General features: G+C 36.9%; 2 protein-coding genes and 2 long non-coding RNA genes across 4 annotated transcripts; 2 read left to right on the top strand and 2 right to left on the bottom strand.

The window, feature by feature from the left end:
* Positions 1 to 20,732: 20,732 nt before the first annotated feature.
* LIX1 (limb and CNS expressed 1) lies at positions 20,733 to 70,521 on the bottom strand. Its single transcript, XM_077765210.1, has 6 exons — positions 70,400 to 70,521; positions 52,621 to 52,784; positions 34,939 to 35,079; positions 32,552 to 32,647; positions 24,462 to 24,539; positions 20,733 to 22,656 (listed from the first exon to the last, which is right to left on the bottom strand). The coding sequence occupies exons 1-6, from the start codon at positions 70,479 to 70,481 to the stop codon at positions 22,369 to 22,371; spliced, it is 849 nt and encodes a 282-aa protein (XP_077621336.1). The 5' UTR covers positions 70,482 to 70,521; the 3' UTR covers positions 20,733 to 22,368.
* On the top strand, positions 40,329 to 62,375 carry LOC144232377 (uncharacterized). Its single transcript, XR_013335376.1, has 3 exons — positions 40,329 to 40,495; positions 59,993 to 60,089; positions 62,311 to 62,375. It is a non-coding gene; the product is annotated as an uncharacterized LOC144232377 (long non-coding RNA).
* Positions 68,659 to 95,803, top strand: LOC144232376 (uncharacterized). Its single transcript, XR_013335375.1, has 4 exons — positions 68,659 to 68,732; positions 76,149 to 76,246; positions 77,789 to 77,908; positions 95,580 to 95,803. It is a non-coding gene; the product is annotated as an uncharacterized LOC144232376 (long non-coding RNA).
* RIOK2 (RIO kinase 2) lies at positions 80,646 to 101,678 on the bottom strand. The gene is made up of 10 exons (XM_077765209.1): positions 101,531 to 101,678; positions 99,098 to 99,236; positions 98,159 to 98,275; positions 95,484 to 95,659; positions 92,459 to 92,547; positions 90,598 to 90,789; positions 88,408 to 88,500; positions 86,731 to 87,255; positions 85,131 to 85,227; positions 80,646 to 80,934 (listed from the first exon to the last, which is right to left on the bottom strand). Exons 1-10 carry the CDS (start codon positions 101,594 to 101,596, stop codon positions 80,770 to 80,772), a joined length of 1,659 nt encoding a protein of 552 aa, XP_077621335.1. The 5' UTR covers positions 101,597 to 101,678; the 3' UTR covers positions 80,646 to 80,769.
* Positions 101,679 to 142,111: the final 40,433 nt, after the last annotated feature.

The raw sequence follows: 142,111 nt of genomic DNA, 5'->3' as shown, positions 1-142,111 counted from the left end.
GGGAAAAAAAAAAAAAAAAAAAAAAAAAAAACTTTTGAAGGTCTTTACTTTTTAGATTTCCAGAAGGAATTTTGAAGTAGAACCCATGAAAAATCACAGCCCTGAAAAACATGGTTCATTTGCTCTAATTGTTCCTGACTAAAAACAAGCAAACTCATTTTCTCATCTATGGTCCTTCTATTCTTTCAACTCATTAAGTAATTTAATTGAAAAGCCGTTAAAGTTGAACCAAATTCTCAGGTAACCACCATCTTTCCTTTGCACCTTTTAAATGTCTGTTCATTTTCTCTCACTCTGAGGGATTTTTCAAGGGACTAATGGTTTTAATTCAGTCCAGAATCTATTTTATCCCATATTTTGTTTGGCTGAATGGTTCTTGTGGTGAAAAAGGAGCATATTTGCTGAGAAATGAGACTTCGAGGCAAACTGAGGAAAGAGGACTATTAAGTCAGGAAAAGAGGCAGATTGTCCAAGGGTGTCGTTCAGTACTGATATCTGTATGGAGCAGCCGCTTTATCTGGCTTTCTTCTCTGCTACTCAGAGTAACTAAGACCATACTGCAATTCATTTGAAGGGAAAAGTGAATTAAAAATGGAAAAGAAGCAGATACGTGCGTCTGACAGTTGGTTTTGACTCCCACCCACTGAGAGAGTAGAGTTTATTGTTTCAGTTGATGCCTGGGTTTTGGTGATATATTGTTTGTTGCTGTTATTTTTAAAGCTATTCAGTCACTTTATTTTGAGAGATGGGTGTGAGAAAAACTCTTTATTTTCCTTTGAAACTAGTCTATGTCTTAATCTACCAGTAACAGCAACTGTTCAATGTCAGTCACTTTCTAAGCCCTGTGTGTGAATGAAATCTCAAGAGACTTGCCCAATAAGCCTAAGGTAATGGAAGTTATTTATGTGCCAGAGGCACTGTGCTCCTTTTTTTACACATCAGTGTGTTTATTACTAAACACACACACACACACACACACACACACACACACAATGAGAAAACATACTCTCAGCTTTTAAGGAGACAGTGCTATAAAATATGTCATGCCTATAATAATTATGGTTATAATTGGAATTTCTCCACATTATCTCTTATTTTTTATTGCCTTGATTGAGAGGTCTTGAAAACAAGAATCTTTGTTTCATTGTATTATCCAGTCAGAGCATCTTAAAGCTCTCCTCTGAGAAATAATCTTTTAAAGTTATGTTGCAGGGGTGGCTGGGTGGCTCAGTCAGTTAAGCATCCAACTCTTGATTTTGGCTTAGGTCATGGTCTCACAGTTCATGGGTCCAAGCCCTGCATTGGGCTCCATGCTGACAGTGTGGAGCCTGCTTGGATTCTTGTTCTCCCTCTGTCTGCCCCTCCCCCGCTTACACTGTCTCTCTCTCTCTCTCTCAAAATAAATAAAATCTTAACTAAATAGATAAATAAAGTCAGATTGCAGGACATGGAGTTGTCCTGATAAGACAGAGACAAGACTTGACGTGTTCATGGACTGGGTTGACAAGAATAGGAACTGGGAAATAATATCACCTTAGGACTCCTGAACAAGCACTGCTATGTCCTATGCCTCATTTCTACTAATTAGCCAAAAATCTTTTGGAATACTCATTGGACAGTAACGTGCATGTAAGGTAGTCTAAGATAGTCGTGACATTCTCATTAACCTTGACCCATTTTAGAACTCGGAAGTCCTACTTGATTTAATACTTCATTCAAGCGCTCTCGTATGCACAAGAGTAAACTTCACATACCAATGGCCATGTCTCCTATAGCCCTGTCTCTTGGAATTTCTAGTGATGTTTTAAGATTAAAGCCAGGACACTGCATAAAACATCTTAGATGCTTCAGCTGATGTTCTTTTTCCAAAGAGGGTTTACTCTTTCTTCACCAAGTGAATAGAATAGGAGCTGATTACTCAGGTCATGCCTCATACCCATTAAATAAAAATGTGTATGGAGGCCAGAGTACTTTTTAAGAATCCCCAGGTGATTCTAATATGCAACAAAGTTGGGGAACCACTGTTATAGCCTGGCATGTTCACCAAGGACTTGCCCCTAGTCCTTGTCTTCTCAGCTCTTAAGACTGAACCCTCATCCATGTTGTCTCTCTCTGACAAGACTATCAATGATCCCATTCAACCCTTGAAGACATTCTGTTTTATTTCTTTAGCCATGCCTGTCTCAAGCATCTTCAGAATACAGTAGATGTTTGGAGGGAAAAGCAGGTTATATTTCAGATTCCACTCTCCACCCTTCCCATTTGATCAGGATTGTGGCCTCCAAGTCTCTTAACACTGCATCGACCCCATGAGCTGGACAACTGGTTTCTTTGCCCCAGAAGCTTCTCCTCACACAAACAAAATCCATGTTTTCAGCCTTATGTCTCTTTCCCAAAACAGTGTATGTCCCAGAAAAAAAGCAGCAGAGTATCTGTCCACCTCTCCGTGATCTGCTGCCCCCACCCTCATGGAATCTCAGCCTCTCTAGTTTCATCATCAACCTTGTGCCTCTCAAATACGTTTATACCTGGTTTTGAAAATCTAATTTTCTCCTTGTTCTGAGTGAGCATCAGTCTTCCATAAACTACTTCATTATACCCAGAAGTAGAAGTCTGATTTCTTTTAAAATATATTACTTAATCACATTCATGATTAACAATATCTTGTGCCCCGATCCATACTCAGATACTAATTGACTTAAACATTATTTCTTAATCACCTACTACATGTCAGGTGTTAGAGACAGGGCAGTAACTAAAACAAACACAGCTCCTGCCTCTGTTCAACCAACACCCCAATATAAGAGAAATAAGCAAATAATGCCAGGTGGTTAACTAAATGCCGTGAAGAAACATAAAGCAGGGTAAGGGGACAAGGAACAGGAAGGGAGCTCTTGTTTAAAAGGCTGGCCCGGGAATGCGAAATGGTACACTGGAGACCTGAATAAAGTCAGAGATGAAACCTCGTGGAGTATCTTCCATAAATGTACTCTAGATATAGGAACAGCAAATGCAAAGACCCTGAGAAGGGAACATTCCTGGAATGTTTAAGAAATAGCCAAGAGAATAGCAGGACTAGATTAAAGGGAAGGGTGGTGGAAAATCATCTCAGTTTCTTTTTTCTCTACTATTTCTCATGCCATATCTTGTTCCTTACTTAAGGATCCTAATGGGAAGGAGAACACCATTGTCTTTAAGATTCAATTTTTTATGTGCTGAAGGTCTTCACAGTCATTCTTTTGAGACCATGGCCTACTATGATGTACTGGGGCCTGCACCCTCCACAGGTGAGATTTATTTGTTTTGTTTCACAGGAAGTCTTAAAATGGCTGCTTATTCAACATGTATTTATAGAGGACTGAGGACATCCAGACACAGCAGTGAAGTAGGCGTGGGGAACCAGGCTGCTTGTCGTAGTGAAACATGTAGTGTTATTAGGAGACTTTTTTTTCCCTGTGGCACGTAAACACCATGCATCTGTCTGTCACCAGTTTTTAATTTAAAAAGTGGGATCAAGTATTAACTATTTGTCCAGGATAGTGGAGTAGAGAAAGAGCATGAAAGAAGTATGGACGTGGCCTGCAAAGAGCTGCTTCTTATAGCAGGAATCCTTACGTGAGCCCAAGATGGGTTTGCACCAGGATTCAGCCACAATCTGGCTGACCCAGGAGGGGAACTGATGGATTGAGAACATAAATTTGTTCCAAACTCAACAAATCAGTGTTGCAGAGAGGTGCTTAATACTCAGCACTGGTGGACTCATGCCTGTCTCTTGGAGAAAGAGTTAAAAAAAAAAAAAAAACTGAGGGAAAACAAACAGAGCTGTTTTCCTGGATGTTCGCTGTGGCAGCCAGAGCCCAAGTCAGCACAGCTTTGAAGCCTGAATCGTAGAATGCAGCTCTGGGATTATTGTGTGAGTGGCAAAGGGGTCCAGAGGACCTGAGCACCCAGGGAGTCACCCTCATTATTACCCAGGAAGATGCAAGAACAGGCCTCTCTCCTTGAGGGTCTTGCTTCCCTGGTACTGGCCAGAGCAAATGGCACAAAAGATCAAGAGAAGATGATAATGGCAAATACCATGTGGTATAGAAAGAAAGAGTCTACAAGCATGTGTGAGATAGTCCATGGAGGTATTTTAAATAGGGGAGGAATTTGAGAAAACTCCTTAAAGAAATGGGAAGTGAAAAGGACAAAGTCATAGAATGACATTGTTATGGCCACTGTGATGTTGTTTTTATCCCTAGGATGTGGTACCTGAAATGAGATACGAAATATAAAACTTAGTCATACTTACAAAAGGAGAATAAAAGTATCTGCATTAGGGAAGAGGATGAAGGCCCCATCATCAGTTCCTCAAAATCCACATGTTGAAAGCCTAACCCTCAATGTGATGGTGTTATGAGGAGGAGCCTTTGGGAGTTAATCAGGTTTGGATGAGGTCATAGGGAATGAACCCCATGATGGGATTAGTGCCCTTAGAGGAAGAGAAGGAGATACCAGAACTTCCTCTCTGGGCCATGTGAGGCTACAGCAGCAAGGTAGCCAATGGCAAGCCAGGAAGAGGCCTATCACTAGAAACCAAATCTACTGGCACCTTGATCTTGGACTTCCTAGCCTCCAGAACTGTGAAAAAATAAATTTCTGTTTTTTAAGCCACCTAGTCTGTGATATTTTGTTATAGTAGCCCAAGCAGAGGCCCAGATGACTAAATGATTTATGTAGATGTAAATATATTTTCCAGAGAACTTGGCTGTTGAGTGTAGGTGTCTGTTTGACTTAAACCATTTATCTATATATTCCCTTTGTGTCAATAGGTGGAAATAAAAGTACTGTAGTGAATCGTGAGCCAGTATGTGAGCAGTGATCCTCCTGTAGCTTACAAGGACATATTAAATATTGTCACTGATCTATTCATTTATTTGTCACATTCAACCATTATCTGTGGAATATCTACCATGTGCTATTAAATACTTACAATGAGTTAGACAGGGGATCAAGATTGTTGTTCTTTTGGATTCACATTTTGTAGAGGAGAGATTCCTAACTTTGAAATATCTGTTTTTCCCTAAAGCACCAGGCTCTCTCCTATATCTATGTCTTTGTACATTGTTTCCACTGATACACTTTTTTTTAAGTTTATTTAAGTAATCTCTATACCCAACATGGGGCTGGAACTCACAGCCCTGATATCAGGAGTCACGTGCTCTCCCGACTGAGCCAGCCAGGCGCCCCCACTGATACACTTTTCTTAACCTGCCCCATCCTACACTCTGCCTTCAAGTTTCTGCTTACCCTTCAAGACTCTGGCTCAACTTTCTTCTCTAACCCTTCGTAAACCTGCCTCTTCTGCTTTCCCACAGAATCCTTCCTGTATCACTGCCGCAGCATGATTCTCTTGTACTGTCACTGTGTACAGGTTTTGGTTTCCCACATTGTTTTGAGCTCCGTGAGCATAAGATTTGTCTTTGTGCCTGGCACTGTATTATTCAATAACTATTTACGGAACAAAAGGAATGATTGAACGTAATATTGGTCCTACCAATATCCAGACTCCAAAGGAACAGGTTGACTTTCTGAGCTAGTTCTTTTACGTATCAGCACTGTTGGGCTGCTCATATTAAAATTCTCTTCTGTTGTGCTATATTTTGTTAACACTTGTGCACTGCATGCCTGCCATGGTCTAGGAACTGTGTTAGCACTGGGCACAAACATGAGTAGGATGTGATGGAGTTTCTAGTCTGGAGGGGGAAACAGACACATACATAGGTTATTTTATTTTGTGTTGTTTGTTTATTTATTTTGAGAGAGAGACAGAGAGAGAGAGAGCAGGCATAAATGAGCTAGGGAGGAGCAGAGGGGTGGGGGGGGTAGAGAGAATCCCAAGCAGGCTCTGCACTGCCAGTGCAGAGCTGGATGCAGGGCTTGATCTCATGAACTGTGAGATTGCCCTAAGCCGAAATCAAGAATTGAATGCTTGACCAAGTGAGCTACCCAGGTGCCCCGTAAATAGGTCATTTTAATATGACATCATATGTAATAATACCAAAGTATAGGGAAGTCTGAAATAAGATAGGTTAATAGGAAAGGGATAGTCACATCTTGGTCTATACTGCAGTGTTAGTAAGTTTTCTTGACTCTGATTATCTTACTGATCCTGTAAGACTTGTTTAAAGTGCTGTGATTTATCTAGCACTTATGGTACGCCATACATAATTCTCATTGCCCTAAAGTTAATCCGATTAAATGAATCTCATTTGGTTTGCACAAAACAAACAAACAAACAAACAAACAAAGCACTAACTAAAATTACAACACTCTCTCCAGTTTGGATATTAAAAAAATTGAGCCTTAGAAAACTTAACCAAACTACTAACAGTTATGTAACCAGTATGTGCAAGGGCTGGGATGTAAATCCAGGTCCTTCAGATGGTCTAGGTCCTGTGTAGACTGATACAACATCACAGTTCTATAATGGGGAGAGTATACTGGGCTTGAAGCCAAATGCCAGATCTATTTCATATTATCTATGAGACCTTAGGTAAGTCATGGAAATCTCAAACCTCATTTTTTTTAATCTAAAAAAACAGTGATATTGCAAGAATTAAAATATGAGATTTAGTTTGAACTCATGTAGCAAAATGCTTAGCTCAATGAATATTTAAAAAGGGGTAATTCTGTCTCCTTACTTCTTACCATAGGCTCATGAAACTTTTGTATTGGTGCAAATTAATTCTTTCTCTTGTGTGCAGACTTCAAAAGCACAATTGTTAGCCAACAACAACTCCTCACAAATGGTCTTGAGGATTTGAGGCTGTGTCAGTAGCTCTGGAGCTAAAATGTCTCCCAGAAGAGAGAAACATATTTTTACACTGGTTTCTAAGTCCCCAAAGTTCTTGAGCACAGCTGTGTGAAATGAATTGAAAAAGCCTGAAATTGTTATGTAACCTTGCTTCTCTCCACTGATGATGGTGAGTGGATTTTATAGTACAACAACAATCCGGCAATTCAGACAAGTCTTAGGATTCCAAGGAATTTTAGTGGGCAACTAAATGTTGCTAATAATTGTTAGAGAAAGACTCAGATGATTGTATCAAATCTTCATGAGCATCTTGAGGTTATTCCCTGCACACCTTACATATGTGCTAAACAATTAATAGTGTGCCTCTGTGCTGCAGGGCAGCCCAGAGCCTTGAGATCTGATGCGACCATGATTGACAACATTCCTGCTCCAGATGTGATTCTCAGATCAGGACTATCAGAGTCACTTGGGAACTTGCTAGAAATACAGAGTCTTGGGCTCCATCCCAGACCTACTAAATAAGAAATTGCATTTCAAAAGATCCCCCCATGATTCTGTACTCATTAAAGTCTAAGAACCATTGAATTAGCCACCAATTAGGAAGCATTTGGGCTCAGATCTAACCTATACTAGAAGATGGTAGGGTGACAATAGATGGTTTAACTTCTGGGCCATGCTGACTTTGAGCCACCTACTTAACCTCTCTGACTCTCTTCCTTCTTTGCAAGCTGGAAAGAATAATAGTTCTATATTTCAGGGATGCTAAGGAGTAAGTGTGTTAATGACTATAAAACACTTAGAATGGTATTTGATTCAAGGAGAGCTAAGTATTCTTGTATTACAAATAATGGTGATGATGTGATATGATAAACTAAAGCTTCATAAACTCACCTATGTCACAAAGAGTAGAAACAAAAAACCATAAGCAACAAAAATAAGTTAGGAACCACAAATTTGGGTTCCTGTCAGTGAAGATCTTTGAAGGAGAGGAAATGTTCATATACTAGTGGCTTTGAGGAGATAATTCCAGGGTCAGCTGTGACATCTTATCAGATAAATAGAATAGGTCATCAAATATCTGGCACACTTATTGAATACCAAAATTTGAGTTAAATTATTGTTTGTTTTATCTTTTGTTATAAATCTGAGCATCTAGCCAAATCTGATTGCTAAAAAAGGCAGAGAGAGGCTCTGAGTAAAACTGAAAGGTATTCTTAGTAGTTCTAATGACAATTGCCTGGCAAGTTTGGGACTAGAATATATTTGTTATAATACACCTTTATAAGAATATTTGCCATATATAACTCTATTCATTTGCTTATATTTATAATAGTAATTTGATATTACTCTTTACCCTGTTGATAATCAATCTACTATTATATCTCTGATTTGGCCATAAACAACTGAACCAGGAAAAAAGACATGCTTGAAATTAGGAATCCAGATAAAGGCAATAAGTATTTTACTTTAGGTAAAATGGATTTTATAACTAAAATAATGTTAGTGGCCAATTAACTTTAAATATGTATTGTAGATGTGAAATTTGCCATGATTAACGAGTATGACATTATGTGCAATTTAGTTGGGCAGATGGATAGGTATGTATGAAGGCTGTCTAAAATAAATTCATATTAGAATTTCTAATTGTTTTGAATTAGGAAAATTTAAATAGATTATGATAAAAGATACTACATAAAGAGAGAATAAGCATGACCTGAATAGACATTTTATAAGATTGTAATATTAAGCTATTGATGGTCATTCCTGCCATTTCATCTAGTTATCCTCCCTCATTAGTGTATCACTAACTGAAGTGGACTGTTTGTTTTAAATCTGACCCAAATACATCTTTAAAATCATCTCTACCTTTATAAATATAATTAATTCCCTCATGTCCAGGTGGTAGAATCTCTTCTGCAAGTATATATACAAATAAGAACAATTTAGATATTGAACAAGGGGGATTATATAAGTTATTGTTCAGAGAGCCCGATGACATTTAGTTTTATATGTAGATGATATTTGCATATGGTAATGAAATCTGCTTCTGGGAAATAAACTTCCTCTGTGAATAGACAGAAAATTTGCCTCATCAGATTTTCTTGTACCAAAGTTTGCTCAATTTGAACTGCTCAGGCATAATGATATTGAAGCTCTTTCTTTTAATTACTTGGGTAAACTGGACTAACTTCCCAAAAAGAAAAAGAAAAAAATGTTCATTTTTAAACGATCAAGATCTAATAACTCAGAGAAACATAGTTCATTTGTAGTGGGGAAACCAAAGAGGGAGCAAATTCTCACAATGGTCTTTGTTTCTTGGTGTTAACAGATTTAAAACTTGACCTTTACCGCAAACTGTACCTATGTGATGACAGTGACGTGGCACAGCTGTGTGCCTTGGCCCTCTTGCCGTATCAAGTGGATTTTGTCAAGGCATCTGCTGTGAGGGTGAAGGAGCTCATTCGTTTAATGATACATTGGTTCAAGACATCATTTGCCAAGTCCACCGAGGAAAATAAGTATGTAACCAGCACATGGATACCATGTGAGCCTTTCTCTTTTCATATCCCTTTCCTTTATACTTCCAGGCCCCACCTCTTTCTTTGGTAGGCAGAGGAGAAAGAAATATATGGAGAGAGAAAGAGAGAGAGAGAGAGAAAGAGAAGAAGAAAAAGGAGGAGAAGGAGGAGGAGGAGAAAAGGGCTGTCTAGAATATGGAAGATCTGTATTATATTATTCCAAAACAACATAATGGTTTTGTAGGAACCAAAGAATAGAACCAAAAATATTCAGTGGCATAACCAGAGGGATTGGTGAGAAGAAGGAAGGCATGGGAAAAAGAAAAGGGAAACTACCAGCACAAATTGAATGGGATGCTTCCTATTTGAGCTTCAGGTGTCCCCTCTGCTGTAGCTAATTCTATCAGAGCAGGGAGATCCTCAAAAGTTATGTGCATGTTCTTGATTCTTTACTTCCATTTTCTAGGAATAAGCTCTAACGTATAATGATGGGAGATGAGGGAGACTCAGTGACTGGTTTGAGTATTTTAAGATAAATTTTGATAGATTAGATAGATAGATTATATTTGTATGAATTCTACATTTGGCAGATAGAGCAGAGACAGGAGATCTACTATAACATATTTATATATGACCATTTTCTACCAGGAGTATGTCTTCTTTGTCTTTGTACAGTTACTAAAAATCTTGACTTGCTCATCTGAATCACCCACTGTTTACTCTTTGCATATTTTTATGTTTACCATTGAAAACATTAGTCACTTTGTAAAAACATGTATTATTTCTATATAAGTACTTCCTGTAGCTAAACATCTCTATATAGTTTATATGTTTTTTCTCATTTGGTTGAGTAAAAATTTATTATTAAAAATAGAAGAACAGAAGACCAAGAAAGAAATTTTCTTGCCTGAGTAGATCCTTGGTCAGGTGATAGGCCTGGTTTTGAAATCTAACTCTGGGTTTTTGTTGTTGTTGTTTTGTTTTGTCTTTTTGTTTTTGTTTTTTTTTTAATAGAGAGCATTTATAGATCTGTAAAAAGAAGCTTATCTATTAGCGTAGCAGAACAATAATTCTAAGACTTAAAAAGGTGCAATTGTGGGAGAAATTTGACCACATATGTTATAATATGCTAATTTTTTTCTATTTTGGGAAAGTAATCTGGTAATGTTGTATTAAATATTTATTATGTGTTAAGGATTTTAAATATTCAAACCATTTGTCAAGGTAATTTCCTTATATAAAAAATATATATCGTGACTGTAAAAAGTAAAATAAAAAAAGTTTATTTATTACTTGGTTTCAAAAAAGAGTAGAGGTCATTTATATTAAAAATATGTCTAAACAAGTATTAAAAATAAAGATTTTAAGAAAACAGATGATAAATACTTAGAGAACTAACCTTGGAGAAAATAAATCATGTATAAAAAAGTAATTTCTGTAAATATGTTCAGAATCGTTCTACTTAAGAGCATGAACAACAGAAATGCCCCTGAAGAACAAATAAGCTTGCCCACAAATATGATGAAATACAAATTCAAGACAAATTTGGGAAGCATGGTAATTAATACGCGGAAGGAGTTACATGAAATAACATTAAAAGGCTAAAATAGAACACAGAATAAATAGTATGAACATATATCAGAAGTATGTAAGTACATATGTAAATGTGCGGGAAAATAGTTTAATGTTTATTAAGTCTTTTCCCCCCTAAATTTACTCTCATAACATATGAGGAGCATCTTCTGCCTGAGTGGTTTTCAACCATGACTTCCTTTTGGCACATGGCAGTACCAGCTGGTTCAAGTGGAGATGGATTTGAAGTCTGGTGTTTGTTGCTGTCAACGCCTTAGGGAGTATTATAAGAACTAAATTATTGATAGGCCAAAATCTGGTTTGCTATTTCATTACCAGGACAAAAAAAATAAATAAACTGTTTCCTTTTCGTTTTTCCTATTTCCTTTGCTGTAATAAAAATATTACTGTAATAGGGGCGCCTGGGTGGCTTAGTCGGTTAAGCGTCCGACTTTCGCTTAGGTCATGATCTCGCGGTTCGTGGGTTCGAGCCCCGCGTCGGGCTCTGTGCTGACTGCCAGCTCAGAGCCTGGAGCCTGTTTCAGTCTGTGACTCCCTCTCACTCTGACCCTCCCTTGCTCACGCTGTCTCTCTCTCTCTCTCCTAGAAATAAATAAAACATTAAAAAATTTAAAAATAAATAAATAAATAAATAAAAATAAAATAAAAATATTACTGTAATAAAAAGATATCAACCAACATGGAATCCTGACGCTATCTGATTGTTTTTTTCTCCAATGAGTTTGTTTATAACCCTCAGCTTTAATTTTTATTTTATTTTCCCCTGATGTGCATACACTGTAATTTAAAAGACTGATGTAAAAAATTTCCCTTCTTTACCCAAAATTCCCACATCCCTAACAATGTTTAGGGAATATTCTGCCAGATTTGATTTTTACATATGCTTAATTTTTTAAAAACAAAGAACAAATGGGTTTGTAGTTTATATATCACTATGAAAATTGTTTTTCATTTAATATATATTATATCTTTTTATAGCTATCTAGAGATCTACCTTCCTTTAATGACTGCAGAGCACAGATCCCTGCTGTCTAAGACCAATATAATGTGAGGCTCAAATACAAGCCACATATGCAATATTAGATATTCTAGTACCCACGTTAAAAAGGTAAAAAGTAAGGGTGCTTGAGTGGCTGAGTTGGTTAAGCATCGGACTGGCTTGGGTCATGATCTCGTGGTTTGTGAGTTTGAGCCCCAAGTCAAGTGCTAACAGCTCAGAGTCTTAAGCCTGCTTTGGATTCTGTGTCTCCCTCTTTCTCTGCCCCTCCTTCACTCATGCTCTGTATTTCTCTATCTCTCTAAAATAATCATTAAAGAAATAAAATGTAAAAAGTAGTAATGAGGTTAATTTTAATTAGCCCATTATATCCAAAATATTATCATTTCAACATGTAATCAATGTAAAAATAAGCCTTAAAAATCCAGTGTGTGCTCCAATTAGACTAGCCACATTCTCTACAGAATGAGAAGTGAAAAATGCTGATTAAAGCAATGAAACATAGCAAATTTTGGTAGAGTTGACTGTATTAATTTACAAAAAAAGACTGTATTAAGTTACATCCTCACCAATAGAACGTGAGAGTGTCTATCTTCTCACAAATTCACCAATGTTGGATATTATAATTATTTGTATTTGGTCCATCTAATCGATGGAAAAATTGTTTGATAAACATGAGATTGAAAAGAGAATTTCTTCTTCTGTAAATTGCCTTCTGAGCTTAAATTTTTCTCATAAGTGAATAAATCAGACTTTATTTTCTGGGTTAAGGGAAGAAGACAACCCTTCTTTCTGTGTTTCTAGATTCCGCAGGTTACCCTCCCCTTACACAGTGGAGCTCCTCACAATTCATATCTGGGAACGCGCAGGAAAGCCGCTGTTGTTCAACCTGGTGCAGGGAATGAGAGCGGTCCTCAATCTTCTGGTTCGATATGCAGAAATCGATGTTGTTTGGCACAGACACTACCATCCCAAGTTCCCTATTTTTGTAAAGGTTAACCGGAAACACACCAGGTAAGTATTTATCTTCTCTATGCCCCTAGGATATAAGAAGCACGTTTGCCATCAAAAAAGAAAGTCTAGAGCAAAGAGTAGCTTTATTGTCGGTCATTGTAAATGAGAAGGCTTTAATTACCACAAGGCCAATTCCCTTTGATTACTTCTCACAGAATTCGAATTCTCAAGTGTGAATTAAGAGTAATTTGAGTAGAATGAATCAAATGTGGATATAGATGGCAAATGGGGAAGTAACTGCAGACTGAAATCAGGGAAGAAATACCTTCCAAAGTGAAGAGGAGAAATGAAAGGGAGGGGCAGAAGCAACGTGCTGTTTTCTAATAGGTATTCGTCCCGCATGGACTTGCTTCTTCCCTTCCAAGAGTCCTGTTCTTAACCAAGTTCCTTCTTTAACTCTGATATTTCCCTTTATCCCTATACTACAAGTTGAAATTGAGTTTAGAAATGAATAGTTTTGTGTTCTGTTTCGTTTTGTTGTAGGCCATTCATTTTAGACCCTGTAATCCTACTGTGAATGTGTGTGACGCCTGCAATGCCTGGGATGAGGTTGCCCTGGTGGCGAGGCATAGCCTATTGAAGCCTCTTTTCAGCAGAGTGAGAGCTGAGCCCCCTTGGCTTTTCACAAACAGCTGGTAAACTGGGCAAGGAACTACTCTCCTTAGATTTCTTTTTTTTTCTATTTTTAAAATGTTTTTAATTTTATTTTTGAGAGAGACAGAGACAGAGACAGAGTGTGAGCAGGGGAAGGGCAGAGAGAGAGGGAGACACAGAATCCAAAGCAGGCTCCAGGCTTTGAGCTGTCAGCCCAGAGCCCGAGGCGGGGCTCGAACCCACAAACTGTGAGATCATGCCCTGAGCTGAAGTTGAACACTCAACTGACTGAGCCACCCAGGTGCCTTGTCCTAGATTTCTATGAAGAAAATAAGGACACAAAGCACATTCCCAGTAAGAGCGCTCCGGGCAAAAACATGAAGAAAGTTTGACCCTAATTCACAATGTTAGTGACTCAATCTTTAACCAACATATTGATATAAGTCATCATTTAAGATATAAGGATCCATTTCAGCCTTTAGGAGAATTGGATGTTTTTGTTTTGGTGGCCTCATGACCAAAAATATTAAATAAAAAATCTAAGTAGCCACAGTGAATAAGTAAATAAAACAAACTCCCAGGTCATTTAAGAGTGGATTACCTGAAAGGGTAAAATTATTCCCATGTTTTAGTTTTAATTCATTATGGTTTCAGGTTGACTTTTCAATTCTCCTGGTGATCTGGTATTTCATTGGGTCACCTGTGTTTTCAAAATTTCCCTATGAAATCCTGCTTACACTAAGTACAGTCTATTCACTTCCAGACATAAACTAACAAATGACTACATGGAAAGATGGAAATATCTGGAAGAAACACAATGGGTTGCCTCAGAATAAACTGTTTCACAAATCATTTTATGACTGCCTACGTCACGACTTATGGGTCAGAGTGGAGCCATTCTTAAGGTTGCAAGGTGCTCAGCCATAAGCAGGGATAAATAAAATATTCAGGCTAGTGAACGGTCCAATTCTGCTACAACTGTTTTCAATTGCTGATATCAGCTGTTTTCTTTTCTATTAAGTAGCATTAGCAGCCACTGATAATGAAAGCCAGGGCCCACCAGAAATAAACCAGAGGAAATTTCCTGACTCACTTGCATAGCAACAATTCATCAGCATGGAAGATGTATGAAGTGTGACTGCAGATTAATGCGAGTGATTAGGCTTCTCCACATGACAGAACTCTAACATATAAATGAGCACTGGCCCCTTCAGGCGAGTCCTCAGAGAACTTGTATGCTTATTTCAGTGATGTGATTGGTCTGGAAACACTTTTAGACTTCCCCTCAGGGGAGAATGTTCTTTTGAACATCATAAATGGTGACAAAATTTGTCCTTTGACGGTGGATTTGATTTTTGGAAATGGTACAATGTATTCATAGTGGACATCTGTTGTTTTTCGTCTACCCAGAATCATTTTACCCAATTATAGGTTGAAGAGACTGCATTTCTTCTACTGTTCACTCTGCCTCTGAAGGCTCTCAAGGAGAAATATTTTTATTTTTATTTTTTTTATNTTCTGGGGAAAAAAGAGAGAAAAGAGAAAGAAGAAGAAAAAAAGAAAGAGAAAAAAAGGGGAAAAGAAAAAGAAAGGAAAAGAAAGGAAAAAAACAAAAAAAGGNTCTTTCTATGCACCGAGCAGAGGTTTTTCCCCCTGAGCGGAGGTTTTTCTGTTTCAGACTCTCTCCTTTTCCCCTCTCACTCCCCGTAGAGGGTAGAGGGGGATCGCCTCCCACCCTCGAGTCTCCGATCCCAGCCTGATTGTATCTTCCCCGGTTCACACTCACGTTAGAAGCCTCTCTCAGTGGATTCTACGTTCTTTTTCTCCCAATCTCTCAGGTTTTGTAAGGTTTCCAATGGCTTCAGATCTTTTCTGTGTGATGTATGGGCCCGAGTGCAAGTACGAAGCTCCTTACTTCTCCGCCATCTTGCCCTCTCTCCAAGGAGAAATATTTTTAAAATGTCTTACAAGCGGCACCTGTGTGGCTTAGTCGGTTAAGCCTCTGACCCTTTGTTTCAACTCAGGTCATGATTTCGTGGTTCGTGAGTTCGAGCCTGACCTAGGGCTCCAAGGAGCCTTCTTCGAATTCTCTTTCTCTCTCTCTGCCCCTCCCCCACTCGCTCCCTCTGTCTCTCTTGAAATAAATGTTAAAAAAAATTTTTTTTAATGTCTTGGGAAATGTCCACTTTTCCTCACTTTGTAACTGAACCCATATCTACCTCAGATGACTCCTCCTCCTCCTCCACTAGTTCTAAGTTGTTTAGATGGGATGACTTGACCACTAGTTCTAGGGGGACAGACATGTGACTGGCACGGTGATTGACTGAACTAAAGCACCACTATAGCATTCAGTACTGGGATTTGGATTTGAACTGCTGGGAAGAGAATTTCTTCTTCTGCTATGAGGGAAGCATGAAACTACTGGTCACCATCTTACTGCTCCAGAGGGACAGTCTGCCTCCTAATGAAGCCATCTTAGTGCTCCAAAGAGATAGCCTGCCTCCTAATGAAGCCACCACAAAAGAAAGCTGATTTCAGAAATGAGCAAGAATACACATGTGCACAATATGTACATATCTATATCATGATAGAGATCAATTCCAGGTTTGTGCTCCTGGACCCAGATATACTTGCGACAAAAACTATCCTGGGGCTCTTGTGTCACAAACGAATAAACTCTCCTTTTGCTAGTGGTTTTGATTTGGGTTTCTACTTTCTAACCAAGTGAGTCCTAACTTAGTCCAGTAGAAGAGAGTTAGGATTGGTGAATGAATTAACTCATCATCAAGGAGTAAGGAAGGCACCAACACAATGATAACAAATTTCTACTCAAGAAACATTCATTGAGCACCTGCTAAGTAGTTGGTCTAAGTACTCCATTTGCTAAAATAATCGAGTCAGTACAGGATGGCAAGAAGCTTTTGGCCAACAAAAGAAACTGCTTTTCTTCCTTTGCTTAAATAGATTCAGAGGACCATTTCCAAAGAGGAGTTCATGACAGGAATGTCTTCGGCATAGATAGCATTCTTCTTCTTTTTTTTTTTTTTTTAATATTTTTATTTATTTCTAGGAGAGAGAGAGAGCGTGACAGGGGAGCGTCAGAAAGAGAGGGAGATACAGACTCCGAAATAGGCTCCAGGTTCTGAGCTGGCAGTCAGCACAGAGCCCGACGTGGGGCTCGAACCCACAAACCGCGAGATCATGACCTAAACGAAAGTCGACGCCTAACCGACTAAGCCACCCGGGCGCCCCCGGCATAAATAGCATTCTTGAGCATTGTCAGAGCATGTTCGTAGTTTCCGGAGGTAACCAATTTTTTAAGAAGACAACAGTTATTTAAGATTATGAATTCTGTCTTTTTAAAAATAGAGTTCTATTTTCTGTCTGTGGTCATGCTTCCTGTGGAAGGTGAGAACACGGGGCAGCAAGGGCAGGATGATCAGCACAGAATACGTAAACTTATTTTAGAGCTGGAAGGACTCCTGGCCACTGTGGGATCTTACTTTGGAGAGGGAGGGTCAGTGAGTGGGGAAAGGTTAGCTCTGTCCCCAGTTCTAAATCTACTTTTCTCAGCAGCATGTTTATCACTCGAAGAGGCTTTTCCTCACGTTAGTTTTTTGGGGTCTATTCTGAGGATAAAAAAAATCCAGAAAAATAGAGTGTGGTTTTGCTCTGAATGATTTCCTGGTTAGTAGCCAACATTTTTAGGTCACTCAAATGTTCCTGTCTCTAGTGATACCAACTCTTACAAATTTTCAAAGAGTTTGTAAGAAGGCAGTAAAAAGTCACCTCTCTACTTCAGTAAGTCAGCAAGTAGAAAAAACCATGATCATAAGAAGCAGCAAGCGATGTCAGTGGGTGGTACATTGGCAAGGTAATCTACGGAAGGGCAAGGAGAAAAGAAAGAGCATGGAGAAACAATTTGGGGCTGAGAAATATGCCTCAGGAGGTCTTCAATACTGTGCCCTAAAGTCGAGCTGTCTTTGTTCTACTCTCCCCTGCACACTTATAAGCTAGAGAGGTATTAGGTTCCATAGGTCAATATTTGGGGTACCCTACTGTTTAAGTAGGCTAGTCTGGGAAACTTGCCACCATATATGACTTTGCTCCTATAGGAAAATGCACCCCCAGGGTTGAACAATTGACTTACAAATGTCTTTGTGGAACATAATTGCTGCTAAAATTGGGAACTGCTAAAAATAGATTGCAATCTGGGATTTTCACTCCTAAACCACTAGAGAATTAACAGCTTTCATGAAAAAGCTTCTGCTTGCCTTTATCACAACCTATTTGCTCCAAGGAACAGAGTGCTACAAGGGGTTAGCCAGGTTTAAAGAAGTGACTTTAACTGTGAGCTAAAAGAGATTTCCATGGTTTCTAGTAACGGGATTAAAAGTAATTCCAAATGTTAAGGCCAAAGTGATAAAAGAGTGGGAGCTGTTCTTTTGGTAGAGAAAAGGCAGCCATATATATCTCTGTATCCCTTCTGTTTTTCTCCAGCTTCCAGAAAGGGTAGAGAGATAACATTCCCTTCTCTCTATTCCTTTCTGCACTCTACCCCAAGAGGCTAGCTATGTCAGAAGGGGCAGGGCTGTTCTGCCTACTAAAAATGTGTTAGGTAGCTTTAGGCCAAAAAAAAGCTCAAATTTAAGTGTGATCAGAAACACCTGGTGAAGTGGTAAAAAATCCAGATCTTCTCCTATAATTTGGTCAGCAGGACTGGGGTGTGGCCCAGGAACTTCAATTTTCAAATGAGTACCCCAGACAATTCTGATGTAGATACTTCATGTACCATACTTGAGAAAGAAAGCCTGGACCCTGGGGCAGAACCTAGATGTACAGCTAAGCTGCAGTTTGTGTGTGCATGTGTGTGAGAGTGTGTGTGTGTGTGTGTGTGTGTATGGTGTGTATGTATGCACGTGGATGTGCAGGTGCTTGCTTCGCTTTAGTTCTGGGCTCCAGGAGATCCTCTTGCTCACGCTGAAGGTTTTGATGGTACCTAGCTCAAAAGAACTCAACATTTGAACTGTAGCCTAGGCCAAGTGAAATAATAGCTCCAACCAGTTAGGCTGTAGACCTCTGATCCAGACCTTGCTGGGTAGAGCAGTCATTCTCAAACCTTGTTGCACACTGAAACAACCTGGGAAGCTTTAAAAAATATTTGGGGCACCTGGGTGGCTCGGTTGATTGAGTGTCTGACTTGAACTCAGGTCATGATCTCGCAGTTCATGGGTCCGAGCCCTGCATCAGGCTCTGTGCTGACAGCTCAGAGCCTGAAGCCTGCTTTGGATTCTGTGTCTCCCTCTGCTCTGCCCCTCCCCCACTCTCACTCTGTCTCTCTCTCAAAAACAAATAAACATTAAGAAAAATTACTAATGCCTGGGCTCTGCTTTCAGAGAGCTTGATTTCATTGGTCTGGGTATAATCTGAACTTTTTGGAATTTTTAAAGCTCCTTGGGTATTTCTTAAGTGCAGCCAAAGGCGAGAACCATTGTGTTAGAGAAAATGATTTTCCTTTTTCTAGGGCCCTAGCTAAAAATAGTATTCACTCTTTTACACCATAGAAGAAAAATTCACACTTGCATTTCTGCAGGGCAAAACAAAAAAGTATCGATGATATATAAGTGATAATATCTTGAATAGTGTTTACTTGTAAATATAGTTAAGGATAATGAAAGTATTTTTAGTCTGGCTTCTTTTGTCCTTTGGCATAAAAGAAAGGCATGGCATGATATAACTCAGAATTCTCTAAAGTATCTTAGAGATAAAGTCAACTATGACAATACTGTTCTCTTCAAAAGCTTCCCCCAAAGAAACAGGGAAGTGTTAAATCTTGATGCTTTCTTTCTCTTTTTCCCGAGACATAGATGAATAGATTCATAGTTGATGTGGGTATAACATTTCAAGACTGTAATTTTATAGTCCTTTTCTAGAGATAAGTGAACAGAAACATATCAGTAGACTACAGTTTTTGAACAAATGGACAATCAAATTCTGATCATTAGAGGAATAATGTCTTTATTAGATTGATAATATCCTAATAGGCACACATTTAGTGACTAGTTTGCTTTAAGCTTCTTTTTCATAGAAATTTGATGTATTTGGATTTTGTGAAGATTAAACCATTTTTGTCAAAATACAGTACAATTCTGTATTTAAGAATGATGACATTTATCTTAGAAATAGCCTACATATGGTATGTCTGAGCTATCTTGGATCTCTGATGAAAAGTTTAAGAGCCTGTAAGTCTGTACTCAAAATTAAGATTCTAAATTGGAGGTCCTTGGACAGAGCAATCCATGGATATTGGGGAGGTTCACAAACTCTGAAACTGCGTAAATTTAAAGATATGTGGAACTCTGTTTTCCTAGAAGAAGGTCCGTAACTTTCATCAGATTCTCAAAGGGGTTATAACCACAAAAGTTTAGGACTCAGAACTCCATATATTTAAAATGAATCCTCCACTCTAATTCCCTTCAACACAGTGTATCACTGAGAACAAGATAAAGAAAAGGAAAAATAACAATCTACTTTGTTTTTCAACATGGCTCTTCTTGGGTCTGGAATTACAAATGGTTAAATGATGTCCTGGCAGTCCTTATGTCTTAGGTGAAAGTGCTTTGCTATAAATGAGCATCAAAGGGACCAGCAATGGCAAATATTCTGCACTTTGTTTCTTTTGCTGTAGGTTCCATACCATTCCAGGAAGAGTAGGCAGTTCTGACCAGCTGAGAAAAACTGCCATTGGCCAAGGGCAATGCTTTTAGTTTACAGAATGGGTACGTTTTTCTAATTGTAGGGCAGAGAATAAATTTTAATGTTTTCCTGGCTGATTCCCCTTCCTGTATCTAATTAGATGGTGTCAGCTTTAGGTAGTCATTGTCAAAAGCTGCAAATGCAGCAAAGATGGACCTACCTTTAATCACACCCAACATAGGAAATTATGCTTTATAAAATGGTACAGAGTAATGACTTTATGAAAAAATTACTTTTAATAGAAAGTTTCCTTAATGTTAAAATTTATTCAACTTGCAAATATTAATTCTAATTCCCTTGTAGGATTACAAGGAAATACAGTTTTAGTTTTATTCTAGGTGACATTTAGCCTCATTTTGGGGAGAAATGTGACATTTGTTAAAACAATATTTTTAAATTAAATTTAATATTATATAGTTTATAATATTATATAGTTTTCATGACAGAGTAGAGCCATAGGTAAGAAGCTAAATTTTCCCCTGGTGTGAGAAATATGATATCTGAAGTTAATTTTTTATTATAAAGGCCAATTCCAAAATACATGATCTGTATACATAGCTTTCATGGGGACTTAAGGAGTGATAATTACATCTGTACATATTTAGATATGAAGTTAAGCTATCATGCTTTTGTAAACTTTAATGTAAATAATAATGGTTTTAGCCTTTAGGAAAGTTAGTTTGCATTCGCCTAAACATGAAGAAAAAGAAATCTTATTTAACATTGAAAAAGCTGTATCCTTTATTTTGAATTATTGGACTAAATGTAAGATAAAGATGGAAATATTATAAAGATGGAAATTCCTACAAATGTCTAAAATTGACACTGCTGTCATTCTGAAGTTTGAGTAACCAGAACCCATCTAAAGATTGGTCTGTATTTGCTTTTGGTTTTCTAATCAGTTATTGACCCAAGCCATTTTCAGAGACAATCTCTAATTAAAACTTGAAAGTGACACTATATTTGAACTACTCCTGGCTTATGTTCTTGAACAACAAAGAAAGACAGCTAAAGATTCCTGTGTGAGAAACTAATCAAATGAAAGCTAATGCTTGCAGCTAACAGCTAATGCTGTTAAAAATTAATGATTTTTTAAAATCCAGTGACTTTCTCCATGATACATAGATGACTGTGGTGGCAAAAATAAAAAACAAATCAATTCAAGTTATCTATTTGCAAACTAAAAATGAACATGACTGACTGCAGGACTCATTAAAATTAGATATTAATTCTTCTTGAGGAATATGAGTGAAGGTACTATTCTAGGTGACATTTATCCCCATATGGAAGAGTGTAGGTTTTTAAAATTATTGTAACTGGCGTTTTACACCAAGTTAAATTTCTCAAGTATTTTCATACTATTACCACTTTAAGATCTTTGATAGTGGGATGTCCAGATAAAATCCCCACTGCAATTTTGGATTATAAGTAGTAGAGTAGAAGTACCCTTAGCTTATAAAGCCTAGGAAGAAATTCTGACCTATGTGTATTTTCTATATTGTTTATTTGAACTCAATTTTAAAAAATGCTATCACGCTACTTTCCCCAGTCCTGGCTGGTGTTCTTTTGGGGGAAGCTACAGTGGCCCATTGTTTAAAACAACATACAATCTAGCAAGGCACATGTCAACAAGGCTTTAGGTTAGAGCCAAATCTGGGAAATGTTTTTCAAACAATCTTGTCTCTATCCCTTCAATAAGAGGAGGAACTCTTGAAAGTGTGATGGCGGGGCACCTGGGTGGCTCAGTCAGTTAAGCATCTGACTTCGGCTCAGGTCATGATCTCACTGGTTCCTAAGTTCGAGCTCTGTGCACAGAGCCTAGAGCCTGCTTCAGATTCTGTGTCTCCCTCTCTTTTTGTCTCTCCCCTGCTCACACTCTGTCTCTGTCTCTCAAAAATGAATGTTAAAAAAAATTTAAAAAGTGTGATGGGAAAATTGTCGGGCCCTATAAGGGCCCTACTACTCTCATATTCTGTAAATGAAACGGGTGGGAAGAATTGTGTAGGTGCTAAAGCCTCCGGCGACTTCCTTCACTGAGCTTCCTAACATTAGAGTCCGGCTGCTGCCAACGTCATGGCAGCTGGGACCTGGCCTTTCTAGTGGTAGCCACAAAGAGCCGTTAGGCTTAGCTGATCATCACTGGGTGAGGAGGTGTCAGGATCGCTGTAGATCTGAGTCAGGGCTAAACTCAGGATTTCTTTCTTTTCTTTGTAAAATCGCAGTTCTTGTCCTGCTTTCCTGGCTTCCTCCAGCTCCCTCAGGGCCATCCGGAGCTCTTGAGAGAGAATTCCAGGTGATTCCTTTTCCTTCATGATCCAGTCCAGGGCCATGTGGCTGCGCATCTTTTCATCTAGGGAATACTGGGAATAGTAGGAGATCACTTCCTGGGAGCCAAGAGATAAAGTACAGAGTGTCAGTGAAGAGCAACAAAGGCACCTGTGTTCAGGGCCTTCCAAAACCTCATTTCCTTTGTCCCTGACAGTCCCCATATCCACACTCAATACAGGTTTTACCAACAACAGAACCCCTCTGATGTTTACAGACTGAAGCCAAATCCCATGATATACTTCTTAAAGCAAATGAAGGGCCAAGCTGGTCAGGCAAAGCAGGGTCACTTCAGGCTAAGTCAAAACACACTACCACCAAGAATGACTCAATAATGTTCACAAACAGAACTCTGATCTTGCTAGAAAATGTCTTCCTTTGAAAATGCATTCCTTCACGCATTCCTTCATTTATTCCTTAAACTCTTCCTGCTCAGCATTATCTCCTTCAGCAAGATGGAGAGATGGAAACAGTTATATGGAAGGACTAGGAACGAACTGGATTTGGTCACACCTCCTGCAGAAAGCAGGAGGCTTTGAGTCAGGACAAGACTTAGAAACCAGGAGAGTTCACTTCCTCACAAGAGTCAATTTGTTAGCATAAGGAAGATAGATGACAGTCCAAATGGCCCACAGCAACTATAAAAGAACTTTGAAAGTGTATTGTGGAACATAGGCATTATCATTAGTCGATATAATGGTATCTTCATGTACAGTATCTCTTCTGCAAACAATTAAAACTTGGTCACCACTTGTCAATTCTTATGTGAAAAATTTGCCAATACATTGTAACATAATGTATAGGTTTGATGGATACACTTTAAGAAGATCTTATAGAGTGGATGCTTTGCTTATTTTTATTTTCAAGAACATATGGTATTTATTTATGACCTTAACAAATTAAAAACAACCATGGAAAAGTGTTTATAACCAACCCAGTGAATTTCAAAGGGCTTTTATAAAATCAAAGGAAAAGAAAAAAAAATAGCCAAAGCCATTGTCAGCTACTTATTTCTTTTCCATCTTTGACATTTTGAAAGCCAGACTTTCTAATCAAAGAACAGCTAGAAACTCCTGGGGCTGCAGTGCATGGAAAACTCTTATATCCACCCACATCACTGACTAGTAGAGGCTTTATTCCTTGTACAAATTCCTGTTAGCAAATTCTCAAAAATAAATGGCCATCTTTCAAAGTCTAATGCTACATAAAGGAAGAATAAACCTTGGAAGATAGCAGGTGAAAGCTGTTCAATACACAGGAGAGGGTTTGCCTTTGCCATTTAAAAAAAAAAAAAAGGCGGGGAAGTGTGCCCCTTGGGGACTTTTGGTGGAGGTGAGAAAAATCTTCCTGCTACAATAAGCTTTTCCCACTCTTCAGTGAAGCAGTTCAGAAGTCGTACATTCTCAAATTTCTTTCTGCATCTGAGAGTAGAAGAGAGTGTAAATTCTTTTTTTCAAAAAAATATAAGGTATTGTCAAGTTAGCTAACATACAGTATATACAGTGTGCTCTTGGTTTTGGGGTAGATTCCCATGAGGGGACAAATTCTAAGGTTTGGCAGCTGCATAGAGTAGATTCACCACTTGACTTAGAAATCAAGTCTGTCTTAATGATCCCTCCATTCTGGCATTTAGTACAGGTAGCTAAATCAATCCTATGTCCAGGCAATATTCTCCTTAGTATGCCTAGGTGGTCAGTCCCTGACTTAAATAGACTGTTTTATATTTTTTCCTGTATCTTCTGCTTTTAATAAATAAAGTACCAAATTTAAACAGAAAAATCCAAATAAAGGAAATCTAGGAAGATGACGAGCTTGTCTGCTCATTCTATACGACATAAATCCGTTCTTAATTGGAAAATCTCACCTGTCGGGAACACTTTGTTTCACGAAGGGCTTTTAGGCTTCCATTCCAGTGCAATAGTTGGAAAATGGTCATCAGCTCCTACAGCAGAAATGTGAAAGAAAGTGTGAGAGCTGGGCAGGGCATAACTCTGATCACTGGCTATCTCAGGAAAATAGAATACTCAATATCATCAGAACACTTTGAAACTTTTCAAACACCAGAGTCTCTAAGATTCTCAAGCATTCTTTCTTCCTTCCTCTGCCACATCCATATTTGCACAATAAAATGACTAAGTAGTTGAAAAATATCTTTCAACATTAAAAATACATATGCTCGAACAACTCTACACCCAATAAGTTATCTAAATATACCAGCACATCTCAGAATGATGTGCAGGCAAAGTTATTCATTGTACTGTTGTTGAAATTGCCTGAGGCTGAGAATATCTTAAATGCTCATTTTTAAGGGAATAGTTTTAAAAAGTATGAAACTGAAGGGTAGCAGAATATGCTACCCCAAAATATGAGTTGAGGACATGCCATTTTCAAACATGCCATTTTGGTATATTGATTATTTTAAGCTATAAGTAACTCAAAAACAGCAAATGCAGGGAAGGGCTTTCTCTGAACTCCCCTAATCTGCCTAAAGACACATTCTTCAAAAGGAATTCTGTTGTGATAAATCTCCTCCTGAGGAATTTCATTAACCAGGGAAGATTGACTCTTATTATAGAAAAGGAAACTGGAGGTCCACACCATACACAAACAAACTTTGTCACAAACTATTATACCTCCTCTTTTATCTACTAAGGGCCTATCTTTCTTAAAAATAATTTACTATCCCCTAAAAGGCCTACATCTCCCACCTCCCCTTTCCCTATTAAGATGGTATTTTACCAAACATTCCAAGCCACCTCAGGAAGATACTTATATTTCTCTGAGTATCTCTTATCTATACATGAGGTATATATGTTAATAAATTTCTGTTTTTCTTGTATTAATCTATCTTTGATTACAGGGGTCTCAGCTAAGAACTCAGAAGGGTAGAGGGAAAATTATTTTCCTTCCCTACAGTACATTCATGCTACTGAATACTTTCATTCACAGAGAAAGGGTGAGAAGGACCTCTAGGTTCTACTATAAAGAGTCTTTATGATGTATTAAAAGAAAAGCAAGGTGCACAACATGTATACTATGAGCTGGTATTTCATTAAAATGAATAGAAAACCTCTATACATGTTTGCTTGTAAATGCCTATGAGAATTCTGGCAAGATACAAAAGAACTGGGTAACATAGTTGTCTCTGGGGAGGGAACAGGACTGTCTGGGAGGATGGGGAGGGAGACCTCCTTCTGACATTCTTTGGTACCTATTGAGCTTTGAATCATGTGACAATATTACATATTAAACCATTTAAATTTTAGCCAAAAAGTAAATATAGGTATCATATAATGGACAAACTATAGAAACTATAAAATTCTCCTAGGTTTATAAAGTCAGTCAAGAAAATGCCTAAAAATATGGGTAATAAAGTGGAATTGACCTCAAAACTGATCCACAGTCCCTATATCCAGTGTCTAACAGTGAGCCTGGCATTGAGCTTCTATCAGCATCTTTTCCTTTGATGATATGAAGGGTAAGCTAAACTGTATACAGATACTCAAGATTTTATTTCCTCATATAATTAGACATAGCATCTTCCATTGAATTTGCATTTTTNTTTTTTCTGTTTCGGTCAGAGAGACATCTATTGTGGACTAACAACACAAACCACACACACAGTACAATTAAATTCCTGGTAAATGATGTTAGTTATGAAAACTTAGCATTTAGACTGATGTCCTACTGACCGTTAAAAAAAGCTGATTGCTATTGTCTTTACCTCTGCTTGCTTAGGAAGAAGTTGAAATTATGAAAATGAAGAGACCTAAGACATTCTAAGATTTCAGACATCTTAAAATTATTGCATTTTAGGGGCGCCTGGGTGGCTTAGTCGGTTAAGCGTCCGACTTTCGCTTGGGTCATGATCTCGCGGTTCGTGGGTTCGAGCCCCGTGTCGGGCTCTGTGCTGACTGCCAGCTCAGAGCCTGGAGCCTATTTCAGAGTCTGTGTCTCCCTCTCTCTGACCCTCCCCTGCTCACTCTGTCTCTCTCTCCTAGAAATAAATAAAAATATTAAAAAAAATTATTGTATTTTAAAGCTATAAGATGATCAGAAGAGCAAATATCACCATTCTTATGTCTAAAACTGCCAGTCGAATGTAATGGGGTTTTTTTCCTTCTTTTCAGTTTGGGGTTTTGTCTATATTCTATTATTCGAGTAAGCACTCAAAGAGCCCCCAGAAATTTCAGTAAAAGCAAAACCATGTGTTTCCATTAATTAAAATAGGACATGGATACCAGTGGAATTACTCCTCCTACCCTAAAGAGAGATGCCACTATCTGCCTAGGGCTTTGGGTCCACTGCCCAGGGAAGCTGCCCCACTTATGCCCTCACTTCTCCACTTCTCCCTATCCTGGTCCAGATTTTCACTCTGTCACATCACTCTGATAATTTGGAAAAGTGAGAGTTGGTTTGTTCTGTAGCTAAATCTTATGTAATCTGCTTCTCACCCCTGTGCTTCTCATCAAAGTAACCCCAGTGACTGAAGCTGGTAAATCTGTGCTGTCTTTCTCACTGTACCTTTAAAACTACTCACTGGACACCTGGTAGCCATAAAAATGAAAAGGAACACTCTTTATGTGGTGATAGGAAACAGTCTCTGTGATGTTACAGGAGGGCCACTATTTCCAAATAAGATAGCTCTTTGCATTTCATGTTTTATTTTGCGTTCTATTATATATATCCAGATTTTAAAATAATGCATACCACCTCCACTCCTCCACTTTCCCCCCAACCCAAGTTTAGAATGGTTAAGCTCAGTTTAACCCAGAAAGATATAGTGAGTTTCTTCTGTGACTTTCAATAGCCCTCTTGGTATTGTCCTTGTGGCCCAGTTTGAGAAACAGCCTACAGGGCTCTTAATTCCATCATCTGACAATTTTTGCCTTAGTAACATATTCTTCCTCCAATGTCTTCGAAGCTCTCATTCTTACCTATACACTAACTGCTGTCCCCCTTCCAGATAAACTCCTGTCATTCCACCCAGCAATCCTCCACAATTCTGCCATGAACAGAGCCAGAAACCATACCCATGTCCCTTGGCAACCTACATCTCTCAAAAACTTCCTCACAGAGACTTGACCTGTTTTTGACCGTGGGAGAGCCCTTCTCCTTGCCCCTTCTGGTTTGTCCAAATTTCTGTTCCATCCCCAAGGAGTTTTTGCTGCAGCAGTAGCACAACTGCCTCTTTCTCCATGTTGTTCTTGTTCCTAAAATCCCACAGGGAAGATGACCTTCTTTCTGCCTTCTTACATTAGGCCCCAATCTAGTCATTGCCTTCCTCTGTAGAGTTGCAAATCTTACCATCATTATGTAAAGTATATTGAAATATGTCCACATTCCTCCTGTCCTACTTTTATTTCCCTTCATAAGATCAACTTTACTATCCTCAGATCTTACTGAAGCTGTTTGAGCCCTTCTTTTAACCCCAGGAAATCCTTGTATGCCTCTCATTGATTCCATCAGAAATCCTTGCATTATTGCAGATTGGCAAGGAGAGAGCTGCTATGGTTTTCTGTAAGGATTCACTTCCTAGGTCATCATGATTCCCTGCTGCCTGGTTTTTACGGTTTTGTTTTCTACCCATCAAAGCCTTATCACTTTAAAGGAAATCTGTTTGGCGGACTATCTGCCCTGTTCCTCATTCATGCTTTTGTGCAGTGCTACTTGTTATGCGGCTGCCCTAGAAGCCGGAGAGTCTGGGTAGGCTGACAAGTAAACAAGAAGCTGGCCTATAGGTTGGGTTGGGACTAGGGTGAAGTGAGTGAAACAAGATTTCAGGTGAGTCATGAAAGTTCAGAGTCTTTTATTTAAAATTCTTGTCTGTATTTAAAATTTGGTATTTTGTTATGAATTTTCACATTTATTTTAAGTTTTTAAAACATTGCATTATAGGGGCGCCTGGGTGGCTCAGTTGGTTGAGTATCCAACTCTTGGTTATGGCTCAGGTCATGATCCCAGGGTCGTGGGATCAAGCCTCACATTGGACTCCATGCTGAGCGTGGAGCCTGCTTAAGATTTTCTCTCTGACCTCCTCTGCCCTTCCCCTCTGACTGTGCAGTTGCTCTCTAAAAAAATAATAAAAATAAAATATTGTATTATAATATTGTCTTTATCACTGAATATTTTGACACTCCTTTAAATTTTGTGTCTGAGGTGAATGCCTAACTCTCCTTACCCTAATCTGGTCCCTTCTGGTGAGTCTGTCTCAGGGACAAGGCCGACTTCATGAATTTGTGATCTGTGCAGTCACACAGGACCCCAAGCTTGATTTAAGGCTCCATTGACTTGAAATTCTTAGTAATTTTTTTAAAAAAAAGCCCTGCATTTTTATCTTGTTTGGGCCTCAAGAATTATGTAGCCAGTCCTGATCAGTAAAATAAATTTGAAATCAAATGGAGAATCAAGCCCTGTGTTTTCTTCATCTTCAGGAAAAAGTGCAAATTGCAGCTTTTATTCTTCAGCTTTCCTGGTTTGATTTGTCATTTATTCACTTTAAACCACCACCAGCTGGGCTCTGTCCTCACAGTGCTTCCTGGTGTTGCCTCCTTTAGGAACATTTGCCCTTTCAGCTACTTTGTGGGGAGAAAATGCATGCTGTTTCTCTCTAGAGCTCTGTCTGGGAAACTCGCTTGGTTCTGTGATTCATCAGAAATAAGAAAAACAAACGCTGTAAATGGAGAACTTGAAAAACAGGTGGGCACCATCTCCCCACCCAAGAGAATGGATTTAAGAGGAAATTTGTTTATGGGATGAGGTTTTAAAAGGCGACCTGGAGAATTTAGCAAAGATGTAAATAAACAACTCGTCCTTGGACTGCATTAGGCTTCAGAGTAAATATATTAACCAGCTTCAGTCAAAGTCTGCCTCAAATCTGACCTTGACAAGACCCAGTGGCTAGTGCTGTCGCCATCCCTCCCCCCAAACATCAGGCAGTTTTCTGTATGGCAAGGCTACCCAGCTTCCCTCCCACGAAGTGAACGTAAGCAGAAGCCTATCACGTTTCCTCTGAGTGCTGCCTCCTTGACAGCCCCCCTGGAAAGCCTGCAGGCAGTCAGGAGACACCAGCCTTGTTTTTATATGGTATAGTCATCCATAGCTTAGATACAGACATACATCTATTACCCACCAGGGGTACTGAATTGCTGTGTCAGCTACAAACATCCCAGGTCTGTGGTCAATTCCCATTATGTGCAGAAACAAGCTGATGCATTTAACCCAGGCCACCAAGGAATGTGCTGGGACCCAGCAGGCAACCTAGAACTGGCGGAAGGAAAAGGGATGTGTTCCATGGCCCTCCTCCTGGGTTGCCAGCATCCCTACTGGGGGAGTGAGTTTGGATTTTTCTTGCCCTCACATCTTCCTCTTCCTTTCTCCCCCATCCTGTGCCCAGCTTCTGTTCTGAGAATTTATGAACCATTTCCACAGTTTGAGTCGTTATTATTTCACATATTTAAATACCTTACTACATAGACCACACAGAAAACATACAGCCCATTGCAAGGTATATTAAAGTATTACTAAATGGTGGTTGACAGCCTTTCACAGTACTTGAACAAAATTTTGAGAATTTTTTAAAATCCTGCCTTCCCCATCTTTGGCAGACTAACCTAACTGCACTCAAAAATCATTCTTAATTTTCTGAAAATAGCTACCAAATCACATACAAGCTATTATGTACTGGGGCAGGCAGCATTCGTTTTATAATAAAAGAAGTGCAATTTTCTTTGGTTGGAGTTGAGAGGGGAGGAATTGAAATAAATGAGGTTCATCTTAGATGCTTTATAAATGTTATGTGCATTCCACAAAAATCCTACACAATGGGCATATGATTCTTATTTTATAGATGAGAAAACTGAGTCTCAAAATAGATAAATGCCCAGGTGGGAGGTGGTAGAGTAGGTTTACACAGTTTGTTCAGTTTTGAAAAATCGGTATTCTTTCTCTTGTGTTATACTCCTTCCTTTGATTTTGTTCTCTTTGACTTTAGATTATATATGGGGGAAAAGCATGGACTGTTTACAGTTCCGCCCTTTTATTCTACATCAAGAGCCCTGAAACATTTAGTGCAGGGAGGTTTCTTTTCCTCATTTGAAACCTTTAGGTTAGACAAAGTTGCCAAGGCAACCCATCTGGCAGCCTTTGGCATTTCAAGTAAAGTAGTCTTTCTTCAGAAGTATATATATTAACAGTTGTCAATCTTCATTGAATATTTACTATATGCCAGGAACTGTACTAAACTCAATATTGTCCCATCCAAAGCTCACCATGACACTGTGAGGTAGTGCCAGTACTATTAGTCTCCCTAATTTACATACAATGAGGAAACAGATTTAGAGGTGAGAACAGAGCCAAGCTAAATTGGACCAGCCCACTTCAGAGTCTGGGCTCAGAATCACTGAGCTGATGCATGCCCCTGTCTATCCCAGAGGCTGTGCTGTAGGGATACCTAATCCTCTTCAAAACCAACACAATGAACATCAAAGGTCAGTGAGACCACTGCCACTTAAAAAGAAAATCTTGGTGGTAGTTGGTTAAGTGTCTGACTACGGTTCAGGTCATGATCTCACAGTTTGTGGGTTCAAGCCCCACATCAGGCTCTGTGCTGACAGTGCAAAGCTGTCCTCAGATCTTCTGCCTCTCCCTCTGCCCCTCCCCCACTCATGAGCACTTTCTCTCAAAAATAAAGAACATTAAAGAAAAAAACCCTGGATGACCGAATGGAGAGAGTAATTCTGAAAGCAAACAAAGGACTAATGAGGGAAAGTACTGATTTTTAAAAATGGGCAGGAAGGACATATCCACCTGCAAAGTGGCTATGCCTTTACAGTCCAGAAAATAGTTGAAAGGTATTCGAAAGCCGTGGTTTCAAGGCTCAGGTGTAACAACACCACTGTAAATGACACCATGATGAACATTTGGGTCCATAAAACATTATAACTTTGCTTCTTGCAATCTAACAATAGAAATACTGGGGGTATAGTCTCTTCATTATAACATTCTGTATTGATTTCTACTAGCATTGCATAAATATGGATATTCAATGTTCAAGTTTAGATTTTTTAGAGGGCACACATTTCATGCCCAATCACTGCTGAATTTTCATCTGCACAGCCCAATAAAAGATAACAGTTGGGGGTGTGAGCTCAGAAATCAGACCCTGTGGGTCTCCTTGCTCTGCATTTGACTGAATATGGCCCATTTACTTCCCTGATGACATGGGGATAATAAGTATTCATATATTTATTGTGAGTGTTTCATTATGCTATTTGTTAAAAATGCTCAGCGCAGTAAGCACAGTGTCAGACAAAGTAAGCATCCAACAAGTGTCAGTGAGTATTATTCTTACTGTTAATGTTATTAAGGTAGTTACTTAATTTGCAAATAATAGGTCATAGAGTTCTTCAGCTCTATTATTCTTCGTCAGCAGTGGATGAAACAGAGTTACAGCTTGCTAAATGTTTTTATTTAGTTAACAATGGGTGGTGGGAGATCTTGTTTAATGGAAATACCAGAAAGGCGGGGGGGGAGCATTGTTCAATATACTGTGGGCAACTTCATCTAGGACTTCTGAAAATTAAGAACCAAATGGTCACAACCAACACTTCAAAGTGCTCAATTTGGCTTAAAAGGAACTTTGTACTGAAAAGCTGGTGAATTGTTACAAGGTCTTAAAGTGGTTGCGTTCCCCAGCTGTTCCCTAGGCCTCAATCCTTTACTTCCCTTTAAGAAAGCAAAGACTGCTTTGTTTGCTTGTTTGTTTTAGCCTACTGAGGTGTGGCTAAGCTGGAGCTACGATGCTGAATTCTAAGAGGGTTAAGTGAAAAGGCCCAAAACAAAACAAAACAAAACAAAAATACTAGATTATTGGAACAAGAGATGTAAGAGTAACATTCTCCAGGGTTTCTGGATTGTGTGGCAAAGTAAAACGTATAGCAGGAAGTCAGGTACCTGAAATTCCAGCATGGTCTTCCCCATGTTTGACTCCAGCATGTAGTGGTAGGCTCCAATGCTGGTGCTGGGGTCGTCTGCATCATCCAAAGTGCCCTTGGGAGGAAAGCAGCAAGGAAAATATTAGGATTTTCCCTCCTCTTCTTTCGGTGTTCATGAATTAATGCTGTGGCCCTACAGTGAAACTTCTACTGTCCTGACCCTTCAGGTGTACTTTCTACCACCAAGTCTCCTGCTGATTTGGGATAAAATTCTTAATCTCAGCATGACTCAGAGTAAAGAGGAGGATTTCGTAATCAATATGAATCTAGCTTTTGATTAGAATATTAACTAATTATATACTTGCTAAAAGAATAATTTTCCCAAAGCAGAAATTTCTATATCTTTGCACAAGATCTTTCCTGTTGATAGTGGTTATGTTTGAGTAGGTACCCTCTGAGGCCTTCATCTGTTATGTGAAACTTTGGAATGCTGACCCTGTTCTGATTTGATGGCAACCAGGCAAGATTACATAACAGAGGGCAAGAATTCTCTGGTTGTATGGACCATTCATATTTAACTGCTACGATTCTTAATGGGAGTTTTTATAATCCGTTGCTGTTTGACCTGGAGACATGGATCTTGGTGTATATTTTTTTTCACTTCTGGACTGTTTAATATTTAGGAAACAAGGTGGGTGGGTGATGAGTAGAAATGAAATTTCCCTCCAATTTGGTTCGGGGTAATGACAGTAAAAAAAAAACCTAACACACACACACAAAAAACTCTAATTGGGGCACGCATCCCCTCTAGTATCCAGGACCTTAGGTTTCTGGGAAAGTGGGCAATGCCTTTCTGAGACTGAACAAACAACTGCCAGCATCAGATAGTAGCAAATTTATAGCTTTTGAATGCAATAACATTAACATGCTGCTGCTGAAATATTTATGTTGGCTTTTTAAATATCCCAGAGGAAATCCATTCAGAGCCTGCAAACCTTATATATTCTCTTTCCTGAGAAATTTCCATGAAAAAAATGATAAATTACATTTACACTGAGGGCCCCTCCCTGCTCCTGAGTAAATTCCACACATATAAATCAGGCATCATTTTCCTAACTCTCTTCCTCAAAGGCACTTGAATTTTACAGGGCAAGAAAATAAAGGCTTCCTTTCATCCTGACAGCAGATACAGAACAGAGCTCCCTGATGTCTTCCTGCCGGGTCAACCACTCTCTGTCCCTTGCCCCCTCTCTTATCTCTCTTGGGGGTGACAGGAGCATTTACAAGGGGCAAAGGAACAAAAAGTTCACTGCTAGTGTGATAATGTGTCCTTCATTTTCAGCACCTTCTCCAAAATGACAGAACCTTTATAATCAGATTAAGGTAATCAGAGAATGTAAATCTCAGATGGGGTTTATCCATGCTAAAGGCAAAAGCAGGAGGTGGCTAATTCCCTCAGTAATGCCAAGTTCCTGTCTTTGGAGGACACACATGGAGATGCTTGCCACAGTAGGAAACCAAGTCTCCATCCATTGTTCGTAGGCAACAAGGATCAGAAGCTCCAAATCACCAAGGGGCAAAACATCTACTCCTGGGTTGCTAAGAAAATATTCTATCTAAATTTCTAAGACAGAGCTTTTGTTCCTAAAGCATCTTGAATTAATTATGTCCATTTTAGAAATTTTCTCTGTAAAAAATTTTCAGCTCTCTGAAAGAAGTAATTCCTATTAAGCATGATAATTCTAAAATCTAACAAATATCGGGCATATGGCTTTTCCATATGTAAGCAGTCAGTCTTTCCTTAAAGATACAGATTGCCAGATCCCTACCCAGACTGGGGAATGGGTACTTTTAATAAGCACTTAGGATAATTTTTATCATTAGTCAAGTTTGGGGAAAAAATGAGCTAGCTTATCTCTAGATTAAAGCAGTATTCAGTCGCATGCATTCCCAGACCCTAAAAGAATCAATGCTTTTCAAACAGCAAACATTTAAATAAACAAATCAGGATGGATCAAATTATCTACTTTGATTTAAAGTTTGATTAATGGTGATCCAGGGTGGCTAAAAACTTCTGTGATGTGGCATAAGAAGCCAGTTCCAATTTCTTGATTTCTAGTCCATGTGTTTGTTTTGTTAAAAATCAGTAAAACTTAAACTTGCACATTTTTTTTTAAGTAAACTCTGTGTCCAGTGTGGGACCTCAACTCACAACTGAGCCAGCCAGGCTCCCCAAGCTCTTTTTAAAAAAGTTCCTGTATAAGGAACTTCCCAAGTTCTTTAAAAAAAAAAAGTTCCCCAAGTTCCTGCAGAGTTCTTAAAGAATTTGCTCATTTGAGTACTTCCCAAGATGGAAATGCCTCAGTGTTGCAGTGCAGCCAGCTCTCTACATCAGTGGGTACTCACACTGGTGGAGGCGACTGCCTCCTGCACACTCTCCATAATGAATTCCTTAGTGATCCTTCGAGAGGGCAGCTCATTGAAGAGGGAGTTGATGAGGGCCACTTTAGCAGCATCCCGTCTGGCCTCAGCTCTACTTAGGCAGCACTTAAGAAGGAAAGAGAAAAGGAGTCATTACAGGATTCAGCATCTCACCATTTTTGTGTGTGTGTCTCTCTCTCAGTGGATCTCTGGACATTCCCATTCATACACTTACTCTCTGTACTTATTCTTTCTTACCCATTGTTAATAATCCCCTGAAGATCATGAGATTATCTTTCTCCCCTAGAGTCCATGCTAATGTCTTGGTTGGTCTTCCATTGATTTTTGTCTTATTTTACCATCATTAAATGTCTACTCTGCACTAGAGGCTTTGCATACTGTTAATAAAAAATAATAAAAGTAATAACGGCTACTACTGTGTACTTGGTGATTACATTCGTTTTCAGGGTCTTCCTTAAATCCTTATTTCAGAGAAAAAAATGTAAGGAAAGAAGGGAAATTATATATATATATATATTTTTTTTTTTTTGAGAGAGAGAGACAGAGAGACAGAGTGTGTGAGGAGGGGAGGGGCAGAGAGAGAGAGAGGGAGACACAGAATCCAAAGCAGGCTCCAGGATCTGAGATGTCAGCACAGAGCCAGACATGGGGCTCAAACCCATGGACCATGAGATCATGACCTGAGCTGAAGTTGGACACTTAACCAACAAAGCCATCCAGGCACCCTGGAGATATTTTTAACAGAATAATTAAGGACACAGTTTCTGGAGTTAGACTGCTTAGATTCAGATTCCAGCTATGGTACTTATTTGCTAAAAGACTATAGGCAAGTTAGCCTTTTCTGTGCCTCGATTTCCTCCTCTGTAAATGGGAATAATAGTAATTCATATGTCATCAGGTTGAAGATAGGCACACTTAGTTAATATAGATAAAACTCTGAGAATACCTGGTACATGGGACTATCTCAGTCTCATTTATATGTGCTTCCATGTCCAGGTTAGGATAAGCAAGCTGATGTCAAAATCGATTGTTTTTCTTTTCCACCATTTATCCCCCACTTTCCTTCTAATAATGATTCTCTAATTTTCTTGAGGTCCATCCTTTCCACCTTGCTCACAGTCCGTGTAGTTGTAGTTTAGGTGAGACATGCCCTGTTTGGCCTTTCTGAAGTTAGGAATCTTAGGCAAACTATGATTAGTGACTCATAAAAAAAAAAAAAAAAAATCCTCCTAAAAGTAATATTGCTCTCCATTCTCCTAACCTTGCTTTCCTGTGGCTCACATGAGTCACTCAATGTATCTTGATTCTTTTCTATCCTGTCTCTTTTGTTGTCAGCTACAACTCCTCTTATTCAAATTCTGGCTTAGCATGGACCCTGGGGGGCCAGGTAGAGGGATGAAGCCCTGTGAGAATTGCACTGTCCTTGGAGCCCACTCCTACTGGAGGGTGAAATGCCATTTCTCCTACAGGTTCCTATGAACTGTCAAGGGTCAGAGAACCTCCTTCAAAACTCCTGGTTGGAAACACACCCCGGAAAAGAGAAGCCCAGAATCGGGTCCTGGTCAACAAGGTGGCCAGGCACCTCTGGGTCTGCTACTTAGTGATCATGAGACCCAGGCTTCCTGAACTTTGGGACTTATTTTCTCACTGGACAAATGAGGGGGGCCAGGCACTCTGGTGTCCAAGGCTTCTACTGCCTAAAATGCTTGATTCTCAGAATCAGTAGTGTCTGGTGACTGATGTGAAAGAACAGGAAAAATATCAAAGATCCCACTTTATTTTGTAGGTTGTAGCCTCAAGGATTCACTAATTCCACAGGGAAAAAGCTAACCACATCCACCCCGGTTTGCTTTCCACAACCCCCTCACTTTGCTTTCCATACATCCCAGCCTCTACCTCATCTTCCCTGCACTCGCTATGCTTGCACTGACTGAAGAACACTTCAAACTCATGCTCTTGTCTCCTCCAGAGGCTAGCCTTTCCTCTCCATCTCCACAAACTCAGTATGAATCCTTTGAGGTCAGGCCCTGGCCCTCTGTGATTTTCCCACTTCAACCTCCCTCTTTGGGCAGTTGTGATGACTATTGTAATGATCCCATACTTGGCTACGGACCACTTCTCCGTGCCTCCCTCCTAGCCTCCAGGCCTGGGAAGGCAGCTGGTATACTTCTTGAGCATCCTCCAAAGTGCCTGCTCACAGGGTCAGCACTTAGAAGTGCTCCACATGGCTAGGGTCAAGGTGAAGTAATGACAAGACTTCTGAAATAGGAACATGACCCCAGGGAGGATGGAAAAAAATGTGCAGGAGCCTTAAAAAACAGCAACTATATGCAGCTATTTTAGTTTACAACACAGAATTCTAATATCTCCTTTTAAATAAAGAATGGTACTGGGGTGCCTGGGTGGCTCAGTTGTTGAGCATCTGTCTCTTAAAAAAAATTTTTTTTAATGTTTATTTATTTTTGAGAGATATAGAAAGACAGAACGTGAGCAGGGGAGGAGCAGAGAGCGAGGGAGACACAGAATCCTAAGTAGGGTCCAGACTCTGTGCTGTCAGCACAGAGCCCGACATGGCACTCAAACCCATGAACCGAGAGATCATGACCTGAGCCGAAGTCGGACACTTAATTGACTGAGCCACCCAGGAGCCCCTGAGCAACGGTCTCTTGATTTCAGGTCAGGTTATTATCTCACAGTTTGGTTTGTGAGATCGAGTCCTGCATTTTAGGCTCTATACTGACAGTGTGGAGCCTGCTTGGGAGTCTCTCTTTCTCTCTTTCTCTGTCCCTCCACTGCTCTCTCTTCTCGGCCTCTCTCTTTTCCTCAAAATAAAAAAAAAAAAAAAAAAAGAATGGTGCTGAAGTTGTAAAATATATATGAAAGTGGTTCTAGTTTTTTCTCCTTAGAGTTGAGTGACAAGCAAGAAGGCTTTGGAATAGCTTCAAGCAGCAAAAGCCATTCAAGATTTAGCTCTCTCCTGAGGCATAGGCTACCTGTATTCAATTAGGGGGATCTGGACAGATAGGTTGATTTTGTCTTATGGACTTGGCTGGGAATTTATGGAACATTGAGTTCTACGTCAGAAGGCTTTCACTGAAGCTCAGGTGCTACCTCTTCCAGGAAGTTTTCCCTGACCACTCCAAGGTGAGGGTGGATCACTGTTCATGAGAGGCATTCACTACACTGCCATGTAATTATCTGCCAGTGCTCTGCGCCATGACTCTAGGCTCTGAGCATCCTAAAGGCAAAGTCAGTGACTAAGTCATCTTTATGTCTCTGGTCTTGAAATATAGTTTGTTGAATGAATAACTGAATACAGCCTAGAAAATTCAACGAGTCTTTTTTTTTAATTATTTAAAATGTTTTATTTATTTTTGAGAGACAGAAAGAGAGCATGAGTGGGCAAGGGCCAGAGAGAGGGGGAGACACAGAATCTGAAGCAGGCTCCAGGCTCTGAGCTGTCAGCACAGAGCCTGATGCAGGGCTCTAACTCACAAACCCACGAACCGCAAGATCATGACCTTAACCGACTGAGCCACCCAGGCACCCCGAAAATTCAGTGTCTTTAAGGCACCTGAGAAAATGCTTAAGAAATCCTCATAAAGAAGAGAATTTAATATACGTACTTATTATTTTAAAAATCCCATTTCAATATACCCTGTATGATATGTATTAACACAGTAATATAAAAATATATTAATATGTGAATTTCAGAGGGATAATTGGCCATTAGTTCAGGCATGCTAAGATTATCATTTTTGCTTGAGTGTAAAATGTTTATTATTCTTTGTAAAATCAGTTTCCCATCAGAAAGCAAAGTTTTTGCAAATATTACCTGACATCTGTAGGAGTATCCCATTTTAAAAGGTATTTTCTTTACAAAATCTATAATAGAGCCATTGGGGTTTTAGACTTTAGAGAATTAGATTCAGATCTGGGCAATCTTAAGAAACTTTATATAACTTTTTATCTAAATAATAGCAATTTAAACTGTCTTTCATAGAGAGAGACCTAGTAAACACTACTTAGATAAAAGAAGGTATCTATTTTAAATAAGACCAGCTAAGTAGTAGATCAAAGGCGCCACATACATTTACAACCAAATGGCACTGCTTCTGAGATCAAAGTGCTGCTGGGCTGAGAGAACAGAAGAGCCTTTTTCCAGAAAGCATGAAAAAGGACTATGGAGACTTCACCAATATCAAGATTTTAAAGCAGACACATGTCTTTACTTATTTACTGTTTCAATGTACAGAATCTTTGGTTAAAATGGGGAAGAAAGTGTACCAATTAATAAGTACATAAAATAAAATAAATTCTGAATCATCAAAAGGCTTTCTTGCTATTGTTCTTCGCATTTCTAAAAGGCAAGTACTTCAAAATGTCTATAATGTTAACCAGGCGCTTTCTTCTAAAATTTAGAGCTACAAATCCAAGCCAGTAAAGGCTATATATTTTTCTTTAGGGATATTTAAATGAGATCTCTCAAACCATAAGGGCCTGCACTTGGGCAAGAAATGTAGCCAAAAGCAATCTGCTTGGCAAATCTAAATCACAGTGTGGATTCTGCTGTAAGAATAGGCACCGTTAGAGTTACCATCAGTAGGAAATGCTGCAAGAAAATAAAATATGGTAAGTGACAGGTCATTTTATTGATGTGTCCAAATCAGTCATCAAAGACATCAGTTGGGGAGTGAGTGAAGTATGATGTTATTTCAAAACAACTTCCTGCTAGAATTAGACTTCCCAGGTCGTATGGTTTATTCTCGGTTTTTCAGCCAGACCTCAATCATAAATACAGATTCGTAAACCGTGCCTTGTCCGCTAACTATTCTTACTTGTTAATATAGAGAGACAACTTTTGTCCTTTGCACTTTGTTAAAGTGCAGAGCTGGAATATTTAATAGTTGAGATTTTACTAAAGTCAGCTGTGGATTTCTTAGGCATGTGAAGCCACATGATTTTCAGGCGGCTAGTAGACCCCACTCAGACATTTATCTTGATGCTCAGATGCCTTTCATTTGCTGGTACATTATAAACCACTATAATAATTTCAAAGCCTCCTGGCTCTAATCTAAAATTAAAGCAAAAAATAAAAAACTAAAATAATAATAAAAGAGTCTGGCAATGCTGAAGAAAACTATTGGAAGGCAGCGGTACTCCTGGCATCCACGCCCTCACGCAGTCCCCTCCTACACTATACCAGGGCTGGTCTTTGTAACCAACAGAATGTGACAGAAGTTATATGGTATGTCCCTTTTAATATTAGGTTATAAATGACACTGTGGTATCTGTCTTGATAACACTTGCTTTCTCTCCTAGATAGCTTCCTCTGGGAAAAGTCCACTGCCATGTCGTAAGCAGTGCTACAGAGAGACGCACATGGTAGGGAGCTAATGCCTTCTGCCAAGAGACATCTGAGTGACATTGGAAGCTGATCCTCCAGAACGGATCAAGCCTTCAGACGACTTCAGCTCTAACTGACAGCTTGAATATAAACCTCCAGTATGAGACAATGAATGTAAGTTTTGAGACAATTTGTTACCAGCCATAGATCACTAATATAAAGGCATTTCTCTTTGTTATCCTACTTTGTAGACAAGGAAACAGAGGCCATATCCCAAGGTCATAGAACTTAAAAAGTGACAGATAAAAGATTCAACCCCAGGTCTGCCTGACTTGAGAGTCCAGATTTTTAATTACTACATTATTGTGCCTGTCACAGAAATTGTCATATACCTTGGAATAGACAGAATTTGGCTAAAAGTTAATAGCACTCCTCAAATCGATATAGTTCTTTAGCCAAAGCACCTACTTTGATATTCTAAGGGTCATTTTGACAAAAGACTTCAAGATTGTCTCCTTCTATCCCTACATGACAAATTCAACTTCATTCAGAACAAAAGGCCAAAGAGGAAGCAGTACACTGTGGCAAGCAACTGTGCTCTTCAGTGAAGAGGGGAATGTGCTGACAATTATTCTATATCTGCTTCCCTTCTACTGTCCTTTGGGTGCTTTCCTGGACTATAGGAGAAAGAAAAATGGAAAGAGAGGCCAGCTATGATTAGATGAGGAGATCATATGTCATCTCCTGTACAAAGTTTCTCATGCTGGCTGGAAGTTAGCCCTTGATGAAGTATGGGACCAAGAGAATTTGCAGTTTTACCAAAGAGTGACCAATAATTTCAGACGTGTTTGCTAACTCTTCAAGAGCAAAAGTCATTTGAATGAAATGTCCCCAACTCCATTAGATAAGAAATTACCCCAATATCAGCTCATTCTTGCTTGCTCTTATATTTTATTTGCATGTTAGATCACCAACAAGCCACTAAGAGCCCATAGGGTACACTATGAAGATCATTAAGAAGCTTAGGCCAGGAGTCTGAACCCAGAGTTCAGAAAGTATAGTGTTCATAGTAAGATCACTTGGGGAAATGCTTAAACATGCACATTCCCAGGCTCTAACCTGACCAGCTTAATCAGTTTCTTTAGGTGGATTGTAGTGGGAGGTGGGGGGACTCTGCATTTTAACTTTCTAGGTGATTCTGAGGCAGGCGAACCCAGGATTATTCTTGGGGGCCTCTGTCCCGTTAGCGTCTCATCTCTAAATGTCAGGCGCAGAACCAGGTTTTGCAGGACCTGAAGTTCACACAATTTGGTGTGAACAACTTGTTTAATGAAAACAATATGAAACTATAAATTGAAAAAGTTGGCACTGTGCTTTGGAAAGAACCTAGATAGAAGCTTTACTGGCTTCCTGAAAAGGATAAGCCTCTCCTCTACTATATGAAAACATTCTACACTACTCTGGTCACCAACACAACTAATTCCCCCATGCAAATGAATTCTCTGTCACCAGCTGGGTGTCCTACATTGTAACATGATTATTAAACTATCTACCTGGAGATAACATCCCACAGATTAATGGCTCTGTCCTACAAGACGGCTCCCACTTCAGACATCAATAGCAAATCCAGGTTGTCAGCTAGGTTTCTGATTAACCAAACAGTTACAAATGAGTAGTTCCCATGACTCCTCCTCTGGTTCTGTCATTTTCTAGAACAACTCCCAGAATTCAGGAAAATGGTTCGTTTACTAGCTTACTGGTTTATTATGAAGGAATGCAACTCAGGAACAGCCTGAGGAAAAGGTGGTTGGGGCACAAATGTGGGAAGGGGCTCAGAGCACCATAGCCTTCCCAGGCACACCACCCTTCCAAAACTTCCATGTGTACACCAACCAAAAAGCTCTTCAAGTTCCAATACTTAGGATTTTTATGGAGATTTCATAACATAGGCATGAATGATTAGATATTTGGCCATCAGTGATTAAGTCAATCTTTAGCCTCTCTCCTCTCCTAGAAGGTCAAATTTTAGGTGTGAAACTTTCAACCTTCTAATCATTTGGTTGGTTCCTTTGGCAACCAGCCACCATCATTAGGGGCTTTTCAGAAATCACCTCATTAACATAAACTCAGGTGTGGTAGAAAGGGTTTTGTTATAAATAATAAAAGATACCTTTTCATTTTTACCACTTAAGAAATTCTAAGTGTTTTAGGAGCTTTGTGCCAGGGACCAAGAAGGATACAGACCAAATATGTATTTCTTATTATAAATCATGATATCACAATAATAAGTCCACCTCTGCTAACATCAAAACGTTAATTTCTCACTAATGAAATTGCTTCTACCAAAGAATCAAGGAATGGCAGTGTTCAGGTTGAAAAAAAAGTTCTCTATGACAGTTCTAAAATTAGGTGCTTAGGAAGTATATAAGCACTACTGATTTAAGTAAATGAAGTCTCCATTTTCTTCTTCTGCCCAGCAATTTTTATTCCTTTCATGATAGTTTCCCAAAGTGTGGCACTGTACAACGGGAAATTAATCGACCAAGATTAATTTGTGAGCCAGTAGGTTGTCCTGAAATACTGTAGGATATATACAAGTTCTTAAATTAAGTGAAATAAAATTTTGGTAGTCATGTACATGTTATTAAAGTAGAAATGCCTGGGGTGCCTGGGTGGCTCAGTAGGTTAAGTGTCTGACTTCGGCTCAGGTCATGATCTTGTGGCTGGTGAGTTGGAACCCCTCATTGGGCTCTGTACTGACAGTTCGGAGCCTGGAACCTGCTTCTGATTCTGCCTCTCCCCTCCCTCTGCCTCTAACCTCCCTCGCACTCTGTCTTTATCTCAAAAACAAATAAACCTTTAAAAAAATAAAAAAAATAGAAATGCCTAGTAAGAAATTAGTTTTATTGTTAATTATTTATTAAATACTTTAAAGTATTGACAAATGTGTTACTGTTCATAGAAACCTAGCTAGGCTGGCACAATTTATACTCTGAACAGTTACTTTCCTGAGAGCCTTCATTTGATTAATAATTTTCCCCATGCTTAGTACTAGGAAATAGGCAGAATACATGTGTTGAGTAGCTGTTTCTGGACCTCATAATTTTAGTGTACGTACATCTCAACTACGGTGTTTTCTACAAGGAAGCATGTGGAAAGACATCAATATAAGTAACTTTTCTCCATCTTAAACATCAGACTTTTTAGGATTTTTCATGTTTGTATTTTATTGATTGATTTTAATTTTCTTGTGGTTTCAGGTTTTGTTTTGTTTAGTTTTGTTTTTGAGAGAGAGAGACAGAACACAAGAGGGAGAGGACAGGAAGGGGAGGGGCAGAGGATCTGATGCAGGCTCTGTGACGAAAGCAGAGAGCCTGACACGGGGCTCAAATTCATGAACCTTGAGATCATGACCTGAGCCAAGAATTCAGAGCCTTAACCAACTGAGCCACCCAGGCGCCCCTTTAATATTTGTATTTTAAAGGCATTTGTATTTGAAAGACATCAAGAAAGAAAAAAAAATTTGTAGATCCAAAATGTACAAAACCAAGTTAGGCACACTTTACTAGTTCCCTACTAATGATAGCCAAGGAGTTGAAAAATAGTCTACTAAGGAATGAGATTTTTGAATAAGAACAGTAATAGCAAATGAAGCAGATTGAATCTACATATGAATTCAAACCTGAAAATGTTGTTCCCCCTTGGGGTCAACAGCAGGTCAGTGTTATTTAGGTGGCATTCCCTGAATAGCACATTTACCCAAGAGATCTGAGCTGGGACTTTGCAGGTGGCAAAACCAAATAAACTGACTCTGTTAGAGGTGAGAATTCTTGCCCAAATCCGTTAGGCTGTCAAGTCTGTCATCCAGGTGGTTGAGAACGTTTTGCTTTTGGGAATCAGAGTTCAAGTCTCAGCAAGCGACTTGCAGAAGTTGTGTGTATGGGCTGCCAGTTCTGGTCAGTGTCACCAACACCTCTGTTGCATCCTGACAGCAAGGCATCAGCACAAAGAATGCCGCAAGCTAGGCCCTGGTGCTAATTGTCCCCTTTTCAGTTCAAGACCTTGACTGCCCCTGGTCTAAGCATGAACATTTGCATGTGTTCCAATTTATCTAATTGTGGATATATTAGCATTTTTTTCTCCTTCCAGATGGTGATGTGAAAAAGGGCAACCGTTGAAACTCAGTCACCCAAGTTAATATCGTGCCTCTTTCTCTGTAGGTCAGGCTGGCTGCAAATATGTTGGGAACAATTTGGAGCTCTGTGTGTGCTGGGAATGGGGGTCTTTGCTAGGTATGGGGGAGGGGAGTGGTCTGGGAGTCCAATTTTCAGAGAAAACTCACCAGTTCCTGTCAACTGAAAGAAACGTTTCATGCACATGGTGGGTCAGAATGTTATTTTTATAATATAAACCACCTGGCCTCCTCCTCGTTTACCTCTGCCACAAATGCTATTCTACACACATACCTAGACCAAGGTCCCTGGTAACTATTACAAAACCATGTTGTGTTTGCTCCTTGAGGTTTTTCTTTCCCCTTTTTTCTTTTCTTCTTTTGCTTTTTTCAAGTTAAGGTGAAGACAAGATGAATTGATCAGGGCTCAGAGTTTTGGTTTATTTTTATAGTTGCTTTGATGTAAAAGGACTTGGCTCTGATTGCACTGAGAGGGATGGAAGGGGGACGAGGAAAGATGGAGTCAGCTTTTATTCCTCACTCAGCAACTCAGGAGACAGTTAGCATCTTCCTAAAGCTCATTCAACTAGGGACTTGGAGACTCCTGCAAAGATAATCCCAAGTCTTTATTTAGTGTGGATTCTCTTCCCAAGCATTCCTTTCACCGAACTCTGTTGTTCTATCTGGAGATCAAGCATCTCTATTCACTTTGCTTGCTAAGAAAAGACAGAAATTAAAGTTAGGGAACAGGGCTGGGGAATAAATACAGCATCTCATTAAAACAATATGTACTCTAAGTTTCATGGCAAGTCATTAAAGCCTTGACATATGACTTTCAAATGGGAAGGGGCTATAACTAACCTTCCTATCTTTGGGTCTCATTAGTTGCAACACAGGATGCTTTCCTGTGGAAATTTCTACCAGGAAATGCCTCCTTTAGAAGTTAACATTGCATAGTGTGTTGTGCATTTGAGTCAAGGTGTACAAGTCTGGAGACAGAGAAGAGGTCCTGGATGATTTCAAATAGAAATACTTTGCATTAAAACAGCGTTGGTGTAGGGCAAGAGCCTCAATTTTATGGCAAGAATTAAATCTCTATTTGGGACACAGAATGTTGAGCCTAGGACTTATTTAATGATCAGTGAAAAGAGCATTACCATTCCATTTAGCCAAGTCTATGAATTAATAAAATTTTCTCTTAGTCCATGTCTCCTGGTAAAAACTTAATTTCATAAACTTAGTTTATTGTGATTTAAATATACTTTTAATTCCATGGACTTTGAGAAGACTCATTCAATGCATGAAAGTGTAAAACATGTGTTTTATATCTGATAATACAGGGAAAGTGTGCATACTGCCTCAAGTAACTAAAACACAATAAAACCAAACAGTCCTCTCCTTCTTTTAGGTCATATATATCTTGGAAAAGTAATTTTTCTAGGTATCTTCATAGGCAAAGGTTTTGGTTTGGAAACTAAGAGGCATAAAAATGAAAGGCCTTTTAGAGACACAGAGCTTTGCTAGGAGCTCATCTACTCTGTGTGTTCCTCTCACATCTCCCAACTGTGCAGCCGTATTATGCAACACCAAACATTTGTTGAAAAAAAAAAATCAATCAACGGCTTGTCTTTAGAAATATTAAATGTCTCAGTTCCATGGGGTGCCTGGCAATACACAAACAGCCTAAATACCCAGACCGTGTTTAACACCTATATTTATTCTCCGTGAAGAAATATTAACAACAGCAAAATGTTTACATGAAAAAGATGTGATACCCAAATGACTTAGTGTCCTGCCCTTCAAATTAAGCTATCACATCAATGTTTTAGCCAGGGGATACATTTTTTATTCAATCCCAACTTATGCACATAAATAATTGCATAGTCTAGTACTACACTCAAAGGAATTTTTGGTTGTTATTCCAAATAAGAATGAAGTTTCATTAATACAAATCGCTCTAGCAGACTACCTGGAAGGCCGCGTCACTGGTTGGAAAACAAAAATTGAATCAAACCTTTTAATCAAAATAGAAAAGAAGATAAAATATTCAAATAAGTTCTCCTTTTGCGTTTGAAAACAAAAACAGCTGCTGAAGCAGTGAGTGGCTTTCCTTCTGAGTTCACCAAGAGGGGAGCCACACGTTGATCTGATGGCCTCTGTGTTGCTCTTATTGCAAAAAATGGAAATTACTGCAAGTTTTCATGGTCATGATATGTGGCTAGGGAGGGATTAACTGCCTAGACAAAAATGGCATAAAGAAAATAAGTCCAAAATGCGTGAATTCCTACCTAATGCTTGTAATATTAGAGGACGATTTTTTTTATAAAAGACACAATACGAACTAAAGTGTTCCAATGTAACTCTCTAAAAAAATAACAATATCAATAGATCATTTTATTCATTGTTTTGAAATTCAAAAATGAATCATATTTTCACTTCTCTTTTTCTAATACTGTAGTGATTTAGGAAGGCATAGTTTAAACAAGATTATGGCTGCTGCTTTTCCCTCTGGCTCTCTGTTTTTCTGTGGCTTGTGGTGTCAAGACTAACTGAAATTCTTTAATTAGTCTTCTTGGACACAAGCCTCCCATTTACTTCAGTGGGAGGTTTCTTTGCATAAAACCAGCGGTTTGTGTCCATCAGAGCCTTTTGACTGCTTTCCTTTGATTAATCAGAAAACTAAAGCTAAGTCTGAATACCATTTTTCTAAAGAATGAATGGCCATAATCTCTTACAGCTTTCATGAAACCAGAAGGATTAATCCTTCAATCCAGTCCCATACTCCACTTCAAGTATTTTCAATTACTTGGCACCATTGGAGGTGACGTCCATGGCTCAGTAAGAAGGCTACTGCTGGCATAATGGTTTCTCCATGTCTCAGCACATGGTCTTGGCATTAATAATCCATCACGAAATGATTTGCAATGCACAAGGGTGACATTTGATTACGCAAAAAGCATTACAGGAATGAGCATATAGGCTCTTACTGGCCAACTGCTGGCAAAAACATGATGAAATGTTATATGGTGAAAATAACATTTAAGATGGTTTCTGAACCAACAAAGAAAAGAGTAAGGTCATTGCTTTAAGAGAAATTTTCTTTCTTTTTTCTATTTCCTAGTTTTCCTTTCTCAAATCATATTTTGGAGGGCCAAATGGGTTAAGGGGCCAGATTTGTCAGCCAATCACCCAAACACATTTTCAAAACATTTGATTCAGGAAATTCTGCATCCTTTAAAGCAACGATGTTAACAATCCTCCTGAGAACCTTAAAATATAATGATTTAAACATAAGGTAAAGGAGACCCTGAAATGATTACAGAAATCACCAAGCGACCTCACTGTTGAAGAGTTCAATTTTTTCATTTTGTATTCTATTTTTTAAAGATCACAAGAAGGATGTTGAGTGTATTATCTAGGGGAAGCCCTATCATTTTGAGTAGAAATTTATGAGATGATTGGGAAATTCATAATTCTCAATGTAGTGAAAGCAAAAACAAAAACAAGAAAATTTGAATTTCTTAAACTAATGTGCTCTAGACCCATTCACTGATTTGTCATCTACATTATATTCTAGATAGGTTGTAATGAATGCACTTACCACATAAGAACAAACAAAATGAACACGTGGGTGAGAGGATGGCCAAATCTTGGTTATTTGTGGGCAGGGGTATAGGGTGGAAGGAAAGTTAGTGACATAAATTAAAGTCAGAGAGACTTAGATGTTTTTTTACATCAATATTTTTAAATTAAGCCACAGATATGAACGTAATAATATTACCTGATTTTAATGTTCCTGCCTTTTCTTTGCCAGCCCACCATCTTACAGTTAGGTAAAATACCTTAGCTGATATATTGTATTGCATATCATAATATATATACACACTATTTTATACATCAATCAATAGTGATCATATACAATAATGGACAAATATAAACTTCAGTGATTTTTTTAAAGTTTATTTTTGAGACAGACAGTGAGAGAAGGGGAGGGGCAGAGAGAGAGAATGGGGGGGAGAGAGAGAGAGAGAGAGAGAGAGAGAGAGAATCCAAGCAGACTCCACACCAGTGCAGAGCCCAATGTGTGGTTTGAACTCACTAACCCTGAGAGCATGACTTGAGCCAAAATCAAGAGTTGAATGCTTAACTGACTGAGCCATCCACGTGCCCCTAAACTTCAGTTATTTTTGAGATTTGTTATTCATTCATTTAGCTATTCCTTCAACAAAATGTATTAGGCACTTATTATATGCAAAGTACAGTGCTTGGAGTCATAGGGATAGAAGGATACAGACTCCGTCCCTGAGGCATTTACGCTTTATTATAGAGACAGACTATGCACATACGTAGTAGCTAGAAGAGGTCAAGGCATAAATGAAGAACAGGTAGGCTGAAGCGCTGAGTGTCAGGAGAGGAATTCAGGGAGATAAAGTTGAAAGGGAAAGTTGGGGCCAGTTGTTGAGCCTTTACTTCCAGTCTAAGGAATTTAGACTTTAATAAAAAGGCAATAGGGAGCCACTGAAAACCTTTTTTAAAATTTAATTTTGCAATTATTTTAGAGTTATAGAGGAATTTCAAAGATAATACAGAGACTTCCCAAAAAGTAGTCAATATCACCTAAGTTTCTTTAAAAAAATTTTTAAATGTTTTTTTTAATTTATTTCTGAGAGAGAGAGAGAGAGAGAGAGAGAGAAGACAGTGTGAGCAGGAGAGGGTCAGAGAGAGAGGGAGATACAGAATCTGAAGCAGGCTCCAGGCTCTGAGGTGTCAACACAGAGCCCGATGCGGGGGCTCAAACCCATGAATCATGAGATCATGATCTGAGCTGAAGTCGAACGCTCAACCGACTGGGCCACCCAGGTGCCCCCACCTAAGTTTCTTTTAATATCATCTGAGTTTTCTTGTTTTTCAATATAATTGCTTATGTCGTATTGTTATATTATACTCCTATGATTGTGTTCCTTTTATCATGTTTAGTGTAGTATATGCTTTGTCTTTTTTCTTACTCAGAAATGCCAAAGATTTTTTTTAATTTGTCTTTTCAAAAGAATAGTTTGGTTTTGTTGACCAGGTTTGCCGGTTTTTGCCCTATTATATCAGTTCCTCCGAAGCTGTCTTACATTGAAATTCAATCTATATTAAAATGAAACCAAAAACTAAAACCCCAAACCATTGAGATCAATTACAAATTTAGTATAAAAAAAAGCCCTTGATCCATCTTTTAAGCAGAATATTTTCCCTAAGTCCCACGGAGCTCTGTGATTCTTTCATCATGATCCTGTATGGAATATGGTAAGCCCTTTCAATATGAAAATTTGTGATTTCTTTAACTCAAAGAAAATTGCTTCTGTTATTTATTTCTTCCCCACTATTTCCTTTGTTTCTTTCTAGAACTCTTATCAGATTAATGTTTACCTCCAGGATTTATTCCCATGTCTCCTGTATTAATTTTTTTCCCATCTCTTTGTCTTTTTGCTCTATGTTCTAAAACATTTACTTTACTAATAATTTTTTTATTTTGTCATCCTTCACTAATTTGGCTGTAACCTATGTCCACTCATCTATTTACTCCTCTTTTATTTATTTATCTTTATTATTCTAATTTGGTAACCATATTTTTAAATTTCTTGTTCCCTGCTTGCTCCTTGTTTCACAGCTATTTTAAGGATAAATATCCTTCCACAATTTTCTTCTCTTATGTCATCTGTTGCTTGAATTCTTTATATCCTTATGTTTGTTTGACTTGGCCTTTCTCTTGTTTTTGGTTTTCCTCAAATGTTTGGTGGACTTTAGACCACTGACATTCATAGACAAAGACAGTCATTCAGGTGGCTGGCAAGACCTTGCTCTGTTACTGAGTAGGTCTGTTTGCCTAGAAGGTCTCCCCTGAATGAGAAGTCTGATGGAAGTTCTCTATGAGTAGGCAGATTTCACCTTAGAATGTTCGATGAGGGACTGCAGGTTCACATAGATTAAAGAATCCCTTCCTCAGTGGCTGCCTTTCTTCCCCTTCCCCTGCCCCTCATCCTTATCTAAATGTCTATAGTTATATTAAGCTCTGTTTTGAGGCTTCTAGACCTACCTTCAAATCATCCTCATCAGGCAACTCACTGTCATCAGTCAGAAGTCAAACAGAGATCCACTGCTGATCAATGTTCAGGGTAGGAAAAAGCAAGATCTCTGTGGCTGGCTGGGCCAGAAGTTTTGAAAACAGTTCTTTAAGTAGCCTTAAAATTACTCCCACGCTACTGCCAGAATAATCTTTCTGAAACACATTTGAATGTATCAGTCTCCTACTCAAAATCCTCAGGGGTTCTGATTTGATATGGAATAAAACCTGTTCTCCTTTGCAAAGTATGAAGAACCTTTATGTGATTATTCCAACATCTCCTACCATTTCCCTGCCGCAGACACACTTAGGCTTCCCAAAGTCTGAAAGTGCTTGCGTTTTTCTCTTCCTCCAGGCCTTTTAATATACTGTTCCTTATGCTAGGAATGTCATGTCCCCTGTATTGCCTGGCAAAGACACCTTCAATTGCATATCTCAGCTTGTGATTGCATTTCCCGTGAATCCTTTGACTTACTCTAATCAGACATAGGTTTGTAGGTCTATTTATTAAACTATGTTCTCCCGTCACTCCATAAAGATTTGAAATGATATATAATAGATACACAGTAGCAGGATAAAATAAATGAGTAAGGCATACTAGTTTCAAAGGGACAGAAAAGGTAGAAATATAAATAATCATGTATGATGTTAGTCCTTAATTATATGACATTAAGTTTTGTGGACTCACACTACAAAGAGGTACACTGTAAATTTGCCTCTGGGGTTCCTAGTTGTCAAACCTGAGAGGGAAACTTGAATGCTTGTTGAGTATATAGTCCATAAACTATAAATACAGGATTTTTACCAGTTATGGAAAACTGAGAGATAGTTACTGCACTAAAGGAGTACTTACAAAGGTGACTGATAAACTGAGAAGTTTCTTCTTTATGCTTTCATTGATCCTCATATATAACTCTATTTAATTACTATAATTTTTTGCACACTGATTTCTTCAAGGTATGGATTATTCCCTCATTACTTGGCCCAACGCTTGATATTTCCAAGTCAGTGAATATTTGTCATATATACTGGACAATCAGAAGTTGATGGTTATTATAGGCAATGTTTTTGTGTGAGTTGGTATACAACTAGAATTGCGTCATCATTTATGTTAATCATAAAGAAGATAAAGATTTAACCAACTAGAAGAGCCTTTATAATAATTACTAGGGGCGCCTGGGTGGCTCAGTCAGTTAAGCGACCGGCTTCGGCTCAGGTCATGATCTCATGGTTCGTGGGTTTGAGCTCCGTGTCGGGCTCTGTGCTGACAGCTAGCTCAGAGACTGGAACGTGTTTCAGATTCTGTATCTCCCTCTCTCTCTAGCCCTCTCCTGCTTACGCATGCGTGCATTCTTTCTCTCTCTCTCAGAAATAAATTTAAAAAAAAAAAACCCAAATACAATAATTACCAAAAGAATACTTAGAATACCTAGTATTCTAATATAAATATATTGCATATATATCTGATATGACTCCCAACAAACACCATGGATATTATTCCCCATTTCAAAATCAGTGAAATCAAGAAGTTAAAATAAGTTTCTCAAGAATATGCAGGTATTCAAAGGCAGAAGTTGGGCTTAGCCCAGGTGCCTGAACTCAGACCTGTGGGTCTCAACCTTTGCAGTTGGTTCATGCTTTGGTGTTTAGTAGGTTGCTTAGCATTTGATTACAAAATTGATGGAAGGATACTGATGGAAGGACTTTGCAGGAGTTTCCTTGTTCTTTATGGTTTATTCTAAAATATTTTGAGGGAAAAGGCAGCAGCTATCAGCCAAATAAAATGCTATAAAATTAATTTTCCGCAAAGAAATATCAGGGGCCACCCTAATATAAATCACTTACATTAAAAAAAAAAAATTGGAACACCTGACAAGTATTTTTGTATATATAATGGAATGCAACACAACGTATTTTTCACTACGACCAAGAAAGCTTATAATGTTACCATTTTATAGAACGACTTACTCTCTTTTAACCCAATTAACTTTTACTGACCAATTTATGGTTGTTTCTTACCTGAAAGTTGCCAAAACAGCTTCCCCCTGGGAGGGTCACATAACTCACAAAGGGCGGTCCTGGAGAAGGCAAGGACTCATAGACCACCACGCCTTCACTTGGGAATGCAGCCTTCTGCTGCTGCTTGCTTTCCCAAAATTCCTGTAACATTGACACAACATTCACTGAAAAACAAAAAAAAAACCATAATCAGTTTTTAAGGATGAATGTACTTTGGGAAAAACAAAATTTTATTTGCAGGCTGGATTGTGTAACATGTCATTTCCAATTTAAGCAGAACCGTATGGACGTTTATGAGTGGGAGGGAGCACTTTCCTATTTAATGCAAATGTGTTTATTTCTTCATGAGTATGACTAAAGTAGTTGGGTACCCTAATTCTAATAATGTTGCAGTATACTAAATTTACTTTATAAATTAATTTTTAATACCGAATTAAAAAATGTCACTCTTCTTCTTTGAAAATTTGCCTCAATATGCTTTGTTTAGGGCTGTGGTTATCCAGGGCCCATGCTCCCATTTCTCATAGATTCTTAAACCTACAAAGTGAAAGCCAAATTTGGAGGTAAAGCTATAAACAATACCATTTTAATTGGGACCCGCGTATTATAAGATTTAAGAGGAGAAAGGCAGAAAGAACACTCTTTCATGCTCCTCTCCATCCCAATCGAAAAGAGAATGAAAGGCAGTTGGGTAATAAGCAGGAGGCTGGAAAAAGCCATAAGTGAAACTAATAACTTGGAGACCTTGTTAAGGACTACGTCTGTTAGATAACTTCAGAAAACACAGTAATGGCTATAGCCATGTGGTTTAGATTAAATGACCTGTGATAGCCTGCAGAAGTTTCAGATCAAATTTGGTTGGTTTGTTTATCCTGTACTGCAAATTGAATTGTGAAAATTAACAAGGATAATAGAATTGTAGCGTCAAAAGAGACTTTACAGGTCATGCAGGCAAAGCTCTGCCTAATGTAGGAATGTCTTATACAACACTATTGACAGCTGCCTATCTGGTTTGTGCTTTAACACAGGGAAGGAGCTGGTACTTGTTACACCTTAAAGCAGCCAGTTTCCACTCCTAATGGTTCTGTGAAAAGATCCTTTTTGGGAGTAAACTGAAATCTGCTGTCCTGTAAGGTTCATGCAAGCGGCCTATTTCTCATTTCTGGGGCTTCACAGAAGTTTATGCCCTTACCCACGTGAAAGTCCACCGCATACATGAAAGCAATATAGAACATTTATTGCTTTTGCCTGCCTTGAATTTGCTTCTCCTCTTTGTGGGAGAACACAAAAGTCTTCTTTAAACAATCATCTTTTCTTCAACCATGTCTTCTTCAGGGTTGAGGGATGGGGATTTGACCAAAGCCAAGTCATTTAGAACCAATGAGTTCAGGACTTCTGTTGGAAATGTTGGAAGACTAGATTCTCTCCTTTTTCTCTAGGGTTGCTGAGAGGATTGGAAGTAAGTGTGACACTGCCCAAGCAAGGAGGAAACTTGGCTGAGAAGAAAGCCAATACAAAGAAGGGTAAAACCAAGAGATGGACAAAGAAAGACTAAGTTTCAAATAAACACTTTGAGTCCCTGAGCTAACACATCTGCTTTTTCCCTTTAAATAATTTTGAATTGATTGTCTCTCACTTGTATATGAAAGTATACTAATACAGACAACTCTCAGGTTTCCTCAAGTTCTAGATTAAATATTTTTTGTTCTTCTAAACAGTCTTTGCATAATATTGTGTCTATGTCTTTTGGCATTCTCCTGAATACATTCCTAACTGTGCTTCAAAATGTTGAGCTTTAATATTTTTCAGGGAGTCAGAAAAGTCACAGAGTTTGACCTGGAGGCAAAAACAATGCACAGCCACCTTCTAAGCTGTTTACTAGAGTACCTGGCTCCTTTACCTCATTCCTAGGTCGTGGATCAGCTTCATAGTGTGCAGTTCAGGCAAATTCTCAAGATACCTAAGGAATTAGATGCCTGTATATATTTTAAAACTGTACTGTTTAGTATTTAAGAAGTGTTTTGGCAAAAAAAAATGGGAAAACATTAAGACTATCAGAGGGGATAATTGAATTAACTAAAAAGTACATGTTGAAGTGGTCAAGGTGAGATTAGACATTACAGAGTTTTTCATTCATTCAAAACTATTTGAATAATATTTTCTACTAGTTGATATAATTCTAAATAAAACTTTTATATCTTAAACTGTATTTTGATTACCCATCTTTCCTGGTCTCCCAGCTCCAAGAAAGCAAGGATTTTTGAGCTGGTTGGTTTGCCTTTCTACTTGCATGTGACCTTCAGGACTTAGCAGAATGTCTTAAAGATTGAATCCTAAAACCAAAGCCAGTACCTGTTGCTCTGATAGTCCACAAGGCACAAAAAGCCTGCTATTTTAAGTTAGTTCATTGTTGAATGAATTTTAAGCTGAGAATTGGAGTTGGAAGATGAAGACGCATGTTAGTCTAGATATATTGAACAGAAGAATTTTGGCATGTAAAGCTATGTGCATTAAAGAGTTCAAAGGTATGTAATCAGTAGATTTCTATATGAATAAAAGTAGCAGTTTTCAAATTTTTCATTCTGCAACCTTGGGAGACTTCTTTGATAGTCTTGTGTATGTCATCACCTCTAAAAGTACAACATATGTACATGCACACACACAATCCATCTTTCTATCTCTATCTCCTCTTGTCGACTGGAAAACCAGATGAATGGAGTGCAGAGGGAAGAAGGCCAGCTTGCTATTTGAAATTCCAGAGATCAGTATAGCAGAGGGATACTCTATTTATGAAACATATGCTCTTTTATTTTTTTTTTTGAAGTAGCAACAACAAGGTTCATGGGCAATGTCAAAGAAAATGCAAGCAGAGGCTCAAGTTCCACTGAAGAAAACCACCCAAATCTGAGGACAGGCTTCACTACACAATTTAGTCCCTAGCCACAATTGCCCTTTGGCACTCAGCCAATGATTCTGCCTCCCTTGTTACAGAAAAAACTTGGGCTACCAAGCATGTGATATCCATCCCCACATCTAGTGACCCATCTGTGCAAGTGCCTAGCTCCACATTATTTCTTCCAGTCTCAGATGGCATTGTTCTGGTAGTAATTCTCTTCACCTTCTATTTTTAAAGATTTCCTCTTTATTCACAACTTCTCAGCAGCCGTAGGTATGCTCAAGATAACCAATCAATCAATCAATCAATGAATTAATCAGTTAAATGAAACACTCAACCTTGGGACTATTTTTGGCTACTAGTTATTAATATTTTCCTGTTGTAGGTAAGCTGCTAGAAAGAATATTTTATATTACTATCTCTGATTCCTCATCTTCCATTCATTTTTTACCCTCCATAATCTGACTTTCTTCTGTACTTTATTCCACTGAAACTGCTCTAGCAAATATCACCAATTCCTAATTTTTGGTTCTTATGTATTTGACCTCTAACTGTATTTGACATAGCTGATCAGTTTCTTCTAGAAACACTCCTATCCCTAGGCTTTTCTGAAATTATTCATCCTGATTTTGCTTTTCTATTCCTAATCATTTGCTCTCAGTTTCTTTTTATGGGTTTCTCTTTCTCTGTCATCCCTCATGTTGATCTGAAAAAAAATCTTGTCTTTTCTTGCTCTCTATCATTTTCCTTAAATGTCAGAACCTATTTCCATGACTCCATATACCATAATATAAGCCAACAGTTCCCACACCATTCTCCTATAACTCCAACTTTGTTAATAGATACTTGCTTGTGAGATGTCACACAAATTCGACATTTCCCAAACTCAACTCATTTTCTTTCCCTAAAACTCTACTCTTCCTCCTGAATTACTTAGAAAGTAATATTATGACCTATTCAGTCACCTAAATAAAAAGCTGGCAGGAATCTTAAACTTCATGTTCTCTTTCCATCCTAATAAATGCCCAAGTTTTACCAATTCCATATCCTGATGTCTCCCATAGTCTCCACTTCCTCTCAATCTGTACTACCATTACTGCATTGGTTCATATCTCATCCAGTATACCATAATATCCTCCTGACTTCCATTATTCTCCTATGCAACCTATCCTCCAATTGCTTCCAGGGTAATCTAAACCTCACAGTTCATCAAATCATTCACATCTTCTTCTTTGTAAAAATTTTAACATATATTTATTTTTTTTGTTTTTGAGAGAAAAAGAGAGAGAGAGAGAGAGAGAGAGAGAGATGAGGGGCAGAGAGAGAGGGAAATACAGAATCTGCAGCAGGCTCCAGGCTCTGAGTTGTCAGCACAAGGCCTAATGTGGGGCTTGAACTCATGAACTGCAAGATCATGACCTGAGCCAAAGCTGGATGCCTAACCAACTGAGTCAACCAAGTGCCTCTCATTCACATCTTCTTAAAATCCTTCTGTGAATCCTTCGTTACCTACAAGATAAATAACTCCTTGACAAGGCATAGAAGACTCCATGTCTTGATACTTTCTTGTTCCATACAAGCCACCTCTCTCTTTTCTCCTCCAGGCCCCTTTAGACTCCCTTGGGTTTTATGCTACTGGCAAGCCCCTTACTTCTTCTATTCCTCCTCTTAGAATGCCCTTTTCCCCAGTGGCTGTTGACTTCCTGTATGGCCTACTTATCTTTTAAGATTCACTTCCAGCGTCAACTACTTAAAAATAAAAACAAAAACAAAATAACCACTAAATCCTTGCTACAGAAACTTCAATTCTCTGAGAAGCAGCATGTATACCAGTTGGGGACATGTCAGAAATGCAGATCCCAAGCCCCACTCCAGGCCTATTGAACCAGAATCTACATTTTTAACAAGGTTTGCAGGCAATCTGATGCACATTAAAATTGAGAAGTCCCGTTATAGGAAGAAGTTGCTATTCTGATCTCCATGTGTACCTATTATAAGCCAGGCACTATGCATTTTCTCATTGAATCTTTATAACATCCCCTAGAAATGGGTATTATCATCCACAGCTTATAGATTAGACATTAAAGATGCTCAAGGTACAATCACACAATGACTAAGTCTTAGACCTGGGATTTTTAATCTAGTGCTGTCTGTATAGTCTATAGTCTTTCTTTATTCTGAGACACTCTCTAATTGTGCCAGAATTTAAGTTGTTTTCATATGTGTCTACCTGTACTGAAGACAGTGCTCTTTAGAGAAAGAATTACATCATTTCTTTCCACAGTGTCTGGAACATAGTATGAGCATAATAAATATTAGTTGAGTATTTAAATATCATCAAACCATAAAAGATGTTTTTTTCATTCAAGTTATATGACATATTTCCAGCTTGGAACTGTCACAATGAATGAGAGGTCTTTGTTCATATGAACAGCTATCCTGATGACCAACACTTTGCTCTGGTTCAAAGCAATGGTGTAAATACTCAATGATTGTGTACCTCATAGAGGGTGGTTACTGGGCCTCCCATTCTAGTCCCTTCTTTCAAGTAAAGATGACTAAAGGAGGAACAAAAGGAACAAGACAAAATGATAAAAGACTGATGAGGAACTTGGACAGGCTTCCTGGACAGAAGGCCGTGAGCAAAGGTCAAGGTCAAGTCTCTCTGCCTAATTGTCAAGAAGCTGTAGTTTGGAACATATATCCTTTTTGGTTATGCATTATTCCTCTGAAAGTTTAGTAAAGTTTGTTGTTGTTTTTTTTTTTTTTTTTTTTTTTTTTTACTTTCTACTTTGTTTTAATGGACACTAAAGAAAAAGGGCTTTATCCACAGCCAGACAGCCAGGACAGGATAAATTGGTCATCCACAGTGAATCTGGGCACAGGAGAGAGGTAGTGTATCTTCAGCTGGAGACTGGGAGAAAGTAGATGGTTAACAATTTGCTTGATGCTGGAGTCAGGACAAGCTGAACAGCCTTACTAGTTCAGGGTTTAACACCCACAGGTCATCAATGGTTTTATGTTTTTCAAGATAGCTGATGTTAAACTGGTAAAATTATTACAAAGAAATAGAATATCAAATGGCTGAGAGTAGGGGTGTGAGAGGAAGTAAAGGAAGAGAGAAATGTTGGGGAGGGCCTGAGAATAATAGCATGAAATCTAATTCCTTTTTGTGACTTCTATCAGGTTATAACATCTGAGAGTAAGGAAAGGAATTGAACCTATGCATTTACAGCACACGTCAAACTTCTTAATCCATTGCATTTCCCCAAATTGCTTTCTCAGACACAAGTGATTGACCTTGATATGGACTAAATATTTGTGCCTCCTACCTACCCATCCTTCCTCCCCCAAATAACCAAATTCGTATGTTAAAGACCTAACTAACCCCCAGGATGATGATATTAGAAGATGGGGCTTTGGGGAGGTAATTAGGTTTAAATGAGGTCATTGGGTTGGGGCCCCCATGATGGGGTTAGTGCCCTTACAAGAAAAGAAAGAGACACCAGAGCTTCCTATCTTAGTGATGTGAATATACAGCAAGAAGGCAACCATCTGCAAGCTAGGAAGAGGTCTATCACCAGGAAACATATATGCTGATAACTTGATCTTGGACTTCCCAGGCTTCAGAACTATGAGAAAATAAATTTCTGTTGTTTAAGCCATCCAGTTTATGGTATTTTGTTGCAATAGCCAGAGCTAACACAAACCACTTTGGAAGTTTTGAATATTTTTTGTATCAAGAAGATAATTTGCATTGTTGCTTATAGGCATTAGTATGGCTATTTTCTTTGTCATTGTGTTTTGAAATTTGAATATGACAGAATTTTCAGAGTGGTAATTCGATCCCCAAACAAATCTTTCATAAATGAGGATTTCATTTTTCCCTTTCTCAAGCTTTTTTTTTTGGTTATAAATAGGTGAACATTAAGGTTTTCACAGAAGGCAGATGACGAGTGAAGACATCCAACAATGTGGAATACCTTGACCATTCAACCTTTGACCTTTCTATAGAAATCCACAATCAGTTTCAGCAAAGTCTTTACTTGTTCCTAAACATATAGCTCTTATTTTTCACCTGTGCCTTGGTTCAAGTTCTCCCAGGAGTTTTGTTTCTGCTCCTCCTCTCTATCTATCCAACTTACTCCCATACTTCAGAGGAAATACCACCTATTCCATCATGCCTTACTCATGGGTTCCATCCCATATGAATCTCCTTTTCTGAGCTCTCATTCCATTAGTGGCTTTGTGTCTTAGCACTTAATCTCCGGTAAACCATGCTAATGAAATGGATGTGGTGTTCTAGGCTAAACTGATAAAGTCAGACTTGGCTGGACTTCTTTCTGGCCAGAGGAATGAAATGCATTCATCTTATAGAACAGTTTTCTGTTATTTAGCTCACAGCAGACTGTGAGTTTCAGGAGGGCAGGGACTCTGGTTCATTCTTTTCTGTACCCTTCTTGGTATCCATCACAGGGCTATTCACCTGGAAGCAACTGTTGAATTCACTTGGAATATGGGAAAACTCTACCTTTCTGAACCATCTGAGTGCAAATGAATGAATGTGTAGAAGGTAAGTGAAGTCATTACAATTCCTGGAGAGGTCAAGACTTCCTTCTAGAATAGGAGGTTTCATGTATGAACCACCATGGTGCTCACACAGCATAGATGTGGTGGTGGCAATCATCCCTCAGCGGGAGATGGTGGAGTAGGTGCAGAAAGATGAAGCCTGGTCAGAGAAGACACAGGATTGTTTGTTTCTTTCTAATAAGGCCTTTACTTTCTTAATAAGTAGGATTTAGGAAACCCCTGAGTGGAGATGGTAAGTAATTTTGTCTTGGAGTGCCAACTCAAATCCATTTATGTTGACCGCCTAGAGCAATGTGTTGAAAAGGATTTGAAAGTAGCTTCTGGCATTAGTGGAACATAATTAACCAGCAAAGTGGTACTGGCATGGTTTATCTGATGAGCATGACCTTGACACTATGGATTTTTGTTAGTGTTTTGTTTTTTTTTTTTAACTTATTTCTGAAAAAGAGAGAGACAGTGTGACCAGGGGAGGGTCAGAGAGAGAGACACAGAATCCGAAACAGGCTCCAGGCTCTGAGGTGGCTGTCAGCACAGAGCCTGATGCGGGGCTCGAACCCACGAACTGTGAGATCATGACCTGAGCCGAAGTCAGACAATCAACTGAGGCACCCAGGTGCCCTGACAATATGGATTTTTAAAAAGTTCATAACAGGCTTCTTTCCATAAAACTTAACAATTTGGCTGCAGACATAATATATATTAATAGAATTAGTGAAGAAAATATTAGAGTGCTACATTGTAGAACAGATTATTTGAAAGTAATATTTAAAACCTAAAAATTTATGACACAAGAATTAAATCACCACAGGGGGAAAGCAAATGAAAGTGGACAGAAAAGTTCAGGAAAAATCTTCCCTGGAGGAAGGTCTAAGCTGAGACACTCAGAAGAGTGAGATATAGACCATGGTGGGAGAGAAGCTATGTTCCCAAAGGAGTAAGGATGGCTTGACAAACAGAGTAAGAAAAATGATACATCAGCCAAGGAATGGTTTAAGGGGGCAAAGGAAATTAGGAAAGGGGTATAATTTGATAGGAGACAGGGTAAGGAGACTTAGCTTTTTTAATAAATGGAAGTCAACCACACTGTCCTAGTGCCCCAGCTTTACCCAAGTGAGTGAGAAAGGCAGGAACACAGGATCTCTTGCCTAAGGCGCTGTGCTCCTTGTGGTGGCTCCATCCATGAAGACACAGGGCACAGACACTTGGAGACAATGTATGGCTGCTCTTGTACATTTGGATGAGCCCAAGAGAAGGTTTCTGGGAGGAGTTCGGGCATAAAAATATATGAGAAATGAGTAGGAGATGAGGCAGGCAAGAGAGGGCTCATTCTGCTCAAGGATTATAGAGCGTGTTATAGAAGAATCCTCAAATACAGACACTGGTTCAAACACAAAAAACTGTATACTGTGTCTTCTCCCTCCACCTTTTATCAACTGGCAGGCAGTTTACTTAGCAGTTAAAAGCATGAATCCTGGAGACAGAATGCCTGGGTGTGAATGCTGTCTTTACCACTCTAAGGTACCTACCTAACTGCTCTAGTTCTTTCTGTACATGCCACACAGTTTCTGTAAGGCTTAAATGGGAAATGCTCAGAATAGAGCTTCACACATAGTAAGCACTAGAGCATTAGCTATTATTTGTGGTTAGAGAAGGTGATGGAAGAAAGAAAAAGGCATGATTATATACTTGCATATTGTGTCTTTGAAACTGACTGTTCCTGGGTTAGAAACCATATCATTAAACATTCTAAAAAAGTCTGCACATCTGAAAATTCTCTAATTGTACACATTGTGCTATTTATTTCCAAAATATGCAAAGAGTTCAAAAATGGTAAAGAGAAGGCTCTTTTGATACTATTCACTGGTAAAGTCAAAGCTTCATAAAAGCCAGAAAATAAATGGATAAAATGCTACATCTCAAAATCTGGAAACAGGGATGTTTGTCCAAATTATTCACTTTATAATGGATGCTAAAGGCAATACAACTGCTTTTAGTAAAATGACAGCAGTTAACCTTTACTTAAAATTAATGTTTAATGACTGTTTATGCTTTAGGAAAATAGAAACATTATAGTTTGTTGCCCAGTTCAACTACCTAATATGAGATAAGTCCTAAATGGGAAGTCATTTTTTAGCAAAAAAGGATCTTAATCGTATGTTACAAATCTATCAAAAAAAGAACCACTTTCTCTTTTTGCCTTACAGAGAAAAATTCTACTGGGTAAAATATCACTTGCCAAAAACAGTTAAAGACAAACTGGAAAGGCTACCATTTAAGGGTAAGTTATTAAGAGGCTTTCAAGATGATTAACATATTTTCAAATTGATTCTCTGCCTCTAAACAGATGGATTTATGTTATGCAATATTTTAATATAATCTTTAATTAAATTAGCCTTAACAGGTGATATTTTAAAATAAAGTTAATTAGTATTTTCTATTCTAGCCGTTCAATCACATACCACTTGCTCTTGCCAAATGTTTTTTCTTAGTTTTTTTTTTTTTTTTTTTTTTTGAGGACAAAAAGAAAAAGATCCCCAAATAATCTAAGGGGCAAGCTTAAGGTATGATGCCAATTTGTGATTCATGCCAAATGGGTAGTAAATTGGGGAATTTTGGGTCTTACATTTGGCATGGTAACTTCAGGACACTGACCAACAGACCTAGTGGTCTCATCATTTATAACCATCCTCAGGTTCTGCCAGGTTTTGGTATGGTCAGTGGAATCTTGCTGACAGTTTGTCAGGTTGGGTACAACATGTAGGAATCCTGGGCCCCTTTTTCTTATGTGTAGACACTCTTTCAAAGGAAGCCACAGCTACACAGCAGGACTGAGACAGCTTGAAGTCTCACTTTGTTCCCAGGAGAGAAACTTTCTTTTCGTCATGTACCAGAGTCAGTGCTTAGCTCCTTCAGCAGCTGGAAAGCTGGCTGTGTTTCTCCTTTTGTTTGCTTTTTCTTTTCTCCTGCTCTCGTCCCTATGCTCTTCCCTGAATATTTTTCTTGAAATGATCCTTTGGGTTGTTTTACAAAGTTAACCTCCTGGGAGATTGTCCAAAATGTACAAAAAGTATCTCATTCTTTTTGGTTTAATTTTGAACTTCAGAATTTAAAATTATGGAACTGTATATCGTTTGAGGAGATATTTAAATGACATTTATTTTCGGTGCACCTGGGTGGCTCAGTTGATTAAGCGTCTGACTTCTGCTCAGGTCATGAACTCACGATTTGTGATTTCAAGCCCTGCATCGGGCTCTGTGCTTACAGCTAGGAGCCTGGAGCCTGCGTCAGACTCTGTGTCTCCCTCTCTCTCTGCTCATGCTCTGTCTGTGTCTTTCTCAAAAATTATAAAATGAAAATAAATAACACTAAAAATTTTTTAAAAATAAATGACTTTTTTTATATCTTTGGAAATACTGAGTAATTTTTAAAGAAGGCAAAGAGGAGAGAATATAAAGGAGCAAAAGGGAATCACAAAGACAAATGAAAATAAAATAAAAGATCATTAAGTATACCAGAATTAAACAGCATCAGCAGCATGCTGAGTTCCCATGTGTGGTTTATATGTGCACCATGGTCAGATGATGTCATCCAATCACAAAAGCTACATAAAATAAAAACCTGATGTAATCTATTTAACCAATCAGGAAATATATATCTTTCTCATGTTCCATCAGGTACTGACATTACATTGTATTCAAGAGACTTTGTAGGACTATTGATTTTAGATAACTAATCAAAGATTAAAAAAAAAAGAAACACTGGTTGCTTTGCTGACCAATTCTGTTTAGTTAAAATGGTCAATCTGTGCAGATGTGGCTTTAGGCATATAAAGTACTTTTACTAGGAATAGTCATTATAAGAAAGCCTTCATGGAGTGCCTGGGTGGCTTAGTTGGTTATTCGGCTCAGGTCATGATCTCATGGCTAGCGAGTATAGGCCCTCCATCAGACTGTGCTGACAGCTCAGAGCCTGGAGCCTGTTTAGAATTCTATGTCTCCTTGTATCTTGCCGCTCCCCACCTCTCTCTCTCTCTCTCAAAAATAAATAAACATTAAAAAAAAAAAAAAGCCTCTCAAGATTCTGTGATAGCTGTCTAACTAGGGTTTATGTAGAAGTATGAGGCTTAGACAGAATTTGGCCCTAAAGAGCATGGTGCTTGGCCTTTGGTGACCCATGGTGGAGGTTAGACCCTGAGGATGAATATAAGGATTGGTAATCTAAGTTATTGTGCCAATGTGGAAAATGGAATGATTTGAGGTCCTCTTCCATGACCAACCCCGGGAGTGCTATGGGTAAGTTGTCTGAGGTGGCTGTTTATTTCCAGAGCCTTTTCTTCCTCCATCCTATTTCATATGGTTGTCAGTTTAACCCTGCATGCAGTTAAGCTGTGATTAAGGTGTCCCTGTATGTGATGTTTTAGAAGGTTCAGGTACAGTTTATTTTATAATAAAGGAGGACACCCGACAATAGGAAAAATCTTCCTTCCTTTTTGTGAGGAAGACCAACCAATCAGCAACCAAAAAACGTCTTTTGTGAACCTGCTAGGTGCCTGACCCTGTGGGAGAGCACATGAAACTGCAAGGTATGGCTTTGCCCTTTAGGACTTAACAACCTAGGTATGGACAAAAACATGCCAGCAAACTCATAGTCCACAAGAGAAATGTAAACTTTATACTATAGGCCATAAGCGCCAAAGGAGTGGTGACTAAATGATGGGTTCCCACAGCTGCCTGATGGGATGAGATCAAAATAGGGATCAACTGATTATCATCGCAGCAGGGAAAAAAAAAAAGCCAAACCATAATTCAAATAGCATTCCATGGACACCGGAGAAAAAATATAGAGAACTACAGGGAGTGTAATAATTGACTATTTTGTCAATATTAAACTTTCAATAAGAATCTTCTTTTTTCTTTTTCATTTAAAATAGGATTGTTTTAACTACCTTGCCAGACTAAACTTACATGAGCATTTGAACATGGAAGCAAAGAAGTAAGAGCCTTTGGGGTTAAAACTTCAATATGAAATGTATTAAATACAGAAGATTCCTTTATGAAAGGCTTCTAAAGTTGTCTTACATTTCTTAAATCAATCTGTAGCACATAATCAGTAAAACCGTATCATTTAAACAGAAAAATCATGACTTAGAAACTCACCCTTGTGCAGCTGTATCCTATTATGGGCTGTAACTTAACACATGAGTTTCAGAAGTTGTTAAAGTTGAGATCAGGCTAACAAATCTTAACTGTTACCAAAAAAAAAACAAAAAAAAACCTACGTTGAGATGAGACAGTGGACCATGAAGAAGTTCTAGATTTGATCACAGGATGGATATAGATCATATTTTATTCTGGTTTGTTAAATCTTATGTATTAAGAAATAAATATATTAAGACAGATGGCCATTAAGTGATCAAGAAGCCATTTTTTTCCCATTCTGAAAAGTTTTCCTCTGGGGTTGAGACTTTTAGAATGTAAATTTTACCAAATGTATCTACTAAAAAAAGGGTTAGAATACAGTGCTTATGACACTGATAGCTGAACCGAAATCTGAATTTGTTTCTTAGTATAACTAAAAGAAAACTAGTTGTATCCTGTCATAAAATAAAACTAGCATTTGAATAGGCTTCAGTAGAATGGACATACACAGTTTAAATGCTAAAATTATCAGAGTTCAAATTATTGTAATTAAGATGCAATCATTAATCCAAAATAAGCTGGTGAGCAGTGAAGGTTTTCTTTTTGTTTTTTTGTTTTTTTTTCATTATTTTTTAAAATCATATTCTTTCAGGCACACTTTGTGTGGTGGAATGCAGTGCAATATTTGTAGAGATTTTACAGCACAAGTACCTTCATCCCTTACGTCCTACTCCATTTCTTTCTGTGAAATGCAAAAACCATAAATGTATCATCAAATTTATAGATTTCAGATAACTCCCACTAAAAAGCATGGGATGGGAAAATACTTTACTCTTGAGTATTTTTGCTATCTTGGGTTGCATACAGCCAGAACCATGATTACTAAGATGGTTTTAATAGTTTTATACTATGGTCCAATTTTTTCAAAGGGTAAAAATGAACTTTTTGAAGTGTTCACCTATCTGATATACATAAAACCTTTCATGCTGAAAAATGTTACCCAAATGGAAGTTAACACACCTCCAATATGTGAGAAATTTTCTTCTAATTGTGCAATGTTTAGTAAAGGAAACTTCTCATTTTTTCATGATGAAATTTGGGTATAAAACATACAAATGAAATCTAACATCTCTTTATCAGTCAATGCTGGAAACTACACATTCTCATGGCTTTAATGACAACTATGATAGTTTTTTTTAAACAACCTATTTTAATAAAGTTTGCTTTATTTGGGTTTTCAGTTCAGTCAGAATGATTTCTCACTACAGGTATGTTTACATTTGCAAATCTTGCATCTTGCCTGAATGGGCAAAAAGATTTTTGCTGTTGACAAAGCTAAATTCTCCCTAATTTAGCATCAAGAAATGTGCCTCCAAAAGATGTCTATATAATATTTTTCCCAATGCAACATAAAACCATAAACTTGCAGAACTAATCTAGGATTATGGCCAACTCCAATGGTTCGCTGTTGCTTACACTTCTGCATGACTCCACTTGCCTTTACTGCCTTGTCTCCACCTACACCAAAATCTTGTTCTTGTATTGCCTGATCTTCTTTGAACAAGCTGTTCTTTCTCCTCAAACATATCCTTTCCCTCTGACCCTCCTGCCATACTCCTGTTCAGATGTGCCTATTTAATGGGTTCCCTCCATACTTGCAAAAGAGTTCATTTCAATTCTTCCTTCCCTGTCCCCTCTCCCATTTTCCTATAACAGCACAAATGACACGGTAATGTAACACCTCTGGGAAGCAATGTCTTGTAGTGGCTAAAGGTGAATTCTGGCTCTATCACTCATTTAACAGTGTCACCTTGGGCAAGTCGCCTTAATTTCCATGAGGCTCAGTTCCCTCACCTATAATTAACAATAGTACCTACATTACTGTTTGTTTGTGAATAAATGTTCCTAGCATAGTGCCTGTCATCACATGATGAGAACTTGATATACTAGCATTACTAGGAATGGATAAAGAGTGAGCCCAAAAATGGCAGATAACATATTATGCCCTTGTCATGTGAAGAGTTAACACTCAGAAGAATCTGAATGTGCAGCCATCTTGAAATCCTGTGGATTTCCTTTGAGAAAGCACATGAGGAACTGTCAAACAGTGGCAAATAAATAGTAAGCTTGCACACACTCTCAAAAGAGCTGACAAGGGCCACTCTTAGGATAGCTCATCTTTGGTTGTGACATAGGACAAATGAAAAGAAATTGAATGTTGCACAAAGCCAAGAACAGGAGGCAATATGGAGATATGCCTTAATTTCTCTGTAAAGAGATTCTGTCTGGTGGTGTAGAGACTTCTAGTGCTACTTGTTACAAATATGAGACATTTAAGTAGTAGAGAACAGTCCAGTGACAGCTTAGATGAGCAAATATTAAATTGAGACCCCATCTTATTTAAAATGTCTTTGCATTGTTTTTCATGTGAACCATGAAATAGGGGGAAAAAGAAAAAAAAAAACTTCTTATGGAATTCATTTCTTTCCAGGAAAGAAAGTTAAAAAAAAATTGCAACTATTGCTGGGTGAACACCTTGTCTAAAACAAATGAGGGATTTAATTCATTGCAAAATGCTATTGGGTGCCTCTTTGGCTGAGAAAAGCGTCCAAATTATTATTTCTTTAAATGAATGTAACTATCCCCATGTGTATCCATCTCAGACCAGAAAACTCTCTGGGTGCTTTTCCTGACCAACTTGAAGAGAAAATTCAATTTACAATTGCTTGTTTTTAAATAAACCAAAAGCCACTGAATGCATAAAATTAATCAAATGATCATTTACATCCCTTGGATTATGTGTTTCCAAATAATGAAGAGAAAAAAACCCCATCTTTGTATTTATAGAAGAAACATTTTAAGAAAACCATTTTTAGAGTATGTTGTGTGTGTATCTTTTAATACTCCTTTGTTCAACTGTTCTGGGTTTTAAAAATTCTTGGATTGGCTTTTCATCTTGCAGGAAAGCAAGGTAGCAATTTTTCTTAAGGATTTGGCAGTGATGTGCTCAAGTGCTTAGCCCTTTCCTTCTGGCAGGAAGAGACTGGACTAGGGTGGGGCCAGGAGTGACTAGGAGGAGAGGAGGCTGCTCAGAACCTGCCTTTCAAGGCTGATGGCAGCTTTTTACAAGCTGTGTAAACGATGAGTGTGGTGGCAGCAGTTTTTGAGTGTGCCAAAGAAAATGAGTCCACGTGCTAACCTCTGGCACGTTCATGATAGGTTGCCAAGGCATGGCATAACCCCCAGACAGACTTTTGATGTCCTGCCCCAGAAAGTGAGTAAGCCCGTTCCCATTTATTCCATGAGGATGGTGAGTGGTTGGATGTTTCAATGTTATATAAAAAACTGCTGGTGTAGAAATTTGGCATTTGGCTTACTTTCATTTAGTCATTTTTCAGATTAGAAACACCTGAAACGAGAGGATCAGGAGTTTAATACTCACACCTATTAAGCCATGCAAGCAGTTGCAGAGTACAGCTCATTCCAGGGTAAGTAGGCAATGCTATCTGATCAAATTTGAGTTCTATGTTAATGAATGAAATATATAAAATTGGACACTTCTTTATTTTTCCATAGAAAAGAGTTCCTGCAAAGGTCTGGATGACAGAACATAATGTGCACACTTTATTTAAACCCTTCCCTTATTTTATTCTATTGGCTAAACTGTAAACAGTTCCTGGGATTTAGTTCAATTTAAAAAGTAGACCATATAATTTCAGAGTAAACTTCTTGAATTCACAAGAAATTCAATGAAAACTTGCTCCTCTATCTTTTTTTTTTTTTTTTTTTTTTACAGCTTCCATTCTCCAAACCCGCAGCATAAGACCCCTGGTTCTATACAATTTATCTAAAGCTTTGAGCAGGTCAAGAGCCCTTTTATACTTCACTAGTGAATTCAGTACTATTGTAGGAGAAAGACATTCTTTCCTTCCCTTTTCACTTAAAGAAACACACTAAACCTGAATAGACTCGAGGCTAGATTGGGGGAGGGAGTGATTTTCATTAGTCTAGCATAGCTATTGACATATGCTTGAAGACAATATTAAAAAAAAAAAGACAGAAAGACGGAAAAAAGGAAGGAAGAATGGAAGGAAATGAAGGGCTTTCACTATGCCATTAAAGGGCATACTGGTAACAATTTAATTTCTAAGAAGAAAATTTTATAGGATAAAATGGCCTAACATTTCTTTATCTTCATCACACATATGAGAAATATAAACTAAAAAAACATCTGGAAACTAACATTATTCAGCAATCAGAGAGCAAAAATCCAAAGCATTGATGTTTTGATGGAGACAAACATAACAAGATTCACAAAGAAAGCTGTAACTTATTGAAGAAAAAAAAATTCCATATGCATTTCACCTTTTGGGCAGTTCCATAGCAAAATTCTATTTCAGAAGCCCTTTGTAATATGAAACTCACTGTAGATAAGATACAACATGAAGATAGCCTGTTTTGCAGCCGCAGAAAATCAAATTGGTTCCAGAAACTAAGTTACATGACAAATGGTATAATAGTATTGCTAGAATTGGAGAGCTTGATTGAATTATTTTTCATAATCATTAAAAAAGATTTTGAAATAACTTTGCCATACCTATTTAGATTTTGGGGGATGGGGACATTGCAGATGTGGGATGACTAATTTTACTGGCCTTTTAACTAAAGTGTTATAATTTGTTACCAAAATATAAGCGCTTACTGGTGATTAATTATTGTTTGTTTGCAATAAAAATTTTCAGACAAACACAATATTTGACTTAACACAGTTAATATATGTTACGGAGGGTTAAACAGGTTAACAAATATAGAATATTTATCATTTCTAAGTTATTTTTAGTTCTTAACCTCATTAGCAATCAGCCTTGTTTTATTTAAAAAAAGCTTCTGGAAGAGTTCATTAAGTCTTAGGTGAGGCTTATATTTTAGGAAAGATTTCCAAACAGTTAGCAAGATGTATCACTGACAAAATAACCCAGCAACTAATACTCGTAGGTGAAATGAAATAATTCTCCTGACTGAAGTCAGGAACAAGTTAAATATCACTTAGACCACAGCACACGACTACAGAGATTTAGGAGAAATCATACTTAAATAGGATGTGACTAGACGTTTAGGACTATTTTCAGAAAAGTTTTTCCCCTTCAGTACTTACAGTCTTTGAAGACTAGAGCCGGGTCTCTGTGAGGCAAGACTTGGGCAATGATGTGTCTCAGGGATTCCAAGGTTCTGTCCATCTTGGGTCTGCCTGTGTGAGCCTGCTGCACAGTGTCCTCATGCCTGAATTCTTGCAGTCCTGGACTGAATTTGTGCAGCTCATTGATGCACAGGATTACCAAAGAATCCCTTTTAACATCTGCCAATCAGACATTTCCCAGAATCTAAAGACCCCTCAGGGGGCCCTCCTCCCAGGCTCACTTATCTTTGTTGTATGCTGAGCTAATTAGCTCTAAAGGCTGGCTGACAGGCTTTCCCATTGCTTCCTTCTGTTAAACACACCCACCTACAGGCTAGCTGGGGAAGCTCGCTAATCATGGGACCAGCTTTCCTCTCCAAACGGATTTTGCCTGAATGGTGTGCAGCTTTCTGACTTCGGTATTTCTTTTGGTCCTCCATCTTCAAATGTGCTGTCTCCCAGTATAAAATCAAGAAGGTTATTTCTTAAAAACATTATTTTAGTAAAAAAGGAATTTCCAGCTCAGGACTTTCAGTTCAGAATTAGTATAGTCTAAATTCTTTTTTGGTAAATATATGCTATAAAGAGTATGGATAGAGCCAAGTACCAGATTATGCTTTTTATTTGAATTGAGCATCTCTCTGGGAGCCAAGTTTAAAAGTGTTTTTTTTTGTGTTTTTTTTTTTTTTCCCATCACCCAGGTTATAGTCACTTCTGATGGGTAGTGGCAGGTAAAACCTTGGTGTGTCTTTTGGCTTGCCTAGGAATGTTTATTTTTGTTTTGTCTCCTCAAGGCAAATCATCCCCAAGATTGAGTTTAATGAATTCTATCATTCACTTCCTTTTATTTTGTGGTAATTCTTTCTATTAAAAATTTCAGGAGAAGGAAAAATATATTTTTTCAGTAGAATATAGGTAGTTACTAAAATATTTTAACAGATTCTTTCTCTATTTCCCATACTAGGTTAAATAGTCTTTCCACAGGAGACATAAACATAATTCATGAGATTTCATTGCCATAACTAGGATTCATACTAGATATAAAAGAACTGATTTTAATGGCTATAATCTATGTTAGTTTATTGAAGACTTGTTAAGGATTACTTTACTTTTATTTAAAATACTTTTTCAGAGTATGCAAAAGAGATTGCTCTCCAAATTCCAGATTCCATAACTATGTTGTGTTACATGATTAATTGAAAACAGTCCTTTAAATGGGGTGCCTGGGTGGCTTAGTTGGTTAAGCGTCCGACTTTCGCTTAGGTCATGATCTCACGGTTCGTGGGTTCGAGCCCCGTGTCAGGCTCTGTGCTGACTGCCAGCTCAGAGCCTGGAGCCTGTTTCAGTCTGTGACTTCCTCTCTCTCTGACCCTCCCCTGCTCATGCTCTCTCTCTCTCTGTCTCCTAGAAATAAATAAACATTTAAAAAAAAAAAAGAAAACAGTCCTTTAAAGACAATGTAAAAGTAAAATGTTTTCCATGCGATAGGCTTCTTCAGCTAGATGATAGAAGGGTGGGCTTAATAAAAGGAAACAGAAGAAATGGGGCTGTTATAATAAGTCTTATCATAATGACTATTAGTAAATGCCCACATGGAGTATATGTCACATACAATAGAGACATAGGGCTGCCCCACTGTGCAAAGATATTATTATAAAAAAGGATGTGAAAGAAGCAGCACTTCTTGTTAAGACATTTATTTAGGGTCCCAAAGTGAACTTTACTTTACATGGGCTGCACCAAATAGGAAATCATCAGTATCTTTGCCATTCATGAGCTTATAATGTAAAAGAGAACTAGATGGTTTATAGAAAAAAAAGATTATACATTAATTGGACGCAAAGTATAAATGAATTCAAATACTTTCAGTATGATACTGAATTGGAAACCAAAATATATTAAGATTCACATTAGAGGGTAAGGAATTATCAAAGGAGTGAAACGATAATGTAAAAACTGGGCTTATCTTTAGTATTATATAAAAATATTTTGGTTGTGCATTGTGGTGGAAAAAATACTGAATTTTGTATTAGTAGGATCTAGGATTTGATCATTGTTACCTGTATAACTTTGAAAAGTCACTCATCTTCTCTGGGCTCAGAGTCCTCATCTAGGAAATTAGGGGATTGAGTTGAATGATTTTTTTCAGATCTAACATCTATGATTCTACAGCTATATTACAAATGACCACAAATATTATCACACATTTTCTAGCCTTCTGAAAACTCTTACACATATTTCCTAAAATCTGGACTGATCTTCAAACAGATCACTTCTAATCCCATAGTAAACTTCATATCCTTTCAACAATATGAGAAGCAGAAATTAATAGGGTGAGTTCAAAGATACTCATCACACAACACTCCCCCATACACACAGACAAAAGAAAACTCCAAAAACAAACAAAACAAAACAGCCCAAAGATACTCATCACTAATGCTAACTAAGATGAAAGGTAAGAATTCGTTAAGAAAATTAATTTTCAATTTCCACAAGATTTTTCTAAAGAAGACAAACTATGAGTGTCTGCTTAGAGAATTCTAAAACAGCTTTGCAAAAATAACTATGTAAAAAAATCATGATATTTACTTTGTTATATTTGAAGAAATGAAAAAAGAATTCTAGAAAGGTGGATTACACAACATTCTAGTTGGATAGTATAGTTTATTCTTTCTCATCAGGCCCAATGTTTAAGCAGAAGTTTTCCAAATCCTCTGCTAAGCATTTATTCCTTGTCTATTCATACAGACTTCTCACTCTAGAGTGTTGTTGTAAGACAGATTAAAAAAAAAAAAAGAAACAACTAACTCAGTGGTTTCTCACCCTTTTATGTCTTTGATGTAGAAAGTACCTGAAGGAGGTGGGAAAATCTGAGATAATCCTGTCTACTGAGTACAGATTCTACAGTTCACATGTTAGATTTCACTGTCAGCCTCAACCAACTGTAGGCATATGCCAAAAGCAAAACTTAAGTATTAAAACAAGGATAGAGGACTAAAGTGAAAAGCAAAATGTTGTTTTTATAAATCCTGTTAGAATGCTACTCAGATGTGTGAGAAATGCCGTCCAACTGACATATTTAGTGATCAAAACTTATCACCCAACGGTAAAAGGGAAAGACTCAGTGCAACAGCATAACTTACTAAGCTCCCAGGGAGTACAGAACTCTTTGAGAAGATGAGAAATCAAGGTGGTATATTGTGCACTGTTTCATGCACAATGCAACAAAAGAATCTATGGAATCATTCATTTTGCTGGTAAGGAAAAGAATATTTATTCCTATCATTCTAGTAATATTTTTGTTAAGCAGCTCATAACAGGTACAAAAATTACAGGGAAGTGGGAGTCACCAATTGAAATAATACCCAGAATGTTAAAACATAATAAATACATGAAAGAATCATCCTTAGCTAAAAACACCTCCACTATCCTCCTTGCCTCCTCACTTCATGATCTGTTCTGGCCTGGAGGAAGAGGCTGGGGAAGGTAAAACAGGAGAATGGGCCTGTAGGTGAGGCTGTAGTGAAGAGATGGTGAGATTCCAGGCATCAGGCATGCAGACTCCATAAAAAATAGGCCTAGGTAAATGAGCCTGAGCCAACTTATAGTTACTTATCTCTAGGAAATCAAGTGACTAAAGAAGGTAGAAGACACTGATTGAAATTCAGGAAGATTATCTTCCCTGAAATAATTTCTTCACTTTCTTGCTAATGTATTGACTCTTAAAAATTTACAATTTAAGATAAAGTAAATAAAATGAAAAATAATTCAAGTCATGTAGTAAAATACATTGAGAGAGTAAAATCTTTACAAAAATAATGGGGAACATAGCAGCTCTATCCAGATTCCAATGAGAAATGGGTGAAAGGAGCTGGAAGGCCCTGAGAGCTGGATTGGCACAAGAGGGTCAAGGGCTACCTGTGTGCAGGACTCTTTCTGATGGTGTTCTGGAGGGTGAAGAAGGGCAAGGCCCTGAAGAAACGGACTTTGCTGAGGTAATAACTAATGATTGTTTATTGTTAGCTAAACAAAACTGAAGCACCAGTAGGAAGAATGAATAGCTGGTTAACATCATCTTTGTTAACTCTCAGCTGGGAAAGGGCCGCTGAGATATTTGAATCAAGGTATTTATTGAGGGTCAGTTGGAAAGGCAATTTCTGACAAAAGAAATTCCAAAGACACAGGTAACAGATAATAATTTTATTTCAGACATTTTTACCCTGATATTTCACTACATTTAGGAAATCATCAGTAAGTACTAATCTGTTTAACTGTATGAAAAGGTAATTAAAAAATTAATTCCCATTTACAGATTAAAAGAATGTACATCTCCTCATTTTCATACAATATTACAAAAATTGCTTTCTTAAAATAATATCCTTCCCCACAAGATAAAACTGCTAGTGAACTGCTCTTTATCCTTGTCAGGGCAGTCAGAATCAGCACTCTTAACCAGAAAGCACAATGAAAGTACACCCATTTATCTAAACCTTCTGTTACATATATATGTTATATATCTGGGGGCCTGAATAAGTCATGTCATCTTGACTGTTTTAAGTAATCAATTACCCAACCCTGTCTTGGTATTTAGTCTTGGAAGAGAAGTAAAAATTGATTCTTTAAGAAATACTTTAGAGGCCAAAGATATCACCAGAGGAGGTTTTACTAGTAAGGTGAGAGAATTTGAATGTTCATTTACAAGACTGGAGATATTGATGCCAAGACCTTGGGTCATTAGGTATGTGTTCTGTGGAAAAGTGAACAGATTACTCTTAACTGTGGCTGGCTGACTTCCAACATAATATATATTTTGGAAAAAAAAGTTTAACATTTTTTGTTTTGGGAGTGACTTTTTCCAGGGGACTTTACAACAACATTTTCTTTCATAAAAGTCTATCTAGTTATTGGCTCCTCTCCCTCTGCTTGCATTTTCTCACAGGAACCATCCCCTTACCACCTCCCCGTTGCCCTCACCTTCTGCTATCCAGGACAGTCCGTGTTGCTGGGTGTTCAAGAAAAAAAATATACAGGTTGTGGCTATAGAGTTATCACATTGATCCTAAAAAAGGTGTCTGAACTCCAGCTGAGTCTTTGAGCCTCTCTTTCAATGCAGAGTTGAGTCTCCTATAAAGAAAGGATAGGCTAATTGAACCTAACTTTTTGTTTTCTTTAGATAGTCACGTTTCTGGGAGTATGAGTTCTTTAGAATGTTTACATCTTTGTAACAGTAATGAGCAAAGTAAAATGAAAACCTAGGTTACAAAAAATATTAATAATATTAGATTAAAACAAACCCAGAAAGAATGTTTATTGGCTGTAAATAAATGACTTAAACCTGAGATTAGTTGATGGATATCAACTGAGTTCAAGCAAGCCAGTAATTTCATACCTTCATATATTTTAGATGAAACTTCCTGTAAAGATTGCATCATTAGTATACTCTTAATTCAATTCAGGCTATATTTATGGATATGCTTACATTAAGATAAAAGCCTTGCGTCCATCCATTTTGCACTGTAAACTATAATTTCCATTTCACTTCCTATGCAGTCACTACCAGAGTACTGCACTTAGCATACATCCTGTTGACACAGAAGAAATATTTCTTTTCAAAATTTGTTTGAAAGAGGAATAGAAAACTGCATAGCGAGAGGGCCTATTTTCCTATGAATTGAAAACTAGAGAAAGACCAAGTTAGAGAATAATACATTCTTCTGATCCTCTCCAGGTACCTCAGTAGCCTTGAGCTCAAGGAAAAAGTACTACTCCTCACCTCATCACCCTGCTCTCCTCCTACCTCCTCATGAACAACCAGAAATGTTCCAGGTAAGGCTTTAGTCTGCTGAGATGGGTTTTCTTGGGCCTGTGAGAAAAATGAAAGGCTAATCATGGAAAAAAAATCTGTTTTCTAAAGGGAGGAAATTTTGTAAAGAATAGGTCTCAAAACCTGGACCTGGCTGTAAGGACTGTCTCCTCTCATACTTCTACAACACCAGGAAGACAAGACAGTTTGTGGACCTTAGTGACTTTGCAAAAGGGACCCCTGGGCTGGATACAAAGTCTAAACCACATGAATACTCTGGTTTTTCTACCTTACACCTTTCTGGTACTTATCAATTCCATCTTTTCCTCCCACCTACTCCCAACTCAATTCACTCCATGTGACTTTGGGCTAGTAATTTTACATCTAAAAATGTTTTCTCATCTCTAAAATAAAAACAAACTAATAAAGAATCTCTACACCTTCAGTATAATAATAATATTCTATCCCAGATTGTCTAAACATTAATACTTACACAAACTGGGCAACATTTTAGCTTCTGTTCAAGATTCTGTCCAATCTACTAACATTGACAAAGTTTCCTTAGTTCCCCTTCCCACGCCTTTTATTCTTATTTTTTATTAAAATTTTTTTTTTTAATTTTTAAATAATGTCTACACCCAACGTGGGACTTGAACTTATGATCCCAAGATCAAGAGCCAGCCAGGTGCCCCACCACCCTCAAAATCAAATCATTACACTGCTCAAAATCTGTAATTGCTCCTTTTCCAATACCTCAAGGTAAATTCTAAAAAAAAAAAGTTTTAAAATCATCTTTAATTTGGTCATTTGCTGCACTATACCCCTTTCCTAACCATAGCACACTACATTCATTTATTTGTCTTCTGCATGATGTCCTCTTTGCAAGCTCTTTTTTCAGTTTACCTATTCAACCAAATCCCTCTTTCTTATAACTCACCAAATCATTCTGGCCTTTCACTTATCCACTGTCCTTGGTGATATCAATGGTTCCTCAGTGAGATCAATGGTATCAGGCTCTTGAGTACAGTTGACTTTGCACTGCCCTATAATTGTTGCATGTTTATTATTGTTTCTTCAAATATAGTGGAGGCTTTCAGTCAACAAAAATTTTATCTTAAAAGTTTATATACTCTCTATCTTTAGACAACATCAAGCACGCACAAAACGTATATGTTAACATTGTATTTTTCTTCCTAATGTAAGCCAAATCTCTTCTACTAAAAGCAGCTATAGTAAGCACCTTTGATTCATTCGTTTCAAGTGGCTACTTTTTTTTAATGGAACCATGTAATATTGTGACAGATATTCTAAGGATTGTATTTTATTTGCATTATGAGGCACATTCCTATTTATGGAATTAAGCGTATATAATCAGATTCTAAATGTTACATAAAATGCTAATTTTAATGTCCCTATTACAATATTAAGGCAAAAGAAAAACTTGTATGTAGAATGTAACAGTATTAGTCCCTCACTGTGTTGTAGACTTTGGAGTTATTCCCACACTTCTGGTTACTACACAACTGTGTAACTCATGGTTATTTTGAACTTTCTCTCATTCCCAGCCTTCTACAGTTGCATAAGATGGCTCCAGACCTTCATACAGCAAATCAAGGTCAAACTGAGATATGGCCTGATGCCCTATAGGGAGATATTCTGAAGAGAGATGAAGAACAATGGAGATGGTGAGCCTTAGCCACCCAGAGTATTGAATGTGACTTCAAATAAACTTGTACCTCAGGGAAGTACTCTCCCTGAAAACTTAATGAACTCATCCCTCCACCTTGTGGAAGTGGCTGGTAAACCTCTGGGCTGTAGGTTTACCTGTTAAGTTCTTTAACTAGACAACTATGTGTTTTGTCATAAAATCTACTGAGTACTTGACTAAAAGAATGATTATCTGCTAGTTAGTAGCCTTTAAAGTTCTTTAAAGGTTCTGGAGAAAGTTTAAAGACAGCCAGCTATGCACCAAAGAACAGACCAATGGCTACCAATATCACTGAGCTATAATATATATATTATATCACTATATATATATACTTGATATATATATATATTTATCACAAGTATAAAATGCATTATGTTGTAGGAAATAACTTATTTAATGGGAGCAACAAGTAGAGGATGCAAGGTTACAAGCAAAGCATTTGCACGTCTAGATGAAAACACCACCAAAAAGATCACAGGTCAAATATCACTGACCTTGGAAATGGAAAAGATTCCCCCAGAATCTTTGTTTTGGTAACCTGAAATCATTTGGGCAATACTTACCAACATAGAACATGTATCAGGCATTGTGCTAAGCTTCTTATAGATGTTATTTAAATGTCCTCATCTCATGAATCAAGAAAGTGAGGTTAGAGAGGTTACATAAGGCACTTGAGGTTTGGGAAGTGGCTGAACCAGGATCTAAGTTTGGAACTGGCAGATTCAGTGTTTTATTAATAATCATAGTACATGCTTCGACTACATTAGTAGTACTTGTTTTTGCTTATTGTTCACTATGGATGTTTTAAATGTGAGGGTTACAACTTGTCTGATGGACCAAACTCCAACTTCTAATTGATAACTACCTTAATTCAGTGTCCAACTTCAGCTTAGGTCATGATCTCGTGGTTTGGGAGTTTGAGCTCCACATTGGGCTCTCCACTGTCAGCACAGAGCCCACTTCAGATCCCTGTCTCTCTCTCTGTCCCTCCCTGGCTCACGATCTCTCTCAAATATAAACATTTAAAAATTATTGATTAGACACTGAATAATTTGTTTAGATTTATGTATTTGACGTATTTGTTCTGTGAACCACAGGAAACCTGAGGCTATTCAGGATAGAGCTGTTTACTTGGCTTTCAAAGTTCCTCAAGTAATAATGTTTTTTATGTAATAGGTACCTAAAAGCGGACTGCATCAACTGAAAAAAACTCAGTAGGATGATGTCCTAGTAGGATGATAGTTTCATTCCCAGTTTTCCTCTGATACCCTAAATATAATATGTAATCCAAGATATTCTATAGTTCTATTAAGAAGTCTTCAATACTATTTTGTTATTAAAATGACTTAAAGTATATCTACTTAGTAAATGCTGTGAAGACACACCTAAAACTCAGGTAAACACTTCTCAAATTAGCATGAATTTTGAGGGAACTGAATTAGACATTTTCTTGTGTCTATATTATTAAAGGTTTTTATTAGATAATGATAGGTCTTGCAAAAAGAATGAATTTTACAAAGGTAAAAGGGCTATCTTTATCATTCTTGGAAATAAATCTGCTGTTATTTCCTTTGGTAGATCATGATCACTGATGCAGGTAACTTTACGACTTTCTGGCTGGTGACTGTGGAATGGCACTGCCATCTAGCGGTCATTTTTTGCCATAGGTGATGCCCCTCTTCTGGCCCACTGGGTGATGCAGACTTGAGTATCATCAGGTAGACATACCTGAGCACTCCTTCACGTCTCACTGGATTAGAGTCTTTGTATTACAATGTCTTATGTATTTTCTTTTTCCTAGAGTAAATACTTGTTACTGTTTAAGTGAAAACATGTTTTGTCCACCCAGCTAAGAATATTAGAAAGAGGTTTTCACTCCTTATCCCTCCTACCTCCTTATAGTCCTATTCTACTTCTGCTCAGGCCTGCATAAAAACTGACAAATATGGAAACTGTGGGGAGATTATGGCAACTTTCTGTTCCTATGATCATATTACCAATTTAAATAGCAGAAAACAAAATTATGCATTATAGGCTGATCCTTAATACTGGAGCCTTGGGGCACCTAGATGGCTCAGTTCATGTCTCTTGATACTGGCTCAAGGTCATGATCTTATAGTTAGTGAGACTGAGCCCTGCATTGTACTCTGTGCTGACAGCATGGGGCCTGCTTGGAATTCTCTTTCCCTCTCTTTCTCTGACTCTCCCTAGCTCGTGCCCATACTCTCTCTCAAATTAATAAACACTAAAAAAATATTGGAGCCTAAAAAATAGATGGCAGTAAATTCTCCCAGTGGTTAAATAAAATAAAAACAAATTGTTAGCAGAATATTAGAAAGCTAAACATGATTATAATCATTCTATCATTCTAAGGGCTATATTTTAATGAATGTTTATAAAGCACTGCGCATTGTTCTTGGTGTTTCTGTGTATTACACAACCCTATTAAATAGTTATAAATCCAATTTTAACAGTAAGAAAACTGGGTAGATAAGTAGAGAGGGAAACACATATATGACTTGCTTAAAGTTGTTTCCACCAGCAAGTGGAAAAACTGGGATTTGAAATCATGGAATCTACTTGTTTTAATAAAAAGCAACACAAATAGTGATATTTAGATTTTAGCAGATTAACTAATCTAAAATATTTGGGAGAATTAAACTGGTTTAGCAAAATTACTAAAATTATTCTTTAGAAGACACATACCAAATGAGTCAAATTATATATGAAAGAGTTTATTTTTCTATTTACATATCTGCCTTCCTCTAGAAAAGACTAAGGCGGCTTAACAGGGGGATCATAGTAAAGTTTTGGAAAACATTCAAGATCTTAAATTTATTACTCTCCCCAAAAGTTAGCTGCTTCCAAGCTTGATTTAATATTTTGCATGTTTTCTCTCCGTTGTTTTGTAAATATATTTGCTTCTCCTTTCTGTAATCGACGTCTGACAGCTGATTTTTGCTGTTTTGTCAACTGACGTTTCACTTTCTGTTTCACCAATTCCTAGAAAGATTTCATGAATTAGTATTACTGATAACTGAACATTTTGATAAGGAGTAAATATTCAATAAAACAAACATTTACATTGCTAATATTTTTCATGTTTCTTAAGAGCATGAATTTCTTAAATTCCAAACACTGACAGTACTATATGAACCAGCAACAAAATAAACACCAAATTAATGGTTATAAAATAGGAGAAATTAAATTTCAAACACAAATACAGATGACCGCAAATAGTCATCCTTTGAAAAACAAATCACAACAGTGCCACCTAATGTCCATGAGGAAAATTGAAAACAAAATCAAAAAATATACTCAAGATAAAAAACTGCTTGTTCCTCTACTCTTGAGGTTAAAGTAGACATGGCTTTGTAAAGCATTCATTACTGGCCAAAATGTACCCAAGAGTGCCTTCATAACTTTAGGTGTATAGATGACCTGATAGCAGCAGTTACATGGTAAAGTTTTCACACAGTTTCTGGGAGAATGCTTTATCAGTAAATAATCACAAATTCAAATTATTTCTTATTAAGATCCAGGCTGCCACTGTGACTTACAAGATGAATAAAAGTTTGAATATTCTGTTCCGAATAATCTTTTCTTCTTCTGAAGCACTACAGCCTGTTATTTATTGCACATACACTTGTACCACCCAACTTATTTCGTAAAAAAGAAATAAACACTGCAAGGGTTGAAGCAAGGGTCTCTTGTATATATGCCCTACCCTATGCTAGGCACAAAGAAACATTTATTAAAAATCTGTCAAGTTGAAAAAAATTAAACAATAATGGATCTAAGGTAAAAATGCCCTAGGAGAACCAGTCTGCTTAACAGTTTCTTGGATTGTACACGTGTACTACAAAACTTGGACCAGATGAGTTAAAAGCAGATTGCATTTTTACATAGTTAAGCAGACTATATTTAATTAACAGGCTTTAACAAGTTACCCTCTTAGTTTTAGTCTAATGATTCCCAGTGGGAAAAAAGGTAAGAAAATAAAGGATGGAAACAGATGGAAAATTCGGATTTCAATTCCCTGCAGAGGCTGATATCCCATGAGATGTAGTCCCCTAAACCCAGTAAAGCAGGAGACTTAGAAGAAACTGGTACCTCAGAAGTATCAGAACTGAAAGCTGTAGAACAAGTGTGACTGGGTTCTAGGACCCTTCCCTATCCTATGAGGACAGGCAATTATAACCTCCTCACCCCAGCAAGAGACCAGAACCATGAATAAGAAAAGCATCTTCTTAACTACAACAAAGACAAGAGAGCAATACTTCCATAATTCTGAAGGAAAATGATTTCCAAACCTCATCTCGAACACTTAAACTCCCAATCCAGTGTGAGAACAGGATAAAAAGACATTTTTAGTAATAAAAAATACCACTCCTCCCATTCAAAGAATTACTGGAATCTATACTGCCAAACAAAGAAGTATAGTGCCAAATAAAGAGATGGAACTAGGAAAGAAAGCAACCAAACAAAAAGGAGTAGAGGTCGCAGGAAGACAACAGTGGAGCATGCACCACACTTAAACTAGAGGAATCAGAGGCCTCTAGAATATTTTCAAGAAGAAAATCAATTTCTTTTCTAAATATTCGGTGTGCATTTCCCCTTGGTTCTTCACTTTGATGAGACAAGATAATCATATCTAGAAGCTCAAGAAAATAAGGTAATAATGGATTACTGAGAGTGGGGGAAGGGCAGAGAGAGAGAGAAAATCTCAAGCAGCCTCCACACTGTCACATGGAGTCAGATGCAGGACATAAACTCCTGAACCATGAGATCATGACCTAAGCCAAAATCAAGAGTTGGTTACTTAACCTACTGAGTCACCCAGGCAACCCCCTGTATTTTTTAACATGAATAAAATTAATTAATTTAGGATTCATAAATTGTCCTGGATTTGGCCCTCTCTCTCTCTCTGCCCCTCCCTTGGTTGTGTGTGCTCTGTNAAAAATCTCGTTTAGTATTTATTTTTTAAAAATACTTGTATATTATTTGAGCACATAAAATATTAGACAAAAATCATGCATTTTGTTGATTTTGCTGTTTGTTTTGTTGTCGTGGGCCATGTTTATTAAAAAGCAATATACATAAATGTTTAATTAGAATTTGTTACATATTAAAAAGAAGAGGGTTCATAGGTGGCAACTTTGCCAATAAATTGGGAACGATAAAAGTATTTATATGAAGAAAACAGATCTTATAATTACAGCTTCAAAGAACAGAGAAGATCTTTTACCATATAGGAAAATTATCATTAAATTAACAGAGGTAATAAAATAAAGCTGCTTTTCTTCTAACTTTTTAACACAATGAAATGTGACTTCAAGGCTAACAGTGTGACCAAATTTGCAAAAGAATGTAGAGTTAAGATGATCATTTTGTTTCCAATAATTAGAGTGAAATCTTTTTGATCAAGCTAGGCTGAAGAGATCTTTTTCCTCTTAGAAAGCAAATTTGTATTTTATAATGTAATTCATTAAAGGCTTGACCTCACTTTAAATTTTAATTTCCTGTTAGCTGTATGGGGAATGAGGTAAAGTCAAGACCTAAAGATATAACTTAGCCTGAATTAGTAATCTAAATTTTTCTTTATATGCGATTGCCAATTTTATGCCACTGTACTTCTATAAAAACACTTATTTTATGAATCTGAGAAATCAAAAAGAGTAAATAAAACTCATTAAGTATAGAAAATATCAAAGCCAATGGTGGGCAATCATAAAGTGTGAGAAATTCTTAGTAAAGACAGGTTGGTAACACTTAAAGGGTAATTTTTATCTTTTAATATAATTAATAGTTGTTTAAAATTCCAAAGGTTTACAGTTTACATCCAGAAAATCAAGTAAATTATAAGGCCAGCAGAAAAGAGTATATAAAAATCAAGACATTTATAGAATTTCACTCTTTTATTTTGGTCTCATGAGCTCTAAATGTCAGTATTATCAAGAAAATTCCTAGAACCATTAAAAATGTGTTATATTATTAAATATAGTATTTTTTTTGCTTGTCTTTGATAATTCTGATTTAATTTTGTAAATATCCCATATTATATCCATAGGACACACATTTTAACTTATTAGACAATACATATGAATTTGGAAATCAGAAGTTCAGTAAAAACAAAGTTCTTTTATTTTGAATTCACTTTCCACATAATTTTATTTCCTTTTTTTTTCCTAATTTTTTAATGTTTATGTTTTGTTTAAAAATTTTTTTTAACTTTATTTTTGAGACAGAGACTGAGAGTGAGTGGGAGAGGGGCAGTGAGTGAGTGGGAGAGAGAGAGAGGGAGGGAGAGAGAGAGAGAGAGAATGTCAAGCAGGTTCCATGCTGTCAGCAGAGTCCGATGCAGGGCGCGAACTCACAAACCATGAGATCATCACCTGAGCTGAAACCAAGAGTTGGATGCTTAACCAGCTAAGCCACCCAGGCACCCCTTTTAATGTTTATTTTTGAGAGAGAGACAAGAGAGAGCATTAGTGGGAGAGTGGCACAGAGGGAGAGAGAATCTGAAGCAGCCTTTGAGCTATCACTGCAAAGCCTGGTGTGGGGCTTGAACTCATGAACTGTGAAATCATGACCTGAGCTGAAGTAAGGCACTCAGCCGACTGAGTCACCCAGACGTCCCTATTTCTTCCTTTTTAACTTCTAAATTGATTTTCTTTTGTTTATCTTCAGTGAAGTTATCACTAAAAACTAGTTTTAAGGGTATGCAACTTAATGCCTTTAAGTACAAGGAAAGCCCCAATACACCAAATGTGTACTTTTATCTCTTTCCTTAAAATCTACAAAGGAAATAAACTGATTCTTCCTCTTGGACAGCCTGGAGAGGATGGCAGGCAGTAACACTCAGGAGCTGGAGTATTTGTGTTCACTGTCCTGCACAGAAAATGTCCCTTACGAAATTCTTTCAAACCCTGCTGCTAAATGTCTAACAAAAACTTGAGGTTACAAAGATTTTTAAATTACATATTTTTCTCCTTCAAAATTTAGTGAAGCTGGCACATCTTCGCACTCCAGCCGTAGTGCTATCACTAGCTGGGTAATCTTGAGCAAAGTCACATAACCTATCTGGGCCTCAATTTTCTCACTGACGAAATGCAGGGACCAGACCATATCTGAGTATCTACAATCCAACCAGGGTAGTGACCTAATCAACATTTGGAAAACGTTGAATGAATAATTACCGGAGGAATTGTTGAACAGCTTAAAATACTGCCCACAGAAGTAACACTCAGAGTTCTTGTTCTGTACTGTTTAATATCTTCCATATTTTCTTCATCTCTAAAATTAAAACAAAGTCACAAGGTACTGGATTTTTATAGTTAATTATGTGATTTATACTTTTCCTTACATGATAAAATATCATTATATTTAAAATTTCTGTGAAGGTAAAACTATACACAATTCAACCAACATACTAACAATTTCCATTTTTTAGCATTCTAATAATCACTATCAAAATGGAAAATATTCTACCATTTCAGCCATCAAAATTTGTTACTACTTCCCCATAATTCATATCTCTTTTCCACTAATCTTCTCTTGTTCTTCTACTGAACTCTACACATATCTGCCTCTTAGATTTAAATTCTTGGAACACTTCCCTACTATCTCTTAAACAACAAAAGATGTAATGGGAACAGAGGCAGTATTCTTAATCTGTATCATCTGCTCTGCAAAGGCAGAAAAAGTGCAATGATGTTGAAACGAAGTTGTTTTACATATTGGTCAAAGTTTTAATATATACAAAGTATAAGACACTATGACAATGTTAACACCTAACAGTTAATAGTTTTCAGCAATATGTTTCTACTCTGAATAGTAAAAATTTTGCCCAACATGTGTTTAAAGAGAACAAGTTAATCTGTGCTGAGACTATTTAACCTCTGTAATTTTCTTCAATTACTTACTCAAAATCCCTAGCCACTGCCACTCTTGATTTTAATTTATAATTTTAATTTTATAAGTTCATTATTTGAGTTGTAATAGCCCTGAGACTCCAGATATAGTTACACAAAAAGGCACAAAATTTTCATGTTTTGCTTCACAATAAAACTCTAAAGATAAAGACAGCCTTAGGGTGTAAGCCTGAACATGTACTGAGAAATGCCTAATAAATGTACTATTGATTTAGTTTTATCTTATTACTATTTTGAAATAAATGAAACTCCTTTCATGATTCAGGGTAAACTATTCCAAATATAAAACTTAATTTTTTTATCTTTTGCTAGTCTAAGTTCAGGTTGCTGACTCATTAATATTTGCAAGAAAAATAGCCTTAGAAAAAAAATAACATATAATATTAAATAATTTTAACTGTATATGAACAAGTATGGATAAAAGGTTCAAAGTTCCAGAGAAAATTCACTGTAAGTAGATATCTCATGAAGAGAGCACATTCACTACATTTTTATTGGACTACATATAAACCAAACATACATCAACTACAAAAATATATGAACATTCATCCATCTAGAACTTGACTGATTTACCAAATTACTGTAAATAACTTTTTTAAAGTAATGTTTGCATTTTTAATGCAGAACTGCTTAAAAATGAATCAACAGATTGCCTAGGATTAGGTCCATTGTAGAAGGTAATCTAAATTTTAACACCAAAAGGGTTATTTGCTTTCATTTTTTACACATAATGGGACAAAATATAGTTCTATTGTATCATTTGAAAAACAAGAACAAAAACACCACTCATTTATCAGAACTGAAGAAAGTATAGGTCTCCACACTAAAGTAAAAAAAAAAAAAATCAATCAACAGAAATCTATACCTGAAAGACCTGATTTCTTTGTTTACTGATGACATGGCAATCAGGTGAGGGCATGCATCTTCACAGTCTTCACAGCCCATGGGAATTCCTCTTTGACCTGTTTTACCATTTTGTCTAGTGTCATTCTCAATTTTGTCTGTCTCCTCAGGACACTCAGTTATAGAACTGTTGTCAATAACTTGCCCTTTTATTTCTTCTAAAGCTTGACTGAATTCAGGTAATTCAAAATTGTGTGCATCAGCATTCTTCTCTGACAAATCATCTTCCTTTATTTGTTCAAGGTCTCCAGATGATATGCAACAGTAGTCAGCTGATTCATCTGTAGAATTTTGATCACTTTGATTTTTTGATTTACGAACCTCTGCTTTATCTGACAACTCTTCATCAGAATGTGAGAATTCAGATTCGTCCTCTGTTTCCCTATTTTTATCATCTGGACCTAATGGATGAAGCAATTCATCATCTGCCTGCATTTCCTTTGTGTAGCCACTGGCAGAAACCTCTATATCAAGAGAGTCCTCCCTCCTAGGAAAAAAGAATGCCAAATGTTACAAAAAAATGCACCCAACATGGGTAAATATTTATTACTCTGTAAAACTGTAATTCTCAAATAGTTTAATAGTTTACTATTAAAATTTAAAATTTTTTCTTTGACTAAAATATAATACTTAGTTAAATATACAAATGTAAAAGATACATTTTTGTTGTCAGTTAAGAATAAAATGACTATAGGGATGACTGCCTGGCTCATTTGGTTAAGAGTCAGACTCTTGGTTTTGGCTCAGGTCATAATCTCACAGTTCATGAGATCAAGCCCCGTGTCAGGCGGTGCATATAGTGCAGAGCCTGATTGGGATTTTCTCTCTCCTTCTCCCTCTGCTGCTCCTCAGTTCATGTGTGTGTGTGTGTATGTGTGCACGTGTGTGTGCGCGCACGTGCGCTCATACATGCAAAAAATGACTAGTAAAAGCAACAAATATTAGTAGAAAGGTTACAAAAACTTGATACTGACTTAATAAATTGACTTTAATGGGCACTAAAGATCTCTTCTTTGAAGTTCTATCATCCCAAAGCAGAAAACAATGTCATAACTAAGAATATAAAATAAATGAAAAAGTTTTGCTTTGAGAATTTACATATAATTATGTTCCATAAATCAAGTAAATACAGCTTCTGTTCTGGATAAAGGAAAAACATAAATTCCAATATGAATAAAAGTTCATGAATTTATAAGAAACTAAATGTGTTACTCCTTTAAAATTTAGTAACACTGCCTTAATAGACCAAAGGCAGGATTTTCTAGATTTTAAGTTTCATTTATACACTAGATAGCAATGATACTCAACAATTATTATAATGTGTCAACGGTTACTATTTGGAAATTTTTTAGATGAAAGTGTTAAGCTTTTTAGAACTAAATAAATCAAGTATTATTTATTTATTTATTTTTATTTCGGGGGGGGAAGGAAGAGGGGGAGGGAAGGAAAGGGACAGAGAGAGGGAGAGAAAGAGAGAATCCTAAGCAGGTTCCATGCTGAAGTCTATCCTACAACCTTGGGATCATGACCTGAGCCAAAATCAAGAGTTGGATTATCAAATGACTGAGCCACCCAGGTGCCCCAATAAATCACATACTTAAACAAGTTTTTATCATTTTAAGCAAAGGTGAGTACAAACCTGATATCACTAAAAGTTGGGTAAAGCTCACTTTCATAGCTGAAACGTTTCATGAAGAAATCTCTAATGCATTTAACATCTCTATCAAAATACCTGCAAAAAGAAGAATCAGTTTTGATACAGCCTTCGTTGTTCATGCTTTTCCTCATTAGCCAATGACAATATACTTATTAATGACACTCCTAATCATTATATGAAAAATGATGTTACTCATAAGAAAAATAAGAGACAAATCGACACCAGTGTGTCTGAGAAACTAAACAAAACAGAAAAGGAAAGGAACAGGAAATATTAGCTGCCAAAGGCATTTAGTTCCTATAGTTAAAAAACTGGAGGTCTTCCCATACTGTAACAGACATACTAAGAGAAAATAAGATGTATATGAGTCTCAGAAAAGAAGACTGTGGGTCTGTAGTTAGGGGCAAGTTTCTACTTTTCCTCTTTAGTCTCCAGCCTGTCTGGTTATACTTCTCATCAGCTATACCCAATCAACTACAAAAGCTTAAATATACAACAGTTTAGTCACACATTAAGAAAAAAATTGGGACCATTAAATTATGTTATGTTTATATACCTTTATTAACCATTTGCTAATTTGTAAGAACATTCAAAAGAGATAAATAATGCTGTGGATTATAAACAAGGATTTGGAGACATGTTAATCTGGTCCAAGGGTAGAAGGACCCGTATCAGGTTGCTTTTTAGGCCACCATAAAGCAGTGAGAACCTAGAATCCTCTAGGTTTCTAGATAAGGGAGAATTAAGAAATAGGATCACATGAAATTCACTATGTCCTTGAATATTAATTAATATTTCAGAGAAAGTCTAGAAACAGAAAGATAATGGTACTATTCTTTCCTAATTTTAGGGTACCCTGGGAAAAACTTCAGTAAATGATTTAAAGATTATCTTTTTATTTATGTCTATGTTTCACCTTATTAGACAAAATCTCAAAATCTTCAAATGTAGAGATAGGTCTTATTTATAATTATGTATTAATTAATTTATATCTTAATTTCTGCTACGTAGCACAACTCCTTTTCTCTAGTACTTCTCCATTAAATAGCAAGCTAAATCATACTGTTTCCCTGTAGAATAATGCAGCCTACACTGAATGTCACAATTTGTCATCGTTTCTTTCTATACTTCTGGTGGTTCCTGGACTTTCTTTCATTGTGTGACTATGTTACCCTATGTTAATAAAAATGGTGATTAGTCACCATCCAAAGATATGTTAACCACTCAAGCACCAGGTGTTAATCTATTAATATTGTTCAGTTGGAACAAATATTCTTTAAATTTATATTTAAATAACATTTCTTTTTCTGAAGTATAGACATTTTCTTATGCAAATCTGGAGGAAGAAAAGCTTGCCTGAACACAAACTGGTTTGAGCTCAAACTTTCCAAGAAGTCATATACTCTTATTATGTAAGGTTGTTATTTTCAGGAGAAAGGAGAAGTTTCTCATATCATAACTTGGAATGAACGGATGAAAAATATTCCACTTTGATTATAATCAATTACATCATGAAATACCAAGTAAAACAATGTCATTTTATAGCATGGTTTACACGGGTTAAGTAATGTGAGGAGTTAGATTACCACAGTATATAAAGTGATACTGTCCTGTGTTAGGGATGAGGCTTTACATAAATTGTTTTCTAATAATAAAAAGCAAAAAAATGACAAGACAGATATTCTTGATCTCGCAACTGAATCCACTTCAAAATCATAATTTCTACGAAGGCCATCATGATTACCAACTTATACTTGGTGAAACAATCTTGGAGGCAACTATGGAGGAGAGAGAGGATGGGGCCCTAGGGTTACCTTTTCTATGTCCCTATTTTCTCTGGGCAGGCTTTTTTTTTTTAAATTGGGCTTCCACCTAAAAGTCTGTTTGAATAAAAGTTTGTTGAACTTTCCACCTAAGAAAGTTTGACTTTCAAGAGTCTGTCAGATTACACAAGTAATTTACAATACTGAAGAATTAGATAGGTTTTCTTAGCGGGGGGAAAGTCCTAGTTTGTATCCTTTAATAAAAGAACAAATTTTTAGATCATCAACATCAGCCACTTCAAACCAGTTATTGACCCAAAAAACAGTATTATAAAGTTGAAAAAATTAAGAAAAAATGACTGCATCACACACAAACACACCCATATCCAGAATCACTTTTAGCATATACCATTCAGCATTGTGATGAGAAGTTGAAACCATCTGTGGAAAATCAATCATGGTGATGTGGTCATCTTTATCCAAAATGAGATTGAATTCATTGAAATCTCCATGAATCAGTCCATGATTTCCAAGTTTGACAATTAGGTCCATAGCTTCATCATATACTGATGCAGGGTCTTCAACATGGTGTATCTGACATCTGAAAGTATGAAAACAGGTTATTTGTCATCATTTATGATTTTCACGAAAGTAAGCATGTGTATTATTTTTTCCATTCCTTACTTCCCTATGAGCTTTCTCTTCAAACAGGTTTTCATCTACCTTGTTCAAATGAAATAGGTAGGGTCAAAACTACCAATGATTTCCATGTTGCTAAATTCAGTGGTCAATTCAGACTTCATCATATGTGGTCTCTCAGTTAACCTCTTCCTCGTTGCTGAAACACTTCCTTCACTTGACTCTTGGTACACCAACAGAGGCTGTCCTCTTTCCATGTTTATCATTCCTTCTCACTCTTTTTCACTAGTTCTTCATCTTTCCCCAGACCTTTAAATTTTGGAGCTCAAAGGTTAATACTAGGAGCCTTTATTTAGAATCATTCGTGGTGACCTCATCCAGGCTGTTGGCTTTAAACACCTCAATCTATACTTCTCTGAACTCCAAGGCATCTCAAACTCAACCATGTCCCATACTGAACCTCTGATTCTATCCCACCCTCTAACTCCAAGCTGCTCTTCCGGCATCCTTCTCATTTCTATAAATGACTAGTGTTATCCTTGATTTTCCCTTTCTTCATACTGATATTCAATCCCAAACAAACAGTGTTGGCTATACCTGCAAACATATCCAGAATCTAACCACTGTTTATCACCTTCACATCCACAACTCTTATCTAAACAACCATCATCTCTTGATTGGATTATTAGAACAGTTTCCTAGCTTTTCTTCCTAATTCTGTCCTTGTCTGCCTTTCAATCTATTCTCAAAACAACAGCCACAGCAATCCTATTAAAACAGTCACATCATGTCTCTTCTCAGTTCAAATTCCTCCAATGCCTTCCTATCCAAATCAAAATAAAAAAGCCCTTGCTATAGTGGCAATGACACTGCAGTATATAAACATGAAATCAACATGCTGTAAAACTTAAATTTGTATGTCAAAATGTACTAAAAAAGAAATTAAAAATTCCTTGCAATAGCCTACAAACCTTAAATGATCTAGTTCCCTGTTGCCTTTCTGATCTTATCACTTATAATCTCTGCCCTCATCCACTCAACTCCAGCCACATTAGCCTCCTCACTGCTTCCTGTACATGTAGGCACACTCCCATCCCTGGACTTATGTACTTGCTGGCCCCTCTGCTGGTCTTCTCTCTCACTAATTTTAGGATTATGCTCAAAAATACTTTATCAAGGAGACTCTTCCTGACCATTTCATGTAAAAGAGCAGCTTCCTCCACTCACCCCAGTACTCCCTGTTCCCTTACCTATTTTAATCTATAGCATTTTCTAACATCTGATAATCATGTTTCCTTGTTTAGCTATTTACTGCATGTCTCCTTCCATCAGAACATAAGATCTATGAAGGCAGAGATTTTGTTTTGTTCACTGGTGGGCCTACTAAAACAGTGCTTCCTGTATACTAGATTACTAGCAAACATATGCTGAATCAGCAGAGATTATTACAGAGATTATAAAATCCATTCTGTCAGAACAAAACTAAATTTTTAATTTGCATTTGAGACTACTGCTTTGTGTTAATTTCTAACCTTTCAGAAGCAATACTTCATTTAATTAGAAAGTTTTTGAAAACTAAACCTTACACTTACTTATTACGATCCATAGTTTTAAGAATAATAAATACTTACAGAGGATAGCCATTTACGAGTTCCATGACCACTGCATGGCGATTATAATCAATTGGTTTTGGGACAGGAAATTTCCTCTCATACAATGCCTAAAACATAGCAAAATAGGGATAAACTAACAAAGAGGTCATTAATCCTTAGGGTAAAATAAAAGTAAACATACCTGCCCACAACTAGAAGAAACATGAAAGACTTTACAAAATTACAGTTAACACATAATTATTTATGGCTTTTTCACAGCAGAAAATGAGCTACACATAAAATAAAATTTTAAAGCAGTTAACTTAATTCACTTTTTCACCAAACGTTAATTTACTGAACATTTACTAAATCTTATACATGGTGCTAGGGTTATAGAAATAAATGTAAAAAACTGTCCCCAAGAAGCCTACAATCTCCTAGGATATATCCTCTTCTTTTTATTCTTTTATTATAATTATTTTTTAATCTTTATTTTAAGTAGGCTCCGTGCCCAATGTGGGGCCTGAACTCATGATCAACAGTCACATGCTCTACCAACTGAACCAGCAAGGCACCCCAGGATATACCTTCTTATTTTGCTACATTTCTGCCATTAACTGGGAGTATGCTTAAAAATTCAAATGGAAATAAACTGTGATTTAGGAAACAGTCTTGTCTTCTGGCAGATTAGAAAATGAAATATCTCAATAGGTCAGATATTTTAGTTTTAGAGTATTGACCTTTTTCTTCAGACCATAATATACAATATAAATTATGTGGCAAATATACACACAGTAGTGTAGTCTGAGTCAAGTTACTTCAGATCATCCATTAATCCATCTTTTCCCCAACGCTTACTTTCTTCTACCTTTTGCTTCCATCAAAAGTCCTGTTATTATTTCCTTCAAAAATATCTTAGATTTATGCTCTCTGCAATTTAGAAAGCTACAATTTGAAAGTAGGCCTTTGTTACTTATTCATGATTGCTCCAACAGTGGTTCTAGCTCTTGCCACCATAACTAACCTTCATCCTGTGTACCAATACCAAACTAAAATACTTATGTCAATGCTCCATTCAGAAAAATCTACAATGTTTGTATTTCAGTATGAACAACTTTTCCTAGTTTTCAGAACTCTCTTTAATCCACTTATCAGGTCCCAGTTTTCCCAATACTCTTTTTTTAAAAATATATATTTAATGTTTATTTATTAAAAACAATTTTTTTTTTTACATTTATTCACTTTTGAGAGAGAAAGAGACAGAGAGCACGAGCAGGGGAGGGACAGAGAGAGAGGGAGACACAGAATCTGAAGAAGGCTCCAGGCTCTGAGCTGTCAGCACAGAACCCAATGCGGGGCTTGAATTCATGAACCACGGGATCATGACCTGAGCTGAAGTTGGACACCGTGCCGAATGAGCCACCAGGTGCACCCCCATACTCTCTTTAATAAACAGTTTGGAGTACATACAGGGTTCACGCACATATTCATGTCTTTGCCCATAGTGGCTCCTTTCCAAAGAACACTGTATTACTATTTTCTCCTTAGGGACAAATCATATGCATGCTTCATTACTCTACTCAACTCCACTTGCTTTATGAAACTTCTTTCAACTATTCTACTCTACAGAAGTTTCTCTAAACTTAACATATAACTTAATTTATATACTTATGAACAGGGTTAATTTTATAAAACGCTTACTTCCTACCTTCTTTGTAGAGGAACTGAACTCCTGCCACTCTCCCAAGATTTTTGTTTGTTTGGCTTTTAAGATTTTTTTTTCAATGCAAGTAGTTCTGAACATGCTTTGGCGGCTCAATAGTATATAATAACCTTAACCACTGTCCTAATGGTCTAGCTCTTGCACTATGGCTTAATCTTCAATCTAACCATATCTTATTCTCTTCAAGGAAAAAAGAGAATAAATTTAAGGAGCTATTTATGTACAATAGGTTCTATTCTAGTACCTTCATATAAACATCTAAGAAAACAGCTAATACAGTTCTAGGAAAATGTGTAATATTCTCTACCAAACTGCTTACTTATTGATTGACTATTACAGGATACAAACCATTAGTATTTAAGGCAAAGAAGAACATAACATGTATGGTATCACTATCAGTTATTTACAGTCTTCAAAATTTTCCCCCATAACTACTAAAAATTTAAGCACATGAATTAACCCATTCAACACCAAACTGAAACTCCCAAAACTTTCATATATTAATCACATACTATAGCATTATGTATGTACATATGTACATATGTATATACTTTTAGGAATCTCCAAACCCAACATGGGGCTCAAACTCACGACCCGGAGATCAAGAGTTGCATGCTCTTTTGACTGAGCCAGCTAGGTGCCCCGAGAATGACTTTTAGTAATGTAAAATTTTAAAAAGTGAAGATAAGAAATAACAAATACTACTGGAGAATAATAAAAATACAGTATTATTTTCTGTTTAATTTAAACATTATTGAAGATATATATTTTGGTTATTATTAAAGATAGTTAACAAATATATCCTGAACTTGATTTTGAAGGTGAAAGTTGAAAACCTAAAGATTTTTACCATTTCTAATATGCATACAAATTTGTACATCAACATTTCTTCTCCATTAAGTGAAGGAAAGGTACTAGTCAACTTAGCTGATATGCTAAGGTTTCTACAGATAATTACTACAGGTAATTCCCTGCCTTTTCAACAGGAGACAAGCATATATGTATTTATATATATTAAATAGATACATATTCACATACTTTTGTGAGGCAATTACATCACTAATTATTTAAAGCTATTTGTTAATTTGCATTATAATACCTTATTAATACTGTAGAGTCCTTGTTGCTTTTACACATTAATAATGATTAAAAATGCCTTCACACAGAAAAAAAAAATCACCAGAAAACCAAATAACAAAAATAATCAACAGTTAAACATAAGGGTAATGACTGGGACTGAGGACAGGAGAGATGTGGGGACAGCAGACTGGTAAATGTCACTATATCCTTTCAGCTGCATGTATTATTTGGTTAAAAAATATGAAATTATTTACAAAATACCTTCATATAAGCAAATTCTTTCATGGCAGAGAGACGAGATAAATAAAGCCAAGACATGTTATGCCTGTGTTTATGATAATCACGCTTGTTTTTCAGATTTCGAAAGGAGGTTCTTCCCAGCCTATGAAGCTTTAATGCAAATTGCTGCCCTTCTTCATTTGCAACAACATAAATATCTAGAGCCAAGATTTAAAAAAGATCATTATTATACTTTCATCCCAAAAAGTTCACTTGTAATTCCTAGTTTTGATTTTATTTGTATCAAATTATATATTTCCTAATACCCAGGAATACCTACTATTCAGCAAAATTATTTTAACAACAATCCAAAATAAAATGACATGTATTAGTATCTTACTACAAAAGAAGGATGTTGTGTGTTAAAGGTTATTGCTTCCAAAAGTGCTCAATACTCAATTCAATTTATTGGGAAAAATGTAATTGTTGTTTAGTGACCTACATGTATGGGAAACGATTTAATATCTTCTTTTTCAACAACACAAAGTTCAATTCTTCAACTTCTTCAATAAGTAAAATTCAGTTGTTACCATATAATCTTATGGTTATCAGAATGGAGATCTTCCCCCACATATTCCAATCATCAATAAAAGTTGATATATGTAATACTGACATGTAAAACATACCCTAATTGTTCATAAGAAATTTTAATTATTACACATCAACTGTCTCTCACAATGGCAGGATTATAAACTGGTGTAAACTTTTGAAGGGAAATTTGTAGTATCAAAATTTTAAATGTACCGAACTTTTGTGCTAATAATTCAATTTCTTAAAAAAAAAATTTTTTTTAATGTTTATTTATTTTTGAGAGAGAGAGAGAGAGAGAGAGAGAGAGAGAGGCAGGGCACAAGCAGGGGATGGGAAGAGAGAAGAGACACAGAATATGAAACAGGTTCCAGACCCTGAGCTGTCAGCACAGAGCCTGAAGCGGGGCTCCAACCTACGAAGTGTGAGATCATGACCTAAGCTGAAGTCAGACGCTTAACCAGGTGCCCCTAATAATTCAATTTCTAAGACTGTATTTACAAATGCATTTGTACATGTGCACAGAGGCGTGTGTACAAGGCTGTCTAACACATCATTACCTACAAAAGAAAAGGTGGAGTAACATAAATGTCCATAGCAGCTGGGACTGGTAAATTCAATTACCACTCACACCATGTAATACTCTGAAACTATGAGAAAGATCTGTTAACATGAAATGATATCAGAAATGCATCAAGGGGTACCTGGATGGCTCAGTCAGTATACTATGGGGCTCTTGATCTTGGGGTTGTTAAGTTCAAGCCCCACATTGGCTGTAAAGATCACTTAAAAATAAAATCTTTAAAAAAAACTCCAAAAATCAAATGCATCAAATGGAAAAAAAAATCAAGTAATGGTTGCTTTTATCTGTGATTGAAAACATATGTGAGTGTATATATACATTTTCTCATGTATTATATACTATTATTTAAATAGAATATTTCTAGAAGGATATATAAGATAGTACTTAATAGGAACAGCTTTGAAAAGTAACGGTAACAGATGGAGACCTGGTTAGGAGAAAGTTTTACTTTTTATTTTACTTTCTTTTGTACTAGTTATCATTTGCATGCTGTGAAATTCTTATAAACAAACAAAAAAAAAATGTTATTTTTTAAGTGAAAAAATGGACATAAAAAAGAGGCAGATTATCTAAAAAGAGGTGTTATAAATTATCTCATTTTACACATTTCACACACACACATGCGCATGTACTGCTGTATTTAGCACTCTTGCATTATGTATTTGTTCAGTGCTTTTTTAGAATGTTTTGTGTTCTACAGATACCTAATTTTGCCATATTTCTGTGGTAGAAAAATGTGTTGTAACTTTTAGTCACTGTCTTCTAATATTTCCTTGTGTTGCATATTTTAACTGTTACAAATGTCCATTTATAACATATAAAAGAGCAAATAATATATTTGCCAAAGATGTCAGTTATTAAAGGAAAATTAATTCTTGGTATAACTGAATTTTCTTTTTTCTTTTTTTTTTTTATGTTTTATTTACTTTTGAGAGAGAAATCGTGAGTGGGAGAAGGGCAGAGAGAGAGACAGGGAAGCACAGAGTCAGAAGGCGGCTCCAGACTCTGAGCTGTCAGCACAGAGCCTGATGTGGGGCTTGAACTCATGAACTGTGAGATCATGACCTGAGCCGAAGTCGGACACCCAAATGACTGACCCATGCAGGCACCCCAGTATAACTGATTTTTCAACGAGAGACTTAACAAAAAACAATAACCTACTAAACTAAGAGTGATTTCATCATCATTACTGCTTCTAACTTTTCAATTTACTGCTTTGTTGAAGAAATGGAAAAATTAAAAGATATGCTTTCTCAGGGTGCCTGGGTGTTTCAGATGGATAAGTATTTGACTCGTGGTTTTGGCTCAGGTCTTGATACTATGCTTTGGTTCATGGGATCCAGCCCCGCATGGGGCTCTGTGCTAACACCAGCAAGGTCCACTTGGGATTTTCTCTTTCCCTTTCCCTGTGCCCCTCCCCCACTGCTGCTCACATTCACTCTCTTTCTCAAAACAAATAAATAAACATAAAAAAAAAAGATAATGCTTTCTCAAAGGAAAATATAAAGAGAAACTAAAGCAATTCAGTAGTAATGTTAGCACTTACCAGATTCTTTGCCAACACCTATCTGGTTTCCAACAGACTCAACTACCTGTCTAGAAGAAAGTGTTTTCAAAGCTAGGTAATCATAGCCTGCATTTGTCAACCGATAGCCCTGGACAGCTAGACAAAATAAAATGAGAAAAAAAATGTATTTTAGTTACATCGCACAATCAAGTCACATTAATTCAATCATGAGAAGAATTTAAACAATAAGAAGTCTTAGCTGGAAAGATTAGTTTACCCAGTCTTAGGAGTTTGGCATTCCTTCCTAAATTTGTATTTTCTCTCTAGAGCAGTGTTACTCAAAACATGACTCACAGACTGACACCAGTCTACAAATATTTGTTACTAGTTTGTATAAGATACAGAAACTGAAATGAAGTGGTTAAGTTCAGAAATTTTTAAATCACTTTTACCAAGCTTTTTTGTCTTTAGCTCTAATAAGGAATTTGTGCCTGTATTTTATCAGTTTTTAAAGTTCATTTTTCTAGAAATTATGTTTTTATTCTTATTTTATAATATGAAGTATGGCTCCATGGCAGGTTGAAAAAAAGAAACTCATCCCTCATCATGGATAGTTTGAAAGTTAATGCTCTAGAGTCCTGTGGCAAAATGTATTTTCCAAAGATGGTGACAACAATTACTTCTATCCTATTTGGTTTTCTGCAGTCAGAACTTGTTATTCCCCTATGAGGAGATGGAGACTATTTCTTTACTCTCTTTAATCTGGGTGGGCCCTGTGACTATCCTAATAAAACTTGGTAGAAGTATGTGGATTTATGGACAGAGTGCTTTACTGGTCTGGCAACTTTTATTTTTCACTTTTTCAAATGCCTGCTCTGCAAATGAAATGAAATGAAATTAAAATAAAATAAAATAAAATACTTGCTCTGGGGAAAGCCAGTTATATGAAAAGTCACAAATGGTGCTATAAATACTTACTTTTGGTACGCTCCCAAGCTATGAGTTTATGTTTCACTAATTCTCTTAAAACTTTATTACAGCCACCATGTTTAAGGCTGGCTATAGAAGCAACCAAACTGCAGGGAACTATTTCATGGTTCTTCATGCCCATTTCAACCTGAAATTAAAGGAATTATAAGCAATCATAATCAACACAGAACTACTATCAAAACCTTGCTAAGAAGTTAACTTCTCCTTCAATTTTCTGATCATGCAGTTCTCCAACCAGTTGGAGACATAAGTGATGCCTTCTCTGAACATATTTTAAGTGACAACTTGATATATAATCACTGATATTCATATTCTGCCTCTATACTAAACTACACAGGTAAGAACTGTGAGTGCTTAACAGTTACTGGCAGGTAGCAAATACGAAGATATTTACTGACATTTAAATATTTATCTTTAAAAACTATAGATATTCCAGATATTTATTAAGGAGGTACTTACTATAAAAGTACCATGCAGGCATAGTGGAAGATTGAAAAATATACATAAATACTCTCAACCCTTTGGAGAATTTATTAGCTAATACTGTAAATAAGAACCTACACATCTAACTTTATTAGAAGGCAAGAAATAGTAAGTGCTAAAAAAGAAGTGGCCCAGGTATGAACATAAATTCTAGCTGATGGATCAGTTTCAAGCAAGAAGTGGCACTTGAGATTGATTCTAAGATGCAGAAAACAGAAAAAGGGAACACAGAGGGAATATCAGAGAAGACAAAAGATTTGGACATGCAAGGCAGTACAGAGCACAGCAGCTAGTACAGTGATGGCTCAGATGCGATGGTGAGTTCATGAAAAGAAGGCTGGAAAATGCTTTTAAGTAAGATACGAAAAGCACTGAAAGGCAGAACTAGGAGTTTTAAATTTCTTTTTGAGAAACCCTGGATCCCCTTGAAGGTGTTTACCTAAGGGAGATACATGAATAGAGATGTTTTAAGGACACTAATCACGATGCAAAGTTCTGGAAGGTCCTTCAAACAAAATGTTTAAGGTACACTGGAAAGATACATCTATACTCGGGAATGAAGTCACAATTAAAGGGAAAAAATTGTAAATTATATGACAGAGTTAACAGATAAAGCCGTGAAGTGGATGTGATCATCAAGAAAGAGATAATGGAAGACAAAGGAGGGTTGAGGGACAGAATTTGGTGGGAAGTTCACATTAAAAGGCAAGGGTAGCCAGTCAAAATAGGATTACTGATGTAGAAGACGCCTGAAAAGTACAGGAAGAGAGTCAAGGAAAGGTGGCCACTGATAGGAGGGACAGTAAGACTCAACTGGGACTGAAATATTGTATTTAATGAGTAGGTCATTCCTTGGTGAGCTTCAAAAAAGAATTTCAATTACCAGAGAATCAAGTTTTAGAAGATAAATCTGGCACTGTTTTGACGTGCCAATCAAAACCTCATACCTTAACTCATTTTCCATGCTTTGTTCAATCTCTCCTAGTCTCTAACATTCTTTCCCTCGACTCCCCTATTTGTCACAGGCATTAAGGATTAAGGGGATGTGATGTGGATGCAGAGAAGGAAGGTTATCTGTCAGAGTAACAGATGTTTAGAAAAAGTACAGCTTAATTAAATAATCTATGGGAAGAGAAAGAAAAGTGTCTTCCAAACTTCATAATGAATTTGCACTTGACAGTTTAATCCTTAAGTATTGCCTATTTAAGCAAAAGATAGTATCTTCTAAAAAATAGTTTTATTCTGGGAATCCCCAGTCTCTCTGCTGCTTATCTTTGTGATTTAAGACTACGACCAATAAAATCAGTTTTTGTCACTTCCTTGTTTAAAACATTCAGTAGACCACACAATTTAAAGATGGCATGCTCCCAACCCCAAACGTGCACACATTCTCTATTCTATTATTCTCGTTATCATCTTCACGACACTTAATATCTGATACTATCCTCCGTATTTCTTTATTCATTTACTCGATCTGTCACCCTTGTCTCGTACCCCGGTGAATTCCCTAAAACTGTCTCTAAAAACCAGACAAATAAATGTTGAGTGAATAAAACTGAATAAACGCTATGTGAGTGAATCTGTGAGTGAGGAACTCAACGCTATAAATTCTCAAGAGTCTTAAACTCTGCTCGGGTGGTCGGAAGCCCAGCGTCAAAACGGCTTTCCAGGCCACAGAGATGCTAAGTGTGGCTCTGGAGCACAAGATAGGGAGCAGAAAGGAAGGAAAGGATTAGAAAACAGAACTCTGCTCTGTTTCAGGGGAGACAAAAGCTTCCGAACAAAAGCTTCTGAAAAACCTGTCGGTCTTCTTTTACCCATGCCCAGTCTGGGTATCCTAGGAGGGCCTACAGCGTGCTCGACTCAGCTAAGTTCGAGGAGCAGGAAGAACCGCGGTGGGAAAGGACAGGGGACAGGGAGAAACGGCGAACTTCTTACCGCGGTCAGGACCCTGAAGTCATCCCGGCTCATGTAACGTAACTTGGCCACATTCACTTTCCCCATGGCGGCCCAACACTAGCCACAAATCTCCCTCACAAGAGCTGGAGAGCACAAGGTAAGTCTATATATCACCCTTTCCCAAGCCTCACCGCTGCCGCTGGGTGGTTCGCGCATGCGCTGATCCTTCCTCCAGGTCCTTGTTAGTAAATAGAAGAACCAGTCTGGCGTAGAAAAATGAAACGACTTCTGAGTTTTATAATGCATATAATATGAATGAATGCAGAGTATTTTTTGTATAGTGATTTTGTCACATAAGTTAACGAACTTTAAAAATTCTTTACAATATGTCGTTTTATTTTTCATATGTCAGGATTGGCTGCCTAAAGGACCCCATCCGTCCTAAAGAGCAGAAAGACAACGAGAGGAGCAAATTTTACCCCGAGACAGCAACTCCTACTTTAGGCAAAGTGAGTTCCAATAAGGGGAGTTGGGAAATGAACCCAAGCGCGGTTACAAATAACAATAGTAATTATACAGGCATCTCTCTCCTAACAGTACCTGCTGAGAAAAGAGGAAGGCGTGGCTAGTGAGGACTCCCGCGCGTTTGCTCAGCATTGGTTTTAGGTTAGTTCTCGAGACTCGGGAGTGCGCTTGCGCCTGGCGGGGGCGGGGCTTACGCTGTGTGGAATACCAGTCGGCTTTGGTCGCTTCTCCCAGCGCATTTCTAGAGGAAGTGGACCGTTGTGACGGGTTGCCACTAATCTGCGGTGATGTTTATCCACGGCCAAGGAGTGATTTTAGGGCTTTAGGAGAGACACCCACACTGACCCTGGAACTTCTCTCTACAACAAAAATGATAACCGGAGCAGGACCTTAAACAACTTTCACCTCAGAGGGTGGGTACTCGACCTTCCCTACTAAAGCAACACGGGTAACAAAACTTGTGTGATAATGTTGGTGTTTATACCTCGTTTCATGAGCTACATTTTAACTCTATTTTGGTACACCCCTCATGTATTAAGGTGTGGGTACTACTTATGGTCACGATGGGCTGTAGCCTACTTCAGCTTTGACTTCATTTCCAGCCACTGCTGTTTAGCCTCTCTCTGGATTTGAGTCTCATAACTTTAAGAGTAAACTTTGGAGTTCATTGTTTACAAAGTCCATTTTTTCCTGCTTGGGTTCCCCTGGCCAATATGTCCATTTTCCAACTCTCCAAGGCCCTACTGAGTACGTTGCTTTGTCCAAATGCTGAGTTAGCCTTTTCATAAAACATGCACTGCAGTTCGAAGACAAGCAGTTGAATGTGTCCTTTCATTCCAGTCAGAATATTAATAGTTTGAAACTATAGAATACAGGCAGCAGAGCAGTCCTCTGTCCCGTCTACACCACAACCATTAGCTTCTTTTTTCACTTGTTTGCAGTATGTTTGATTAACCATGCTCAACTAATGGAAACTTCTATTGAAATGGAATTTTTCTTTCAATATTTCACATAAGAAGACATAAAAATGAAAACTTTTTGAAGAAACCATAGGACCAAGAGTGGAGCAAGAGTGAGATGGGAAACACAAGTCGTTTGGCTGGCTATTCCTAATCCAACATTTTGGCAGACATTGCTAATTTATTATAGCACAAATCTTATGTTTCTTCTCAACTCTGCTGCATACAACCACCAGTGATTGACCGGATTTGGCTACACTTGCTGTCCTGGTTCTTGGGTATTTCTTGGGGTTAGTCACACTGAGGCTAAATCTCTTCTACTTTCAATATTTAAAAAAAATTTTTTTTAATGTTTTATTTATTTCTGAGAAAGAGCGAGAGACAGTGTGAACAGGGGAGGGTCAGAGAGAGAGGGAGACACAGAATCTGAAACAGGCTCCAGGCTCTGAGCTAGCTGTCAGCACAGAGCCCGATGCGGGGCCCGAACCCACGAACCGCGAGATCATGACCTGAGCCGAAGTCGGACGCCTAACCGACTGAGCCACCCAGGCGCCCCAATATTAAAATATATTTTTAATATAATCATCTTAATCAAACCTTGGAAGAGTAAAAGTGATTCAAATACTGTTCAGTATTCTGTTCTCTGTCACACCATGATTACTAATGACAAACAAAAAATATATAGTTTTCTTTCTTCACTCATTTACCACTTATGAAATGCATATGCCTGAATTTTTGCTTGGCCCTGGGGAAAGAATCTCAACCCATAAGCCTTGGGGTGGAAGTAGATGAATAAAAAAAAATAAGAGAATAGTATGACAGGTATGCAAAGGATTTAGCCCATCATTATTACCTCCTTCCATCTCTCACCACCATGCTCCCAACTCCCCCTACACCCAGCAGAGTTTGTCCTAATAAGATGCAGAGGGTCTTGATTGTCTACAGACAAAAGTTCAAATTTCTTAGATTAAATCAGACTTCTTAGACTGGCATTCAGGATCTTTAACAATCTGTATCATTGCTTACTTGCAAGTAGCATATACTTGTGCCTAATTGAACTGCTTTGTTTTCTCTTGTACATTTGCCTTGATTTCCTGTCTCACTGCCTTTTTCTTCATCTGTAATGCTCCTCTCCCCACCTCCTTTCCCCCTTCTTTCTAGTTACTACATATATAAATCTGACCTATCATGCTTAAAACACTACACATCCCATACAGCTTTTCTTTATTATCTCTGTATTATTTTTCTAGGGTTGCTATAACAAATAAGCATAAATTTGGTTGTTTAAAACTATAGAAATTTAGTCTTTGACAGTTCTGGACCGTGCTCCCTCCAGAGGCTCTAAGGGGCAATCTGTTTCTTGCCTCTTTCAGCTTCTGACAGCATTTGGTGCCTGTTGGCATTTCTTAGCTTATGGTTGTATCACTTCATCTCTGCCTCTGTAGTCACATTGCCTCCTCCATTTCTGTGTGTGTTTCCCTCTGTCACTATCTTACAAAAATACATTATCATTGCATTTAGGGCCCTCTTAGATCCTTAATCACATCTGCAAAGATTTTTTTCTGCCCGAGAGTAAATTCATAGATTTTAAGGATTAGAGCATGTATATGTTTTGGGGGGTCATTATTCAACCTATCATAATTTCAAAGGCAGGTAAACTCTTCCTCCTCTAATCTTCTGTAGCTCTTTATCTTTAATGATCCTGGCCACTTTTTAATACCTTCCCTCACCCCCCACCCCCGCCTAGAAATTAGATTAACTGGACAAAATTTGAATCAAAAGAGATTGAATAAAAAGTTTAGAGTCAAGGAGAATAAAAATGATACATTTATTTTTAAAATTTTGTACTAAATGTCAGAAAAAATTGTCATAGACTTTACTGTACATGGGCTATAGTGCCATATATGTTTGGGTATTGGAACTATCAGTGGTGGGAAAACACATAGTATGGAATATGTTTGGAATTTATGGCAAAATCCAATGAGAAACTCACATGTGGACTTGAAGAGTTCTGCAGCATGGCATAATATTCAGCAGATTATATATATATACACATATATATATATAAATTTTGTAAAACAGCTTTGTGCATATGCAGATCCCTGAGAGAGATGGAGTGCCTGACATCGAGATACTACATGATATTGTACCCACAACTGACTTTCCAAACTGAATTGTTGATCAGCCATGTTATAAGTTTGGGCAAGCTCAGCAACAATCCATTATAAAGTGAAAGTAGTACATTCAGGATTGAACACAAGTAGGACCAGAGGGCACAGATAAGCTACGTGAGCCTTATCAGCTCAGCATATCAGCTCATGCCTGAGTGGGTATCCATTAAGAACAACTAGTAAAGGAAAAATAAGTCCACATTTGGTTTATGTATGGATTGGTTTGGTATTGTTGAACTGTACCCCTAATTCTGTGGCCTTAAAAGTAAGATGATATCTTCCTAATGGTCAGAGCCTTGGGAGATGCATCTGGTGCTCCACTTTGTTGAGCAAGAAAAATAACCCAAGGTTAGAATACACATGGATTGAGGGATACTGGTAAATAACCTGGCTGGTTGGTCAAGGGCCTGGAAAGGACAAAAATTGTTAGATCGGGGATAAGGAATTCTGAGATAGAGGCATGAAAATGGGCATATTAGAGTGGACAAGAAGTGTGAAGATCTTTGGATTGCATAGTAATACCCTCCAGAAATCATCTAACACAGAAAAGACATTAAACAACCCGGTGGACTAAAACCATGTCTAGTTGTTGACAACCAGCCTATGTCATTGCAACCTGCCACCACAGTGAAGGCACAGTTGGTAAACAAATTAATTAGTGATGGTACCAGTGATTGAAGAGGCTAAACATGGGCTTTAAAAACATGGGATCCAAACTACCAAGGCTAAAATGACTACTGCTATTCCTGAGTTACCCAATCCACATTCAGAAGCCAATGCGGAGTATAATGCCATCCCTTGAAGAGACTCATCAGTCACTTGGTGTCAGATTGACTACATTGGGGCCCTCCTACCATAACAGGGCCAGAGCTAAAGATTCCTCTTGAAAGCAATAGATATGTATTATGGGCATAGGTTTGCTTTTCCTGTCTTCAGAGCCTCAGCTTGTACCAGTATAAGGCTTACAAAATGTTTGCCCTTACATCATGGGACTGCACTTCAAAGGAGATATATCAGTATGTATATGACCATGGGATCCCAGCTTATATCACATTCTACAGCTTTTAGAAGCTGCTGGTATGATGGAATAATGGGAAAGTCTATTGAAGGAACAATCTGTAGAAGGTATTGCTGAAGAGTCAGATCAGAGATAATACCCTGTGAGTTTGGTTGCCATCCTTTAAGAGATCAGTGATATGGTCCTCAGTAGGTAGAGTATACAGGCCCAGAAATCAAGGAGTGGACACAGTATTGGCTCTACCCACTGTCATTCCCAATAATACACTGTGGAATTTCTGTTTCATTCCCTGAGCTCTGAAGGTTTAGGAGTTTTGGTTTTCAAAGTGGAATATTTCTGCCAAGGGACACAGCCAGAGTTCAAATGAACAATTAGCTGTGGTTGCTACTTGCTCTTCAGACTATTTGTTGGAAGAATACATGGAATGAGAAGCCATTGAGACCTTGAAGCAAGTATCTGGATCATACCACCATACAAGTCATGGAGATCAGCAGATGTGCCAGCTGAATGTAACAGTAATCTAGTACAGATAGTAAATGAAGGTAGTATCACTTATAACTCAAGACTGGCTGCAGTGATGGGAGCTATAGTTTTTCCCATTTATCTCCCCAAGAAGAGAGGTTCTTTGGAGTCCTGAAGAAGTTGCTTCCAGCACTTAAAGAATTAGAAGCATAAGAGTTGAATTGTGGTGGACACTGTGATATCCCCCTCCAAGTATTAGGGACTTACTCCCCCCAGCTCCTGAAGTGCTGCCAGCAGAAAATGCTTAGCAGTCAGCCTCCACTTGGATTGCATAGGCTGTAGGAGCTATGTCGCCAAAGGTCATACTTCCTTTCTGGGTATTCCTAGATTCAGTGACTGATTGACATAGACATCTAAATGCTGAAATTATTTGCACCAGTTCAGCATAACTCCGAAGGATCATAACTCCTTGTAGAATCAACTGCAGCCTCCTTTGGTACTGCATCCCAGATCATCCTCTTCCTTTGCTTTCTCCTGCTCTTTCCCTGCTCTCTTCTAAGTGTTGATCATAAGAGCACTTCTTTTTTTTTTTTTTTACAAATAGTTTATTGTCAAGTTGGTTTCCGTATAACACCCAGTGCTCATCCCCACAAAGAGCACTTCTTATTAATACCCCTAATGTAGTACAGACCTACTAATGGTAAAGGGATTTAACTTTTACCATTTCTGGCCTTTCAGCTTAGTGCTATTAGGACTGTGCTATAAAAATGGGATAGATAGGATAAGACTGCTAAGCAAGAGGTCATTGGCTTAATTCTGCCATTAAGTAGTTTTTTGACATTGGGGACACTCTTTAACTTCTCTTATTCATACAAGCTTTTATTTTGAATATTTACTATACAATGCATTTTGACAAACAAAACTCAGTTCCTTTCCTCAAGGAGTTTATAGGCCTAATGAATCTTAGGTTGTTTGTTTATTTTATGAATGGGCTGGACTTGAATAATGTTTTAAACCTTTTATTAATGTAAGTCCCCATCTCAGGCTCCATAATCTCCATTCCACTCAGGTTGGAAATCACTCTCTTCTGTGTATCCCTAGGAGCCAAGAATATTTGGCTACAAGTTGTTTTATGAAAATAAGATTCTTTCATTTGCAAATAGAGAACTGTATAACATGAAAATAGATATGCCTTTTCAAACTGTACCTCCCAAGCCATGGTGATTTTGATAGCACCTTAGGAACTACTGGACAGTCACTTTGAGTTCAGTCAGGACAGAAACCATATTAGATATTTAAACATGGAATTTAATATTAAGAATCATGAATTTGGCATGAAGCTGAACAGAAAATTGAAATGGGGGGGAACCTAGGTGGCTCATTTGGTTAAGCATCCGACTTCAGCTAGGGTCATGATCTTGCAGTCGTGAGTTTGAGCCCCAAGTCCAGCTTTGTGCTTACAGCTCAAAGCCTGGAGCCTGCTTTGGTTTCTGTCTGTCTGGTCTGTCTGTCTGTCTGTCTCTCTCCCCCTCCCCCACTCACACTCTGTTTCTCTGTCAAAAATAAAATAAAACATTAAAAATTAAAAAAAAGAAAACTGAAATGGGAGAGAAGAATTCTAAGGCATCACAACTGCTACTACTAAGTCTTGAACAGTTAAAATAAGAGGTTGAAATGACTCAGAAGCTTAGAAAAGAGGACCTGTGGACCTGAGGCCCAGGCCTTTGAGGAGCATCTCTGCTGTGTTGGTGCTAATAGCTCTGGGGCTGGAAGACTTGATAAAACTGGTTCAGCAAGACTGGTTTGGTTGGAAGAACTGCAAACTACATTTAGATGTTGCTCCTGGACTGAGGAAGTGTTGGGACAATGCTAACGAAAATGGCATACCCAAGAAGCCTCGAGAAAACAAACAGGAAGCAGAGGAACAAATTGATTCTTCCTCCTTTAAGGTTACTTTTCAGCAGAATCCCACGTGGAGGCAGCTGACAAAGCAGAAATGGTTCCAGTCCTGGCATCAGAAAGTGGAGTACAGTGGTCTGAGTTTTGGAGCTAAGAGACAATAGCTTAATAATGGGCACAACCTCTAAGAGATTTTTGAGATTTGATATTCTACTTGTCTGCCTTATAGACCTGTACAGTGTAGTTATCAAGTAAAGGTCTTTATGGTTTGTCTTTTTTTTTTTTTTTTTTTTTTGTATGTTTTCTTTTTAAGTACCTTGATTCAGAGATAAATAACTTGTTTTAGATTTTTGGTCTTCTACTTTATTGCCTTACTTAAAGTAATGGATGTACCATTTTTAGTCCTGTTCTTGTTTTGCTGTTATATTTTTTATTTACAAGAATGGAGTATAATCCCATTATTCTGTTAGATATTCTTTTTTTTTTTTAAAATTTTTTTTTAATGTTTTATTTACTTCTAGGAGAGAGAGAGAGACAGCATGAGCAGGGGAGGGTCAGAGAGAGAGGGAGTCACAGACTGAAACAGGCTCCAGGCTCCGAGCTGGCAGTCAGCACAGAGCCCGGCGCGGGACTCGAACCCACGAACCGCGAGACCATGACCCAAGCGAAAGTCGGCCGCTTAACCGACTAAGCCACCCAGGCGCCCCATAGATATTCTTAATAAATAAGGGCTTTTGAGTTCCTCAAAGTAGTGTAATTGTCTTTATTACAAGTTAGAGCATTTGGCCTATTATTCCAAGTTACTCTTTCAAATTTTAAATATTTCCACACACTAAATTTTATTTAGTTTTTTGGGTTTTTTTTTTTCTTTGTATAGTGAATGTAGGTTCTAAAAACATTTTCCAGACTATGGAGCATCTAACTGGTCCTCTGTTAGAATAGCTTTTTTTAGGCTATTGACTTCCAAACTTGGTTAAGCATTCTTAGTCTTTCCCTTTTAACATGGCTTTAATATGCTACTCTTTAATGTGAAAACATTATTTGCTCACAAGGAGTTCTCATGAAAGTAGACCTTATATAAAATGTGGTATTTTATATATATGTAAATAATTATATTTAATTAATATATAATTAAACTTTCAGTAGGAAATGGTCAAATAGAGAATATTAAAAATGAAGTGTTCAATGGGTACATGGGTGGCTCAGTTGGTTGAGTGTTCAACTTTGGTTTAGGCCATGATCTCACAGTTCATGTATTTGAGCCCTGCATCAGGTTCTGGGCTGATAGCTCAGAGCCTGGAGCCTGCTTTGGATTCTGTGTCACCTTCTGTCTCTGCTCCTCTACTGCTCTCTCTCTGTGTCTCTGAAAAATAAACAAACATTAAAAAAAGTATAATCAATGAAAACAATTATTTTCTACATAAAATACAGGTTATGGTCCAAAAATACACATTCTCTAAAATTCAACTTGTGAAAATGGGTTCTGGTTAAGCTTAATGAAAGGTAGTACCTGTGCCAGACGACCAAATACTGCAAATTCTTTTCCATAGGTAAATTTATAAATACCTACACATGCATGTTGACAGTCCACTCTGAACAAGGCGGTTCATATACTGAACCCATTCATCCTCACTTTGGGAAATCTCTGTTCTTGAGACATGTTCAAATGANTGTTTCTCATTGCCATGTAGTATTCCATGGTATAGATAAACCACACAAATGATTCTACCTTTATTACCACAGCTGTCCTTTTCAGACAGATCTCCCAAGGATAAGATTGTTTAGTTTTCTTTGAAATCCTAACGTTGTTAAGCTGCCATCTATAGTCAGAGGACATCTAGAAATGTTAGAATTAGCTCTTTAACAGTGATTAGGGTTACCATAGTCCCTAATACTCTGATACTCCAAACTCATTTAGTAAATTGCTAGAGAGTTCTTGTCAAGGCAGTCAGAAGTTGGCTTTAACTGATCTGGTTGTTGCCTGATTATTAGTTTATGTTGAACTGGTTTGTTTATCTGAACATATCTAACATGTTAAGCCTATATGGAATAAAGTTCATACAGTGTAGTTTAGCCAAAAACAACCTATTGGCTGGTAGTTTTTAGAACTTTCACTATTTCTATAAGTATTAGAGGTGGTGACTTCTAGTACTTAACACATGGCCTCTTTATAGTCACTGGAATAATTATTTAGTTTGTGAATAAACTGAACTCCTCTCTTGTGTTTTTTCCTTATGGTTTCCTACTCTGGGCATTTTCCTACCTGTCTAACTCAGGGTAGGTAGATAAAAGAAAGTGAGGTGAAATAACAACTATGTTATTTTTATTGTTTTTATTTTATTAGCTCAGATAAAATATTTCTTAAGAGTTTGAAGGAATCGGTCCTGGCTTATCTAAGGATTTTTTTTCACCATTTTCACTATTTATGTAGATCATTGACAGTAGATTTCAATGATCTCAACATTAGTTTCTTAAATCTCAAGATAGAGTATAAATTATGCATGTTGAAGTTATTTTAGGACCAAATTTTTAAGCGAAACCATTTTTACTTTTATTTATTTTTTTTTCAACTTTTAAATGTTTATTTTTGAGAGAGAGCATGAGTGGGGGAGGGGCAGAAAAAGAAGGGGACAGACGCTCCATGATGTGGGGCTTGAACACATGAACTTGAGATCATGATCTGAGCCAAAATTGGACACTTACCTGACTGAGCCACCCAGGTGCCCCCATTTTTATTTTTAAAAGTATATTCTGAAAAAAGTGTATTCTGAATATAGGATTTCATGTTAAACTTTTTCAGTAATTTTTTGTCAGTATTCGTTTCTAATTTTGAGCTTCTTTATGAGTGATTCTTAGCAGAGTCTGCTAATTATTTCCATTGCCCATTCTTCCTTTTTGTCTTTTATCAATAGAAGCTGCTGATTTCCAGCTGAGCACATGGTCCCTAAGGTAGAGATTATATTTTCCAGCCTTGTTAGAATTAGATGTGGTTACATGTCTAAATTTTTACCTGTGGTGTGTTAGTAGAAATTATAAATGCACCTTCTGAGTCTTGTCTTTTAAAAATTGAGTATGCAGATCCTTCTTTTATTCCATTCGTCCATAGAATGGACCTTAACTGTCATGATAGTGAGCTAGCTTCAACCACACAGATAAAGGTAGTTCTCTGAAGGAATGTCTGGAAAATAATGTGGAAGGGCCCTGGTCCCTGGGTGACATCAAGGAGCAGGATGCCTTCCCATTCTATTCTACCTATCTAGCTCTGAATGTTACCTGAGAGAGCAATAAACTTCCACTGTATTAGGGGGTCTTTTGTTACAAAAGATTAGTTCTTAACCTAATTAATACATAATTTTAGGTGAATATTTTTCTGATGGTTTGGAGTTTCAAAGGAGGCTCTAGAGGTCAAGGCACATAGATGCTAAATATCTCCATTCTAAACGTAAGCACTACCCATTTATGTGAGATTGGAAGGGGGGGCTTCCAAAGCTCAGTTCTGCTCTCATTAACCTATTACTTACCTCTTTTCTATGTAAAAGAAGGCTGGATATTATTGAAGACTGAAAGATGGAAGCGTGTAATTGAGTATTTCTTGGGAGAGAGATATCAGTGTTTTGTAATGTTTCCTCCTCCACCTTTCAGTGAGGAGAATGGTGTTCACCTCTAACTCAAGCCAAATAATAGGACCTTAAATAGATACAATTAGAGAATTTCACAGGTGGCACTGGAAGTTTAGGGGATATAGGGGCTGTCAACTGTCTCACTCCTAAGAGTCTTAAGTCAAAAGGCTGATTGGAGGGGCCTACTGGGAAAAAAACAAATGGAGAGCATTGTATTGAGGTCATCCAGTGCTTCCAGTTTGGTTGGGCAATGCTAAAAGAGGTTAAATAATTGTGGTCATTTATAGTGAGTGACTAAGTGTAAAGCTTTTATAGACACTTGAATCATACCAGGTGGGGGTTTCCTTGTGGTCACTACCTGTTGAGCATGAACTTTAGGATAAATTCTGCAGTGTCATATTCATGAGTTACACATTAGGCTTCACCGAGGACAGTGAAACTTACAAGGTGAATCACTCTGAATCTACACAGGAAATAGGAACCTTATCAATTATTTTAATTTTGAGAATTTTATATAAAGAAGTATTTACCAGGTACTAGAGAACAGATATTCTCCTTAAGTCTAGGGGTACAAGAGAGAAAATGTCGATATTTTTAAATCTGAGAGGCTTGGAGGAAGAATTTTAAAAGCTGGGAGTCAGATCTCGAAGGAGGAGTCATTGCCTGATTATTGCTGGTAATTTAGGAATATGAGTACTACACTGAGAACTCTGGGAGGGGCACTGACCATCTCTCATTGGTATCTCTGAGGGACACAGTGAAGGTGGTTTTGGGAGTAAAACTGCAGCTCACTGCTGCTTTAGGATCAACGGTTTCTGTCAGGGGGAAAGTGTCATTGCTGGGTGATGCTGATAGAAATAGAAAGAATACAGGAAGGGGCAAGTGTTTTCTCTTCTTTCCTCTAGTCTCCCTTGAGTGATCCTATTGAGAGAATATAACAGGGAGCCAAGTATTCCTTTTTTTAAAAAATTTTTTAATGTTTTATTTATTTCTGAAAGAGAGAGAGAGAGAAAGAGGGAAACAGCGTGAGCAGGAGAGGGTCAGAGAGAGAGGGAGACACAAACAGGCTCCAGGTTCTGAGCTGTCAGCACAGAGCCTGATGCAGGGCTCGAACCCACAAACCTATGAGATCATGACCTGAGCCAAAGTCGGACACTTAACCAGTCGCACGCTTAACCAACTGAGCCACCCAGGCTCACTGGTATTCCTTTTAAATATGATTTTGTTTTGAATGATCCTAGACCAACATACCAACCATGAGTTCTGTATTTTGTCTTCAGGATTCACACATTTCTGTCAGCCATTGTAGGGGAGCATAGTCACTTCCCAGATGCATCTCTGTCTATTCTGCCATAATCTACTTTATTTTTTTTTTAAGTTTATTTATCTTGAGAGAGAGAGAGAGAGAGAGAGATTGAGAATGAGCAGGGGAGGGACAGAAAGAGAGAGGGAATGAGAGAGAGAGAGAATCTCAAGCAGGATCTGCACTGTCAGCACGGAGCCCAAACACAATAACTGCCAGATCATGACCTGAGCCAAAACCAAGAGTCAGACACTTAACTGTGTGAGACACCCAGGCGCCCCTCTGCCATTATCTACTTAAGTTTTCTCAGGACCAAGTCATTTAATAGATGATGCTGTTCCCTTGCTGCAGAGAATATATGTGAAGTTTTCCAGTTCTTGTTTTATTTAAGTTCCTCCTTCTAGGCTTGGATGAAGTGGTGAAATGAAGGTAATATCCACACTGTTATTCCCATCAACAAAATCTTTATAGCCTTGGTCAAGGTGAATTGTCTATCCATTTCGCAGCCACCTATTCTGAATTTTCTTATGGAATGAATGGCTCTGCTAAGGGTGAAGAAAAAGATGTTGAAGATGCATGGAAAGAGTTTGAATAAAATTGTTTATTCAACCTCTTAAGTGGAATAAAGCAATATTTCTAGATTTCTATGTAATCTGATATGTGATTTAAGTATATAACTAAATTTAATGAATTTAGTATTATTAATAGGTGTATGGTGATTCCATATAGGTATATATATATATACACACACACACATATATACATATATATATATATATACATATATATGTTTATATATTTTGGAAAAAATTTTTTAATTGGATTTGTCATTGAGAAGGTATATATGCAAGGTAGTTTTATTTCTAGAGATATATGATGGCACATAAATGTGTCATAAACCATAGTTTACTTAGGTAATCAACATTTATCTCTCCTTTTGATATTTAAATATACCAAATAATATAAAATTGAGGTCTACCTCTACTTTTCAAACCTCTAATGTAGAATTTGTATCATGAATATATGGTTAATATTTTAACAGTTCTTACCCATTGAATTTCTTCCTACTGGTAGATTATATATTTCTGGGGTTTAAATAGCTGGCATTTAAAACTTAATTTTGGTGAAGTACTTTTTGAATTTGGATATTGCATGGTTGATAATAATTTATCTGCCTTTAAAGTGTCTTTTGGATAATGATCATTCTAACTTAACTTGGACTCAGACACATTAGCTTACTAATCTGAATCTTTCATCATTTTTAACTTTGATTTAATCATTAAGAATTTTAAGTTATAATTTAGAAATATATGAAAATGCTTATTTTTATAGCTCTCTTACTGACTTAGATATTATAAATGCATGTCTATTTATTTACCTTTAGAATTCCAACTGAATCTTTTAAAAATAATTTCCATTTCTCTATAGGCCTTCCCCATATGTTTACTTATGATCATTTTCTTAAGTATTTGAAGATACTTATTACAGCATCTTTATTTTCTTAATATAATTTATTGTCAAATTGTGAAGATATGAATATTATATTGAGTGAGAAACAAACTCTTTGTGAACAGGGAGACTTCAAACCCATATGTGGTATGAAGCTCAGAGGCATAATATTACAGGATGGCTTATAAAGTGAAAACAAGGAAGTTGTTTAACCTTTACAATAATTGGTTATTTCAGTGGAGATCTCCAGAAGGCAGAAGACTGGTTAAAAGTGATTATCAGATACTATTTTAGGAAGATGACTTAAGTTTTATTTATGATTATCTGAGGCATTTACAAGAAATAATATAAGTTAAACTTTGCTTACATTCATGAAATAAACTAGATTAACTTTTGCTCCTATTGTCTAACTGGTTTTGTCTGCTGCTTGAGGGAATCTTCACACCTGGTCTACATTTTATTTTATTTTGACACTGTCTTTTGTATGGTAATGAAATGATTCATGGGAAAATCCTAGATGGCTTTAGGATGGGAGCTCAGTTAGAACTTTCAGCCCTACCCACTGGCTTTCAAGGGAGGGGAAAAGGGTTGGAGATTGAATGCAATCAACAACTGACCAATGATTTAATCAGCAATGTGATAATGTGAAATCTCCATTAAAAACCCCTAAATGGGTAGAGTTTGGAGAGCTTCCGGGTTGGTAAACACATTCACATCCCTGAGCGTGCTTGCTTGGAAGCTTTGCACCAGTCCTCTTCCCCCATACCTTGTTCTATGCATTTCTTGCATTTGGAGGTTTCTGAGTTGTATCCTTATAATAAACCAGAAAATGTAACTAAATTGTTTTTTTTTTTAATTTCTGTGAGCTATTTTAGTAAGTTACTGAATGTGATAGGTTGTGGGAACCTTCACATTTGTAGTTGGCTAGGCAAAACTGTGGGTAGTCTGAGCACGAGTTTACAGCCGGCATCTGACGTAGAGACAGTTTTGTGGAACTGAGCTCAGAGCCTGTGGGGTCTGCGTTAACTCCAGGAGTTTGTGTCAGAATTGAATTGATTGCTGGACACCCAGTTGGTGTTGAAAAATTTATTGTTAGTATGGAGAAAATTCCACATAGTTGGTGTCAGAAGTGTTAGGAGAAAGAACCACACGTTTCTTTTTGGGATGGTGAAAATGTTCTGGAATCAGATAGAGGTGATCATTGTATAACTTTGAGTATATACTAAAAGGCAATGAACTGTACACTTAAAAAAATTACTCTGCCTTGTCATTCACAACACAGTCCATGGTATCCAGAGCACTTACCAACCTGCCTTTTCGCCTCCTGTCCTCTTGTTCTAAGGACCTGGGTTCTATGGCCAAGCCAGACAAATACTTCTAGCTCCTGTGTGTGAGATGAGGCAGTGGTATAATTTCCCTCAGGTCCCAGGATCTCCAGACACAGCCCTGTGGGAGTACCCATCCTTTCCCCTTTCCTGACATCCAAAACAGAAATAAAAATTTTACTGCTTTGAGGATGCTGGAGCCCACCTGAAAGAATCAATATTCAAAGCTGGAATAATTTCAACAACGAAATAAATAGCAATAGTATTGAATTATAACCCAAAGAATAAAATAGGTGTCTGTGAGTCCATACCAACACAAATAAATAATTGAATAAATAAGTAAATGGAGGACAAGATATACATCTTTTACAAATGAATTACAAATAATAAGTATAAAAGTAATGAGGGAAATAGAAAATCATAGCACAGCACAGTAGTGATTCTTATAAGCAAATCTACTGATGAATGCTAAAATTAAAAGGCAACACTTTAAGGAGAAATAGGATATTTGCATAACCTGAAAGTATCTGTTTCCAAATATTTATTAATTATTTCAATGACCTAACATCAAAGGGGTCTTGAGGTTCGGTTCCTGAGTTTGAGCCCTGTATCTGGCTCTGCTGTGGGTGCAGACCCGCTTCTTCAGATACTCTGTTCCCTTCTCTTTCTGCCCCTTACCAGCTTGAGCACGCTCATGCGGATCCTCTCTCTCTCTCTCAAAAATAAATTAACATTAAAAAAAAAATCAGGCAAGCCCAAATAGATGAACATTCTCAAAGTACCATTGGAGTATCTTTCAAAGTATCGAGGTCATGAAAAACAGAGACTAAGGAATTCACAGATATTGGAGAAGACTAAGTACACAACAATTCTTGGTGTCCTGGCTTGGATCCTGGAACAAAAAAAGAGCATTACTGGAAAAACTGATGAAATGTGAATTTTAGTTAATAATATTGCACCAATTTTGACTTCCTGGTTTTGATAAATTTATCATGCTTATATGTTAGAATTAGAAGATTAAAAAAAGCTGTATCTTTCTTTCTGTAAATATAAAATTATTTCAAACTAAAGTTTTAAATATTACTATAATTTGCATGCTTTGAATCTCCTTATTCTTTATTGAGTAAATCTTTCATAATAATCCTCTTAAGGGGCACCTGAATGGCTCAGTTAGTTAAACAGCTGATTCTTCATCTCAGCCCAGGTCTTGATTTCAGGGTCCTGAGTTCAAGCCCTGTGTTGGGATCCATGCTGGGTATGGAGTCTACTTTAAAAAAAAAGAAAAAAGAAAGAAGCCTTTTGAAAATAATATGTGAGTGACCCTTAATTCTGTGGGCTGTTTATTATTGTTATTTAAAAGAATAATCTTTAAAATCGTGATCAAACTAATTATTATGTTTTAAAACCTGTGACAAAATATTTTTGTTTCCATGATTTCCAAATATATTATTTAAAAAATTTGAATGTTACAGAGTTCTTGATCCATTAAATAATTTGAACATATATTTAAATCCGTGTCAAATTTCAATTTATTTTAATTTAAAATATAATGTAGATTATTTTGCCTTTCAATAATGATAAAAATCAGATGAAACTAACATTATGCTATGAGAGTTAATGTTTATTTACATTTTGTATTCTACCAGTTTCCAAAAGGTTCTTGAATTAGGTTACAGTAAAAACACACATGTAGTTATTTAAAAGCCGTGCTTTAAAAAAATGTTTAAGGACCTGGAAAGGTAATTGTTACATTAAAAATATTACACAGTTTCTACAATATTTTCATAGTTTTGTTAGGATAAATATGTAACCTGGAAGAACATATACCAAAATTTTAAGAGGAGTGATCCTCTTTGAGTTGTGGTATTTAAAATTCTTTTTTTCTTTTTTCTGCATTTGCATAAAGTTTTTTTTTTTAATGTTTATTTATTTTTGAGAGAGAGAGAGAGGGATAGAACACAAGCAGGAGAGGGGCAGAGAGAGAGGGAGACACTTGAATCCAAAGCAGGCTCCAGGCTCCGAGCTGTTAGCACAGAGCCCCAAGCGGGGCTCAAAAATCACAGACCACCAGATCATGACCTGAGTTGAAGTTGGCTTAACCAGCTGAGCCACCCAGGGACCCTCTCTTTTCTGCATTTTCAAAAGTATGTACAATGTATGTAATTACTTTTGCAGTCAGTAAAACATAGTAAATATTAAAAACATGCATGCATACATGTAATTTTTGTTTTCCTGAATAAATGAAACTAAAATTTACAGAGTTCGTTCACTTCCTAGGGTTTATAAAAACAGCTACAAATTGTTCATGCTTATATACATGTTCAAACACAGATATAAATCTTATAAATGTCTCCATTAACATAATAGACTCATGCCATATATTTAGGGCGATGAATTCTCAGTTCTCTAAGAAATTATATTTTGAATATTTTAATATATGACTGGCCATTATATTGTACAATCACATTCCATTTAGGCAGTATTTCAGAGATAATAAAGAATTTAAAAAATAACTAAAGCTTCAATGTACAAATATCAAAGCTTTTGTTTTAATTTTTTAGAATGAGAATACTTGTACTATGCTTCATTGACTTTCCTGACTTAAATCCTATTTAAACCTCAAATATCGAACTAACCTGTGATGCATTTACACATTGTTGAGTATGTTGTATTATCATTCATTAAAATTTAATGGCTTCAGATTGTTTAGAAAAATCAAAAAGAAAACAAAATCTGGTTTATTCTACTTCTCACTGGCTATTGTGTCCATATATATAATACCGTTATGTGGTTTACTTAATTGTTGGAGTCTATGTGTAATTCTCCTTATCTTGTCATATAAAGTTCACGACTTTCATGATAGGCCTTTTAGACTTTTATTTTTTTAAACCAACTTTTAATAGTTTAAAGATAATAGATTATCCAAGGTCTGACCTGAGTTAAGTGGGGGGCATTATTGTGTTTTTACAGCTACTGAATAACTTGAGACTACTGCTTGTTTGTGATCTGAAAACAAATATTTATATTTTTGCAAGTCTTGATTACAAACACTTTAGTTGAAGTACATGTAGTGAAACCTTTTATTTATTAGATATTGTACTTGGCTCTTCCATGATAAGGTACTTACTTCTATTGTGGAGACGATAAGGTTTTGAGGTGATTAAATTAAATGCAAATGTAAAATGTTAAACACAGATTGGGACATAACAAATGCACAAGGATTTTTGTGTGAGAAAGAAAGAGAATCTGAAAGGAAGTCAGTGTGGATGGAGAGTGAGGCAGAATGCTGTGCCATTGGAGGAGGAAAAGTAGGCAAGGGCCTGCTTAGAATGTGTTAGGATTTTGGCTTTTATTCTCGGTAGAGCAGGAACACTGAAGGATTTTTTCTTAATGTTTTATTTATTTCTGAGAGAGAGAGAGCATGAGCAGGGGAGGGCCAGAGAGAGAGGGAGACACAGAATCTGAAACAGGCTCCAGGTTCTGAGCTAGCTGTCAGCACAGAGCCTGACGTGGGGCTCCAACCCATGAACCGTTAGATCATGACCTGAACCGAAGTCGGACACTTAACTGACTGAGCCACCTAGGCACCCCATAACACTGAAGGATTTTAAGCAAGGTGCGACAGTCACATTTGCATTTTGAAAAGAACATATAGGCTGCTCTTTGGAGACTGGGAAACAGAGGAGCCAGGGTACATGGTGTTCCCCTTGGACTGTATGTTTATGAGTTGAACATCTTTGATTTAAACCAATGTTTTAAAATCCTTCCCATGAATACGTACCTATAATCTTAGCTTCTTCACTTTTATTTTGACATAGTCATAGCACACTTGCAAGCCATGCAGCAACATTGTTTTGCTTCGTCCTCCTTCTCCTCCTTCTTCCTCTTCCTCCTCTACCTCTTCTTCTTCTTTTTTTAATTTTAAGTAATCTCTACACCCAACTGTGGAACTCAAATCCATAACCCTGAGATCAAGAGTTGCATGTTCCTGGGGCACCTGGGTGGCTCAGTGAGTTAAGTAGCTAAGCATCCGACTTTTGATTCCGCTCAGGTCATGATCTCAAAGTTTGTGGGATTAAGCCCTGCATAGGGTTTTGTGCTGACATCTTCTCTCTCCCTCTCTCTTTGCCCCTCAGCCCCCAATAAATAAATAAATAAATAAATAAAAAATAAATAAACTTGAACAACAAAAAGTGTGGTCCAGGAGCATCCATAAACATACAGTTGGTGAAGCCCAACCAACTGAGCCACCTACACTCCCCTGAGATTTGCTATTTATTTATTTATTTATTTCTAGGAGAGAGAGAGAGAGACAGCGTGAGCAAGGGAGGGTCAGAGAGAGAGGGAGACACAGACTCCGAAATAGGCTTCAGTCTCTGAGCTGGCAGTCAGCCCAGAGCCCGACGCGGGGCTCGAACCCACGAACCACGAGATCATGACCTAAGCGAAAGTCGGACGCTTAACGACTAAGCCACCCAGGCGCCCCTGAGATTTGCTTTTAAATACTCCATCAAAACCATTCAATAAATGAATGGTAGAATCAAAGATGAAGATGATATAATAAAAAAATGATAGAATGTTGATACTTGTTACAATTGGGTGATGGCTACATTATACTATTCTCTTTTAGGTATGTATGTGTTTTACATAATAAAAAGTGAAAAAGACACATGGAGTATTTGAACATGCTAACTTTCAAAAAAGTAGAGATTCTGGCCAGGTGGGACAGAAGTATTGGAAGCAATTGCATGAAGGTGGAATAGAAGGTGTTCTGTGTTTTGTCAACACAGGAGATAGACCAATCATGTTGCCTTTTAATATATTGCTCTTTTCTGAGGTATTCTTTACGGAGATCACTCTCCTTTGTTCCACTTGACCCCATTATCCTAATTATAGTTGACTGACACAGGGATGGAGTCTTAAAAAAAAAAAAAAGGCATTTATCTAAATAGCAACGTGTCTCAACTTGGGCACTATTGACATTTTGGACATATACATTTTTATGTGGCTGATGTGTTCTACAGTGAGGATGTTTAGCAGCATTGAGTACACATTGGATGCCAGTAGTACTGCATCCCCTACCACAGCTGTGATATTCAAAAATATCTCCAAATACTGCCAGATATCCTGGAGGGGAGGAGAAGGACACAGAATCACCTCTTGCTATAAATTGATGAAATATAAGGATATTAATTTTAATTATGTTCCATCCTTATGAGTTGCTGGCTGACTTGATTTGGGTATTTAGATGCCATAATTTTTCCATGCTATGTTAAAAGGCTGATTGTAATCATTATAAATAAATAACGATTTAAAAATAGAAAACTTCAGGTCTTCCTACATTTGTTACAGTTATAATAACTTAACTTGTTTTAAGCTCAGGCCCCCTGATTTTTCATCTTTATCAAATGCAATCTTGATTTGTTTTCCATATAATGTTCTTAAGATCATCATTTACCCAGCTTCTGCATATTTTACAAAACCGTTAGTATATTATACTTTTCATATTTTACCAAATAGTATATTTTCTTTTTTTTGTTTTCAGATGTAATTATGTAGTACTATTTTTTAAATTAATGTGAATTTTACAGTGTCTTTGGAAATGTAGCCTTCACATGGATGGGATAGTGAGGAAATTTATTTGATAAATTTTGTGGTTCTGGGCACAGTGTAAATGAAACATTTTCAGGTGCTACAGTATATAAATAAATGAATGTTTTTCCTGGCTCAGTTTTGTACCATAACTAGCCAACAATTCCTGTATTAACTTCTTCAACTGAATGGAAGCGTACTAGTATATACTTCTGATTTAATAAAATCCTCAAAATAGGTTTTTGTGCTAACATATTTATAACATGCAGGTGTTTGACATAGAAACATAAATTACATGTGCGTAAAATTTGTTCAGGAAAATACTGAAATGTGCTAGGGAGGATATTAAAAAATATATTTGAATGTTTATTTTATAATTCAGCTTGAACATTTTTCAGAACTATTAGAGTTCATAGCTCTATTATATGATTCATTTTTTCTATTAAGCATTTCTAATCTTGTATGGTTTTTATAATTTCTCTATTTTTCTTTAAGTGGTTTTTCTTTAGTCTGGTTGTTTAATTTCTTCTTTTCTTGGGGCACGCACAGGGATCTGATTAGTGAAAAAATTTATTCCCAAGAATCTTACTTATCAGCTTTTATATTATGCTTCCCTGTAGAAACTTGTATAGTTTATGGTTATCTTGATCCACAAGAACCGCAAACCTGCTGGTTTATTTAGAATGACCATCCTATTTGTCTGTTACTTTAAAAATTACTGGTCACATTTTTAAGTTATTTTAAAGAGACAACGCTATTAAATGCATTATTTTTTAAAAGATACTTAAATTGGGTGAAGGGTCATCTGTGAAATTTAAGCATGCTACTTTAATTTGCCTCGTAAAATATACTTATTTAAATTTTAGTTTTCTAAAGTTTATTTATTTTTAGAGAGGGAAAAGAGAGAGAGAGAGAGAGCAGAGGAGGGACAGAGAGAGAGGGAGAGAGAATCCCAAGCATCCTCCACCCTATCAATGCAGAGCCCAATCCAGGGCTTAAACCCAGGAACCATGAGTTCATGACCTTAGCCAAAGTCAGGAGTTGGCTCCTTAACCAACTGAGCCACCCAGGTGCCCATTTTAAAAATGTGTTTAATGGGGTGCCTGCGTGGCTCAGTTGGTTAAGTAGCTGACTTCAGCTGGGGTCATGATCCTGCAGTTTGTGGGTTCAAACCCCACATGGGGCTCTGTGCTGACAGCTTTGAGCTTGAAGCCTGCTTCGGATTCTGTGTCTCCCTCTCTCTCTGCCCCTCCCCTGCTCGCACTCTCTCTCTCTCTCAAAAATGAATAAACATTTAAAAAATGTGTTTATTGAGTGCTTATTCAATAACAGTTTTCTTTTTGGTCGTTTCACACCCATGACCTGGAATGGATTTTTCAAGTAAAAAAGAATAAGGAAATATTGATATGGTTAAAAAGAGGATTAATAGGGGCGCCTGGGTGGCTTAGTCGGTTAAGCGTCCGACTTCGCTTAGGTCATGATTTCGTGGTTCGTGGGTTCGAGCTCCGCGTCGGGCTCTGTGCTGACTGCCAGCTCAGAGCCTGGAGCCTNAAAAAAAAAGAGGATTAATAATTAGATAATTAAATAGAATAAATAGAAAATTAATAACATATAAACTAAGGAAATTATTGAGTATGTATTTATTTTTAGAATGATATCCACATAGGCAAGTTCCTTGCCTCTTTCATATTTTTATTAAACATTCTTTTCCCAGACATCTACTCTGACTGCCAAATTTAAAATTATAATTCTCATCCCACCCTACACTTCCAATCTTCTCATAGTCTGCTCTCTCTATTTTAATAGCACAAATCACTTGCTGAAATACCATATAATACATATTTATAATGTTTATTATTACTTGTCTATCTGTCTCCTGACCCATCCCCCCAAACCCTACAAAATATAAGTTCTTAAGGACATTTTGTCTGTTCAGTATGCTTTTCATGCAAATGCCTGCTGCATAGTAGTAGTTCAGTGCATTAGGAGTATGTTTAATTGTCTGGAATTCTAGCAGTTAGGTCTTTGTTAAGTGTCATTTCTGCTATTTTTGTTTTATTATCCATTCAAACTAAGAACTCTGAAAGATCTTGAAGTATGACCTGAATGAGCAAAAAACACCGCTAACTCTGTTTGGAATGGATTTTAGGGTTTAGTGTTTTAATAAAATTATTATTTCTTCAAAATGATAATAGTTACCAGTTTGGGCCAAATGCCCATGCCATGTACTTTACATGTTCTTTGTGTTTGCTCTCTTACCATATTTAATGAGGTAGACAGTGTTACTCCCAGTGTTACTCATAGATGAAGAAACAAACTCAGAGAGGTTAAGTAATTCTAAATGGCCGATGTAGAAATTAAACTTAAGTCAGGTTGTGTGTGTGTGTGTGTGTGTGTGTGTGTGTGTGTGTGTGTGTGTTTAAGCTGCCTCTAATTGCAAGAAGACTTCTCTATTAATAGAGGACCATAGGGGAGGGGAAGGGGAAAAAATAGTTAAGGAGAGGGAGGGAGGCAAACCATAAGAGCTTCTTAAAAACTGAGAACAAATTGAGGGTTAATGGGGGGTGGAGGAGAGGGGAAAATGGGTGATGGACATAGAGGAGGGCACTTGTGATGAGCACTGGGTGTTATATGGAAACCAACTTGACAATAAACTATAAGAAAAAAAGACTTCTCTATTAATAAATAGTATTCTTTAACCAAAAATATATTATTTTATTAATCAGAAATTCCACTCCATAATCACATTGAATATAATATTTAGCAAAGTTTACAATATAATTATTAGATAGCATATAATATACTTATTTTATTCATTTTTAAAAAATGTTTTTTCTGAGATAGAGAGAGACAGTATGAACAGGGGAAGGTCAGAGAGAGAGGGAGACACAGAATCTGAAGCAGACTCTAGGCTCTGAGCTGGCTGTCAGCACAGAGCCCAATGCAGGGCTTGAACCCATGAACTGTGAAATCATGACCTGAACCGAAGTCTGACGCTTAACCGACTGAGCCACCCAGGCACCCCTTTATTTATTTATTAAAATGCTTGTATACTACTATGTGGTAAGTGCTGGGTATGCCACAGTGGAAAAAAAAAAAAAACGGACATGGATCCTACCTTTAAGGAACTTGTAGTCTCCTGGGGGATACAGATGTATGACTCAAGAGTCAGAACTCTTTCCCCACTCCCCCCCACCATGTTATCATAAAAAGTAGAAAATGTTCTGATAATATCCAGATTTTATTCTGTTTTTGTAGAATATACAGTTAATTTTTGTTTTTATCAAGAGGTATCATCCAGATTATATGGTCTGATGACCCCCCAAATCCTTTCTTCTTACCTTCTGAGTCTCCACACACCCTGGACCCATAAAGAAAATTCCGAGCAATAGCAGTACTATGTTTTCAATGCTTTCTTTTATTTTATTATGATGAGAGCAAAGTTGATTGTATTATAATCTGTTTCTGAAAATATCTTGAATTCTGAAATACCACATTGAGCTAAGAGCAGACATGCTGATCATTTTTAGGTCTTTTACACATTGTTCAACCTATTAATGTTAATGTATTAATAATTTGATTTTGAGTATGTTTAGTTTTATTTATTTTTAAATTTACCTTCATAAACCTTTTTTCAAGGCCAATATTGTCATTTTTAATGGATTTTGACTAAGTCTTATATATAAATGAATTCTGAGTAATAGGGAAAATTAACCATGAAACGCAGAATTTAATAAAGAATTCTTGATTTTTCATTCCAATGTAGTATCCCAAGTTGCAATGTGCTAAATGATATACTTGGTTTTAAGATAACTTGGTGTTTCTTTATTTCAGAAATATCCCACATGTTTGTTTTTCCTATGAAACAAAGATAAATTGCTGGAAGAAAAACCAAGGCACTCATCATCAGCTTTTGAATAACTGGTATCTTTGACCACTTTTTTCTTTCTGCTTGAGCTTGATGACCGTAATCCTTTCAGAGATTAATTTGCTTTAGAGATTATGGTTTTTAAAAGGACTTTTAAGTAGTTTCTTTTTAATAGAATGTAGATCTTGAAATTAGAATATTCTGATCATTTAGACTTTGACTCCAATACGCAATTCAGATCAGATATTCTAATAGTGTTTTATCTTTGTTTTATTAGTATAATTTAAGATTGGAAGCATGCCTACTTTAATGTTCCTTAAGAACCATATGAAATAGTAAGGGAAAACTGAAAGATTTCTTTGCACATGCGTCTCCAGGGTTTTTCAACCTGGGAAAGTCAAGGGTTAAGAAAAAATACAATTATATATCTCAGTGGTTTTGAGAAGTTGTATTAATTTGAATGCTTGGTTACTGAATTCCTAAATTTCTAGTGTAAGGGTCAGAGAGAACTATAGTGTGGAGAATTTAGATAGCAAATTGGTGTGTTGAATCTGGCCTACAGATATATTTTGTTTGGCCTGCGTGATGTTTTGTAGAAGTGTGAATTAATAGCAAGTGTTTAACATCTGAGAATTTTCACACAAAAATTCAGATTTCTAACCCCTGGGAAATTAGAATATCTGACATTGATCTTGCTTTCTACATAGCAACAATTAGCTGAACTGACTGAGGGCAACTTTTGGATGATTTTCTAGTTTGCCATATTTTCCACCACCCTCTGTTCTCCTTGCACAGTGACATGTAGTGTCAGTTACTAGTATCCATTGTGCATGCACTGTCACTTTTTCTTATATTTGATCAGTAGTGATGCATTTGTATCTCCTGCCATAGAGTGTATGTTCTTTATAGAAAGTCTTTCCCAGAACCCTCTTTCCAATCTTCACTGTTAGGCCCTCACTTCCCAATATCCCTATAGCACCTAGTTTATACCTCCCTTTAGTACATACCAGTTTTGTGATTAGTGTTCATTTGATAATTTTCCTTGCATGACCATTTTATTTTATTTTTTATTTTTTTATTTAAAAATTTTTAAATGTTTGTTTATTTTTGAGAGAGACAGAGAGACAGAGTGCAAATGGAGGAGGGGCAGAGAGAGAGAGAGAGAGAGGGAGACAATAATCCAAAGTAGGTTCCAGGCTCTGAGCTGTCAGCACAAAGCCCAATGTGGGGCTCGAACCCACAAACTGTGAGATCATGACCTGAGCCGAAGTCAGATGCTCAACTGACTGAGCCACTCAGGCACCCCTAGGCATGACCATTTTAAAAGTTAGGATCTTATAGTATGTTGTTTCTTCATGGGATTCAATAGTGTCTAACTATTAAATAGAAGGTATGCTGAATTTATTTTTGTTTGTTGATAATTGAGGTGAACTTTGTTCTGAAAAAACTAGAATATAGGATATAAGTCCATCTCCAGGAATAGTTTCTTATGAGGTTGTAATATTCATTATTAAAACTTATTAAGAGAGGTCTTCTGATGGTTGTTGCAGAGCAAGGCCTGGACTGTGGGGAGGCCTGAGAAGCTCCTAGGATGAAAGTTTAAGAGATACTTCCTTTCAGGGTCAGGAAAGTGCCTCCTTAAACTTTAGGCTGTAGGAGCTTCTTTTGCCTCCATGCTCCCAGCACTTTCTGAATTTTAGCTTCTAGCCTAAAAATAAAATATTTGTCCTGAATGGAAGGACTATAGAAATAGGAATCTAGATTGATTTTAAATGAAAGAAAGACCATGAGAGAATATATTTTATTATTATTTTGAAAATTTATACTCTGACTGCTTTAAAGATGATCTCTTTGTCATTGGTTTTAAAGCAACTTGATATTGATGTGCTTGAGTGTAGTTTCTTCATGTTTCTTTTGCTTGGGGTTTGTGGAGCTTATTAGATCTGTGAGTTTATAGTTTTCATCACATTTGTAAAAATTTCAGACTTTCTTTCTTCAAATATGTTTTCTATCCTCTCTCTTTTCTCTTTAGAGATTCTAATTAGACATATATTGGGTTACTTGAAGTTGCCTTACAGTTTACTGATGCTCTATTCATTTTTATTTTATTTTATTTATGTCTGAGAGAGAGAGAGAGAGAGAGAGAAAGCATCAGCAGGGGAGGGTCAGAGATAGAGAGGGAGACACAGAATCTGAATCAGGCTCCAGGCTCTGAGCTAGCTGTGAGCACAGAGCGTGACACGGGGCTTGAACCCACTAACTGCGAGATCATGACTGTGAGCCGAAGTCGGACGTTTAACCAACCAACTGAGCTATCCAGGCACCCCTCATTTTTTTTCCAGTCTTTTTTCTCTTTGTGTTTCCTTTTGGGTAGTTTCTGTTGCTATGTATGTCTTAAAGTTCACTAATATTTTCATCTGAAGTATCTAGTCTAATCTGAAATATATTTCAGATATTTTTAGTTTTTACATCTATAAGTTTTATTTGGGTTTGGCATATCTTTTACATCTAAACATAACATGCTCAGTTTTTCTTGTTGTTTCTTTATACATGGGATATAGTGATGACAGTTGTCTTAATCTCTTTATCTCTTAAATCTATCATCTGTGTCACTTCTGGGTTGTTTTTGATGATTAATTTTTCTCTTTTTTATGGCATGTACTTTACTGCTTCTTTGTCTGCCTGGTAATTTTTGATTACATGCCAGACGTAATTTTGGTTTGTTGGGTATTGTATATTTTTATACCTAAAATAGTCTTGAGCTTTGTCTGTGATTCAGTTAAGTTTATTATGGAAGGTTTTATTTATTTATTTTTTTGGGTGACATGTACATTTAAGATGGTGAGCAGAAAGGGAGGAAATATCAGGGAATAAAGCTATAAGAAGAGAATTATCTTAGAAGCCAAGGAGCTAATTTTTAGAGATAGAGGAAGTATACCGGTTATATGTGGTTTTTATTTGATGAAGAGAATATTCTGCAATCTTGTGAGCAGAAATAAGATTTTAAAGGGTCGAGGAGTTAGTGAAGGGATGTAGTGGAGCAGAGAGTTGATGATGATGGTGATTCCTCTTCTTCATCTTTTTCTCCTTGTCCTCCTCCTCCTCCTCCAACGCCTCCTCCTTCTTCTTATCTCTTAGATTCTTTTTCTTCTTCTGGTTTTCTCCATTCCTTTCACAAATAGATGAACAGACTTAAGATGAAATATACACTATTTTTGAAACATACTTTAAAAAATTCAGACATTATGCAGAGAATGAAATACTCTCACTTTAGGAGGTTGTTGGTAAGTACCAACCTTTATTTAACTGGGTATATTTTTAGAGATTGGAAGTATAGCTGTAGGTTTCAAAGTATGGAGGAAAATTCTAAGTAAGTTTCTCATTGTTACTATGTTCAGGGTTTCCTAGTTCTGGTCTGAAATAGCAGCTTCAGTTCCTTTCTATGTAACACATTATTATAATTTCATATATAGCATTAGCCTTTACTGTTAGAGTAAAATAGGAATTGGTGACAGCTATGGAAGACCAAAGAATTCTTTATAGATTTCTTCACTAAAAAGTTTTTTTAAAAAATTCTTAAATAGATATACTAGAACTATTAAGCGTAGGATTTCAAAACTTTTAGAAGAATTCATCAGATGGTACTTTCTTTTGATAAGGAAACAGTAAAGATTTGAACATGGTCTTGAGTAGTTGTAACCACATAATGGGTAGTTTATTGAGAATTTGTTTTGTGATAAATACATTGTGAAATTAGATCTAAAGAAATGGATTCACTAGTGTTAAAAATAGTTCTGAAAGCCTCATTAATAAGTTTGGCTTCTACCTTTTTTCTACTACTAATATTATTAGCCTATGATCTAAAGCAAATTACTTAAATTCTCTAATCTTCACTTTTTTTTACTTGTAAATTATAGTAAACTTTGACTATGAAGTTTCATAGGCTGGTCATGTAGAGCAAATGATAAAAATGTGATATATCTTGAAGTTGTCATGATATTTCATTGCTATTAAATATTATCTGTCATGACTGAAACTAATTGGGTTCTAATTGTTTTATTAACTTATTTTATCCTGAATAACATTCAGTTACTGATTTTCTCCCCCAAAAGGTACAGAAAAGGGCTATTTTAATGTAACAATTTTACTCAAAGAGAATATAAGCAATACAGAGCTGTTCCCAAAATGTGATACTATTGGAGAATAAATGGGAACATATTTGAAGCTTTGGCCACATTATTGAGATCTTTGTGATCATCCACTTATAAAATAGAATTATAATCTCATTGCTCTATTGAGAGTGAGTAAAGGTAATATTAGTGACATAGAAATGTTGATTGTTTTGCTTTGTTGCCTGTGTACATTCCGTGAGAAAGGAGAAATAAGGAAGAAGGAAGTGGTGAGTGATATTAGAGTGCTTTACCGGCAAATAATTTGTTCTTGTGATTTATTTGGTAACAGAAGGATTTACTTTGATAATTTTGTATTTTATTTTGGTGCTTTCTAAAGCCCATTCATTCTTAGTACTTTAAAGAATTCCAAAGAATATTTACTAAAATTGTAAATGATAAAGTCATGAATTATAAGAAATTGAGAACTTAATTTTACAGAAAAGCTGGAATCACAGAATTTTATGAGGAAATGTTTAGATTAGAAAACACCACAGGTATCACATAGTGCAGACCTTGTATTTGTTAATTTATAGTAAATAAGAAAAAGTATGCTTTTATAGATAATATTAATGGTCTATTTTGTATTTAAACATTTTCTGAGAAAAATATTTGTAATCTTTCCCAAGAAACTGAAGGAATTATGTTACTCTGACTGCAAAGTGTAATTCTCATTTGATTTTTTTACATGATAAAGGTGAAAGTGTCAGGAAAACTTTTACAAACCTATCATGATACCTTGGAAGTCAGGAATAACAGAATTTCACAAGTCTAATAAGATAGACACTATAATGTCAATATTTGTGTTCTGATGAATGTGAGTTGTGAAACTTGGCTCCAGTTGCCAGATGTGTTAGAGTGTTACAATTTAAAATTACATTAGTAATGAAAATTAATGAACACAAAATTTCCACTTTTGAAAAAGAGCCCTATCCAACTTGCACTTGTCTTGAGAAAAATAACTATAGATAATTTTGGCATGTGCTGATTAAATATTTGAATCTGATTTTGTGCACATAGGGTGCATTTTATTTATTATATTAACCGTATTGTTAATAAAAAATATTACAGTCATTTATTTTGCTTAGTATGACTAAAAAATTAAGTGAAGTACATGTGTAGAAATGGAAAACTAATGAGGAATCCTATGCACAATACACAACATTCTTGTGTCTGACCTTTCTATTTTTCTGAAATTTCATTACCTGAATTTTATTTCTTATCTCATTATATAAAATGTAATGTTTTAAATATAATTTTTTACTCATGCTTTCATTTCCTTCAAGTATTTATTCATGTATTCCTTTAATTTCTAAGTCAAAACTTGTGCTTTGTTGATAAGAAAAATTTTAAAATAATATTGAGAGAAGCTGTAATTGTCTATCAGTGACTTGAGATCATTTTCCTTCTGACATTAAACTATTATAGATATTATTACAAATTTTATAGTAAATAGATTAAATTGTGATTTTAACTATTACGTAAAAATAATGTAGTATCTGAGCTTTAATTAAGTGGCACTTATCTCACTGTTGTTTTCTCTCTTTTCGGTGTTTTTTTTTCCATCTTTTTGGTGAGTATATATTGAAAGGAATGAGAAGTATGCCTTTGATAGATATCTGGGCATGATTAGGTTTTTCTAGTCTTTCATTAAAACTGAAAAAATAGGATTTCAATTGACATTTTCAATAATAACTAAATTTCATATTTACTGCCTTAAATACATTTACTGCCTTAAATTATAATTGTATGTATTTTTTCGCATACAATTAAAAATGTGTACATGATACCAAAAGCACAAAATGGAAACTTTGATATATTGGACCCACCAAAATTTAAAAACTTCTACCCTGTGAAAGACCCTGTTAAAAGGAGATTAAAATACAAATTACAAACTGGGAGAAAATATTATAGATTACAAATTTAATAAATGACTTGTATTTAAATAAATAACACTCAAAACTCACATTAGAAAAAATCCACTTAGGGGCACCTGGGTGGCTCAGTTGGTTAAGCGTCCTACTCTCATTGTCATAGGATCAAGACTTGCATCAGGCTTGGTGCTGAGTGTGGGGCCTGCTTGGGATTCTCTTTCTCCCTATCTCTCTGCCCCTCTCCTACTCATGCATTCACCTGCTTTCTCTTCTGTCTCTCAAAATAAATAAATGAACAATAAAAAAACAAAAAAAGAAAAAATCTAATTAGAACATGGGCAAAAGACATAGAGACATCTTACTAGAAAAGACATACAAATATCAAATAAGGACATAAGATGATCAACGTTGACTTCATATCTATTAGAGACATGCATTTTAAAATCACAACAAGATACCACTACACAGATTTAAAAGACTAAAAAAAAATAAAAATGAGAGGTGAGTTATTTGGAGGGAAGATTGATAGCTATAGTTACTAAATGCAAATAAAATAGATGATATAAAATTAAATAAACAAATAACATACATCTAAAGTTAAATTGATGATAACATATTAAAGAACTCTAAAAATGTATGTAATACTTTATATCTGATTAGTAACCACAGATAATGAACTTTTAGGCCCATCATGTAGCAGAAAAACTTATCAGGGCCTCGATGCTTAGAGAAAATGTTAAAATTAGACACATTTCCTTATCTATTTTCACTGGTAGCCATTACTGGAATATAGCACAGTATGTGCTATGTACCTTTTTTTGTCTGCAATAATTATAAAGAGCTACAGTTCAGTAGTCCTTTTTGTTTCAGATGTCTATAATACTTTTAGGAAAAGGTGAAGTAAAAAACAACATCTTTGCTTTTCGTTTCAAGATGAGAATTGGAAAGTTTGGCCTGATAGGAGGTCAATGATCAGAATATTACTATGCTTTAAAAATTTCCCATGAAATGGAAATGATTTAGTATGAAAAACTTAAATCTGGAGTTGAGTTCTTAAGACAAAAAAATTTATTTGAAAGATAGTTGAGGGGAATATCAAATCAAAATCATAGAAAGAAGCATGTGCAGTCATATACATATCTTCAATGTACAAATGTTTGTCAAAGAGAGGTGAATTTACAGCTAAAATAATTTACAGCTAAAATAATTTACAGCTTAAATTTTAGGGCCCCATACTTGAGTTGGCTTATGTTAAGACTGACATGTTGGAAAAAAGACTAAATTAGCTTTTTGTCTATAGGAAATGATATTTCAAATAATTAATATTTTAAGAAGTGGTCAGAGAGTATGCAGCCAAAAATGTAAGAAAAAAATGTATTATGGCAATTGTTAGATAATAAAATTATTTAACTTGATTTTTGTGAAGTTTTTGTTCTATTTTTCAGCTTTTTTTTTTTTTTTCATAGAGAGAGGGAGAGAGAATGAGAGAGAATCTCAGGAATCTCAAGCAGACTCCACACCCAGCGTGGGGCTTCTACCTAATGACTTGAGATCATGACCTGAGCCAAAATCAAGAGTTGGACACTTAACTGACAGAGCCACCCAGGTGCCCCTATTTTTCAGCTTTTTAAAATGTGTGATTTGTTTTTGCTTTCTTTTTTAAAGTTTGTTTATTTATGTTGAGACACACACAGAGAGAGAGAGAGAGAGAGAACATCAAGCAGTCTCTGTTTCAATATAGGCCTCAAACTCATGAATCTTGAGATCATGACCTGAGCTGAAACCAAAAGTCTGGTGCTTAACTGACTGAGCCACCCAGGCACCCCTCTTCTCATTCCTTTAAACAAGGTATTTATTGCCATTCTAAAGAACACTAGCATGGCGCTATAAAATCTTAGGACAGCTTGCTATGAGGGGGAAATCTCTGCAGTGTCCTGCAGAGATATCACTTTTCTTCACTAGACTTTTTTGGAGGCATTTCAGGATAGTTGGGGCCTGCAGCCAGACTGCCTGGGTTTAAATCCTGGCTTTGTCTCTCTTTAGCCGGTGAATTAAGGCAGATCATTAACCTGTCTGTGCTTCTCTTTTTTGTCTGTAAAATGTCAATAATAATCATACTCTTAAGATTGGTGAATATATTTAAAAAGTGCTTTTACAGAATGTGACATACAGTAAATGCACAGTATACGTGAGTTATTAGTATAATGGTACAAGAATAATAGATAATTTGGGGACCTTTGTTTCTCAGCAAGGGATGTACCAGGCCTTGTTTTTCTCCAGGAAGCTTCAGGTATTTTTGGAACATCATTTCACCTGTCTGCAGTCAGACAGACATAGAGGATTTGATCATATTTATGGGGACCTTTAAAAGTATGATTATCTTATGAAAATGATTTGCTGAAGGTAGTTATCATAACATTATTAAATCTTCCAAGTTTATGTGAAAGAAAATTATGAATAGGATTTAGATTGTGAACTGAATTGTAAACACTAATTATTGGCTAGCTTTAAACATTTCTATTCTGAAAAGTTTTTTTTTTGTAGAAATTTCTGTGTAGCATCTTATTTTTGTATAATTCTATGTCTCTTCTAAGTGTATTTCTGCTTAGTTATGTCAGACATTTTAAGTGAGAAAGTTGTTTTTAAACCCTATTAAATGATGATAAATTATTTATCACTAAACAAAGATGAAGTGACTGAGTTGGGAAGAAAGTATTTAGAGCCTACCAGGTAGGTTTGGAGGAGAGGATAGGAGAGGCTGGAGGTAGAGCAATGACAGAATTTGGATCAAGTGGAGGGGCAAGTGCTTCTGAACTGCTTGCTGATTTCAAGTTCAGGGTAGTAAGCAACCTTAGTGAGTGTCCAAAGAGAGTAGAAGAGATGTTCTGAGACTTACTACTTCGTGGTGGTGCCAACAGAGGTGGTAACTGCCTTCTGGAGAGGGGATAAAAACAAGCCAGGATTGGGGCGCCTGGGTGGCTTGGTGGGTTGGGTGTCCGACTTTCGCTTAGGTCATGATCTCGCATTCCTGGGTTCGAGCCCCGCGTTGGGCTCTGTGCTGACTGCCAGCTCAGAGCCTGGAGCCTATTTCGGAGTCTGTGTCTCCCTCTCTCTCTGACCCTCCCCTGCTCACGCTGTCTCTCTCTCTCTCTCCTAGAAATAAATAAAAAATATTAAAAAAAAAAAAAAACAAGCCAGGATTGTGGGTGAACCAGGATTGTGGGTGAACCTGGTCAATTTGGATTCTAGGAGTAAATTAATACATGTAGTTTGTGTCCTAAGGTTCCTCATGCACAGGTCAAAGAAAGAATCATTGCATTCAAAGCAAGTGACTGAGAATTTTATAATATGGCTGAATCTCAAGATGCAAAGATTGTAGTTTCCAGAACCTATCCTAAAGAGTAGTTTAATTCTTTGTTTGTGGAAAAACAAGAGGCCAACCAGAAACCTCTATTGGCAATTTTCCTTAATAGTTCATTAAAACCTCTTATCTTTCTATTTTATGAAACATTTATATTTCTATAAGTATACTATGGTACTTTGGAGTAAAATAGGAAGCAAGAAGTATATCTCTAATTATGATGGTGTAAGATGGCTGTCAGGTATGTGCTATCGAAGAAAAATGCTACATCATGCAAAGAAATCTTCTGTGTCATAGTGTGTTTAGACCCCCATTGCAAAATGTTCTGTTACATATGTTTTGCAAGAGTTTTCTACAGTGTAGAATCTATGCTAAGAACATATAATATCCTGTTCTGTTTTCATCTCTTTGCCTCAGTTTTGGGTTTGCATTCCTTATGGTTTCTCATTTTAGGAACTAGCCTGAAGCAACCAGACCCTTGCTGCTGCCACTCCTGGAGAGAGGGGGAAAAAAAAGGAAATAGAGTTATACAATGTAAAAAGGGAATTTAATGAGACTGCAGCTTTCAAGTTATTTTAATTCCTTCCTCCCTCCCTCCCTTCCTTCCTTCCTTCCTTCCTTCCTTCCTTCCTTCTTCCTTTTTTAGTGCTTCCTATACAAAGGTATTTTCTGTTTCTTTTCTATGTTCTAAAAAACATAAACCTGAAATTAGTTTTGGCATTATGTCTATACTAACATTAGATTATCATGAAATAGTTGCCTACTCTAGAAAGCTCTTGCTCCTCTAGAGGGCAATGCTTCACTTTTATATTACTAACCTAGGTAGAAATTTAAGAACAGCTTTCTTTCTTATGAGACTAGAAATGGTTTATTCTGCTCATTTTTGCTCTTTAAAAATACATTGTATAGCTGAGAGATTTAACAAGATATGTTTTTAACCAGAAAATATACAAAATAATTAGAACTTCCATAAACTAATATTTGGTTTGGAATTTTAGGGAAGATTTCTTTGGCTTTCCTTCTTTATTTTCTATGAAAACATAGAAAGAACTTGACCTATGCTCTAAATTTAGTTATAATTGAGTTCTCTTTTTCTGAAAGATAAACTTTCTTTCCTTCTTAGAAAACATTTTGATTTAAGGTTCCAGATTGGCCACTTGACTTGGTAAAAACCAGAATAAAAAAACCCAAACACCCAAAGTAAGAACCAAAAGAACCCAGAGACCAAAAGACCTTTCCTCTTTGTTCTGCTTTTCTATTTTTATTTTTCATGCTACTTTAAGTTTTAGACTATGTGTCTTTTGCAACAAGCTTCTTTTTTTGTGATATTTCTACAAAACATATGGCTTTGTTCAGAAAACAAAAGCCATCTCCATTAATTACAGCCTTTTTAATGTTAATTTGAACATTAAGTAATGTTTACAAGGATGAGAGAGAGAGAGAGAGAGAGAGAGAGAGAGAGAGATGGAGATTCCCAAGCAGGCTCTGAATTATCAGTGCAGATTCCCGCATAGAGTTTGATTCCATGAAGTGTGAGATGATGACCTGAGCCAAAATCAAGAGTTGGACATTTAACTGAGCCACTCAGGCACTCCACTTATTGCCTACTTTTATCCCATTTCTTTTAAAAGCAAACCAAATATATTACTGTGGTAGGCAGAACTCTAAGATGGTCCCTAAAATTTCTGACCCCTGGTGTACATAGACATCTCTACCCAATTGTTCAAACACTGCTATGAAGGCATTCTGCAGATGTAATTAAGATGCTAAACAACTGGGGCACCTGGGTGGCTCAGTCCGTTAAGTGTCTAACTTCAGCTCAGGTCATGATCTCACGGTTCATGGGTTCAAGCCCTGTGTCGGGCTCTATGCTAACAGTTCAGAGCCTGGAGCCTGTTTCAGATTCTATATCTCCCTCTCTCTCTGATCCTCCCCTGCTCATGCTCTCTCTCTCTCTCACCGAAATTAATAAAAAACATTAAAAAATTTAAAAAAAGATGCCAAACAATTAATAAATCTTAAAATAGGGAGATTGGGTGGGTGAGATCTAATCATATGAGTCTTTTAAACATGTGTTTAGAGATTAGAGACAAGTCAGACAGTTTTGAAATGTTTGAGGGATTCACTGTGAGAGAGGCTCTCCATTGGTGGTTTTGAGAAGGAAAGGGCTGTGGTGCAAGGACCTGAGACTGGCCTCTAGTTACTGAGACTGATCTCCAGTTGATAGTCAGAAAGAAAACCAGGACTTCAGGCCTACAACCACTAGAAACTGAATTCTGGAAGTAAACCTGAGTTCAGATGAGAATGAAGCCCAGGCAACACCTTGATTTTAACTTTGTAAGATTCTGAATTGAGGATCAGCCAAACTATGCACAGACTTCTGACCAACAAAGGTGTAGGATAATACATGAATGGTGTTTAAAGCCTCTAAGTTTCTATTTATTTGTTTTATAGCAGTATAAAACTAAGGAAAGTGGGAAGCCTACTTTGAACATTAGTAGGCTTTGAATCGATTAGCCGATTAATTGTCTAATTCTTGATTTCGACTCAGGTCATGTCCTCATGGTTCATGAGTTCAAGTCCTGTGTTGGGCTCTGCAATGACAGCATGGAGCCTGTTTTGGATTCTCTGTCTCCCCTGTCTCTGCTCCTCCCCATCTTGTACTCTCCCTCCCCCCCTCTCAAAATGAATAAACATTTAGAAGAACTAATAAAAACAAAAAAGTAAATTCCTTTAACATTGTTTTAGAGAAATCACTTGCAATGTTGAAGCTTTCAAATGATCTGATACTGAAACAGTAATGTTCAGCATTTGGATACTTGCTATATCCTGTTATAGTGGTGGCTATATAGGGCTGACCTCATGCCTAACTTCAGAAGTGAGACTAAGTTAGCTCAAATCATTTAGAGCGTAACACTTGAAGTAAGTGCATGTGATTTAAACTGGTCCAACAAGAGTAAAACTGGGGAGGATTTTGGTGGGAATATCAGGGCACATACTGCCCTTTTTCCTTTGAACTTGGTAATGTGAGTATTGAGGTTGACAGGTATTGAAGCTTCAAGGGAGGTCCTGGAGTTTCTCTGAGCCTGTCATATACAGCTTAAAGATTAAACCAGACGAGGCAAAGCTAAGAAAAGGGTTCTGGTTATGTTTGAGACTTGGATCAAGCTGAGACTTGCATCAAGCTGTGTGTGAATATAAATCTCCTACTGGACTGTTCAGTTTTATGGGCCAGTAAATCTTTCTCTTTTTTTTAGGAATTTTTTGTTGTTGAAGGTTATTTGCATTGAGCTTATTGTAACTGAAAAAAATACAAACTGATAGACCAGTCATTATCTTTTTAATTTTCATGGCAACTTTCTCTATCTTTTTATAGAATATTTTCCTTACTAGTAATCTCTTAGCATCTAGACCTAGTTTCTTACTGTCTAGACTTTTAGGCCTAGAGATAGAAATTGGTGAAAAAATATAATAAAATGTCATAAATTTATTATTTTCATATTATAATCTGACCAGTTCAAGAAAATTGATATGGTGGCTTCTTTAATATTCATATCCTAACACATATTTGAAAAGTATTAATTCATTATTTGTTCTTTTATTTGTCCTTTTAGAAATGACATGAATAAAGTAGAACTGATTTGGTTTAAAGGTTTTGTTTCAAGCATTGAAAGTATAAACCATACAATTTTCATTAGTTGCCATTATAATTGCCTATACTTCTATTGACAGAAACATGTTAGAGATAGTGGTATATGAATAAAAATAATATTTGTCTTGTTTAAAGATGAAAAAAATGGCTTATATTGCTAAAACTAGTGTTCAATACTTCTCATAATAATCTTACTAACAGAAGTGAATAGATTCTATGGGACAAAATGTGATAATGCAAGAATAGTGCCTTTTTAATAACTTAAAGTACCTTTGAAATGTGTATATTTTAAATTTATGTATGTGTGTGTATTGAAGGCTTTGTGTGCTTTCATTTGTTAGTTTACTTGCTTTTTATGCTTTTACTTGTAGGCATTTATTTTCCCAGAATGTAGTTGTGACAACTGACTTTATTGGTCTTAAGCTTTTTCTACCTGAGCTAAACCTTCTCTGAGAATATCTTAAATATTAGTATCTTAGCAGGTAGAGTTGACTCAAATAGAGTATAGCAAAAAAAAATTTGCCATTTCTATAAATACTTAAAAGTAATTTTGGGGTAAATAAAACATACATGAAATATTTCACCTATTTTTTAGATTTCTTTTTATTAAAAAATTTTTAAATGCTTGTTTATTTTTGAGAGAGAGACAGAGACAGAGACAGATAGACAGAGACAGAGACAGAGCATGAGTAGGGGAGAGGCAGAGAGAGAGGGAGACACAGAATTCCAAGCAGGCTCCAGGCTCTGAGCTATCAGCGCAGTGCCTGATGTGGGGTTCAAACCCACGAACCTTGAGATCATGACCGGATCTGACATCATACACTTAACTGACTGAGCCACCCAAGTACCCCTATTTTTTGTAGATTTCTCAAGGAAAGATTATAAAAAGAATTTGTAGTGTAAGAGAATGTATATTTTCAATATGTGAGTTTCAAAATGAAATTTGGCTATTCTTTTTTTTAATGTTTATTTATTTTGAGAGAGAGAGCGTGAGAGAGCATGTGCATGAGCTGAGAAGCGGCAGAGAGAGGGAGTGAGAGGGAGGGAATCCCAAGCAGGCTACACACTCAGGGTGGAGTCTGATGCGGGGCTGGATCTTACATTGTGAGATAATGACCTGAGCAGGAATCAAGTTAGATCCTTAACCAACTGAGCCACGCAGGCACCCTAAATGTGACTATTCTTATAAGAAGAAGTAGGATATAAGTTGAATGAGAAGGATTTTTTAACATTGTGGGAATTAGGAGGAGTCAAATAGTTTTCTTTTTTTTTTTTAAGTTTATTTATTTATTTAGAGAGTGTGTGCATACACACAGGCGAGGAGCAGAGAGAGAGGGAGAGAGAGAGAAAATCCCATGCAGGGGCCTTGATATCATGAATCATGGGGTCATGATCTGGATCAAAGTCAAGAGTTGGACACTTAAACGACTTGAGTCACTCAGATTCCCCTCTTTTTTTTCTTTTTAATTGCAAAGATGGATTTATAAAGGTAGCTTTAATTTAAGGAGGGAATCTAAGGTGAATTGATTTGGGTGGCATGGCTGAAGGAGAGTGTCTGCAAAAGACACCTGAAATAACAGGTATGATTAAAGACATGGAAAGAAAGGGCAGAAAGACAGAAGGAATGACACCTATGTATGTCTTTCAGATTAGGGAAATTGCATGAAGTGATAAAAATCCATAGCCAAGAATAAAACATGTTAGATATTTACTGTGGTCAGAGGACAAGAGTCATTGGGCAAGTTAATGTATCAAATAAAGAGATGGATGTTGTATTTCTTGCTAGAGCTCCCATAACAAAGTGTCATAGACTTGGTGTCTTAAACCATAGACATTTATTTTCTCACAGTTCTGGAGGCTCTAAGAATGAGATTAAGGTGTCGGCAGGGTTGCTTTCTTCTGAGAGTTTCTGTCTGACGATCTTCCAGTGTCTTCACATAGTCTTCCTTCTGTGTGTTGTCCTAATCTCTTCATATAAGGATACCAGTCGTTTTGGAGTAGGGTCCACCTGTGTGACCTCATTTTACTTTGATCATTTCTTTACAGTCTCTACTATTATAGTTGCATTCTGAGGTAAGAGGGATGAGGACTTCAGCATATGAATTTGCGTGGGAGAGGATACAGTTCAGCCCATAACAGACACGTTTACTTCAAGTTGACTGAATTTAGCCTCATATGGTGGTGGTGGGAATAGAAGGGAACAGATTAGCCAATAAAAATTAGAATCATTAAGATGAGTTATTCAGATTGCAAGATAGCATCTTTTTAAAACTTAAAAATTTTTTTAAATGTTTTATTTATTTCTGAGAGAGAGAGAGAGAGACAGTGTGAGCAGGGGAGGGTCAGAGAGAGAGGGAGACACAGAATCTGAACCAGGCTTCAGGCTCTGAGTTAGTTGTCAGCACAGAGCCCAACGTGGGGCTCAAACCCATGAACCATGAGATCATGACCTGAGCCGAAGTTGGACGCTTAATCGACTGAGCCACCCAGGCACCCCTTAAAACTGTAAAAAAAGGAAAAAAACTTTGTTTTGAACAGGAGGGTATATTTGAACCTGTTACTTTTGAAGCAATGAAAGATTTCAAATTGTTCCATAGGTAATGGTATTGGAGGCCTGCAGAAATGTATCTAGGACAGATTTAAACTGAGGGCTTTCTGAGGAATGTTATATCTTCATTTTTTTCTAGTCTCACAGTGAACATTCAGGAATATGCTGGAGCTTTTAACACCAGTCACTAGCTTATATAGCAAATAAGCACAGAAAAGAATCATGTGAGGTAGTGATGAGGATGGCAAGACTGAACCACTGTCCCTCTGTGGAACTCCTACTTGCACTGTTTGTTTCTAGGGGGACTTGAGGGTCTGGGAAGCCTATTCCTTTATCTGGGAGTATGCTATGTTATTTCTTGCTTTGTGTTACTCTTTCTGTAAGTTTCCTTGCATATTCTTTGGTGCTTTACATTTTATATTTCTTATCTTTTTCTATTGGCCTATTTTTAATCAATATCTCATAATCTCATATGATAAATAGGATAGGCTTGATGACAGGCCAGAATAGGAATCATTCATTCTAGCAAACACTCAGCAAGTGTCATATGTTACTTGTTCCAAGAATATTCTCTAGTAGATAATAGTGTAAGAATGTGTGAGTTGTCAATGGAAGTAAAAGAAAAAAGAGAGAGAGAGAGAGAATTTAACTCCATGGGATGACTTCACTGAGAAGGGGTATCAAACAAAGATCTCAGAAGATCTGTTTATAACATCAGAGAAATATCTGGGGTTGGGGAGTGCCACCTAAACTAAGAGAGTAAAAATCATAAAATCCTGGCCAAAGAACAATTAAGAAGAGGATCTGGCAAGAAGGAGGTCATTG

This window comes from Crocuta crocuta, unplaced genomic scaffold (assembly GCF_008692635.1).
Source record: "Crocuta crocuta isolate KB4526 unplaced genomic scaffold, BGI_CrCroc_1.0 scaffold645, whole genome shotgun sequence".
In the NCBI taxonomy this organism is placed as follows: domain Eukaryota; kingdom Metazoa; phylum Chordata; class Mammalia; order Carnivora; family Hyaenidae; genus Crocuta; species Crocuta crocuta.
The sequence above is the reverse complement of the archived record's forward strand: the minus strand, read 5'-3'. Positions and strand labels throughout refer to the sequence as shown.

Excerpts from the sequence above, each read along its gene's own strand:
- RIOK2 (XM_077765209.1), bottom strand. The coding sequence starts at position 101,596 with ATGGGGAAAGTGAATGTGGCCAAGTTACGTTACATGAGCCGGGATGAC. Across the intron at positions 99,237-101,530 it reads ACTTCAGGGTCCTGACCGCG|GTTGAAATGGGCATGAAGAA; the intron begins GTAAGAAGTTCG and ends CTTTAATTTCAG. Across the intron at positions 87,256-88,407 it reads CCAACTTTTAGTGATATCAG|GAGGGAGGACTCTCTTGATA; the intron begins GTTTGTACTCAC and ends CTTTTTTCCTAG.
- LIX1 (XM_077765210.1), bottom strand. The coding sequence starts at position 70,481 with ATGGACAGAACCTTGGAATCCCTGAGACACATCATTGCCCAAGTCTTG. Across the intron at positions 35,080-52,620 it reads GCTGTTTTGGCAACTTTCAG|TGCTGCCTAAGTAGAGCTGA; the intron begins GTAAGAAACAAC and ends TTCCTTCTTAAG. Across the intron at positions 22,657-24,461 it reads AAACAAAGTGTTCCCGACAG|GAAGTGATCTCCTACTATTC; the intron begins GTGAGATTTTCC and ends CTTGGCTCCCAG.